This window comes from Eumetopias jubatus, unplaced genomic scaffold (genome assembly GCF_037043125.1).
Source record: "Eumetopias jubatus isolate StellerSeaLion01/CBP00866 unplaced genomic scaffold, mEumJub1_p1.0 scaffold_11, whole genome shotgun sequence".
NCBI classification, from domain to species: domain Eukaryota; kingdom Metazoa; phylum Chordata; class Mammalia; order Carnivora; family Otariidae; genus Eumetopias; species Eumetopias jubatus.
Window position 1 is genome coordinate 21,092,376 of NW_028274817.1, and position 144,179 is coordinate 21,236,554.

The window sequence follows — 144,179 nt, forward strand, 5'->3', positions numbered from 1 at the left end:
TTATGGGTCTGTTCATGTTTTCTATTTCTTGCTGGTTCAGTTTTGGTAGTTTATACATCTCTAGGAATGCATCCATTTCTTCCAGATTATCTAATTTGCTGCCATATATTGGCTCATAATATGTTCTAATAATTGTTTGTATTTCTTTGGTGTTGGTTGTGGTGTCCCCTCTTTCATTCATGATTTTATTTATTTGGGTCATTTCTCTTTTCTTTTTGATAAGTGTGGCCCGGTGTTTATCTATCTTATTCATTCTTTCAAAAAACCAGCTCCTAGTTTCATTGATCTGTTCTACTGTTCTTTTGGTTTCTATTTCATTGATTTCTGCTCTGATCTTTATTATTTCTCTTCTCCTGCTGGGTTTAGGCATTATTTGCTTTTCTTTCTCCAGCTCCTTTAGATGTAGGGTTAGGTTGTGTATTTGAGACCTTTCTTGTTTTTTGAGAAAGGCTTGTATTGCTATATACTTTCCTCTTAGGACTGCCGTTGCTGCATCCCAAATTTCTTGAACAGTTGTGTTTTAATTTTCATTGGTTTCCTGAATTTTTAAAATCCTTCTTTAGTTTCCTGGTTGACCCATTCATTCTTTAGTAGGATTCTCTTTAGCTTCCATGTATTTGAGTTCTTTCCGACTTTCCTCTTGTGATCGAGTTCTAATTTCAAAACATTGTGGTCCATAAATATGCATGGAATGTTCCAAATCTTTTGGTACTGGTTGAGACCTGATTTGCGACCTAGGATGTGATCTCTTCTGGAGAATGTTCCATGGGCACTAGAGAAGAATGTGTATTCTGCTGCTTTGGGAAGGAATGTTCTGAATATATCTGTGAAGTCCATTTAGTCCAGTGTGTCATTTAAAGTCTTTACTTCCTTGTTGATCTTTTGCTTAGATGATCTGTCCATTTCAGTGTGGGGGGTGTTAAAGTCCCCTACTCTTATCACATTGTCATCGATGTGTTTCTTTGATTTTGTTATTAATTGGCTGCTCCCATGTTAGGGGCATAGATATTTACAATTGTTAGATCTTCTTGTTGGATAACCCTTTAAGTATGATATAGTGTCCTTCCTCATCTCATATTATACTCTTTGGTTTAAAATCTAATTTGTCTGATATAAAGATTGCCACCTCAGCTTTCTTTTGGTGTCCATTACCATGTTAAATGGCTTTCCACCCCCTCACTTTCATTCTGGAGGTGTCCTTGGGTCTAAAATGAATCTCTTGCAGACAGCATTTTGATGGGTCTTGTGCTTTTATCCAACCTGAAACCCTGTGTCATTTGATTGGGGCATTTACGCATTTACATTCAGGGTAACTATTGAAACTTATGAATTTAGTGCCATTTTATTGCCCGTAAGGTGACTGCTCCTGAATATTGTCTGTATTCCTTTCTGGTCTATGTTACTTTTAGGCTCTCTCTTTGCTTAGAGGACCCCTTACAATATTTCTTGTAAGGCTGGTTTGGTGTTAGCAATTTCTTTTTAATTTTTTATTGTTATGTTAATCACCATACATTACATCATTAGTTTTTGATGTAGTGTTCCATGATTCATTGTTTGTGCATAACACCCAGTGCTCCACGCAAAACGTGCCCCCTTTAATACCCATCACCAGGTTAACCCATCCCCCCAACCACTCCCCTCTAGAACCCTCAGTTTGTTTTTCAGAGTCCATTGTCTCTCATGGTACGTCTCCCCCTTCGACTTACTCCACTTCATTCTTCCCATCCTGTTAAATTCTTCTTCTTTTTTTTTCTTAACATGTATTGCATTATTTGTTTCAGAAATCTAGATCTGTGATTCAACAGTCTTGCACAATTTACAGTGCTCGCCATAGCACATACCCTCCCCAATATCTGTCACCCAGCCACCCCATCCCTCCCACCCCCCACCACTACAGCAACCCTCAGGTTGTTTCCTGAGATTAAGAATTCCTCATATCAGTGAGGTCATATGATATATGTCTTTCTCTGATTGACTTATTACACTCAGTATAACACCCTCCAGTTCCATCCACGTCATTGCAAATGGCAAGATCTCATTTCTTTTGATGGCTGCATAATATTACTTTCTGTATATATACCACATCTTCTTTATCCATTCATCTGTCGATGGACATCTTGGCTCTTATCACAGTTTGGCTATTGTGGATATTGCTGCTATAAACATTGGGTGCACATACCCCTTCGGATTCCTACATTTGTATCTTTGTGGTAAATACCCAGTAGTGCAATTGCTGGATCATATGGTAGCTCTATTTTCAACTGTTTGAGGCACCTCCATACTGTTTTCCAGAGTGGCTGCACCAGCTTGCATTCCCACCAACAGTGTAGGAGGGTTCCCCTTTCTCCTCATTCCCGCCAAAATCTATCGTTTCCTGACTTGTTAATTTTAGCCATTCTGACTGGTGTGAGGTGGTATCTCATTGAGGTTTTGATTTGGATTTGCCTGATGCCTAGCGATGTGGAGCACTTTTTCATGTGTCTGTTGGCCATTTGGATGTCTTCTTTGGAAAAATGTCTGTTCATGTCTTCTGCCCATTTCTTCATTGGATTATTTGTTCTTTGAGTGTTGAGTTTGATAAGTTCTTTATAGATTTTGGATACTAGCCCTTTATCTGATAGGTCATTTGCAAATATTTTCTCCCATTCTGTCGGTTGTCTTTTGGTTTTGTGGACTGTTTCTTTTGCTGTGCAAAAGATTTTTATCTTGATGAAATCCCAATAGTTCATTTTTGCCCTTGCTTCCCTTGCCTTTGGCGATGTTTCTAGGAAAAAGTTGCTGCAGCTGAGGCCGAAGAGGTTGCTACCTGTGTTCTCCTTTAAGATTTTGATGGACTCCTGTCTCACGCTTAGGTCTTTCAACCATTTGGAGTCTATTTTTGTGTGTGGTGTAAGGAAATGCTCCAGTTTCATTCTTCTGCATGTGGCTGTCCAATTTTCCCAACACCATTTGTTGAAGAGACTGTCTTTTTTCCATTGGACATTCTTTCCTGCTTTGTCAAAGATGAGTTGACCATAGAGTTGAGGGTCCATTTCTGGGCTCTCTATTCTGTTCCATTGATCTGAGTGTCTGTTTTTGTGCCAGTACAATACTGTCTTGATGATGACAGCTTTGTAATAGAGCTAGAAGTCCGGAATTGTGATGCCGCCAGCTTTGCTTTTCTTTTTCAACATTCCTCTGGCTATTCGGGCTCTCTTCCGGTTCCATACAAATTTTAGGATTATTTGTTCCATTTCTTTAAAAAAGTGGACGGTATTTTGATGGGGATTGCATTGAATGTGTAGATTGCTCTAGGTAGTATTGACATCTTCACAATGTTTGTTCTTCCAATCCATGAGCATGGAACATTTTTCCATTTCTTTGTGTCTTCTTCAATTTCTTTCATGAGTATTTTATAGTTTTCTGAGTACAGATCCTTTGTCTCTTTAGTTAAATTTATTTCTAGGTATCCTATGCTTTTGGGTGCAATTGTAAATGGGATCAAATCCTTGATTTGTCTATCTTCTGCCTTGTTGTTGGTGTATAGGAATGCCACTGATTTCTGTGCATTGATTTTATATCCTGCTACTTTACTGAATTCCTGTATGAGTTCTAGCAGTTTTGGGGTGGAGTCTTTTGGGTTTTCCACATATAGTATCATATCATCTACAAAGAGTGAGAGTTTGACTTCCTCTTTGCCGATTTGGATGCCTTTGATTTCTTTTTGTTGTCTGATTGCTGTGGCTAGGACTTCTAATACTATGTTGAATAGCAGTGGTGATAGTGGACATCCCTGCCGTGTTCCTGACCTTAGGGGAAAAGCTCTTAGCTTTCCCCATTGAGAATGATATTCGCTATAGGTTTTTCATAGATAACTTTTATGATGTTGAAGTATGTACCTTCTATCCCTATACTCTGAAGAGTTTTGATCAAGAAAGGATGCTGTACTTTGTCAAATGCTTTTTCTGCATCTATTGAGAGGATCATATGATTTTTGTTCTTCCTTTTGTTAATGTATTGTATCACGTTGATTGATTTGGGGATGTTGAACCAGCCTTGCAGCCCAGGGATAAATCCCACTTGGTCGTGGTGAATAATCCTTTCAATGTACTGTTAGATCCTATTGGCTACTATTTTGATGAGAATTTTTGCATCCATGTTCATCAAGGATATTGGTCTGTAATTCTCCTTTTGGGTGGGGTCTTTGTCTGGTTTTGGGATCAAGGTAATGCTGGCCTCATAAAATGAGTTTGGAAGCTTTCCTTCCATTTCTATTTTTTGGAACAGTTTCAGGAGAATGGGTATTAATTCTTCTTTAAATGTTTGATAGAATTCCCCAGGGAAGCCATCTGGCCCTGGGCTTTTGTTTGTTGGGAGATTTTTGATGACTACTTCAATTTCCTTAGTGGTTATAGGTCTGTTCAGGTTTTCTATTTCTTCCTGGTTCAATTTTGGTAGTTGATACTTTTCTAGGAATGCACCCATTTCTTCCAGGTTATCTAATTTGCTGGCATAGAGTTGCTCATAATATGTTCTTATAATTGTTTGTATTTCTTTGGTGTTGGTTGTGATCTCTCCTCTTTCATTCATGATTTTGTTGATTTAGGTCATTTCTCTTTTCTCTTTGATAAGTCTCACCAGGGGTTTATCAATCTTGTTAATGCTTTCAAAGAACCAGCTCCTAGGTCCGGTGGTCTGTTCTACTGTTCTTTTGGTTTCTATTTCATTGATTTCTGCTCTGATCTTTATGATTTCTCTTCTCCTGCTGGGTTTAGGCTTTATTTGCCGTTTTTTTCTCTAGCTCCCTTAGGTGTAGGGTTAGGTTGTGTATTTGAGATCTTTCTTGTTTCCTGAGAAAGGCTTGTATTGCTATATACTTTCCTCTTAGGACTGACTTTGCTGTATCCCAAAGATTTGGAACAGTTGTGTTTTCATTTTCATTGGTTTCCATGAATTTTTTTTAATTCTTCTTTAATTTCCTGGTTGACCCATTCATTCTTTAGTAGGATGCTCTTTAGCCTCCACGTATTTGAGTTCTTTCCAACTTTCCTCTTGTGATTGAGTTCTAATTCAAAGCATTATGGTCTGAAAATATGCAGGGAATGATCCCAATCTTTTGGTACCGGTTGAGACATGATTTGTGACCTAGGATGTGATCAATTCTGGAGAATGTTCCATGGGCACTACAGAAGAATGTGTATTCCTTTGTCTTGGGAATGTTCTGAATATGTCTGTGAAGTCCATTTGGTCCAGTGTTTCATTTAAAGTCTTTATTTTCTTGTTGATCTTTTGCTTAGATGATCTTTCCATTTCAGTCAGGGGGGTGTTAAAGTCCCCCACTATTATTGTATTGTTGTCAATGTGTTTCCTTACTTTTGTTATTAATTGCCTTATATAATTGGCTGCTCCCATGTTAGGGGCATAGATATTTACAGTTGTTACATCTTCTTGTTGGATAAACCCTTTAAGTAGGATATAGTGTCCTTCTTCATCTCTTATTACAGTCTTTGTTTTAAAATCTAATTTGTCTGATAGAAGGATTGTCACCCCAGCTTTCTTTTGGTGTCCATTAGCATGATAAATGGTTTTCCACCCCCTCACTTTCAATCTGGGGGTGTCTTTGGATCTAAAATGTGTCTCTTGCAGACAGCATATAGATGAGTCTTGTTTTTTAATCCAATCTGATAGCCTGTGTCTTTTGATTGGGGCATTTAGCCCATTTACATTCAGGGTAACTGTTGAAAGGTATGAATTTAGTGCCATTGTATTGCCTGTAAGGTGACTGTTCCTGTATATTGTCTGTGTTCCTTTCTGATCTATGCTGCTTTTAGGTCTCTCTTTGCTTAGAGGACCCCTTTCAGTATTTCTTGGAGGGCTGGTTTCGTGTTTGCAAATTCCTTTAGATTTTGTTTGTCCTGGAAGCTTTTTAGCTCTCCTTCTGTTTTCAATGACAGCCTAGCTGGATATAGTATTCTTGGCTGCATATTTTTCTCGTTTAGTGCTCTGAAGATATCATGCCAGTCCTTGCTGGCCTGCCAGGTCTCTGTGGATAGGTCTGTTGTCAATCTAATGTTTCTACCATTGTAGGTTACATATCTCTTCTCCTGAGCTGCTTTCAGGATTTTCTTTTTGTCTCTGAGACTCGTAAGTTTTACTATTAGATGTTGGGGTGTTGACCTATTATTACTGATTTTGAGAGGGATTCTCTGTGCCTCCTGGATTTTGATGCCTGTTTTCTTCCTCACATTAGGGAAGTTCTCTGCTATTATTTGCTCCAATATACCTTTTGCCTCTCTCTCTCTTTCTTCTTCTTCTGGGATCCCAATTATTCTAATGTTTCTTCTTATCGTATCGCTTATCTCTCGAATTCTGCCCTCGTGATCCTGTAGTTGTTTCTCTCTCTTTCTCAGCCTCTTTATTTTCCATTTTTTGGTCCTCTATATCGCTGATTCTCTCTTCTGCCTCATTTATCCTAGCAGTTAGTGCCCCCATTTTTTATTGCACCTCATTAATAGCCTTTTTGATTTCGACTTGGTTAGATTTTAGTTCTTTTATTTCTCCAGAAAGGGTTTCTCTAATAACCTCCACGCTTTTTTCAAGCCCAGCTGATATCTTTAAAGTCATGATTCTGAACTCTAGGTCCGACATCGTACTAATGTCCGTATTGAGTACGTCACTGGCAGACGGTACTACCTGTTGTTCTTTTTGGTGAGGTGATTTTTTTCATCTTGTCATTTTGTCCAGAGGAAAATAGATGAATGAGAGAACAAAATGCTAACAGGTTAACAACGTCCCCAGCAAATATACTCTATACAAATCAGAAAAGACCTGAAACCAAGGGATAAGAAAGCGAAAGAAAGAAAAAAGAATGAGGAAAAAGAAAAAGAAAAAGAAAAAGATAAAAAGGAACAAAACAAAACAAAAAAAACCAGAATATGATCAAATATGATCAGGCTAGTGCATAGATCAGTGCCACACACTAGATTTGGGGCATATTTTGGTCTGTTAGAAGAAAGTGCCTCCTACAATTTTAAAGGAAAAAAGACTCGTATATGTACAAAATAAGGTTTGTACAATGAAGGGATGGAAAATGAAAAGTATAAAAGATTTTATAAAAGGAAATGATAAGATAAGAAGTTGTTTGAAAAAAGAAAGAAGTTTTTTTTAAAGAAAAAGAAAAAAAGGGAGAGAATGTGATCACGCAGGAGAGTAGAACAAAGCCATACACTAGTGATTTAGGGTATATTTTGATCTGTTAGAAGAAACTCTATCTCAAAATTTAAAGAGAGAACAACTTATATTTATATGCCAAAAATAAGGGTAACTAGTATGGAGGAATAAAGTATGACTCTAAAAATGAAAAGTAAAAAAATGTTTTTTTATAAAAGGGATTGATAAGATGTTGATTGAAAAAGGAAAAAGAAAAATTCAAAAAAAGAGTTAAAAAATTAACTTTGAAAAACTAATGAATCATGGTTAAAAAGCCATGAATTCTATGTGCAGTATTCCCCTAGCGCTGGAGTTCTCCCGTTCTCCTTGATCGGTAAACTTGGTCTTGGCTTGCTGGCTGTTTGTGCTGATCTTCTGGGGGAGGGGCCTGTTGCCGTGGTTCCCAAATGTCTTTGCCGGCGGCGGAATTGCCCCGCCCTTGTCGTCCGGGCTAAGCAAGCTGCTTGTGTTTGCTCTCAGGAGCTTTTGTTCCCTGCAATCTCTCGGTACAGCTTTGGAGGAGGAGAGTGAAAATGGTGGCCTCCCACTCTCTACCCGGAGGAGCTGAGAACTCGCGGCCCCACTCCTCAGTCGCCCCCAGAGAAAAGCAACCAATCATTCCCGTCTCCGCAGTCTCCGGCTGCACTCCATGCTCACCTGTCCTGTGACCGAGCGTTTCTATCTCTGGCACCCGACCCCGCGTGGAGTCTCCAAATCCAGCAGATCCCTGCAGTGCGCTCCCGCCCTGCTCCTCCTGGGTGAGGAAGGGGAGCCTCCTCAGTTCTGCTGCTTGTTGGGTCCCTGCTGGAGGAGCAGTGGCCCGACTGGGCCGCGGATCACAGTTTATGGCCACCCTGAGCTGAGAGGCTGTGCCTCGGCTCCGTCTCTGCAGCCGGCTTCCCCGATGCGATACCTGGGAGCTCTGCCACTCAGGACCTTTCTGTGACCCCGAGGGTCCTGAGACCACACTGTCCCGTGAGTTTTCCACCTCCCACTTAGCCACTGGAGCGACGTCCCTCAGCGGAGCCGACTTCTATAAGTTCTGATTTTGTGCTCCGGGGTTCTATCACTTGTCAGAAGCGGCCAACGGAGGCCCCCTCCCCCGCCATCTATCCTCCCGAATATCGCCTCGGATTCACTTTTCCACATGTCCTATGTTCCAGTAAGTGGTTGCTTATCTCTTCAGAGAGTTGTTGCTACTCTGTTCTTTGATCTCCTGTTGAGTTCGTAGGTGTTCAGAATGGTTTGATCCCTATTCAGCTGAATTCCTGAGACCAGACGAAATCCAGGTCTCCTACTCCTCTGCCATCTTGCTCCGCCCTCTGGTGTTAGCAAATTCTTTTAGTTTTTGTTTGTCCTGGAAGCTTTTTATCTCTCCTTCTATTTTTAATGACAGCCTAACTGGATAGAGTATTCTTGGCTCCATATTTTTCTCCTTTAGCGCTCTGAATATATCATACCAGTCCTTTCTGTCCTGCCAGGTCTCTGTGGATAGGTCTGTTGCCAATCTTATGTTTCTACCATTGTTGGTTACCGACCTCTTGTCCCAAACTGCTTTCCGTGTTTTCTCTTTGTTTCTGAGACATGTGAGTTTTACTATTAGATGTCAGGGTGTTGACCTATTTTTATTGATTTTGAGGGGGTTCTCTGTGTCTCCTGGATTTTGATGCCTGTTTCCTTCCCCAAATTAGGGAAGTTCTCTGCTATAATTTGCCCCAATATACCTTCTTCCTGCTCTCTTTCTTCTTCTTCTGGCATCCCAATTATTCTAATATTGTTTTCCTTTATGGTATCACTTATCTCTCGAATTCTCCCCTTATGATCCAGTAGTTGTTTATCTCTCTTTTTCTCAGCTTCTTTATTCTCCATCATTTGGTTTTCTATATCACTAATTCTCTCTTCTGCCTCATTTATCCTAGCAGTTAGAGCCTCCATTTTTGATTGCACCTCATTAATAGCCTTTTTGATTTCGACCTGGATAGATTTTAGTTCTCTTATTTCTTCAGAAAGAGATTCTCTAGTATCTTCCATGCTCTTTTCAAGCCTAGCTAGTATCTTTATAATCATCATTCTGAATTCTAGATCGAACATCTTACTAATGTCCATATTGATTAGGTCCCTGGCAGTTGGTACTGCCTCTTGTTCTTTTTTTTTTTTTTGAGGTGATTTTTTTCTGTCTTGTCATTTTGTCCAGAGGTGAATAGATTAATGAGAGAACAAAATGCTAACAGGGTAACAATGACCCCAGAAAAATATGCACTAAACAAATCAGAAGATACCCAAAACAGGGGGAAAAGAAAGAGAAAAAGAAAAAGAGGGGAAAAAAAGAGTATGTTCAAATAGGATCAGGCTGGTGCATAGATCAGTGCCACACACTAGATTTTGGGTGTATATGGTCTGTAAGAAGAAACTGCCTCCCAAAATCTTAAAGAAGGAAAAACTTATATATGTACAAAAATGTGGGTAAATACGATGAAGGGATGGAATATGAGCATAAAGATGAAAATTATAAAACATTTTATAAAAGGAATTGATAAGATAAAAAGTTGGTTGAAAAAAGAAAGAAGAGAAATTTAAAAGCAGAAAAAAAAGGAAAAAGAAAGGGGGAGAGAATGTGATCAGGCAGGAGACTAGAACAAAACCATACACTAGAGATTTAGGTTATATTTTGTTCTGTTAGAAGAAACCACATCCCAAAATTTTAAAGAGAGAACAACTTATATATATACACAAAAAATAAGGATAACTACAATGAAGGAATAGAATATGACTCTAAAATTGAAAAATAAAAAAGATTTTTAAAAAAGAGATTGATAAGATGTTGGTTGAAAAAGGGAAGAAGAAAAATTAAAAAAAATAGAAGAAGAAAAAAATAATGAATATTAAAAAAATTAACTTTCAAAGACTAGAGAATCATGGGGGAAAAAGCCATGAATTCTATGTGCTCTATTCCCCTATTGCTGGAGTTCTGCTGTTCTCATTGAGCGATAAACTTGTTCTTGGCTGGCTGTTCTTGTTGAGCTTCTGGGGGAGGGGCCTGTTGCAGTGATTCTCAAATGTCTTTGCTGCAGAATTGCCCCACCATTGCCAGGGGCGGGCTATGTAATCTGCTCAGGTTTTCTCTCTGTAGCTTTTGTTCCCTGAATGTTTTCCATACAGCTTTGGGGGATGAGAATGAAAATGGCAGCCTCCCAATCTCTGCCCTGGTGGAGCCCAGAACTCAGGGCCCCACTCCTCAGTGAGCCCCCAGATAAAAGCAGTCAATCATTCCTGTGCCTCAGGTCTCCAGCCGCACTCTGTCCTCATCTGGCCTGTGACCGAGTATTTCTATCTCTGGCACATGACCCCATTTGGAGTCTCCAAACCCAGCAGATTCCTGTGGTGCAATCCCGCGCCTCTCCTCCTGGGGTAGGAAGGGGAGTCTCCCCAGATCTGCCACCTGTTCGGTCCCTGCTTGAAGAGAAGTGGCCCGACTATACTGTGGAACACAGTTTATGGCAGCCTTGAGCTGCGAGCCCACTCCTTGGCTCTGTCTTTGCAGCTGGCTTCCCTGCTCTGATACCTGGGAGCTCTGCCACACTCAGGCACTCCCGGTCTTTCTGTGACCCCAGGGGTCCTGAGACCACACTCTCCCAGCAAATGTTCCACCCCCTGCTTAGCCACTGGAGAGATGTCCCTCAGTAGAGCAGACTTCCAAAAGTTCCAATTTTGTGCTTCACTGCTCTATCACTTGCCAGTAGCCAGCTCACAGAAGCTCCCTCCCCCCACAGTCTATCTTCCCATATATCACCTCAGATTCACTTCTCCGCCAGGTCCTACTTCCAGAAAGGGTTGCTTTTCCTTTCAGAGACTTGCTGCTATTTTTTTCTTCAATCTCCTGTTGAGTTTGTAGGTGTTCAACATGGTTTGATACCTATCTAGCTGAATTCCTGGGACCAGACAAAATTTAGTTCTCCTACTCCTCCACCATCTTGCTCCTCCCACCGGGCCTAATTAATTTGAACTGCTGAGACTTCCACCATTTGCCAATGATCTAATTGTAGCCTGAAAATGTTATCAAATTTCAGGCAGTTTAAAAGTTTACAAGTATGACTGAGTTTAATTTTCAGCATTCATAAGGCTTCAGTGTCAGCTAGGCTGAATAAGTTATTAGGGTCCTCTCCAGTTCCTCCTGTGAACAACCTTATGTATTTATGTATTTATGTACATGTAACCTTATGTATTTTCAGAACTTTCCAGAAAACTGTAAATATGTGGAAACTTAGTAAGAACTTAACTAGACCTTAACTATTGCTGTCTTATTTTCTAGATATCTTTTTTATTTATTTTTGGCTAATCTGGTATATTGCTTACTTCAACCAGCACTAAAATCCTAGGCAGACTGTTATATTTGGCCTTCCCCAGTTGTATGCTAACATGGTAACAAGTGTTTTCTACTATGCCCTTGCACATGGACATAAAGTGGTACACTCCAAACCAAATCACCCTCCTCTGGCAGAAAAGTTGCTCATTTTCATAGATTTTGCACCTTCATTGAATTGTTCCAGCAATCCATTTGGTATGGAGTGAAGTGATCAGAGTAACCCCAGGATGAAAATCCCTATAGGTTTGTACTAAAGTAATCTGATATTCAATATTTTTTCCTTGAATAAATGGTTTTTAATTTGTCGTATGCCTTGGGAGAATTTCCAGAGTCCTGGAAAAACTACCATTTTAGGTAGTTTTTGACAATTTTGTCCAATTTTATCATTGTTTGAGGGGAGATGATTGCTGAGCCCTTCATTCGGCTATTCTAGAAATCCTTCCTCTGTGAGACTGATTTTGTATTTTATTAATATTAGACATTGCCCTTGGTATTTTGTCATGTCATTTAGTTGGTGTCTTTTTATTATAAAGTAATGATTAGGGAGATTTGTAGGAACTCTTTGAAGCCTGGATTTAACTGCTTTCTTCTAAAAAATATTTGAATTTTCTTCAATCAGTTGCCTGGAAACAGTATGAACTCAGGAATATTTTAAACCAAACTTTCTGCCTTTAATTTCTTAAGGCCATAGTATTATTTTGGTGTTAGGGATTTGCAAAGAAAAGTATTTTTTCTCTTCTACCCAGGGACATATTTGAATCAGTTTTAATTCTTGTATGGCATGTTTTCCTCTTGTTCTCTGTTTCAATAAGCCTTTTATGGCTCTGATTTTTGCAAGAATCTCCTTTTAGTTTCCTACCTTTCAGGTTCTTTGGCCCTTATCCCTTTTTCCTAGCATGCCTTGATATTAAATTTGAAATCACCAGGATACCATAGACCTGCAAATACCATCAGGGAAGCAGTATGCTGAAGAGCTGGATTGTCCCTCTGTATTTACACTTTCTCATTATTTTGGTCTTATGGTAGGCAGAATAATAGCTCCCCCAAAATATCCATATCCCAATTTCTGGAAGCTGTGAATATGTTAGGTTGTATGGTAAAGACAAATTAAAGTTGCACATAAGAATAAAGGTTGGTAATCAGTTGACCTTGAGATGGGCAGATTATCCTAGATTACCCATGTGTTCCCAGTGTCATTAGAAGAATCTTTATAAGGGGAATAATAGCGCAGAATGCAAAGATCCAGAGAGATGGCAGTGTAAGAAAGACTCTGTCCAATGATGCTGGATTTGAAGATGCTGGCTTTAAAGATGGATCCAAGAACCAAGGAATGAAGGCAGCCACAGGAAGCCAGGAAAGTCAAAGAAATATTATTTAGAACCTCCAGAAAGAGACACAGTACCTTTGACACCTTGATTTTAGCCCAGTAAGACACATTTCAGACTTATCACCTTTATAAATGTAAAATGATACATTTGTGTTATGCAAAGGCAATAATTTTATGGTAATTTGTTATGGCAACTATGGGAAACTGATATTAGCTTAAAAAGATATTACTCTCTTGACAGCTCAGCTATGCATTTTAGTATATTTTAAACAATTTTTCCAGTGCTTTAAATTGTTCTATATCATGAGGCTTACTCGTTATATGTAGTCCTATATATTGTTAGAAATATTAATCCAGAAAATTTCCTCAGCAAAATAAAAATTGTTCACCTGTTGATGAATGCAGTTTCAGATTACTGGGGCCCAATTCAAGTGATTATGGAAAAAGAACAAGTTTTTTGTCCTAGGGAGGGCATGAAGTAGTGTACCCTTTACATATAAGATCATATGTCCCTATTGGCTTCAACAAATTACTCGCCACACTGTACTTATTATCTGGTCTCCATACTCACTTTCAGAGAGACTTTCTCTTACTTTTAGTCAACTGAACAATTTCAGAGTCATCTACTTGGTTTCTTTATTTTCCTTGGTTTTGTTTTATTTCAGTTATTCCTAAGAAGATCCAGAATTATCATAGAAACTGTTTAGCTCCCCTTCCCTACACAGTACCCTTCCTAAAAATATACCTCAGGGTCATATTTTATTTTATTTAGAAAATAGCTGTGGGTTTTTATCAGTGGAAAAGCCTCTACACTTTGTGGTATAATTTAGAAACAGAAAGTTACTTGACTGAATTCAGTCCCTTTAACTATGGATATGAGTACAACAATAACCCATCCTGTTCTATTCATTTGTTCGATCTAAGTTTTGTAGTCCTCAATAGTTTCATAGGAAATAATTCTTTTTAACCTTAGACATTTTCCTTTATAGGTGCATAAGGCCATTATGTTTCAATTATAACCCATTTGCTTTTTTTAAAAGTATTTATTTAAATTCCAGTTAGTTAACATAGTGTAATATTAGTTTCAGGTGTACAATATAGTGATTCAACACTTCCATACAACACCTGGTGCCCATCACAAGTGCACTCCTTAATCCCCGTCACCTGTTTAACCCATTCCCCCACTCCCCTCCCCTCCAATGACCATCAATTCATTTTCTATAGTTAAGAGTCTGTTTTGATTTTGTTTTTGTTTTTGTTTTCCACTTTTCTCCCCTATGAACATTTGTTCTGTTTCTTAAATTCCTCATGCATGAAAACATATCATATTTGTCTTTCTCTAACTGACTTATTTAGCTTAGTATAATACTCTCTAGCTCCATTCACATCATTGCAAATGGCAAGGCTTCATTCTTTTTTATGCTTAATATTCCATTATACACACACACACACACACACACACACACACACACACACACACCACATCTTCTTTCTCCATCATCAGCCAATGGACACTCGTGCTGTTTCCATATTTGGCAAATGTAGATAGTGCTACTATAAACATTGGGGTTCATGTATCCTTTGAATTAGTATTTTCATGTTCTTTGGGTAAATACCTAGGAGTACAATTGCTGGATCAAAAACAGTATGGTACTGGCACAAAAACAGACACATAGATCAACGGAACAGAATAGAAACTCCAGAAATTAACCCACAACTATATGGTCAGTTAATCTTCAACAAAGCAGGAAAGAATATCCAATGGGAAAGTCTCTTCAACAAATGATTTTGGGAATAGTGGACGACAAAAAGCAAGAGAATGAAACTGGACCACTTTCTTAGACCATACACAAAAATAAACTCAAAATGGATTAAAGACCTAAATGTGAGACCTGAAACCATAGAAATCCTAAAGGAGAACACAGGCAGTATCTTCTTTGACATAAACCAAAGAAACTTCTTTTAAGATATGTCTCCTGAGGCAAGTGAAACAAAAGCAAAAATAAACTATTGAGACATCATCAGAATAAAAATCTGTGCAGTGAAGGAAACAATTGGCAAAACTAAAAGGCTACCTATGGAATGGGATAAGATTTTTTTCAAGTGACATATCTGATAAAGGGTTAGTATCCAAAAAAAGGCACGTGTTGTGATCAGCACTGGGTGTTATATGCAACTAATGAATCGTTGAACATCACATCAAAACTAATGATGTACTATATGTTGGCTAATTGAAAATAATAATAATAACAATAATAATAAAAGAACTTATAAAACTCAACACCCAAAAATGAATAATCAAATTAAGAAATAGGCAGAAGACATGAATAGACATTTTTCCAAAAAAGACATACAGATGGTCAACAGACACATGAGAAGATGCTCAGTATCACTCATCATCAGGGAAATGCAAATCAAAACTACAATGAGCTATCACCTCACACCTGTCAGAATGGCTAAAATCAGCAACAAAAGAAACAACAGGTATTTGGGCAGATGTGGAGAAAGGGGAACCCTCTTGCACTGTTGCTGGGAATGCAAATTGATTTGCCACTCAGGAAAACAATATGGAGGTTCTCCATTTGCTTTTTATTTTCCATAAATTTTTGAAAATTTCTTGCCTGCTTCTGATATCATTTCTTTATGTTTTGAAACTTATGAAAATGCTTTAAATTCATGTATTTTCAATAATTTCAATAGCACTTTGAGTTAGAAAGTTATGTGTGAATGCTAACATAATAAAATATCAACTTCATTTGCATAGTAGTTTTAAATTTAAATGTTCCATATTCCTTTTTTTAGGTCACATTAACTGAATTATTTTATATACATGGAACTGAATACTTTACAGACATAAATATGTTATTTCACTATATATGGAAATAGATTTTTATCAACAACTGTTGAAAGAATAGAAGCTAAATACTGGGCATTCTATTTGGAATAATTCCATTTAGGTAAAATTAAATATACAAACACACCAAAGGCAAGTTTTATTCAAATAAAAGTATTAGTGAGCATTATTACATGTACAGTGTTAACATCAGGTGACTATTCCTCACTCTGAAAAAGTGAGAAATTTAAGGTTATATTATTATTATAAAAGGCTGTTCATTGGAACATGTTGGAATGCCAGCAACAATAGAAAAGCATAAAACACATTTTAGACAAAAGGTTGCATTTAAATCATTAAACATAAACTGTGATTATAGCAAAAATATTAATTTGCTATTTTGACTTTATCAAAAACCATAAAGATAAGCCAGTGAATATTCTAAATAGGATTCCAATTAGGGAAGAATTAATTTCACAAATATATATGCATATGTAAATATCATGTATCAGTTTTCCCATGTGTAAAATGAGGATCAAAATAATTCCTACCTCACAGGATTCTTGTAAGGAATAAATTGGTTAATACAAATTACATACTTAAAATATCACTCAGTTAATGTGTTCTGTGAAAGTGCTAGTATGATATTGATAATAATAATTATTACTGTCATTCACAAATGTTACATATGTAATGTGTATATAATAAAGAAATCATACATAATAATGAAAAAAGAAACCTCAAGAAAAATGTGAAGCAAAATGCTAAATGCTGAGGATAGTGGAGTGGTGAGTAAAGTTGTATGGTCCCATCCCTGAAACGACCTTCCAGTCAAGGTAAAGGAGATTTGGAACGCGGGGAGAGCAAACTAATCCAAATAATGAAACAAACAAAAACAAAAACAAAAACATAAGATGAAAGAAAGTGCTGGGGGGGAGTGAAAATTGAGTTTGGTATAATTTTGCTGAGTGCTATATTCAAATATTGGTCTTATACTGTGTTGTTAGTAGCCATTTCTTAATAGTATGTTTAGTATTAATTTTAACTATGTGTGCAGAGAAGAAAATGAGTCAGTAGGAAAAGTCTCTTATATCCTATAGGAGATTGATGAACTTTAGTGGCTCTAGGCAACTACTATGTAGTAGGTCAAATAAATGGGAACCACTCAAAGTATGACAATGCATTAAGCTGATTGGAAAACAACCTCCTAGCTCTTAGAATGGAAGAAGAGGGGATAGAGTTAACAACTTGGATATATAGTATGGATGAATTTGTTGTAGTTAGTTATTTTACAACAAGATTTATAGCATTATGCCTACATCATAGAATGACACAAGACTACCAGACTTTCTAAGACAGAGTGAGGGTTTCTGAATGAAATTTCTAAAGTATGTAACAGGCAACAAAAACCATGAGGATTTCAAGTTGTGATATACATATATTTTAAAAAGTATTTTTTAACTTCTAGGATTCTTGTGGTTAAAATGAGAAATGGGATTTTCTATTCTCAAATGTAAAGATAAAAGAAGTTTTATTCCAGCATTTTAATAGCAAATAATAAAGTAAACCACAGGATTTTTTTCTTGACTTACATTTTCTTCTTTCATTTTCAACAAAAATCTATAAATGATTACCTCAGTACTATTTATTATATAAATTGATAAATATGAAAAATGAGTATTTTTGTTACTAATTTGCATTTAAAACAAAACAACAAATAAACACCCACTGCTCCTATGATTTATGTAAGATGTTTAGAGGAAGTTTTTCCTTTAAGATCAACATAAGTCAAGGACAGTTTTCTCATTGGCAAAACTGTGTTGAAAAAGAAAATATATGTCTTTTCTTTTTCACATTTGAGTGTCTTTGCTCTGTTCTGACTATCTAATGACTGCAATGGCAGACAGAGACAATTTACAAGTACCTAGACAAGTAGTTGATATTCCTAGGATAAATGGTTCCTTCTCTGTCATCAATATAAATCTTTTCTTGATTGGATTATTTGGTTTTCGGGTGTTGAATTTGTTAAGTTCTTTATAGATCTTGGATACTAAGCTTTTATCTGTTATGTCATTTACAAATATCTTCTCCCATGGGCAGAAGACATGAACAGACACTTCTCCAAAGAAGACATACAAATGGCCAACACACACATGAAAAAATGCTCTGCATCACTTGCCATCAGAGAAATACAAATCAAAACCACAATGAGATATCACCTTACACCAGTTAGAATAGCTAAAATTAACAAGAGAGGGAACAACAAATATTGGCAAGGATGTGGAGAAAGGGAAACCTCTCACACCATTGGTGGGAATGCAAGGTGGTAGAGCCACTCCGGAAAACAGTATAGAGGTTCCTCAAGACATTAAAAATAGAGCTACCTTACGACCCAGCAATTGCACTACTGGATATTTACCCCAAAGGTACAGATGTAGTGAAAAGAAGGGGCACATGCACCCCAATGTTCATAGCAGCAATGTCCACAATAGCCAAACTGTGGAATGAGCTGAGATGCCCTTCAACAGATGAATGGATAAAGAAGATGTGGTCCATATAGACAATGGAATATTACTTAGCCACCAGAAATGATGAATACCCACCATTTGCATCAACATGGACAGAACTGGAGGGGATTATGCTAAGTGAAATAAGTCAAGCAGAGAAAGACAATTATCATATGGTTTCCCTCATATGTGGAATATAAGGACTAGTGCAGAGAACCATAGGGGAAGGGATGGAAAACTGAATGGGAAGAAATCAGAGAGGGAGACAAACCATAAGAGACTCTGGAATCTGGGAAACAAACTGAGGGTTACAGAAGGGAGGGAGTGGGGGTATGAGGTAACTGAGTGATCAATATTAAGGAGGGCACATGGTGTGATGAGCACTGCATGTTATACACAACTAATGAATCATTGAACACTACACCAAAAACTAAAGAGGTATTATATATTGGCTAATTGAATTTAAATAATAAGAAAGATACGAATCATTCATTGTCAGTATCAATCAATATTTGCAGCTACTATAATTCTTTCCAACAGTCACATGGGAAAGTTGGACTAAAATATTTTTATTAAATTAATTATCCTTCATGAACTTATAATGTGGGGCACCTGGGTGGCTCAGTTGTTTAAGCATCTGCCCTTGGCTCAGGTCATGATCCTGGAGTCTCGGGATTGAGGCTTGCATCAGGCTCCCTGCTCAGCAGGGAGTCTGGTTCTCCCTCTGCCTCTCACCCCACTCATGCTCTCTCTCTCTTGCTCTCTCAAATAAATAAATAAAATCTTTTAAAAAAGAAATTTATAATATAAACACAGGTAAAACAAGCTTTCCAAATGTGTGTCTGTCTATTCAAAAGTGTTGAATTAACTGGATTATAGAATACAGCATTTGGTTTGCATGGTCTTTTGACATTGTCTTTGAGCATTGAGACAGCACATTAGGGACTGTGCTTTCCTTTCCTCTGTAGTTTATGTTATAGGTGACTTCCTTGAAAGTTTAGAACATCCCCAGATACTGCTCACTATGGAGTGACAGGGAATACAGCTAACTTCAGAGAATGAGTTAATTAGTCATTTTGGCAATTAGCTTTGTTTCCTCATTTTGAGTATATTCAGTGATCATTTGAGGATTCACATTTTTGAAACAAGGGGCAGAAAGATCAAAATTAGTCAAGTAATCAAAATGAAAAAAAATTGGAAAGCTTAGAAAAATATTTCTCTTCTATATCGTATCTTATTTTTAAAAAAGCTCCATTAAATGGGTTCATTAATGAACTAAGTATGCTTCCTCCAGACTTGACTAAGAAAGTTTAAGTAGGCATGTTCAGACACTCAGATTTAGTGTTCAAAGATTCAAGACCCTGTTCATGCGTCGCAAACCTCCCTCGGCACCAGGACCATTTTCTTCTTCCTGGAAGAGTTCAACCTGAATAAAGTTAATCAGACTCTAAGAAATCTGTCAGAAAGGTTAAATGAACAATTCAGATTTATAGGAGTCAGACCACATAAAAGTTATGAAGTCAGAATTATTTGGCTTTGTTATTAGTGCTGAAACCTGGAGGTACCCAAGTGAGATCACAGTGCAGCTAGAAGAGGGTGTGAGATAAATTAAGGGAATTAGATCTATGTCTGGTCTTGAGCCTTGTCATGAATCCTGAAATATGCTGTGTTTAGCAAAGTATCATTGTCTTTATAGAAAAACCACTAGTAAAAGCATAGTTACTTTAAATTTTAGTGAGTTATTCATGCCATACAATAAAAGTTAAAGAGGAGAACAAAAACAACTTTTGATTTGAAGTAAATTAATGACATTTCATTAACAAACTGTACATAGTAACAGCATAAGCTGGATGGGAAGCTGCTTTCACAGGCCATAAATACTTAATGTTTATTACCAATAAAAGTCAAAGGAGCATTTAGTAAAGCAGTTTACCAAACAAACATTAAATACTTTAATGCATTAGCTTCAGCGGACAGAATCAGGCTATTTAATTAACAATGAGTAATCTGTTAAGCTTTGATTCACCACAAATGATCTGCAGCTTAATACAGGATGATAGCCTTTGAAAGGCAGTGATGAGGGTAAACATCAGTTGGGAGGTAAGAGGTTGGTGTTCTTGAAAGCAAGAGAAAATAAAGACCACTTTGGGTGTAGTTTAATCTCACACAAAACTAAAAGTAGAAAAATACTCACTTATCTTATGCTGCATGATATGGTGAAAGAAAATGACTCTCCACTTCTAAGCTGTATGATTTGAAGACAGTTTACTATGTAAGCTACAGTTTCTTCACCTACAAAATGAATCATATGTCACAGGGTGGCTTTGAAGATTAATGATAGGATATGCATTGTTCTGGGATATAATGAGTACTCATATATAATTTTACTTCACATTATTTTGATTCTTCTGTCTCCATTGTTTCTGCTATATACTTATACCTACTATTCTTACTGCTACTACTATTACTACTACTACTACTACTACTACATTTGTGCCATTTAATGAGAAAACATGGGTCAAGCTATAAAATTCTTTGAGTTTCAAGGAAAATAAAATCACAGATCACCTTTGCTGATAAACATTTATTACAAGGGCATAGAAGAAATAATCTCCTTTGCCACATTATCAATATAGATCTCAGAATTGTTTAATATAGTGATATGTACTGGTCATCAAAGAAAAGAGGAAACATTATTCATTATCATTTGAAATAGCAACCTAAGCTGAGTAATACACCTTTTTATTCATCTAACATTCGATTGGGTTTGTTTGTTACCTTTCATTGTGGGATAGTTAATGCCAAGCCATCTCAGAAATTATTAGCTATCTTGGTGCTCATTCAGGTTTGCAAATTTGGCTTTTCTTATACCATTTGTTACATGAAACAGCTTACACATAAAAGATCCTGTTGGGGCCTCTTTTCTTAAAATAGAGAGGTGTACAGTTAGAATGGCAAAAAATAACAAAACCGGAAACAACAAATGTTGGCAAGGATGTGGAGAAAGAGGAACCCTCTTACACTGTTGGTGGGAATGCAAGCTGGTACAGCCACTCTGGAAAACAGTATGGAGGTTCCTCAATGTTAAGAATAGAGTTACCCTACAATCCAGCAATTGCACTGCTAGGTATTTACCCCAAAGATACAGATGTAGTGAAAAGAAGGGGCATGTGCACCTCAATGTTCATAGCACCAATATCCACAATAGCCAGACTGTGGCAGGAGCTGAGATGCCCTTCAACAGATGAATGGATAAAGAAGATGTGGTCCATATACACAATTGAGTATTTGTGTATATATTGTGTATATATATTGTGAACAGTCTGGCTATTGTGGTCACTGCTGCTATGAACATTGGGATGCACATGCCCCTTCTTTTCACTATGTCTGTATCTTGGGGTAAATACCTAGCAGTGCAATTGCTGCGTTGTAGGGTAACTCTATTCTTAACATCTTGAGGAACCTCCATACTGTTTTCCAGAGTGGCTGCACCAGCTTGCATTCCCACCAACAGTGTAAGAGGGTTCCCCTTTCTTCACATCCTTGCCAACATTTGTTGTTTCTGGTTTTGTTAATTTTTGCCATTCCACCTGGTGTAAGGTGGTATCTCATTGTGGTTTTGATTTGTATTTCCCTGATGGATAGTGATGTTGAGTATTTTTTCATGTGTCTGTTGGCCATTTGTATGTCTTCTTTGGAGAAGTGTCTGTTCATATCTTATGTTCATTTTTTTGACTGGGTTATTATTTTTCTGAGTGTTGAGTTTGAGAAGCTCTTTATAGATCTTAGATATCAGCTCTTTATCTGCAATGACATTTGCAAATATCTTCTACCATTCCTTGGATTACCTCTTAGTTTTTTTTAAGATTTTATTTTATTATTTATTTGAGAGAGAGAGAATGAGAGATAGAGAGCACGAGAGGGAAGAGGGTCAGAGAGAGAAGCAGACTCCCCGCTGAGCAGGGAGCCTGATGCAGGACTTGATTCCAGGACTCCAGGATCATGACCTGAGCCAAAGGCAGTTGCTTAACCAACTGAGCCACCCAGGTGCCCTACCTCTTAGTTTTGTTGACTGTTTCCTTTGCTGTGCAGAAGCTTTTTATCTTGATGAAGTCCCAAAAGTTCATTTTTGCTTTTGTTCCACTTGTCTTTGGAGAAGTGTCTTGAAAGAAGTTACTGTGGCCAGTGTCGAAGAGGTAACTGCCTATGTTCTCCTCTAGGATCTTGATGGATTCCTGTCTCACACAGGTCTTTCATCCATTATGACTTTAACTTTGTGTATGGTGTAAGAGAATGGTTCAGTTTCATTCTTGTATATGAAGCTGTCCAATTTTCTCAGCACCATTTATTGAAGAGACTGTCTTTTTTCTATTGGATATTTTTTCCTGTTTTGACAAAGAGTAGTTGACCATAGAGCTGAGGGTCCATTTCTGGAGTCTCTCTTCTGTTCCATTGGTTTATGTTTTTGTTTTTGTGCCAATACCATGCTGTCTCAGTAATCACAGCTTTGAAATATTGCTTGAAGTCAGGCAACGCGATGTCCCAGCTTTGTTTTTCTTTTTCATCATTCCCTTGGCGATTCAGGGTCTTCTCTGGTTCCATAAAAATTTTACAATTTTTGTTCCAGCTCTTTGAAAAATGCCAATGGTATTTTAATAGGGATGGCAGTGAAAGTGTAAATAGTTCTGGGGAAGATTGATATTTTAACAGTGTTTCTTCTTCCAATCCATGAGCATGGAATATTTTTCCATCTTTTTGTGTCTTCCTCAATTTCTTTCATAAGTGTTCTGTAGTTTCAAGAGTATAGATCCTTTACCCCTTCAGTTAGGTTTATTCCTAGGTATCTTGTGATTTTTGGTGCTACTGTGAATGGAATTGATTCCTTAATTTCACTTTCTACAGTTACATTGTTAGCATATAGAAAAGCAACTGATTTCTGTGCATTGATTTTGTATCCTACCACATTGCTGAATTGCTGTATGAATTCTAGTAATTTGGGGATAGAGTCTTTTGGGTTTTCCACATAAAGTATCATGTCATCTGTGAAGAGGGAGAGTTTGACTTCTTCTTTAACAATTTGGATGGCTTTTATTTCTTTTTGTTGTCTGATTGCTGAGGCTATGACTTCCAATACTATGTTGAACAATAGTGATGAAAGTGGGCATCCCTGTCATGCTCCTGATCTTAAAAGAAAAGCTCTCAGCTTTTCCCCATTGATAATTATATTAGCTGTGGGCTTTTCATAGATGGTTTTTATGATATTGAGAAATGTTCCCTTTATCCCTACACTCTGAAGAGTTTTAATCAGGAATGGATGTTGTTTTCGTCAAATGCTTTTTCTGCATCAATTGAGAGGATCATATTGTTCTTATCTTTTCTTTTATTGATGTGCTCTACCACGTTGATTGATTTGTGAATGTTGAACCACACTTGCATCTCATGCATAAAACCCACTTAGTCGTGGTGAATAATCCTTTTAATGTACTGTTGTATCCTATTAGCTAGGATCTTGTTGAGTATTTTGGCATCCATCTTCATCAGGGATATTGGTCTGTAATTCTCCTTTTTGATGGGGCTTTGCCTAGTTCTGGGATCAGGGTAATCCTGGCCTCATAGAAGGAGTTTGGAGATTTTCCTTCTCTTTCTATTTTTTGGAACAACTTCAGTAGAATAGGTATTACTTCTTTAAATATTTGGTAGAATTCCTCTGGGAAGCCATCTGGCTCTGGACTTTTGTTTTGTGGGAGATTTTTGATTACTGCTTCAATTTTGTTACTGGTTATTGGTCTATTCAGATTGTCTATTTCTTCTTGTTTCAGTCTTGGTAGTGGATAAATTTCCAGGAATGCATCCATTTCTTCCAGGTTGATTAATTTGTTGGCACACAGTTGCTGGTAAAAATTTCTAATAATTGTTTCTATTTCCTTGGTGTTATTCATGATCTCTCCCCTTCCATTCATGATTTTATTAATTTGGGTCCTTTCTCTTTTCTTTTGGATAAGTTTGGCCAGTGGTTTATTGATCTTATTAATTTTTTCAAAGAACCAGCTTCTAGTTTTGGTGATCTGTTCTACTGGTTTTCTGGTTTCTATTTCATTGATAACTGCTTCAATCTTTATTATTTCTCTTCCCCTACTTGGTTTAGGTTTTATTTGCTGTTCTTTCTCCGTTCCTTTAGATATAAGGTTAGCTTGTACATTTGGGATTTTTCTAATTTTCTGAGAGAGGCTTGGATGGCTATGCTACGTATTTCCCCCTTAGGACTGCCTTTGCAGTATCCCATAGGTTTTGGACTGATGCGTTTTCATTCTCATTCATTTCCATGAGTTGTTTAAGTTATTCTTTAATTTCCTACTTGACCCATTCATTCTTTAGCAGGATGCTCTTTAACTTCCACACGTTTGAATTCTTTTCAAATTTTTTCTTGTGACTGAGTTCCAGTTTTAAGGCATTGTAGTCCAACATCATGCAGGGAATAATCTCAATCTTTTGGTATTGGTTGAGATCTGATTTGTAACCCAGTATGTGGTGTGTTTTGGAGAAAGTTCCATGTACATTCGAGAAGAATGAGTATTCTGTTGGTTTAGGGTGGGATGTTCTGATATAGCTATGATGTCCATCTGGTCCAATGTGTCATTCAAACCTCTTGTTTCTTTTTGATCTTCTGTTTAGATAATCTGTCTAGTGCTGAGAGTAGAGTGTTAAAATCTCCTACTATTAATGTATTATTGTCAATCTGATTCTTTATTTTGGTTAATAGCTGGCTTATGTAGTTTGCTGCTCCCTTGTTGGGAGCATAGATATTTACAGTTGTTAGATTTTCTTGTTGGATAAACCCTTTAAGAATGATATGGTGTTCCTCTGGATTTCTTATTACAGGCTTTGGTTTAAATTCTAGTTTGTCTGATATAAGAATTGTTACCCCAGCTTTCTTTTGAGGTCTTTTGGCATGATAAATGCTTATCCATCCTCTCACTTTCAGCCTGGAGGTGTTTTAGGCTCAAAATGAGTGTCTTGTAGATAGCCTATGGATGGGTCATGTCTTTCTATCCAATCTGCAACCCTGTGCCATTCCTTGAAAGCATTTAGGCCTTCCACATTGAGGGTTGCTCCTGAAAGATATGTGTTTATTGCCATCCTACTGTCTGTGCAGTCCCTGTTTCTATGGATTGTCTCTGTATATTTCTGGTCCATATTACCCTTGGGGTCTTTCTTCTTTTACAGAATCCCCCTTAGTATTTCTTGCAGGGCTGCCTTGGTGGTCACATATTCTTTCAGTTTCTGCCAGTCGTGGAAGCTCTTAATCTCTCCATCCATTCTGAATTACAGTCTTGTTGGATAAAGTATTCTTGGCTGCATGTTCTTCTCATTTAGTACACTGAATATGTCTTAGCAGCTCTTTCTGGCTTGCCAGGTCTCTGTGGACAGGTCTGACATTATTCTGATGATCCTCCCTCTGTGCATAAGGAATCTCTTCCCCCTAACTGCTCTCAGGATGGCTTCCTTGGTTCTATGATTTGCGAGTTTTACTATTACATGCCAGGGCATTGGTCTGTTCTCCTTCATCTTGGGAGGGGTCCTCTCGCTTCTAGGACAGGAATGCTTATTTCATTCCCCAGATTAGGGAAGTTCTCAGCTACAATTTGCTCAAATATATCTTCTAGTCCTCTCCCTCTTTCCACCCCCTCAGGGATCCCAATAATTCTGACACTGGAACGTTTCATGGTGTCATTGATTTCTCTAAGTCTGTTCTCATGGATTTTAAGCTCCCAGGCTGCCTCCTGTTCCTTCCTCTCTATCAGTTTATCTTCTATATCACTAATTTGTTCTTCTGCCTCATTTACCCTAGCTGTTAGAGTATTCAGTTTAGACTGCATCTCATTCATAGCATTTTGAAGTTTGGCCTGAATAGCTCTCATTTCTGCCCTTAGAGATTCTATGTTACTGCTAATGGTTTTCTCAAGCCTAGCTATTATCTTCATAATTGTTACCCTGAAGTCTATTTCTGACATCTTGCTTATTTCCATACCCATTAGGTCTGCAGGAGAGGCCATTGTCTCTTGTTCTTTTCTTTGTTGGGAATTCCTCCTCCTAGTCATTCTGTTGAGTGGTGGTTGAAGGGATGTACAGAGTCGAAAATATCAACCACAATCCAGGCAAGGTCCATCCTGGGAAAGTTCAGAGCAATTGGAAGCCACCACCAAATAAACCCAGCCAAAATGAAACCCAAGAATAAGTTTTATAAAGTTAATTAAAAAGGGGGTGAGGGAAAGGGGGCTACAATCCCCTAATGTGGGCAAGGTAGGGTGTTTCAGTTCTTTCTGGGTGTATTTTGTTTTCTTTGTTAGAGAACACTAGTTCCCAGTGATACAGGAAAATTAAAACTGGTAGGGGAAAAAGGACTACATTGAAGCTTATATCTATATTTATATATAAATAAAGAAAAAGAAAAAAGTATATGTGTGAAAAAGTTCAAGTTAAAAAGTTACTATGGGATATGTTGTGTTAAACATCTAGTTAAAATGATAAGTAGGTAAAAAGAAAAAACAGAGAAGAAACATGAGAAAGAATTAAAAAAAAAAGTTGTATCTAAGAAATACACAGGCCATGAGGCAACAAAACGAGCTTAATATGCTATTTTTCCCTGGTGTTGGGGTTTTACAGTTTTATGCGGACCCCTCAGGTTATTGTCCTCTTGGTCTTCCAGCTTGTCTTCTGGGGGAGAGGTCTGCCCTGCTGTTTTGCAGTCAATCCTGCTGGGGTAGGGTTGCCCTGCCCCCTATCAAGGGGCTGGGCTCTGTGGAAACTGTTTTTTTGGGCTTTTGTTCTCTGGCAGCTTTTCATGCCTTTTCAGAGGGTCAGAGCAAAGAAATATGTCTGCACCCAGACCTCTCTCCCAGAGGAGAGAAGCCACAGTCTGCTCTTCTCTGAATCCTCCAGAACACAGTCTCCCCCTCTGTAAGTGCCTCTGAAAACCGCAGCTTAGCACAGGCAGTGCACACCCCCAGCAATCCTCTCAGTGGTCCATCCTGGCCCCCCCTTGTCTCTGCCCCCTGTGCCTCCAAAACCAGGAGTGATCCCGGTCTGGGCGGGCACAGGTGGTGGTGGTTGTTGGCCCTGGATCCGCAGGCACAAGTCCTCGCCGGGTCCTCTTGGACATGGTTGCAGGTGGTGGCAGTCGCCTCCACCACCCCTGGATCCACAGGCTCAGGTCCGTGCCTGAGGCCACACCTTAAGTCCCTGGATTCTGTTTGAGTGCTGTTATCAGTCCCTCCCATCCTGCCACCACTGCTCTCCAAGCCATCGCTGGTGCCCAGGCACAGGATGCTTTCACACTGGGGTATTACTTTCCAGTGGCTAGCTTCTGGTGGTTCCCTCCCCCTTCTGTTTATCCCCCAATACCCGTCCACACAATCACAACTCTGTCCTTCTTACCTCTGGACTGATGATCCTCTGCCCCTGTAGAGATCCAGATGTATAATCATACATCTCAGGCTGATTTCATGGGTGTTCAGAGTGGCTTGGTAGATATCTTGTTAAATTCAGGGGACCAGTTGAAATGGAGTCCCCCACTCTTCTGCCATCTTGCTCCTCCTAATTATCAAAGGATTTTTGATGTTTACATGTCATCACTGGTGATGTTAACCTTGCTCAGTTGATTAAGCTGGGGTCTGTTCAGTTTCTCCAAAGTAAAGTGACTATCTTTTCCATTGTAGTTAAGTATTTGGGGGATGATATTTTAAGACTTCTTAAATTCTATTTCTCCACAAACTTGAGCCCACTAATTTGAGCATCCATTGGTGGATCATCTGCAGAGTTTATTGCTGTGGTGTTGCCTAATGGTAATTCTCTATCTCCCTCTTTTCTTTACATATATTAACTTGAAGTTTTTTATAAGGAAGAGCTCTCTTTTCTCAAACATACATTCATGTATTTATTTAATTATTTATTTCTATTAGTATGGACTTATGGATACTTAATTTATTCTCTAGGTTAAAATCCAATAGGATAATTATTTTGTTCCTCAGATTTTTCTAACTTTGGCTATTGGCTTTTTCTGGTTGATGCTTTTGGATTTTTTGGTTTGTGCTATTTTTCTTTTGTCTTTTTTAATTAAAATTTTATCTTTGGCAAATTACAAATTTACATGCAATCTAAAGAAGTAATACAATAGAATATTACTCAGCCATAAAAAGAATGAAATCTTGCCATTTGCAACAACATGGAAGGATATAGAGATTATAATTCTAAGTGAAATAATTAGGAGAAATACAAATACCATATGATTTTACTTGTATGTGGAATTTAAGAAACAAAGCAAATGAATAAAGAAAAAAAGACAAACCAAAAAACAGACTCTTAACTAGAAAGAACAAACGGATGGTTACTAGAGAGAAGGTGGGTTGGGGGATGGGTGAGGTAAGTGAAAGGAATTAAGAGTACACTTATCATGATGAACACTGAGTAATGTATAGAATTGTTGAATCACAATATTTTATATGTGAAACTAATATAGTTCTGTATGTTAATTATACTGGAATTAAAAATTAAAAATTTTTATTTATTTATTTTTTAAAGATTTTATTTATTTATTTGAGAGGGAGAGAATGAGAGATAGAGAGCACAAGAGGGAAGAGGGTCAGAGGGAGAAACAGACTCCCTGCTGAGCAGGGAGCCTGATGCGGGACTCGATCCTGGGACTCCAGGATCATGACCTGAGCTGAAGGCAGTCGCTTAACCAACTGAGCCACCCAGGCGCCCTGGAATTAAAAAATTTTTAAAGTAATACAGAGAAATTCCATATTTCCTTGATTCAATTAACTCCAATTGTAACATCTCACCAAAATATGTTACAATATTACAACTAGGATATTGACATTGATACATTTCCTTAATTTTATTCAGATGTCTGCATATTTACTTGTTCTCATTTCAGTGATTGTGTGTGTATATATCTTTTGTATTTAATTCCATGAAATTTTCTCACATGTGCAGGTTTTTGTGTTGAGAATCAGAATACAGAACAGTTATATCACAAGTATCTCCAGTACTGCCCTTTATGACCTCTGTCCCCTGCAAACATCCTCCCTCTGTAACCCCTGTCAATTACTACTCTGTTCTTTATTTCTATAATTTTATCATTTCAAGTATGTTAAATAAATGAGATCAAATAGTTTGTAACTTTTTCATATTGGCTTATTTCTCTCAGCCTAATTTCCTGGATATTCATCTAAGTTGTATGCATTAATAGTTCCTGCCATATTTTTTTCTGAGTAGTGTCCTGTGGTGTATTAGTCAGAGTTTTTAGTGAACTTCTATCAATAAATTTGGCCTGATCCAACTTTATGTTCCTTCCACCATTAACCAACCAACACTGTTAGTATTTATCCCTATACATGTTGCCCTGATTTCTGTGTATACAAATTAGAAAATTCAAGTAGTTCTTTTGGAGAGTTGTATACTTCTCCATGGCTCACACTTTGTATCACCTTTAGGGGGCTGCTGGACTATCAATACTCTCTTCACTACTGGAAATAGAGTCATTAACATCTTTAAATCTAATCAAATTTGAGTGCCAATTTCAGAAACCTCAGAACCAATTCTGAAAATTCATCCTTAAAATTCTATTCTTCTAGAATGACTCACTACCAAAATCTGTATTAAAGTTCTCCAGAGAAACAAAACCAATAGGATATACTTACTTACTTACTTACTTACTATTTATTTATTTATTCATTTATTACAAAGTTCCAAGATCTGCAGTAAACAAGCTGGGTTGTGTAGACCCAGTCCAAGTTTGGAAGCCCTGTAAATCAGGAGAGTCAGTGATATAGTTCTAGTCCAACGGCCGGTGGGTTGGAGAGCCAAGAGTAAATGTTTCTATTCAATTCCAAAGGTAGAAAAAATTCAACATGAGGCTTAAAGGCAATCAGGCAGGAAGAATTCCCTTTACTTGTGGAAGGTCAGCTTTTTGTTTTATTCTCATCTTTAAGTGATTGGATGGGGCCAACTCACATTAGAATGAGCAACCTGTTTTAATCAGTCTATCCCTTCAAATGTTAATCTCATTCAAAAATATCCTCACGGTCACACCCAGAATAATGTTGACCAAAAGTCTTGGCACCCTGTGGCCAATCAAGTTGGCACAAAAAGTTAACCATCAAACATGATAGGGACATAGGACAAGTTGTTTAACCATTCACTTATTAGAAGATATCTGAGCTGATTCTAGTTTTTTACTATGAGAAGTAAAACCCCTAAGAATATTTGTGTAGAAGTATTTTTTTCATGATTGTAAGTTTTTATTATTATGGGAAATGAAGTTCAATTGCTGGGTTGTATGACAATTACGTTTTTTTTAAACTATCTTCCAGAGTCATTGTACCATTTACATTACTAACAGCTACATGTGAGCAATCCACTTTCTCTGTATCCTCAGCAACATTTGGTTTTGTCACTATTTTTCATTTTAGCCATTCTTATCACTAGTGGGGTCTAATTGTGATTTTAGTCTTCATTTCCTGATAGCTAATGATGTTAAACATCTTTTCAAGTGCTTATATGCCGTCTGTAAATCCTCTTTGATGAAATGTGTGTTTGTATCTTTTGCCCGTTTTCTAATTAGATTGTTTGCTTACTGTTGAGATTAGAAAGTTCTTTATATATTCTGGTTATAATTCCATTATTGAATATGTAATTTGAAAATAATTTCTTCTAGTATCTGGCTTGTCTTTTTATCTTCCATATAGATTCTTTCACTGAGAAAAATTGTTTAATCTTGGTAAGTTTCAAATTATTATTTTTTCCCTTTTATAGATCATGCTTTTGGTGTCAAGTCTAAGAACTCTTCACCAAGCTTTATAGAATTTTTATTTTTAGATTTTATTTATTTATTTGACAGAGAGAGAGAGAGCACAAGCAGGCAGAGTAGCAGGCAGAGGGAGAAGGAGAAGCAGGCTCTCCGCTGAGCAGGGAGCCTGATGTGGGGCTCGATCCCAGGATCCTGGGTTCATGACCTGAGCCAAAGGCAGCTACTTAACCAACTGAGCCAACCAGGTGCCCCTCAAACTTTAGATTCTAAAGATTTTCTGTTATGTTTTTTCCTCAAAGTTTTATATTTATCATTAAATTTCATGAACTGTGTAAGTTTCCTTTTGTATGTAAAGTGTCTACATTTAGGTTGAAGTTTGTGTTTGTTTGTGTTATATTTGTGGTTTTGTTGTTCTTGTTGTTGCCTATGGATATCCAGAATCATTAGGTTAAAAGGTGATCCTTTATTCATTCAATGTATTTTTCATCGACATCAGTTGAGCATATTTTTTTGTGTTTCTGGGTTTTATTTATTCCATTTTATTTACCTATGTTTTATCCTTCCATAATATCACACAGTCTTGATTACTATAACTATATATAGTAAGTCTTAATGTTGGGCAGAGTGATTTTTCCCACTGTATTCCTCTTTGTCAAGATTATTTTAGCTATTCTAGGACCCAAACTTTTCTGTATAAATTTGGATTAACTTGTCTATATCTGCAAAAGCCTTGCTAGAATTTTTTTAGAAAGAATGCACAAGCAGGAGGGAGGGGCAGAGAAGGAGGGAGAGAGAGAATCCTAAGCAGTCTCCATGCTTAGCACAAAGCCCAAGGTGGGGCTCGATCTCATGACCTGAACCAAAATCAAGAGTTGGACACTTAACCAACTGATCCACCCAGGCACCCAAGCCTTGCTGGATTTTGATAGTTACCACATTAAACCTATAGATCAATTTGGGAAGAATTCACATTTTCCAATCCAGTAATGTGGTATTTTGGTCATGTTATTTTAGTGTCTTTTGGTTTCTTTATTATCATTTTGCAATTTTTGGATGCAGTTTCTGTACATGTTTTGTGATGTTCATATGTAAGTATTTAATCTTCAAGGGAGAAATTGTGAACGGTATTATGCTTTTAATTTGTTTCTACATGCTCATTCTGAGTATATAGAAATTCATTGATTTTTGCTAGCTGATCTTATTTCTAAGAACTTTGTTGAATTTATTTGAGATTTTCTACATAATTATGTATCATATATAAATAATAACAGTTTCATTTCTTCCTTGCCAATCTGTATGCCTTTTCTTTCTTTTCCCATTGCTGTGGCTAGAAGTTTTAATAATATGTTGAATAATAGTGGTGAAAAGGCATCATTGGGAGTGATGGCATAGCTGTTTCCTTCATATATAACTCAAGTCTTGAGAACAAAGAACATCAGGAGCTAAGTGTGCTATTTAAACCTGTAATTGCAGCTCAAAAAAATAAATAAAAATGCATGCTCAAAATCAGTGGTTTATATATTCTTCATGAAAGAGCAATGTACCAAAGGAGAGAAGCAAGTTGTATTGATCAGTGACTTTGGTAAAGACTGGGAAACTTGAAACAAATTTGCAGATGATACACAACTTCTAAGTTGAGACAACTTTATGGAAATATATCACTTATAGGTTATTAAACTCTGTAATTAATAATAAAAATATTGACTAATGTAAAGTCACCAAGATTGTGACATAGATCATTCCCAATGTTAGTTTTCCTTACAAGAAGATGAACTATCAGCTATCCATAAATAAGGCAACATTATCAAAATTCCAAGGCAACATTATCAAAGTTCCAGAACCAGAGGTTGAATCTGAAGCACCTCTTCTGGATTACAGAGGCCAAAAAAGACCACATTAGAAGGTAAGAGGAACAGTTTCACTTTTAACACATTGTCCCTCCCCTAGGCTGGCACAGTGCCACAATAGGGGGGACCCTCTAAACCTATCCTATATCCAGTGGGAAAAGACACCTAAGGTGGACATAGAATTTCCTCAACATTGTGGGATACATCCAAGGAAGCCCAATCAGGTCTTCCTTTATGGGGATCATTGGGCAAATCCATAGAGCTTGAAAACTGGGTATCAGAGAGAAACAGAGAGAAGGCAGAAATTACAACAACCAGGACTTGGATATTACCACATGGCATTCCTGCCTATAACAGTACCCAATTAAAGAGCCTTGCTAGTGGCTCTGACCATCTGTAGAGCTGAGCCAGTGGCCCCATCTGGCTAAGAAGCATAGTTGGCAATTGTACCTGGTTTGGTTCCCTAGTTAATAGACTGTACCAAGAGTGGAGCCTAGTCTATGATCCTGCCCAAGCAGAGAACCAAGTTTGAAGCCTTTCACAACTGGTAAGCATAGCCTCCCATCTGGCCCATCCAGAAAGCTTAGCCAGAGAAATTGGGCAGCTGTGGAGTCCATCCTGTAGCCTCACTTGGGCAGGGAAGCAAGACAGCATCCCTATCCAATCATTGACCATAGTCTCATCCTACATAACCAGTGAGCCTGAATAGTGACCCTGGCAGACTTGGAGCCCAGCCTAACGTACTTCCCAGCCATAGATCCTAGCCTACATCCTCCCTGAGCAACAAAACCTAACCTATGGCCCCATCTGATTACTAAAGATAGCTTAGACAGTAATGATGTCTGACCACTGCATTCAATCTCAAGCCTTATCCAATGCCAGGATATGCTGGAGGCAGAGGCCCCACCTGACCAGAAATTTTGGCCAGTGACCTTGCTCTACAGTGAAGCACAGCTAATTGCCTTGCTGATCCCAAAGCACAGCCTCTTATCCTGACCAAATTCATGGCACACCCTGTAGCCCTGCCTAGTCACAAAGTACAGCCTGAGGGCCCATCTTGACCATGAAGCCCTGTTCATGACCACTGCCTGAATGTGAAGTCCAGTCAGTGGCACCATCCTGTTGGGGAGAATAGCTTGAGGCCTCACCCGGGAAAAATTGAGGAGCCAAGCACACAGTCCTGCCCAATCACAGAATCCACCTGGTGGCACCGTTTTACCAGGAAATACAGAGATCAACCCCACCTGACCAAAGGTGATGGCAGAGACAAGTTAGTGGCCCTACATGATTGTGGAGCACAGCCAACAGCTCTGCTCAAAGCCAACATGTAAATCTGGAAGAAGAGAATGCTTACTTAAATGTGTATAAACAAATGCAAGGATACAAAGATCATGAAGAATCATGTGATACCTACAGAGGAAACTAGTAAAGCTCCAATAACAGACTCTAAGGTAATGGAGATGTGTGAACTGTATGGAAAATAATTCATAATCTTCTTAAAGAAGTTCAGTAATCTGAACTTCTTAAGTGAACACACAGACAACTAAATGAAATTAGGAAAACAATGCATGAACAAAATGAGAAGTTCAACAAAGAAACAGAAACCATTAAGAACTAATCCCCCTAAAATCCTACAGTTTAATATTCTTATTGCTTAACACTGAACTAAGGAATTCAATAAAGAGCTTCAACAGTAGATATACAAAGCAGAAGAATAAATGACCTTGAACAAGATCATTATCTTGTTAGAAATTATCTAGTTAGAGGAGGAAAAAGAGAAAAAAGAATGGTAAGTGGTAAGGAATGAAGAAAGCCTATGGGACTTATGGTACTTATGGTATATCATCTAAATAATATACATATTATGAAAATTCCAGAAGAAGAAGAGAAAGGGAAAAGGACAAAAAGTATACTTAAGTGAATAATTGCTGAAAACCTACCAAAATTGGGGAGAGAAATGGACATCCATATTCATGAAATCCAAATATCCAGAATAAGTTTAACCTGAAAAGGGCTACACTAAGGCACATTATAATTAAATTGTCAAAATACAAGAAAAAGAGAATTTTGAAAACAGCAAAAAGCAATTTACCACATACAAGGGAGCCACCACGAGACTTGCAAGAACATTTCTCAGTGGAAACCTTGTAGGTCTGGAGAGAGTGTGAAGATATATTCAAAATATTGAAAGAAAAACTTGTCAGCTAAGAATACTACACCCAGCAAAACTTTCCTTCAGAAATGAAGGAGAAATACTTTCCCAAACAAACAAAAATTTAGGGATTTCACTATCACTAGACCAGCCTCATAAGAAATATTAAAGGGAGTTCTTTGAGCTTAATAAAAGGATGATAATTAACATCATAAAGACATGAATGTGTAAATCATATTGGAAATTGTAAATATATAATCAAAGTGAGATTCTATAATATTGTAATAGGGGTGCATAAACCACTTACAATGATAGTATAAAAGTTATAAACTAAGGCACTAACAATAGCTGTAACTACAATAATTTGCTATTGGCCACACGATATAAAAATATATAAATTGTAACATCAATAATAAAATGTGAAAAGGTAGAAGTAAAACTATAAAGTTTTTGTTTGCTTATCCTCTGAAAGTAGGATGTTATAAGTTATTTTATGTAAGCCTCATGGTAACCACAAAGGTAAACCTGTAGTAAATGCACAAAAGATTATGATGATGAAGTTAAAACATTCTGCCAAAAAAAGTCATGATATGAAAAAGGAATACAGAAGGAAATGAAGCAAGGAACATAGGATGTACAAAACAGTCAGAAAACAACAAAGTGTCAATAGTAGTTTTTACCTATCACTAATTACTTTAAATGTAAATGGAGTAAATTTTCCAATCAAAAACATAGAATGGCTGAATGGATACAAAAACAAGATCCAGTGATATGGTGCCCACAGGAGACTCACTTTAGCTTTAAGCACACTCATAGGCTAAGAGTGAAGGGATGGAAAAAGATATTCCAAGCACATGATAACCAAAAGAAAGCAGAGATAGCTATACTTATCAGACAAAATAGACTTTTAGCTAAAAATGGTCACAACAGACAAAGGAGGTCACTATATAGTAATAAAGGGGTTGGTTTTTCAATAAGATATGACAATTGCAAATATTTATGCATCCAACAATGGTGTACCTAACTATATAAAGCAAATATTAACATAACAAAAAGTAAAAATAAACAATGATATAATAATAGTTGGGGACTTTAATACCCAACTCTCAACAATGTATAGATAATCCAGACAGAGAATCAGTAAGGAAATAAGAGGTCTGAACAACACTATAGACCAAATGGACCTACTAGATATATACAGAACATTATATCCAATAACAACAAAATACACATTCTTCACAAGCACACACAGAAAATTTCCTAGAATAGATCATATGTGGAGCTACAAAAAAAGTCTCAACAAATTCAAAAGATAGAATTTATATCAAATATCATTTCTGACCACAAGGTCTGAAACTAGAAATCAGTAACAGGAGGAAATCTGGAAAATAAACAAATATGTGGAAATTAAACAACACATTGCTGAACAACCAATGTATCAAAGAAGAAATTAAAAGGGAAGTAAAAAAAAATCTTGGGACAAATGGAAATAGAAATACAACATTTCCAAACTTATGATATGCATCAAAAGCAATTTTAAGAAGAAAGTTTATACTTCTAAATGCATATATCAAGAAAAAAAGATCTCAAACAATCTAACATTACACCTCAAGGAACTTGAAAGAGAAGAAAAAATTAGCCCAATGTTAGCAGAATGAAGAAAATAATAAAAATTAGAGCAGGAATAAATGAAATATAGAATAGCAAAATAATAGAAAAGATTGACAGAATGAGAAGTTGCTTCTTTGAAAAAAATAAATCTTTAACAAGCCTAACCAGGAAAAAGAGACAAATCAATATAATTGTAAATGAAAGAGGCGACATTGCAACATACACCACATAAATATGAAGGATCATAAGACTGCTATGAATAACTATACCCAAACTGGACAAAATAAAACAATGTATAAATTACTAAAAATATTACTTACCAATACTGAACCATGAAGAAATAAAAAATGTGAACAAATCAATAATGAATAAATAGATTGAATCAATAATAAAGTGGTCTTTTAACATTGAAGCCCATGACTAGATAGTTTTACTTGTGACTTCCATCATTTAAAGAATGAACACCAATACTTCTAAAACTCTTCCAAAAAAAAATGAAGAGGAGGCAACACCTGGAACTCATTTTATGAGGCCAGCATCACCCTGTTATTAAAGTCAGATAAGGACAGTATAAAAAATTATAGGCCAATATCCATGTTGAATATACCTGCCAAATTCTCAACAAAATTCTTTCAAAATGAATTCAACAATACATTAAAATGATCATATGCTATGATCAACTGGGATTCTTCCATGGATGCATGGTTTAACACATGCAAATCAAAGGTGTTATATATAAGATTAATAGAATAAAAGATAAAAATTATGTGATCATTGCAATAGGTGCAAAAGAACCCCATTTCACAAAGTTAAATACCCTTTCATGATAAAATCTCTCAAAAAATGAGTGTAGAATGAAATACTTCAACATAATAAAGGCCATATGTGACAAGCCCAAAGCTAACATAGTCAACAGTGAAAGGTTAAAAACTTTTTCTTCAAGATCAGGAATAAGACAAGGGTGCCCACTCACCCTATTCAACATAGTACTGCAGGTCCAGCCAGAGCAATCAGACAAGAAAAAGAAATTTAAGTCATCTTAATACAAAAGGAAAAAGTGAATTTGTCTTTATTTGCAGATGGCATGACCTTATGCATAGAAAGTTCTAAAGATGCCACCAAAAAAATAAAAAATTAGAACTAATCAACAAATTCAATAACACTGCAGGATACAAAGTGAACACGCAAAAATCAGTTTATTTTTTATAAGGTAACAGTGAACTATCTGAAAAATAAAAAAGACATTTTTTATTTTATCCCATTCACAATAACATCAAAAACAAAGAAATACTTTGGAGTAAAATTAACCATGTAGGTGGAAGATTTGTACACTGAGAACTACAAGAATTTAATGAAAGAAATCGAAGAAGATACAAATAAATGGAAAGAAATTACATGATCATAGATCATAAGAATTCATTTTGTTAAAATGTCCATATGGCCCAAACCATGTATAGATTGAATGCAATCACTATTAAAATTCCTATCACATTTTTTCACAGAATAGAAACAACAATAGTAAAATTCACATGGAACCATATAAGACACCAAATATCCAAGGTGATATTGGAAAAAGTAACAAACCTGGAGCCATCACATTTTCTGATTTCAAAATACACCACAGAGCTATAGTGATCAAAACAATATTACACTGATATAAAGACACAAAGACTAGTGAAATAGAATTGAGAGCCCAGTAATAAACCCATACATATATGGTCAATTAATATTTGGCAAGGGAGCCAAGAATACAGAATGGGGGAAAAGATAGTCTCTTTTATTTTTTCAAGGGAAAAATCTTGATATTGGTCTTGGCAGTAATGTTTCTGATATAACTTCAAAAGCACAATGAACAAAAACAACAATAAACAGGTGGAACTACATCAAACTAAAAAGCTTTGGCACAGAAAAAAATCAAAATGGAAATGCAACCTATGGAATACAAGAAAATACTTACAAATCATATATCGCATGAGGGATTAATATCCAAAATATATAAGGAATTCATGCAACTCGACAGTATAAAAACAATCTAACTTAAACTTGGGCAAAAGACCTAAGTAGATAATTTTCAAAAAAAAATAAAACCTACAAATGGAAAAGAGGTACATTAAAAGGTTCTCAACATCAATAATCATCAGGGATATGCAAATCAAAAACAACAATGGTATATCACCACACACTTATTGGAATGGCTGTTATAAAAAAAAAACACAAGAGATAACAAATGCTGGTGAAGATATAGAGAAAAGGGAGGCCTTGTGCACTGTTAGTAGGAATGTAAACTGGTACAGACACTATGGAAAACCATATAGATATTCCTCAAAAAAATTAAAAATAGAACTACCATATGATCCAGCAGTCCCACATCTGGGTATATATCTGAAGAAAATGAAATTACTATCTTGAAGAGATATTTGCTCTCCCATGTTCATTTTGTCAATGTTTACAATACCAAAATATGGAAACAACCTAAGTATCTATAGATTGATGAGTGGATAAAGAAAATGTGGTATATGTATACAATAGAATGTTATTCAGCTATAACAGTAAAGAAATTCTGCCATACACAATAACATGGATGAAACTTGAGGACATAATATTAAGTGAAATAAGTCAGAGAAAGAAAAATTATGGTATAATCTCACTGATACATGTAATCTTAAAAGGCTGAAATCATAGAAACAGAAAGTAGATAGAGGGTATCCAGGGAAGGAGGTGTGGGGGAAGTGGGAATGAGAGTCAAAGGGTACAAATTTTCAGTCTTAAGATGAATAAGTTATGGGGATCGAATATATAGTACAGTGACTATAGTTAATAATACTGTTTTGTATACTTAAAAGTTGCTAAAATATACCATCTTGAAAGTTCCACCAAAAAAAAAATGAGATGATGGATGTGTTAACTAATATTTTCGTGGTAATCATTTTATAATATATATGGATATCAAACCATCTGCTTGTGCACCTTAAACTTACAAAATGTTATATGTCAATTAAACCTTAGTTAAGCTAGAAAAAAAAAACAGCAAAAAAAATAAACTTTAAAAATTTTTTAAAAAGGAAAGCTGGTGAGGGCAGAGCAAGATGGCAGAGGAGTAGGAGACGTGGATTTTGTCTGGTCTCAGGAATTCAGCTGAATAGGGATCAAACCATTCTGAACACCTACGAACTCAAAAGGAGATTGAAGAAGAGAGTAGTAACAACTCTCTGAATAGAGAAGGAACAACTTACTGGAAGGATGCACTTTCTTCTAACAGACCAAAATACGCCCAAAATCTAGCGTGTGGAACTGATCTATGCACTAGCCTGATCATATTTGATCATATTCTGTTTATTTTTGTTTTGTTCTGTTTTGGTTTGTTTTTATCTTTTTGTTTTTCTTTTTTTTTTTTTTCTCTTTCTTTTTTCTTTCTTTCCCTTTCTTTTCCCCTGGTTTCAGGTCTTTTCTGATTTGTATAGAGTATATTTGCTGGGGACGTTGTTTACCTGTTAGCATTTTGTTCTCTCATTTCTCCTCTGGACAAAGTGACAAGATGAAAAAAATCACCTCACCAAAAAGAACAAGAGGTAGTACCGCCTGCCAGGGACTTACGCAATACGGACATTAGTACGATGTCGGACTTAGAGTTCAGAATCACGACTTTAAAGATACTAGCTGGGCTTGAAAAAAGTGTGGAAGTTATTAGAGAAACCCTTTCTGGAGAAATAAAAGAACTAAAATCTAACCAAGTCGAAATCAAAAAGGCTATTAATGAGGTGCAATAAAAAATGGGGGCACTAACTGCTAGGATAAATGAGGCAGAAGAGAGAATCAGCGATATAGAAGACCAAATGATGGAAAATAAAGAGGCTGAGAAAAAGAGACAGAAACAACTACAGGATCACGAGGGCAGAATTTGAGAGATAAACGATACGATAAGACGAAACAACATTAGAATAATTGGGATCCAAGAAGAAGAAGAAAGAGAGAGAGGCAGAAGGTATATTGGAGCAAATAATAGCAGAGAACTTCCCTAATATGAGGAAGGAAACAGGCATCAAAATCCAGGAGGCACAGAGAACCCCTCTCAAAATCAATAAAAATAGGTCAACACCCCAACATCTAATAGTAAAACTTACGAGTCTTAGAGACAAAAAGAAAATCCTGAAAGCAGCTCGGGAGAAGAGATATGTAACCTACAATGGGAGAAACATTAAATTGGCAACAGACCTATCCACAGAGACCTGGCACGCCAGCAAGGACTGGCATGATATCTTCAGAGCACTAAACGAGAAAAATATGCAGCCAAGAATACTATATCCAGCAAGGCTGTCATTGAAAATAGAAGGAGAGATAAAAAGCTTAGGGACAAACAAAAAATAAAGGAATTTGCAAACACGAAAGCAGCCCTCCAAGAAATATTGAAAGGGGTCCTCTAAGCAAAGAGAGACCTAAAAGCAGCATAGATCAGAAAGGAACACAGACAATATACAGGAACAGTCACCTTACAGGTAATACAATGGCACTAAATTCATACCTTTCAATAGTTACCCTGAATGTAAATGGGCTAAATGCCCCAATCAAAAGACACAGGCTATCAGATTGGATTAAAAAACAAGACCCATCAATATGCTGTCTGCAAGAGACACATTTTAGATCCAAAGACGCCCCCAGATTGAAAGTGAGGGGGTGGAAAACAATTTACCATGCTAATGGACACCAAAAGAAAGCTGGGGTGGCAATCCTTCTATCAGACAAATTAGATTTTAAAACAAAGACTGTAATAAGAGATGAAGAAGGACACTATATCCTACTTAAAGGGCTTATCGAACAAGAAGATCTAAGAACTGTAAATATCTATGCCCCTAACATGGGAGCAGCCAATTATATAAGGCAATTAATAACAAAAGTAAAGAAACACATTGACAACAATACAATAATAGTGGGGGACTTTAACACCCCCCTGACTGAAATGGACAGATAATCTAAGCAAAAGATCAACAAGGAAATAAAGACTTTAAATGAAACACTGGACCAAATGGACTTCACAGACATATTCAGAACATTCCATCCCAAGGCAACAGAATACACATTCTTCTCTAGTGCCCATGGAACATTTTCCAGAATTGATCACATCCTAGGTCACAAATCAGGTCTCAACCAGTACCAAAAGATTGGGATTATTCCCTGCATATTTTCGGACCACAATGCTTTGAAATTAGAACAATCGCAAAAGGAAAGTCGGAAAGAACTCAAATACGTGGAGGCTAAAGAGCATCCTACTAAAGAATGAAGGGGTCAACCAGGAAATTAGAGAAGAATTAAAAAAATTCTTGGAAACCAATGAAAATGAAAACACAACTGTTCCAAATCTTTGGGATACAGCAAAGTCAGTCCTAAGAGGAAAGTATATAGCAATACAAGCCTTTCTCAGGAAACAAGAAAGATCTCAAATACACAACCTAACCCTACACCTAAGGGAGCTAGAGAAAAAAACGGCAAATAAAGCCTAAACCCAGCTGCAGAAGAGAAATAATAAAGATCAGAGCAGAAATCAATGAAATAGAAACCAAAAGAACAGTAGAACAGACCAACGGACCTAGGAGCTGGTTCTTTGAAAGCATTAACAAGATTGATAAACCCCTGGTGAGACTTATCAAAGAGAAAAGAGAAATGACCAAAATCAACAAAATCATGAATGAAAGAGGAGAGATCACAACCAACACCAAAGAAATACAAACAATTATAAGAACATATTATGAGCAACTCTATGCCAGCAAATTAGATAACCTGGAAGAAATGGGTGCATTCCTAGAAAAGTATCAACTACCAAAATTGAACCAGGAAGAAATAGAAAACCTGAACAGACCTATAACCACTAAGGAAATTGAAGTAGTCATCAAAAATCTCCCAACAAACAAAAGCCCAGGGCCAGATGGCTTCCCTGGGGAATTCTATCAAACATTTAAAGAAGAATTAATACCCATTCTCCTGAAACTGTTCCAAAAAATAGAAATGGAAGGAGAGCTTCCAAACTCATTTTATGAACCCACCATTACCTTGATCCCAAAACCAAAGACCCCACCCAAAAGGAGAATTACAGACCAATATCCTTGATGAACATGGATGCAAAAATTCTCATCAAAATAGTAGCCAATAGGATCTAACAGTACATTGAAAGGATTATTCACCACGACCAAGTGGGATTTATCCCTGGGCTGCAAGGTTGGTTCAACATCCGCAAATCAATCAACGTGATACAATACATTAACAAACGAAAGAACAAGAATCATATGATCCTCTCAATAGATGCAGAAAAAGCATTTGACAAAGTACAGCATCCTTTCTTGATCAAAACTCTTCAGAGTATAGGGATAGAGGGTACATACCTCAACATCATAAAAGCCATCTATGAAAAACCTACAGTGAATATCATTCTCAATGGGGGAAAGCTGAGAGCTTTTCCCCTAAGGTCAGGAACGCGGCAGGGATGTCCACTATCACCACTGCTATTCAACATAATATTAGAAGTCCTAGCCACAGCAATCAGACAACAAAAAGAAATCAAAGGCATCCAAATCGGCAAAGAGGAAGTCAAACTCTCATTCTTTGTAGATGATATGATACTATATGTGGAAAACCCAAAAGACTCCACCCCAAAACTGCTAGAACTCATACAGGAATTCAGTAAAGTAGCAGGATATAAAATCAATGCACAGAAATCAGTGGCATTCCTATACACCAACAACAAGACAGAAGAAAGACAAATCAAGGAGTCGATCCCATTTACAATTGCACCCAAAAGCATAAGATACCTAGGAATAAATTGAACCAAAGAGGCAAAGGATCTGTACTCAGAAAACTATAAAATACTCATGAAAGAAATTGAAGACGACACAAAGAAATGGAAAAATGTTCCATGCTCATGGATTGGAAGAACAAACATTGTGAAGATGACAATGCTACCTAGAGCAATCTACACATTCAGTGCAATCCCCATCAAAATACCATCTATTTTTTTTCAAAGAAATGGAACAAATAATCCTAAAATTTGTATGGAACCAGAAGAGAGCCCGAATAGCCAGAGGAATGTTGAAAAAGAAAAGCAAAGCTGGCGGCATCACAATTCCGGACTTCCAGCTCTATTACAAAGCTGTCATCATCAAGACAGTATGGTACTGGCACAAAAACAGACACACAGATCAATGGAACAAAATAGTGAGCCCGGAAATGGACCCTCAACTCTATTGTCAACTCATCTTTGACAAAGCAGGAAAGAATGTCCAATGGAAAAAAGACAGTCTCTTCAACAATTGGTGTTGGAAAAATTGACAGCCACGTGCAGAAGAATGAAACTGGACCATTTCCTTACACCACACACAAAAATAAACTCCAAATGGTTGAAAGACCTAAATGTGAGACAGGAGTCCATCAAAATCCTAAAGGAGAACACAGGTAGCAACCTCTTCAACCTCAGTCACAGCAACTTCTTCCTAGAAACATCGCCAAAGGCAAGGGAAGCAAGGGCAAAAATGAACTATTGGGATTTCATCAAGATAAAAAGCTTTTGCACAGCAAAAGAAACAGTCCACAAAACCAAAAGACAACCGACAGAATGGGAGAAAATATTTGCAAATGACATCACATAAAGGGCTAGTATCCAAAATCTATAAAGAACTTATCAAACTCAACACCCAAAAAACAAATAATCCAATGAAGAAATGGGCAGAAGACATGAACAGACATTTTTCCAAAGAAGACATCCAAATGGCCAACAGACACATGAAAAAGTGCTCCACATCGCTTGGCATCAGGCAATTCCAAATCAAAACCTCGATGAGATACCACCTCATACCAGTCAGAATGGCTAAAATTAACAAGTCAGGTAACGACAGATGTTGGCGCGGATGCAGACAAAGGGGAAACCTCCTACACTGTTGGTGGGAATGGGAAGCTTGTGCAACCACTCTGGAAAACAGTATGGAGGTTCTTCAAACAGTTGAAAATAGAGCTTCCATACGATCCAACAATTGCACTACTGGGTATTTACCCCAAGGATACTAATGTAGGGATCCGAAGGGGTACGTGCACCCCAATGTTTATAGCAGCAATGTCCACAATAGCTAAACTTTAGAAAGAGTCAAGATGTCCATCGACAAATGAATGGATAAAGAAGAAGTGGTATATATACACAATGGAATATTATGCAGCCATCAAAAGAATGAGATCCTGCCATTTGCAATGGCGTGGATGGACCTGGAGGGTGTTATGCTGAGTGAAATAAGTCAATCAGGGAAAGACATGTATCATATGACCTCACTGATACGAGGAATTCTTAATCTCAGGAAACAATCTGAGGGTTGCTGGAGTGGTGGGGGGGATGGGGTGGCTGGGTGATAGACATTGGGTAGGGTATGTGCTATGGTGAGCACTGTGAATTGTGCAAGACTGTTGAATGACAGATCTGTACTTCTGGAACAAATAATGCAATATATGTTAAGAAAAAAAAGAAGAAGAAGAAGATAGCAGGAGGGGAAGAATGAACGGGAGTAAGTCGGAGGGGGAGACGAACCATGAGAGACGATGGACTCTGGGAAACAAACTGAGGGTTCTAGAGGGGAGGTGGGTGGGGGGATGGGTTAGCCTGGTGATGGGTATTAAGGAGGGCACATTCTGCGTGGAGCACTGGGTGTTATGGACAAACAATGAATCATGGAACACTACATCAAAAACTAATGATGTAATGTATGGTGATTAACATAATAATAAATAAAAGAAAAAAAAAGAAAAGTCGGCATCCTTGCATTTCTTTCTGACCTTAGGGTGAAAGCAGTCAGTCCTTCACCATTAAGTATGAGTTTACTCTAGGTATTTTTGTAGATATCATTTTTAAGTTGAGATAATTCTCTTTATTCTTAAATTGCCAAGAAATTATTATAAGTTCTTATGGATTTTGTGAAATATTTTTCCTGTCTTTTGAGGTGATCATCATATTTTCAAATATTTAGCCTAATTGGTATATTGGATTGTACTGATTGATTTTCAATGTTGAAGAATACTTAGAATCTAACACCACTTGATCACAGTATATAATTCTTTTTATTCATGTGGGATTCAATATGCTAATGTTTCGTTGAAGCTTTTTCGAATCAAGTTTATGGAAACATATTTGTCTGTAGTTTTCTTTTTTTATTGTTTTTGTCTCATTTTGCTATTGGAGTAGTTCTGGTTTCATAAAATGAGTTGGGAAATGTCCATTGTATGGAAGAGATTATATAAAAATGGTGCTAACTTTTCTATTTTTTGGTTTTATTTAAATTCAAGTTAGTTAACATATAGTGTATTATTAATTTTGGAGTAGAATTCAATGATTCATCAGTTGCATATAAAATGCAGTGCTCATTACACCAAGTGCCCTCCTTAATGCCCATCACCCAATTACCCCATCCCCCACCCACCTCCCCTCCAGCACTCCTCAGTTTGTTCTCTATAGTTAAGAGTCTCTCATGGTTTGTCTCACTCTGTTTTTATCCCATTTTACTTTTCCTTCACTTCTCCTATGTTCACCAGTTTTATTTCTTAAATTCCACATATGAGTAAAATCATAGGGCATTTGTCTTTCTCTGACTTACTTATCCAACCTAGAATAACACACTCTAGTTCCATCCACGTCATTGCATATGGCAAGATTTCATTCTTTTTGATGGCTGTGTAATATTCCATCACACACACACACACACACACACACACACACACACACACACACACACACACACACACCCCACATCTTCTTTTTCCATTCATCTATTGATGGACAAAGAGTCCCCTTAAATATTTCTTGCAGGGGTGGTCTGGTATTCACAAACTCCTTCAGTTTTTATCTTTCTTTCTCTCCTTCTATCCTGGATGACAGCCTTGCTAAAGTATTCTTGGCTGCATATTTTTCCCATTTAGCACATTGAATATATCATGCCAGTCTTTTCTGACCTGCTAGGTCTCTGTGGACAGGTCTGCTGCCAGCCTTATGTGTCTACCCTTGTAGATTAAGGACTTTTTCTCCTGAGCTACTTTCAGGATTCTCTCTATTTTTGTAATTTGCAACTTTCACTATAGTATTTCATGGTGTTGACCTGTTTTTGTTGATCTTGAGGTGAGTTCTCTGTGACTCTTAGACTCGAATGCCTGTTTCCTTCCCCAGATTAAGGAAGTTCTCAGGTATAATTTGCTCAAATAAACCTTCTGCCTCTCTTTTCCACTCTTCCTCTTCTGGGACTCCTACAATATGGTATTATTTTTCTTTATGGAATCGCTGAGTTACCTCAAGTCTACCTTCATGATCTAGTAGTTTTCTTTCCCTCTTCTTTTTAGATTTATTATTTTCCATAATTTTATCTTCTATGTCACCTATCCTCTTCTCTGCTTCTTCAATCCTCATATTGATTATATCTGGTCTGTTTTGCATCTCAGTTATAACATTTTTTTTTATTTTAGCCTGACTAGTTTTTAGGTCTTTGATCCCTGCAGCAAGGGTTTCTCTGCTGCCTTCTATGCTTTTTTCAAGTCCATCTAGTAGTCTTATAGCTGTTGATTTAAATTCTTGTTCACATATATTGCTTATATCTGCTTTGAGCAAGTCCCTGGCTGTGATCTTTCTGACCTTTCTTTTGGGGAAAATTCCTCTGTCTTGTCGTTTTGGCTAAGTTTCTATCTTTTGCATGCTATTGAGGCCTGTTATGTTTCCTGCACCTCATAGTAATGCTATCCAGAGTGTGGCACTTCAGGAAGTGTTTCTGGTGTATGCTGCATGCACTCTGCTATTGTGTTTTTGTTGGTCTTTCCCACTGGTCCATCCTTTACAGAGTTCCTCCTCGCTTATAGTGGGGGGTATTTGGACCTTTAACTAGTTGTACTTTGATTTGTTTGTTAAGATAAGCCTGGAAAAAAGCCTGATCCAAGACAAGAGAAAAGGATAAAGAACAAAAAAGCAAACAGACAAACAAAAAACTATAAGCCTGACTCCAAAGAATAAGAAAGAAGGAAGGAAAAAAAAAGTAAGGAAAGAAGAAAAAAATAAGAAGCCTGATCTAAAAAAATAAGAGAAGGAAACAAATGAACAAATGAAAAATAAGTTATAAGCCTGATACAAAAGAAGGTAAAGAAAAAAAGAAGTAAAAATATGTAAAATAAAAGATTTAAAAAGATTTAAAAAATAAAAAATAGGAAATAGAAAATAAAAATTTTAAAAATTTAAAAAAATTTAAGAAAAGTAAGCCTGGCACTATTTCCACCAGAACTGAAGCTGATGCTTTGGAGCACTCTTTTTTTTTTTTTTTTAAGAGGAGCACTCTTTTATTAGTAGACATGGTACATGCAGGGAGCCTGTGTTGTCTTCTGAGGTGGGCCTCTGGGGCTGGCTCAAACAGACCTGTCCTTGCAAAGATGCACCTGCCAAGTGCAGGGGGTCAGGGGTTACTGTAAGGGACTCCAGCCTCCATGGGAGGTGCTGTGTTTCACTATGAAGTCCAACTATGCTGGTGGAGGGGAGGAAGATGTGGAGGAAGAAAATGGCATCATCCTGCCCTCTCATCCCCAGGGAGAACTCCTGGCCACTGTTCTTCAGGAAGAACTCATAGAAAAGTGAACAATCTCCTGTGTCCTGGGCTTCTGTCAGATCCCTGCCATTAACCTGTCTGTTCCCACACCATCAGCACACCTGACACCACAGATTTCTTGTGATTTGTCTCTGGCCAGTGGCTGGGATTCAAGACTCCAAGTTTTAAAAGGCCTGGCAAGGTGTGAACCCACTTCCCTCTGCTGGAGGAAAGACTTATGGCATGCCCAGCACTGTTCTATCCCAAAAATGCAGTTGCACAGTGTGTGCACAGTGGCTAGAATCTATTGTGATTTACAGCAAATAGGTGTGACTAGTTATCTGCCATCTTGGGGCACCTCAGTCCCCTACTCTGTTCTGTTCCAGAAAAGCAGTTGCACAGCAGTTTGAATCTATTGTGGCAGACAGTGAAAAGCAGGAACCAGGTTATCTGCAGTAAGCATTGTCTCTGCTCTCTGCTCAGTTCTGTCCCAGAAAAGTAGCCGTTCAGTGCGTGCATGGTGTCTTAAAGTCTATTGTGCCTCACAGTGAAAAGCTACTATCAGTTTATGTGCCCTCTGCATGCACCTCTGTCCTTGCTGTTGAGTGTTGCTCAATGGCTCCCAGCCAGCGTTTTGTCCTTGGAGTGGCAAAATATGCTCTTCCAAATGTATTCCAAGAAGGAGAGCGATCTCTCCCAGTGAGACCCAGGGAATCCCCTCACCCTGTGTGAATATATATATATACCACCTCATTTTTATTCATTCATCTCTCTGTGGACAGTTGGGCTGTGTCCATAACTTGGCTATTGTAAATAATGGTGCTATAAACATAGGGGTGCATGTATCCCTTTGACTTAGTGTTTTTGTATTTTTGGGGTAAATAACCAATAATGAGATTCCTAGATCATAGTGTAGTTCTATTTTTAACTTTTTTTTAAAGATTGTTTATTTATTTATTTATTTGACAGAGAGAGACACAGAGAGAAAAGGAACACAAGCAGGGGGAGTGGGAGAGGGAGAAGCAGACTCCCCGCTGAGCAGGGAGCCCGATGCGGGACTTGATCCCAGGACCCTGGGATCATGACCTGAGCCGAAGGCAGACACTTAATGACTGAGCCACCCAGGCGCCCCTATTTTTAACTTTTTAAGGAACCTCCGTACTGTCTTCCACAGTGGCTGCTTCAGTTTGCTTTCCCAACAGTGCACAGGGTTCCTTTTTCTCCACATCCCAACCAAAACTTGTTTCTTGTGTTTTTGGCTTTAGTCATTCTGACAGGTGTGAGATGATATCCCACTGTAGTTTTGGCTTGTATTTCCCTAATAATGAGTGATGTTGAGCATCCTTTCATGTGTCTGTTGGCCATCTGGTTGTCTTCTATGGAAACATATCTATCATGTCTTCTGTCCATTGTTTAATTAAATTATTTGTTTTTTTTGGTGTTGAGTTTATATATTTTGGATACTAACACTTTATCAGATATGTCGTTTGCAAATATCTTCTCTAAATCAGTAGATTGTTTTTTCATTTTGTTGATTTTTTCTTTTGCTATGCAGATGCTTTTTATTTTGATGTAGTCCCAATAGTTTATTTTTGCTTTTGTTTTTCTTCCCTCAAGAGACCTGTCTAGAAAGATGTTGCTATGGCCAGTGTTAAAGAAATTACTGCATATGCTCTATTCTAGGATTTTTATGGTTTCAACTCTCACATTTAGGTCCTTAATCCATTTTAAATTTATTTTTGTGTATGGTATAAGAAAGCAGTCCAGTTTCATTCTTTTGCATGTTGCTGTCCAGTTTTCCAACACCATTTGTTGAAGAGACTCTCCTTTTGCCATTGAATATTGTTTCCTGCTTTGTCAAAGATTAATTGGCCATATAATTGTGGGGTTATTTCTATGTTTTCTATTCTATTCCAATTCCATTGTTCTTTTTTAATTTTTATTTCATTATGTTATGTTAGTCACCATAGAATACATCATTAGTTTTTGATGTAGTGATCCACGATTCATTGTTTTCATATAACACCCAGGGTTCCATGCAGTATGTGCCCATTGTTCTATATGTCTAATATAACGTTAAGTCTGGAATTGTGATACCCTCAGTTCTGTTTTTCTTTTTCAAGATTGTTTTGTCAATTTGAGGTATTTTGTTGTCCACACAAATATGAGGATTGTTTGTTCTATATTTGTAAAAAGTGCTGTTGAAATTTTGATAGGGATTGCATCATATTTGTAGATTGCTTTAGGTAGTAAAATGTGGACATTTTAACAATATTTGTTCTTCCAATCCATGAGCATGGAATCTCTTTCAAATCTTTTGTGCTGTCTTCAGTTTCTTTCGTTGATTTATAGTTTTCAGAGTACAGTTCTTTCACCCCTTTGGTTAGGTTTATTCCTAGGTATTTTATTGTTTTGAGTAAAATTGTAAATGGTATTGTTTTCTTAATTTCTCTTTCTGCTGTTTCATTATTAGCTTATGAAAATGCACCAGATTTCTGTACATTCATTTCCTTCCTTCATTTTTCTTTCTTTCTTTCTTTCTTTCTTTCTTTCTTTCTTTCTTTCTTTCTTTCTTTCTTTCTTTCTTTCTTTCTTTCTTTCTTTCTGTTTCTCTCTCTCTCTTTCTTTCTTTCTTTTTCTTTCTTTCTTTCTTTCTTTCTTTCTTTCTTTCTTTCTTTCTTTCTTTCTTTCTTTCTTTCCTTCTTTCTTTCCTTCTTTCTTTTTCTTCTTTCTTTCTTTCTTTCTTCTCTCTCTCTCTCTGTGCTTCTGTCTCTCTTCTCTCTCTTTCTTGACTCATTGCTGTGGCTAGGACTTCCCATAGTATGTTGAATAAAAGTGGTGAGTGGACAACCTTGTCTTGTTCCTGACCTTAGGAAAAAGCTCTCAGTTTTTCCTCATCGAGTATGATGTTTGCTGTGTTTTTCATATAAGGCCATTATTATGTTGGGGTGTATTCCCTCTAAAGCTATTTTGTTGAGGATTTTTATCATGAATGGATGTTGTACTTCATCAAATGCTTTTTTTTTTTGCATCTATTGAAATGATCATATGGATTTTATCTTTTCTCTTATTGATGTGATGTATCACATTGATTGATCTGCAAATAGTGAACCATACTTGCATCCTGGAAAATAAAATCCCACTCGAATATGGTGAATGATTTTTAAAATGTATTGTTGGATTTGGTTTGCTCATATATTTTTTTAAAGATCTACTCATTTTAGAGAGAGAGCATGAGCAAGCAGGGGGAGGGGCAGCAGAAGGGGGAGAATCCCAAAGCAGACTCCACGCTGAGCATGGAGCCGGATATGGGGCTCAATCCCAGAACCTTGAGATCATGACCTGAGCTGAAAAGAGTTGTCCCCTTAATTGACTGTGCCACCCATGTGTCCCACACTAGTAATTTTTTGAGGATTTTTGCATCTATGTTCACCAGAAATATTGGCCTATAGTTCTCTTTTTTAGTGGTGTCTTTATCTGGTTTTGGTATTAGGGTAATGCTGGCTTCTTAGAATGAATTTGGAAGTTTTCCTTCCTCTTCTATTTTTTGGAATAGTTTGAAGAGGATAGTATTAACTCTTATTTATATATTTGGTAGAATTCACTTGTGAATCTAGCTGGTCATGGACTTTTAATTTTTGGTAGTTTTTTTGGTTACTCATTCAGTTTCATTACTTGTAATTGATCTGTTCAGATTTCTATTTCTTCCTGATTCAGTTTTGGTAGATTATGTGTTTCTAGGAATTTATTGATTTCTTCTACAATGTCTGGATTATTGGTATGTAATGTTTCATAATAGTCTCTTACAGTTGTTTTTATTTCTATGGTGTCAGTTGTTATTTCTTCTCTTTCATTTGTGGTTTTATTTTTGGAGTACTCTCTCTCTCTCATTTTTATGAATCTGGCTAGAGGTTTATCAATTTTGTTGACCTTTTCAAAGAATAAGCTCCTAGTTTCATTGAGCTATTCTGTTGGGTTTTTTTAGTTTCTATATCATTTATTTCTCCTCTAATCTTTATTATTTCATTCCTTCTTCTGGCTTTGGGTTATATTTGTTCTTCTAGCTTCTTTAGGTTAAGGTCACATTATTTATTTGAACTTTTTCTTGCTTACTGAGGTGAGAGCCTGTATTGCTATAAAATTCCCACTTAGTACCACTTTTGCTGCATCCTAAAGATTTTGGACCTTTGTGTTTTCATTTGTCTCCATGTAATTTTTTATTTCTTATTTGATTTCTAGGTTGACCCATTCATTGTTTGGTAGCATGTAATTTAACCTCCTTGTATTTGTGGTCTTCCCAGATCTTTTCTTGTGGTTGACTTCTAGTTTCATAATATTGTGGTCAGAAAAGATGCATGGTATGTCTTCAGTCTTTTTGAATTTAGGGGCCTTGTTTTGTGGCCTAATATGTGATCTACTCTGGAAAATGTTCCATGTGCACTTGAAGAAAATGTGTATTCTGCTGTTTCAGGATGGAATGTTCTGAATATATCTGTGAAATCCATTTGGTCCAATGTATCATTCAAAGCAACTCTTTCCTTGTTGATTTTCTGTTTGAATTATCTGTCTGTCAATGTAAGTAGGGTGTTAAAATCCCATAGTCTTATTGTATTGGTATCAATTATTTCCTTTATGTTTGTTACTTACTGTTTTATGTATTTGGGTGCTCCTATGTTGGGTGCATAATATTTATAATTGTTATGTCTTCTTGTTGGATTGTCCCTTTTATTGTTATATAGTGCCCTTCTTTTCCTCTTATTACAATCTTTGTTTTAAAGTCTATTTTGGGGTGCCTGGGTGGCTCAGTTGGTTAAGCGACTGCCTTCAGGTCAGGTCATGATTTTGGAGTCCTGGGATCGAGTCCCGCATTGGGGTCCCTGCTCAGCAGGGAGTCTGCTTCTCCCTCTGACCCTCTTCCCTCTCGTGCTCTCTCTCATTCTCTCTCTCTCAAATAAATAAATAAAATCTTTTAAAAAAATAAAGTCTATTTTGTCTGATGTAAGTATCACTACACCAGCTTTGTTTTGACATCCATTTGCATGATAAATATTTTTCCATCTCCTCACTTCCATTCTGCAGGTGTCTTTAGGTCTAAAATGAGTCTCTTGAAGGGAGCATATAGATGGTTCCTGTTTTTCTATCCACTCTTTCACCCTATATCTTTTTATTGGAGCAATTTTTAATTAACCTTCAAATTAATTATGGATAGATATGTATTTATTGCCATTTTGTTACTTGTTTTGTGGTTGTTTTTATAGTTTATCTCCAACCCCTTTTCTCTTGCTCTCTTTCATGGCTTGCTGGCTTTCCTTAGTGATATACTTGGATTTCTTTCTCTTTATTCTTTGCATATATATTACTGGTTTTTGATTTGTGGTTACCATTTAGTTTATGTATAACATTTTGTGTATATAGCAGTCTATGTTAAATTGATTGTCACTTAATCTTGAACCCATTCTTTCCTCCTTCCCCTCCATGTTTTAGGTATATGGTTTCACATTTTACATCCTTTTATTTTGTGCATCCTTTGACTGATTTTTACAGATATACATATTTTTACTACTTTTGTGTTCCTATTTTTCATACTCTTATTTATGTTCTCTCCTTTCCACTCAGAGTCTCCTTTAACATTTCTTCTAGGGCTGGTTTAGTGGTCATGAATTCCTTTAGTTTTCATCTGTTTGAGAAGCTCTTTATCTCTCCTACTATTCTGAATGATAGCCTTGTTGGACAGAATATTCTTGGCTGCAGATTTGTCCCTTTCAGCATTTTGAATATATAATGCCACTGCTTTCTGGCCACATAGTTTCTGCTGAAAAGTCTGCTCAAAGTCTTATGGGGTTTCCCTTTTATATAACTGTCTTCTTTTCTCTTTTTGCTTTTGAATTTTTTTCTTTATCAGTATTTTTTCCATTTTAATTATTATGTGTCTTGGTGTTATCCTCCTTTTTGTTGAATTTTGGGGGGTGGGTGTTTCAATGTGCCTCCTGGATCTGTGTGTCTGTTTCCTTCCCCAGATTAGGGATGTTTTCAGCTATTATTTCTTCAAATAAATTTTCTGACCCCTTTTCTTTCTCTTCTTCTTCTATGATCCCTATAATGCAAAGTTACTATGCATGATGGAGTCACTGAGTTTATTTAGTCTATTTTCATTTTGTATAGTTTTTTTTTTCTCTCACTTGCTCAGCTTGATTACTTTCCATTCTTCTGTCTTCCAGGCTGTTAATTCATTCCTCTACTTCCCCTAGCCTGTTATTTATTCCATCTAGTGTGTTTTTAATTTTATTTATTGTGTTCTTTATTTCTGATTGTTTCTTTTTTATCTCTTGGTTAAGGGTCTCACTGATACTCTCCACTCTTTTCTCAAGTCCAGTGAGTATCTTTATGATCATTACTTTAAATTCTCTGTCAGGCATATTACTCACATCCATTTTGGTTTGGTCTCTTGCTGTGATTTTGTCCTGTTCTTTCATTTGAGACATATTCCTGTCTCTTCATTTTGTCTAACTCTCTGTGTGTGTTTCTGTATGTTAGGAAAGTCAGTTACATTTCCTGTTTTTGAAAGTCATGGGCAGGAACACACACATTTAACAAGGTGACATTAGTCCTCTTCTATAGGAATCATGCAGCTGCTCCAGTGACCAGGAGGCCCCTCCTCTTTTAAATATAAGCTTTAAGTGATAAAAAATCCTTCTTACCAGTGCTTTAGCTGTATCCACATATTTTGATATATTGTATTTTCATATACATTTAGTTCTCTATATTTTTATTTCCTTTGATATCTTCTCTTTGTCCCATAGATTATTTAAAAACATGTTCATTTCCAAGTGTTAATAATTTTCAAATGTCTTTCTGCTATTGATTTCCTATTGTATTTCATTATATCAGAGAATGCATTTTGTATGATTTTAATTCTTATACATATATATGTGTATTTATATATTATATATATAATGTTGTGTTTTTTATGGATAGTCTATCTTTGTGAATATTTCATGGGCACTTGAAAAATTATGTATTCTGTTTTTGTTGGATAGAACATTTTTTACATGCCAGTTAGATCCTGTTGGTGCATGGCATTGCTCATATCTTCTATAACCTTGTGTAGTAAGTTATATTATTTCAGGCTAGATCAAGAAGGACACAAAACCACAAGCAGAAGATACACATAACAAAATTTATTGGGCAGTACTTGTACAAGGTTAAGTAAGAGATCCTCCAGAGACAGTAGTGCATGAACACCAAACAGAAGGGGAATAGTACAAGGGATTTCCCAGGAGAGAGCAGAAGTTTTGAGATGGGGCTTATGTTAGGAATGTCACTCAGTAGCAAGATGAAGAGTTTCTGGGCCAGAACACTCCAAAGGGCAGCAATAGTTTGGAGTCTTTTATAGCTACAGTGTTTGTCTTATCAATGGTAAACAGATGTGGGTGTAATTCTCAGGGTGTATAAAGTGTTCTTTCCAGAAATATAGTGTTTCTCAGTTGACAGTTCTTTACTTCCAATACTTGAAAAATGTGCCATTTTCTTCTTGCCCCCAGGGTTTCAGATGAGAAATATTTTGTCTTTTGAATTGGTGTTCCCCTATATGTAATATGTAAGTTCTCTTTGGCTGCTTTCAAGATTCTTTTTGGTCTTTATTATCAGAAGTTCAATTACAATGTGCCTTGACATAGTTATTTGGGATTACTCATCTGGGTTTCATTCAGGTTCTTGAATCTATAGATTTATGTATTTCACAAAATTTGGGAAGTTTTCTTTCATTATTCCTTCAAATACTCTTTAAAATTATTTTTGTCTTTCTCATATCTATCTGAGACTGATGATATGAATGTTGGATCTTTTGTTATTATCTCTGAAGCCCCCGAGGCTCTGTTCATTTATTTTTTTCTATCTAGTTTCTCTCTCTTGTTCAAATTAAGTAGGTGAAACCTATTGTTCTATTCTTAAGTTCACTAATTCTATCATCTGTTACTTCCACTCTACTATTGAGGGCAACCATTGTATTATTTCAGTTATTGCATTTTTCAGTTCCAGCATCTTCTTTTTTTGTAATTCTTTCATGAAATTTCTGACTTTTTCATTTACTTTAAGAGAAATTGTAATTGCTTTTAGAAAGTTTTAATGATGATTACTTTTAAATATTTGTCAGATGATTCCAACTTCCATGTCTTCTTATTGTTGGTGTCTGTTGTCTTTTCTCATTAATATTGTGATTTTTCTGGGTTTTGGTATGACTGATGATTTTAATAATTGTATTCTGGACCTTTCAATATTATAGTAGAAGGCTCTGAGTCTTATTAAATATTTTAACAGGCAGTTTAGGTTTAGCACATAGGTTATGGCCTATTTTTTTTTAATGTTGACCTACCTGTCTGGTTTTATTTATTTATTTATGTTTAATATTTTATTTATTTGAGAGAGAGAGAATGAGAGAGAGCACGAGAGGGAAGAGGGTCAGAGGGAGAAGCAGACTCCCCGCTGAGCAGGAGCCCGATGTGGGACTCGATCCCGGGACTCCAGGATCATGACCTGAGCCGAAGGCAGTCGCTTAACCAACTGAGCCACCCAGGCGCCCAGGTTATGGCCTATTTTTGTGAGCGACGGTTTAAATGACAATTGAATTTTCAGAGTCCTTATAGTTCTGTTTTGTTCTGATTTGTTTATCTGGTTCTTCAAAATCTCCCACTGGTTCCTGCTGGTTAGCCTGAGTGTGTAGAAGGAATTTCTCCAGGTCTTGCCACCTGGTGCCTCTGGGTGAGGGAAGGGATTCTCCAGCCCATGGGTATAAAACTTATTTCCAAGACTAGATGTTGTGGCAAATTCCCTCTTTTAGTGCTGTTTTGCTGCTAAGTATCTGTAGGGATTGTCTGTCCCATGGATACAAATAGTGCTTCCCAGGACAGGAACTGGTTTGGGCTGGATCTTTTCTCCAGTGACACCAAGCCACCTGTCTATGTGGTGTTTCTAGGTTGAATAGGATTCCCCAGCCTGCAGAAATGGAGAGTCATTCTTGGCCTAGATAGTTGTTTTGTTAGGAAACCCTAGCTGAGTGTCTCTAGTTGAGGAAAGGGCTTCTCAGACACATGGGGATTGAGTGTGTCTAGGTCTGGGGACTATAATGGTTGGATCTCCCTTGCCTGAACTACCTGGACTCCTGTTTCTAGATGAGGAAATCAAGTCTCAGGACTGGTGGGGATGATGGGAATTCTAGGGTTGGGTACTTGTGACAGGACGCCCCTTGACAGTGCTGTTACTGCTACCTGCCTGGTCAGTATCTCTGGGTATGGAAAAGTGGAATCTCATATCTTCCAGAGAAGAACAGTGGTTCTCCTGGACACTTATTTTCAGTTGATTAGTGATTAATCTTTGCCAGTGCTCCTGAGTTTGCCTGGTATTGGTGAAATCCCCATTACATCCTGTTTAAGAATGAGCATACCTGAGTTCATTGCTATGTTTTGTTGTTATGTTGGCTACAGGAGTCTCTGGGCCCAGACTACCTTGTGCTTTTAGGTCAGGCATCATAAGACACATTGCTGCTCTGTCCTTTCTCTAGTCCTTGTGTCCTTAAGCATTATAGCTTCCACTTTTTACTTTCCCAGGTTATCCTTTGGTTGGCTCTTGTGATTTTTACAAGATTTATAGTTGTACTTAGTGGAAGAAGCAGAGAGAAATAAATCTATTCCATGTAATGAGGCCAGAAGTCTTTCTTGTATTCTTTCTGGAAGCCCCATCTTTTTTTTTAAAGCATTTTATTACTTTATTTGAAGCACAAATTACTTCAGTCTCCTCTTGCATATTCCTTGTCCCATACCTGGATTCATCACCACTTTTCCTGGGGCCTCTCATTCCTTTTATTGAAGAATGGTGTTTAGAGACCAAGATCTTGGTGCTAGGTATACTCATTATTACTGGGTTTCATTATCTATAATCTATTTGCATATTATAGTTACATCGGTAATTGTCTACCCTGGTTCCTTCAGTGCAGTTGTGTTATTTATTTATAAAATGACTCATTTGTTAGTTTTTGAATTTCATTTGAGTCCCTCCTCTTAATCTTGGTTAGTTTTAATTATTTGTTTATATGTTTAGTGTATGAAGTGTATTTGAGACATTAATATGGTTCTAAGATTCAGACTTTTGGCTCATTTTGAAGAGCTGATAACTTGTGACTTGAAAACAAATAAAGTATATCATGGCAAAATAATGCAGAGCACACACAGAGTAAACTAAGCCACTGCAGGAGAGATTAGGAAGGCAGAGTTATCTCAGGAATTATGGTGTAATTAAGTCTAAAAGTTGGAGTTTAGGAGATTGATATGAGAGGATTTGGTTTGAGGAGGTCACATAGGCAAGAGTAAGGGGGAAATGGATCAGTCACTGATTTTATTTACAGTAAAATTTTAAAGCCTCCATGAAATAAAAATAATAGTTTCACTGAACATTTTTTTTTGTCATGCAATGTGGACATCACTGTTGTAGGCTTTTTGAGGTAGAAGACAGAGAAGAGAGCAAAAGATATGGTAGGATTTTGCTTTACAAACTGCATTTGGGATTTTATTTCATGGACTTCCATTTTATGGCAGTTTATGATTATAATAATCATGTAGCTAATGTTCTGTAATTAAATTACTGCACTGTTGTGAACATTAACAATCATGTAGCAGATCTGAAGAGCAGTGGGACAATTGGGTAATATTCATATTTCAGTTAGTTACAGCCTATTGCATAATTACTTAAGATAAGTTGCCGTTTGTACAAAAAGTGATGTTGGCATTGAATTGCAGCAATTAATTTTGTGACTAATGCATCCTTTTGAAGATGGTAGGAGGCACTAAAGGGAATTTATGGAACAAATGAAGATCCATATCTTGTTAGAAATCATCATGATACAGGGGCGCCTGGGTGGCTCAGTTGTTGTGTCTGCCTTCGGCTCAGGTTGTGATCCCAGGGTCCTGGAATTGAGCCCCGCATCGGGCTCCCTGCTCAGTGGGAAGCCAGCTTCTCCGTCTCCCAATCCCTCTGCTTGTGTTCCCTCTCTCAATGTGTCTCTCTCTGTCAAATAAATAAAATCTTAAAAAAAAAAAGAAATCATCATGATACAAAAAAATATTAGTATTTGCAAATTTTTAGGATAAAATTGTACTTTTTCTTGCCTATAGTTACAATTATGTTGCAATGTGCATATTAACTGTATTCCATGGATGGTTTTTTGTAACCTACAATAAAATATCCTCAACTTTGATATGTGTTTTTTATGATAGACTTGGAGGAGACTCTTACTTCTTTATTTAACCTTTAACTGGGGAAACCTATACTCATTTTTTTTTAAGTGGGATGGGAAGAGCTTTATTAGGCTCGGCTTCCAGATTTGGCCACGCAGGTCCTGCCTGCCCAGAGCCAAACCTATACTCTTTTTAAATGAGACTGTGGAGGGCAGATGCTGTGATGAGCATGGGGTGTTATACTTAACTAATGAATTGTTGAATGCTGCATCAAGGACTAATTATGTACTATACAGTGGCTAACTGAACATAATAAAAAATGAGATTGTGAAGGAAACATTTTATGTTTAAGGCATCTGTGTTTTCCACTGAGATTAAAAATAATTAAAACATTTGAAACTATTTTAGAAATCATTAGATTTTAATGGCATTGTTTTGAAAAAGGATATATAGTAAATTGCTAAAATATTGAAACTTGAATATATTAATTATAGAATCTGTAAAATTTGTATTTTAATTATGTACCTTTTACCATACTCTTAGGTAAACATGTTTAATTTCAGGAAGAAAAAAGATTTTTTTTCTTTTTGCTAGATATTTTTTAGGAAAATATAATAAGTTTCATTGAACCATCATAGTCTCTTATTTTGTGTATGTTATTTTTCCTAATACTAAGTGTATGTGTGTGTGTGTGTGTGTGTGTGTGTGTGTGTGTGTAGAAATATGTTGAATTACTCTAAAAGTGTACTTATAACTTTATCTTGAAAAGTGCACAGATATTAAACTCCCATGAAAGATGGTTTGCTCTTGTTAGTCTAGAAGCAAAAGTGGTCCCAACTGAATCATAGTTAAGCCAAGGTGTAATAGAAAATGGGATACTCATTACAAAACAACACTTAAATGACCATCTCCTATTATTATGGATTTTAGTATTATATTTATACTTCCTTATAGTACCCTGAATACCTAGCACAATGCTGGGTACACAGCAGATACTCGTTAAGTTCTTACTGATTGAATATAGGATTTATCTGCGTTAGATTGCTTAAGAAGTTGCTATAAGGAAGCTGGGAATAGATAAAAGCACTTTGTAAAAGATGTGAATACAACTCAATAAAAGGTATCATCACAGAAATAATAGTCCTCATAGAATGTTACAGAAAAAGGTCATTCTTCATCTTTTCTCTTTATGTAATTTGATGCCTTAATTTTTTTTAATATTGGGCCAGTGATAATTGAGAAAAGGACCAGTATCTCACATGACAGAATTTTAAGCCACCATCATAATGGCTATGTTAGTGATCTCATCTGACCTTTTTGCTTGTTTGAGTTAACTACAAATTATTCTAAACAGTGCCTACATTGTGTTTGGAATCACATAATGCTTCAGTGATTTTTCTGAAGATTTATTTATTTATTTTGGAAAGAGAGAGCAAGAGCACAGGGGGGAAGGGCAAAGGGAGAGGGAGAATCTCAAGCAGACTCCCCACTGAGCATGGAACCTGAGGTGGGGCTCAATCTTATGACCCTGAGATCATGACCTGAACCAAAAGCTTAACCAACTGAGCTATCCAGGTGCACCTGTTTTAGTGATGTTTTAATGGAATCTAATGACACCACTTCAGGGAAAGTTACTTAACTTCATACGTAACCATGGTTTATTACTCACTGGGACATGTACTTTCTCAGCCATTCTGGAATCCATACTCCTCTAAAAACCAGGGTAATTGAAGGATTGATGTACCAGGCTGTTTATAAATATATGTGTATGCTGATAATTTTAAATCAGTATTCAGATTTATAAATAAACCAGGGAAATGTGTAGGGGTTTAGGAAGAAACTACTGAGGTAATAAAATTAAAGTTAGGCTTATTAGGCTAAAATTTAAAAATAGATGCTGCATTATATTAAAATCTTAACTGAGCTATGTAAAAAAACTAACAATTGTTTAAGTACTTGCTCTGTGTTGCTTATCTTTGTAGGATGAAAAACATGTTAAAAATACTTTACTTTGGGGATGACTGGGTGGTTCAGGCAGTTAGGTGTCTGCCTTCAGCTCAGATCATGATCCCAGGGTCCTGGGATCAAGTCCTGCATTAGACTCCTTGCTCAGCAGGGAGCCTGCTTCTTCCTTTGCCTGCCACTCCCCCTGCTTGTGCTCTCTCGTTCTCTCTGACAAATAAATAAATAAATAATCCTTAAAAAGTACTTTGCTTTTGGGGCATCTCGGTAGCTCAGTTGTGTAAGTGTCTGTCTCCAGCTCAGGTCATGATTCCAGGACCCTGGGATCGAGCCCTGGATGGGTTCCCTGCTCAGCATGGAGTCTGCTTCTCCCTCTCCCTACCCCCTGCTTGTGCTCTCTCTCTCACACACACACTTTTGCTCTCTAAAAAATAAATATAATCATTAAAAAAAATACCTTTGCAACTAAAGTTGTTCAAATTTTGACTCACAAATTCTAATCTGAGAGTCCTGGAATCTCTGCTTAAGAGTTCTCACTACTTAATAATTATTTATATATCATTAAATTATGCTTTCCTTTTTAGGTGTAGAAATATTTTTTTACTTTATTTTTTATTTATTTTTTATTTTTTAAAGATTTTATTTATTTATTTGACAGAGAGAGAGACAGTGAGAGAGGGGACACAAGCAGGGGGAGTGGGAGAGGGAGAAGCAGGCTTCCCACTGAGCAGGGATTCTGATGCGGGGCTTGATCCCAGGACCCTGGGATCATGACCTGAGCCGAAGGCAGATGCTTAACGACTGAGCCACCCAGGCGCCCCACATTTTTTTACTTTAAATATCCCAACTCCTGGCATAAGAGTCAGTCACTGTGTGCATAAAAAAATCATGAATAAAGTGATAAAGAAATGACATAAAAGCTAACTCCTATTATTGAGACTTTGGTATGGGATCTAAAAATATTTATTCAGTAAATGTTTTATAAGAACCATATATGGTTTGATTCTGAGCTTGCACCTGAATCTACAGAAATAGAAGTCCCACTGTTTTCATTTAAGTAGTTCACAGTTTGCCAAAGGAAAAAGACAGCAAAACAGTAAGCAAGGTATACAATGAAGTGATTGAAGTCTCAGAGGATGCTGAAAACTTCACTCTTCTACATTTGTAAAATTAGGGAAACTTTCATGTTAGAGGATCTTTAAGACATCTTGAACACTAAAATGTTTAAAAAACACCTTTCCAAGAAAGGATTGTTACATTCTGTCAAATTTAGTAATATCTTTCTAAACACTTGAGGGTGTCTTCTTATATATGCTCCTGCCTTCTTTCTAGACCATATTTAACTGTTGGATTTGCTAAACTAAAGTTTAAAGTTATACAGAAATGTTTTGTTTGACTCTAACTTAGCCACCTGTTTCCCCCACCATGAGAATCCATAAAACAACACTTGTTGAGGCAAAAGAATGCATAGTAGCCAATAGGGGATCAGCCTTTATCTGTTTTTTTTTTTTTCTCCCAGAAGCCAAGGGGGAAAAAAATCATCTATGAAATACAGGTACTTTTAAGAACTGAATACCAACATTTAAATCCCTAGTTGAATGTGTCCACGGTTTTTAAGCTCGATGAACCATACTGTATTATCAGAAGTAGAAACAGTGTTAGAGATATGGCATGAGAAAGCAGTCATGTAAAAACATGAAAAGGGATACCACCCTGAAATTTCCCATTCCTGAAAAATATGGAGGAAGAAATTTAAATTCATTATTGTCCCTGTATTATGGATCACACAGGATAAGATGAGTTTGGAGACTATAAGCTTAGAGCAACTACTGCAGCATGGAGCAAAGACACATATATTAGAGAAACATAGCATGCTGCTGTGAGATGTAGCTAAATCTCAAGATTCAAAAGAACAGTTCTCAATGTCAGATGCCAATTCCTGCCCACATGAAACCTTAAAGTCTAGACAGCAAGCTAGAGTGGTATTTTGATTAAGTAAGGATATGACTGCAACAATGTCAGAGTAGGCACCTCAGGGGACTATATTTTTTTAATCCTCTCCATATTCTTCACTCCAATAACAGGAGTGCATTCTCAGGGAGAGGAGGGGGATTTGGAAGAGTTAAGACCTCCCGATTCCTTCTGGCATTATCAATTTCCTTGGAGAGAGGGGTGGGTGGCATTGGGCAAGAAGGAGAACTTGTAAATGAATAGGGGATTAAATTTTAATATGACTAGGATAAGACAATTGAAATAATCTAAAAATTATGGAAATTATGGAATTTAACTGAGATATTAAGGGACACTAATCACTAGGAAGAAAGCAAGACTTGAACTGAAAATAGTTGATAGTACTTCTTGGAACAAATAAAATTATGTCATATTTATAACCCAAGATGAGATCTTTCACTAATCTGATTACAGGTGTTAAGCAGACAACTTATTTTTTAATGAAAGACAGTGTAATTTTAGGTTAAAATACCTAATAACATATTTAAATACACTGTTTTACAATCCATATGATTTAAATATTTCTAACATCTAAATTATTCCTGTCAGCAAATACTTGGGATAAAAGTTCAACAGAGGCAGCTGTAATCATCCAAACACAAAGCATTTACTTATAATCAAATGTTTCATTCATATACTAATTTAACAAATAATTATTGAGCACATATAATTTTTCAGTAACTTTCTAGATGCCAGGGATATCACAGTGAAAGAACAAAGCTTTTCTCATGGAGTTTATATCCAAGTGGTATGGAGAGAAAGAAAAACAAAATAAAGACGTAAATAGAATGTCAGATGGTAATAAGTGCTAGGCAGAAAAATTAAGGAAGGAGGACAGAATGACATTTCAAGGCTGATTTTTGGGATATATTGGTCAGTAAAGCTTTCACTAATAATATGACATTTCAGCAGAGAGCTGAAGAAAGAAATACATTTCAAGTTTTAGGGTTTTCTCTTCTCCCAAAACACAACACAAGCCATCACTTCAAAACATTCCTTATAAATTTCAAGCTTACTTACTAATGGTCTCCAAAAACAGGTACCCAGAAAAGAATGTCATATTTTCTGTCATAATTATACTTACCCTCAAGGGGAATGTTTATATATTGCCTACAACTATCTTTCCTATATAAAGATACAATAACACTGTAGTGAGATTTTTCCGCAATGGTGAGTTGTTTTGTAATTTTGTAAATTCAAAAAACATAGTATAAATAGAATCATACAAGGTATAACATTTTGATATTGACTTCTTCACTCAGCATTATTTCCTGGAGATTCATCCAAGTTGTATGTCTAAATTTTTTTTTTATTACTGAGTAGTATTCCATGGTATGAATGTACCAGAGGTTATTTAACTATTCACTTGCTGAAGGACATTTGGATAGATTTCTCTTTTGGGATATTATGTATATAACTTTTATGAACATTAATGTACAGATATTTTTGTTAAAAAAAAGTTTTCATTCTTCTGGGACAAATTCCCAGGAGTTCAATTGCTGGGTTGGACAGCAATTACATGTTTCATTTCATAGTAACTGCAAAATTATTTTCCAAAGTATGCTGTACCATATTACATTGCCACCAGCAACATATGAGCAATCCTCTTTCTCTGAATTCTCACCAGCATTTACACTGTCATTATATATATAAATATGTGTATATTATATACATATATAATAATGTGTATATTATATATATAACAACTATAAATATATATATATTTAGGCATTACAAATATGTGTTGATATCTCATCATGGTTTTATTTTTTAATTCTCATGATGGTTAATAATGATGAACATATTATCATGTGTTCATTTGCCATTTATCCTGTTCAGCAAAATGTCTGTCCATGTCATTCACCTGTTTTCCAATTGGATTGTTAATTTTTATAACTGTTTTTTTGGTAAAATTTATTGAAGTAAAATTCAGTTAACATAAAATTAACCATTTTGAAGTGTACAATATTGTGGCATATAGTACATTTACCATGTTGCACAACCACTTCCTTTATCTACTTTCAAACATTTTCATGTCCCAAAAAGAAAATCCCATATTCGTTAAGCAGTCACTCTCAATTCCCCTCTCCCACCAACCCCTAGCTACTACGAATCAACTTTCTGTCTCTACATATTAGCATATTCTGAAAACTTTGTACAATGGAATAATACAATAGATGATCTTTTGTGTTTGGCATCTTTTACTTGTCATAATATTTTTGAGGTCCATCCATGTTATACATACTATATTCGTAGGGGTGGAATTATTGAATAATATATTCTGTTTAAATTTTTGAGGAACTACCAAACTGTTTTCTACAGCAGTTAAACCACTGTACATTCTCATCAACAAGGCACAAGGTTTCTAATTCTTGTACATCCTTACCAATAGTTGATATACTTTCTTTTTTAATTATAGCCAACTTAGAGGGTGTGAAGTGATATCTTTTTGTGATTTTGATTTGTATCTCCATAATGACTAATGCTGAGCATCTTCTCACATGTTCACCATTCATATATTTTCTTTGGAAAAAATGTGTATTCAAGAACTTTGCCCATTTTACTTGGGTTGCTTGTCTTTTTGTTGTTGAATTGTAAGAGTTTTTATGTATTATAAATTTTGAAAACTAGACCTTTATCAGATATATGATTTGCAAGTATTTTCTCCCGTTCTGTAGGGTATCTTCATTTTGTTGATAGTTTCCTTGATGCATAAAAGTTTTTAGTAATGATGAATCTAATTTATACATTTTTTTCCTTTTGCTTTTGGTGTCCTATCTAGGAATCCATGGCAAATTGGTAGTCATACAAGTTTACCCCTAAGTGTCTTTTAAAAGTTTTGAAGTTTTAGTTCTTACATTTAGGTCTTTGATCCATTTTGAATTAATTTTTAAATATGGTATGTGATAGCAGTCCAACTTCATTATTTAGCATGTGGATATCCAGGTATACCAAGAGAATATTCAATCAAAAATGAATTAATAAAAGAAATATGGGTTTATTTCTGTACTCTCAATTATTTTCATTGAATTATATATCTATTTTTTCCCAGTACCACACTGTTTTGATTCCTGTAGCTTTGTACTACATTTTAAAATCAGAAAGTATGAGTCCTACAACTTTGTTTTCTTATGCAAGATTGTTTTGGCTATTCTTTATGAAATTTAAAATCAACTTCTCTATTTTTGCAAAATATGCCACTGTCATTTTGACAGGGATTGCATTGAGTCTGCAGATTGCTTTGGATAACAATATTAAGTCATCTAGTTCACAAACATGGGATGACTTTTCATTTATTCAGATTTCATTCCTTGTGATGGCTGCATAATATTCCATTGTATATATGTACCACTTCTTCTTTATCCATTCTTCTGTCAATGGACATCTTGGCTCTTTCCATAGTTTGGCTATTGTGGACATTGCTGCTATAAACATTGGGGTGCAGGTACCCCAGCGGATCCCTACAGTTGTATCCTTGGGGTAAATACCCAGTAGTGAAATTGCTGGGTTGTATGGTAGCCCTACTTTCAACTTTTTAAGGAACCTCCATACTGTTTTCCTGAGTAGCTTCTCCAGCTTGCATTCCCACCAACAGTGTAGGAGGTTTCCCCTTTCTCCACATCCTCACCAACATCTGTCATTTCCTGACTTGTTAATTTTAGCCATTCTGACTGTTGTGAGGTGGTATCTCATTAAGGTTTGGATTTGGATTTCCCTGATGCCGAGCGATGTGGAGCAGTTTTTCTGTGTCTGTTGGCCGTTGGATGTCTTCTTTGGAAAAATGTCCTTTCATGTCTGCCTATTTCTTGATTGGATTATATGTTCTTTGGGTGTTGAGTTTGATAAGTTCTTTATAGATTTTGGATACTAGCCTTTTATCTGACATGTCATTTGCAAATATCTTCTCCCATTCTGTTGGTTGTCTTTTGGTTTTGTTGACTGTTTCCTTTGCTGTGCAAAAGCTTTTTATCTTGATGAAGTCCCAATAGTTCATTTTTGCCCTTGCTTCCCTTGCCTTTGGCAGTGTTTCTAGGAAGAAGTTGCTGTGGCTGAAGTCAAAGAGGTTGCTGCCTGTGTTCTCCTTTAGGATTTTGATGGACTCCTGTCTCACGTTTAGGTCTTTCAACCATTTTGAGTCTATTTTTATGTGGTGCAAAGAAATGATCCAGTTTCATTCTTCTGCATGTGGCTATCCAATTTTCCCAACACCATTTGTTGAAGAGACTGTCTTTTATTCCATTGGACATTCTTTCCTGCTTTGTCAAAGATGAGTTGACCATAGAGTTGAGGGTCCATTTCTGGGCTCTCTATTCTGTTCCATTGATCTATGTGTCTGTTTTTGTGCCTGTACCATACTGTCCTGATGATTACAGCTTTGTAATAGAGCTTGAAATCCGGAAGTGTAATGCCACCAGCTTTGCTTTTCTTTTTCAACATTCCTCTGGCTATTCAAGGTCTTTTCTGGTTCCATACAAATTTTAGGATAATTTGCTCCATTTCTTTGAAAAAAGTAGATGGTATTTTGATAGGGATTGTGTTAAATGTGAGGATTGCTCTAGGTAGCATTGACAGCTTCACAATATTTGTTCTTCCAATCCATGAGCATGAAACATTTTTCCATTTCTTTGTGTCTTCCTCAATTTCTGAGTACAGATTATTTGCCTCTTTGGTAAGATTTATTCCTAGGTATCTTATGGTTTTGGGTACACTTGTAAATGGGATCAACTCCTTAATTTCTCTTTCTTCTGTCTTGTTATTGGTGTATAGGAATGCCACTGATTTCTGTGCATTGATTTTATATCCTGTCACTTTACTGAATTCCTGTATGAGTTCTACCAGTTTTGGGGTGGAGTCTTTTGGGTTTTCTGCATAGGTATAATATCATCTGCAAAGAGTGTGAGTTTGACTTCTTCTTTGTCGATTTGGATGCCTTTGATTTCTTTTTGTTGTCTGATTGCTGTGGCTAGGACTTCTACTACTATGTTGAATAGCAGTGGTGATAGTGGACATCCCTGCCGGGTTCCTGATGTTAGGGGTAAAGCTCTCAGTTTTTCCCCATTGAGAATGATATTCGCTCTGGGTTTTTCATAGATGGCTTTTATGATATTGAGGTTATGTACCCTCTATCCCTATACTCTGAAGAGTTTTTATCAAGAAAGGATGCTGTATTTTGTCAAATGCTTTTTCTGCATCTTTTGAGAGGATCATATAGTTCTTGTTCTTTCTTCTATTAATGTATTATATCACATTGATTGACATGCAGATGTTGAACCAAACTTGCAGCCAAGGGATAAATCCCACTTGACTGTGGTGAGTAATGCTTTTAATGTACTCTTAGATCTTATTGGCTACTATTTTGGGGAGAATTTTTGCATCTGTGTTCATCAAGCATATTGGTCTGTCATTCTCCTTTTTGATGGGGTCTTTGTCTGGTTTCGGGATCAAGGTAATGGTGGCCTTATAAAACAAGTTTGGAAGTTTTCCTTCCATTTCTATTTTTTGGAGCAGTTTCAGAAGTATAGGTATTAATTCTTCTTGAAATGTTTGGTAGAATTCCCCTGGGAAGCTATCTGGCCCTGGGATTTGTTTGTTGGGAGATTTTTGATGACTGCTTCAATTTCCTTAGTGGTTATAGGTCTGTTCAGGTTTTCTATTTCTTCCTGGTTCAATTTTGGTAGTTGATACATCTCTAGGAATGCATCCATTTCTTCCAGAATATCTAATTTGCTGGCCTATGGTTGCTCATAATATGTTCTTATAATTGTTTATATTTCTTTGGTGTTGGTTGTAATCTCTCCTCCTTCATACATGATTTTATTTATTTGGGTCATTTTTCTTTTTGATAAATCTGGCCAGGTTTTTATCAATTTTGTGAATTCTTTCAAAGAACCAGATCATAGTTTAGTTGATCTCTTCTACTGTTCTTCTGGTTACTATTTCATTGATTTCTGCTCTGATCTTTATTATTTCTCTTCTCCTGCTGGCTTTAGGCATTATTTGCTGTTCTTTCTCCTGCTCCTTTTGGTGTAGGGTTAGGTTGTGTATTTGAGATCTTTCTTGTTTCTTGAGAAAGGCTTGTATTGCTATACACTTTCCTGTTAGGACCTCCTTTGCTGCATCCCAAAGATTTGGAACAGTTGTGTTTTCATTTTCATTTCTTTCCATGAATTTTTTAAATTCTTCTTTAATTTCCTAGTTGACCTATTCATTCTTTAGTAGGATGCTCTTTAGCCTCTATGTATTTGAGTTCTTTCCAACTTTCCTCTTGGGATTGAGTTCTAGTTTCAAAGCACTGTGGTCTGAAAATATGCAGGGAATAATCCCAATCTTTTTGTACTGGTTGAGACCTGATTTGTGACCTAGGATGTGATCTCTTCTGGAGAATGTTGCACGAGCACTAGAGAAGAATGTCTATTCTGTTGCTTTGAGATGGAATGTTCTGAATATATCTGTGAAGTCCATCTGGTCCAGTGTGTCATTTAAAGTCTTTATTTCCTTGTTGATCTTTTGCTTAGATAATCTGTCCATATCAGTGAGGGAGGTGTTAAAGTCCCCCACTATTATTGTATTGTTGTCCATGTTTTTCTTTGCTTTTGTTATTAATTGGCTTATATAATTGGCTGCTCCCATGTTAGGGGCATAGATATTTACAACTGTTAGATCTTCTTGTTGGATAGACCCTTTAAATAGGATATAGTGTCCTTCCTCATCTCTTACTGTACTCTTTTGTTTAAAATATAATTTATCAGATATAAGAATTGCCACCCCTCATTTCTTTTGGTGTCCATTGGCATGGTAAATTGTTTTTCACCCCCCCCACTTTCAGCCTGGGGGTGTCTTTGGGTCTAAAATGAGTCTCTTGCAGACAGCATATCATTGGGTCTTGTTTTATTATCCAACCTGGTGCCCTGTGTCTTTTCATGGGGGCATTTAGGCCATTTACATTCAGGGTAACTATTGAAAGATATGAATTTAGTGCCATTGTATTGTCTGTAAGGTGACTTTTACTGTATATTGTCTCTGTTCCTTTCTGGTCTATGTTAGTTTTAGGCTCTCTCTTTGCTTTCAGTCTTTCTTGGAGGGCTGGTTTCGTGTTTGCAAATTCCTTTAGTTTTTGTTTGTCCTGGAAGCTTTTTATCTCTCCTTCTATTTTCAGTGACAGCCTAGGTGGATGATATATTCTTGGCTGCATATTTTTCTCATTTACTGCTCTGAATATATCATGCCAGTCCTTTCCGGCCTGCCAGGTCTCTGTGGACAGTTCTGTTGCTAGTAATGTTTCTCCCATTGTAGGTTACATATCTCTTCTCCCGAGCTGCTTTCAGGATTTATTTTTGTCTCCAAGACTCGTAAGTTTTACTATTAAATATCAGGGTGTTGATCTATTTTTATTGATTTTGAGAGGGGTTCTCTGTGCCTCCTAGGTTTGATGCCTGTTTCCTTCCCCAAATTGGGGACGTTCTCTGCTATAATTTCCTCCAATATACCTTCTGCCCCTCTCTCTCTTTCTTCTTCTGGAATCCCAATTATTCTAATATTGTTTCATCTTATGGTATCGCTTATCTCTCGAACTCTGCCCTCGTGATCCAGTAGTTGTTTATCTCTCTTTTTCTCAGCTTCTTTATTCTCCATCATTTGGTCTTCAATATCACTAATTCTCTCTTCTGCCTCATTTATCCTAGCAGTTAGAGCCTCCATTTTTTATTGCACCTAATTAATAGCCTTTTATTATTTCGACTTGGTTACACTTTAGTTCTTTTATTTCTCCAGAAAGGTTTCTCTAATATCTTACATACTTTTTTCACGCCCAGCTAGTATCTTTAAAATCATCATTCTGAACTCTAGTTCTGACATCTTACTAATGTCTGTATTGATTAGGTCTCTAGCAGTCGGTACTGCCTCTTCTTTTTTTTCAGGTGATTTTTTTCCATCTTGTCATTTTGTCCAGAAGAGAATAGATGAATGAGAGAACAAAATGCTAACAGGGTAACAACAATTCCAGGAATATAAACACTAAACAAATCAGAAGGCACCTGAAACCAGGGGAAAAGAAGGAAAAGAAAGAAAAGGAAAACAAATAAAAAGATTAAAAAAAATAAAACCCAAATATGATCAGATATGATCAGGCTGGTGCATAGATCAGTGCCACACACTAGATTTTGGGCATATTTTGGTCTGTCAGAAGAAAGTGCCTCCCAAAATTTTAAAGGAAGAAAAACTTAATATATGTGCAAATATAAGGGTAATATGGTGAAGAGATGGAATATGATTGTAAAGATGAAAATTATAAAAGATTTTATGAAAGGAATTGATAAGAAGTTGGTTGAAAAAAGAAAGAAGAGTATTTTTTTAAAAAAGGGGAGAGAATGTGATCAGGCAGGAGACTAAAACAAAGCCATACACTAGAGATTTATTGTATATTTTGGTCTGTTAGAAGAAATTGTATCCCAAAATTTTAAAGAGAGAACAAGTTATATATATGTACCAAAAATAAGCTTAACTACTATGAAAGGATAGAATATGACTCTAAAAAGGAAGAATAAAAAAGATTTTTAAAAAGGGATTGATAAGATGTTGGCTGAAAAAGGGAAAAAGAAAAATTAAAAAAAAAAAGGAAAAGAAAAAGGAAAAAAAATTTAAAAATTAACTTTGAAAGACTAAGGAATCATGGGGAAAAAAGCCATGAATTCTATGTGCAGTGTTCTCCTAGTGCTGGAGTTCTGCCGTTCTCAATGACCGGTAAACTTGGTCTTGGCTGGCTGTTCTTGCTGATCTTCTGGGGGAGGGGCCTGTTGCCATGGTTCTCAAATGCCTTTGTAGGAGATGGTTTTGCCCTGCCCTTGCCGGGTCCTGCCTAAGGAATCTGCTTTGGGTTTGCTCTCCATAGATTTTGTTCCCTGCAAGCTTTCTGTACAGCTTTGGAGGATGAGAGTGAAAATGGTGGCCTCCCAATCTCTGCCTGGAGGAGCCGAGAACTCAGAGCCCCAATCCTCAGTGCACCCCCAGAGAAAAGCATTCAATCACCCCCCGTGTCCGGCTGCACTCCATGCTCACCTGGATAGAACAGCTTTTCTATCTCTGGCACACAATCCTGTTTGGAGTCTCCAAACCCAGCAGATCCCTGTGGTGTGCTCCCACGCCGCTCCCCCCGGGGGAGGAAGGGGAGTCTCCCCGAACCTGCCGCCTGCTGGGTCCCCGCTGGAAGAGAAGCAGCCTGACCATGCTGTGGATCACAGTTTATGGCAACCCTGAGCTGAGAGCCCACTCCTCAGCTCCATCATTGCAGCCGGCTTCCCTGCTCTGACACCTGGGAGCTCTGCCGCACTCATGCACCCCCAGTCTTTCTGTGACCCTGAGGGTCTTGAGACCACACTGTCCAGCGAGTTTTCCACTCCCCACTTAGCCACTGGAGTGACATCCTTCAGCAGAGCCTACTTCTAAAAGTTCTGATTTTGTGCTCTGCTGCTCTCTCACTTGCCAGTAGCAGTTGACGGAGGCCCCCTCCCTCACAGTCTATCTTCTTGAATATCACCTCGGATTCACTTCTCCGTGCGTCTTACCTTCCAGAAAGTGGTCGCTTTTCTGTTCAGAGAGTTGCTGCTATTCTTTTCTTTGATCTCCTGTTGAGTTCGTAGGTGTTCAGAATGGTTTGATCCCTATCTAGCTGAATTCCTGGGACCAGATGAAATTTAGGTCTCCTACTCCTCTGCCATCTTGCTCCTCCCCTATTCTGTTGTTTTTGATGGAATGTTCTGTATATATCTGTTATGTCTATCTGGTCCCATGTGTCAGACACACCATTTCCTTATTTATTTTCTGTCTGGTTAATCTATCCATTCATATAACTGGAGTGTTAAGTCCTCTACTATTATTTATTACCAACAGTTTCTCTCTTTATGTTCATTAGTGGGTAAATAAAGCAATCAAAGAAGAAATAAAATTATATGGAGACAAGTGAAAATGAAAATATAATGAGCCAATGTGTCTCACTTTCACTGGGACACAGTGAAAGCAGTTCTAAGAGGGAAATATATAGCAATACAGGCCTACCTGAAGAAGCAAGAAGAAACTTGAACAATGTAACCCAATACCTAAAGGAACTAGAAAAAGAACAACGAAGCTGAAGGTGAGTAGAAGAAAAGAAATAATATCAGAGCAGAAATAAATGACATACACACTTAAAAAATAGAAAAATTAATGAAACCAAGAGCTGGTTCTTTGAAAAGAGAAGTAAATTTGACAAAGCCTTAACCAGACTAATCGAGAAAAAAAAAGAGACAGAATGCAAGTAAATAAAATTAGAAATGAGAGAGAAGTAATAGCTGATACCACAGAAATACAAAGGCTTATAAGAGAATACTATGAAAAATTATATGTCAACAAACTGGACAAATTCTAAGAAATGGATAAATCCCTAGAAATATACAATCTTCCAAAACTGAAGCAAGATAAAATAGGAAATCTGAATAGACCAACTACAACTAATGAAAGTCAATGAGTAATAACAAGAATACCAAAAATTAAAAGTCAATGACCAGATGGGTTCACAAGTGAATTCTACCAGAAATTTAAGGAAGAGTTAATACCTATTTTCCTCAAACTGTTCCAAAAAAATAGAAGAGGAAGGAAAGCTTCAAAATCTATTCTATGAGGCCAGCATTACCCTAATACCAAAATCAGACAAAGACACAAAAAATATAAAACTACAGACCAATATCTCTGATGAACATAGACGTAAAAATCAGCAACAAAATTATAGCAAACAGCAAACAACAATGCATTAAAAAGATTTTTCAACACATTTGGGTGTGATTTATTCCTGCAATGCAAGATGGTTCAATATTCATAAATCAATCAGTGTTATACACCACATAAACAAAACAAGGGACAAAAATAATATGATCATCTCTGTAGGTGCAGAAAAAGCATTTGACAAGATTCAACATCCATTCATAATAAAACCTTTCAACAAAATTGGTTTAGGGGGAACATATATTAACACAATACTGTATATGAAAAACATACAGTTAACATCATCCTCAATGAGGAAAAACTGAGAGCATTCCCTCTAAGTTTAGAAACAAGATAAGGATGTTGACTCTCACCACTTTTATTCAACATAATACTAGAAGTCCTAGCCACAGCTATCAGACGAGAAAAAAAATTAGGTATCTGTATTGGTAAAGAAGTAGTTAAACTGTCACTATTCACAGATGACCTGATACTATACATAGAAAAATCCTAAAGATTCCATCAAAAACTATTAGAAGTAATAAACAAATTCAATTAAGTGACAGGATGCAAAATTAATATTGAAAAATTTGCAGCATTTCTATAAACTAACAACAAAGTCATAGAAAAATAAATAAAAAAAATGATTTACAATTACACCAAAAAAAAAACACCTAGAAATAAACTTAACCATAGTGGTGAAAGACCTATACACTGAAAACTATAAAGCACTGATGAAAGAAATTGAAGATGACACAAACAAATGGAAAAATATTCCATGCTCATGAATTAGAAGAATTAATATTGTCAAAATGTCCATATTACCCAAAGCAATCTATGCATTTAATGTAATCCTTATCAAAATGCCAACAGCGTTTTTCACGGAACTAGAACAATATAATATTAAAATTTATATGGAATCAGTGAAGAGCCTGAATAGCCAAAGCAATCCTGAGAAGGAAGAACAAAGCTGGAAGTATCACAATACCAGATTTCGAGATATATTACAAAGCTGTAGTAATAAAAACAGTATGACACTGGCACAAAAATTGACACATAGATCAATGGAACAGAATAGGGAACCCAGAAGTAAACCCACATTTATATGTTCAATTAATTTATGACAAAGGAGGCAATAATATGCACTAGGGAAAAGACAGTCTCTTCAATAAATGGTGCTAGGAAAACTGGACAACTACATATAAAAAAATGAAAAGTGCATTAAAGACCTAAACATGAAACCTGAAATCCTAGAAGAGAACATAGGGCAGTAATTTCTCTGACATCAACCATAGCAACATTTTTTTCTAGATATGTCTTCTAAGGCAAGGGAAACAAAAGCAAGAATAAGCTATTGGGACCATGTCAAAATAAAAAGCTTTACAGAGCAAAACAAACCATCAACAAAGCAAAAAGACACCCTACTGAATGGGAGAAGGTATTTGCAAATGATATATCTAATAAGGGGTTAATATCTAAAATGTATAAAGAACACATACAACTCTACACCAGAACAACAAACATTCCAATTAAAAAACGGGCAAAGGACCTGCATATACATTTTTCCAAAGAAGACATAGATTGCCAAAAAATGAATGAAAAGATGTTCAACATCACTAATCATCAGGGAAATGCAAATCAAAACCACAATGAAATACCACCTCACACCTATTAGAATGGCTAAAATCAAGAACACAAGAAACCACTAGTGTTGGCTGGGATGTGGAGAAAACTGAACACTTGTGCACTATTGAAATGTAAATTGATATAGCACTGTAGAAAACAATATCGATGTTCCTCAGAAATTAAAAATAGAAATACCATATGATCCAGTAATCCCACTAATGGGTATTTGCCCAGGGAAAATAAAAACACTAAGTTGAAAAGATATTTGCACCCCTATGTTTATTGCAGCATTGTTTACAATAGCCAAGAAATGGAAGTCACCTAAGTGTCCATCAATAGACAAATGGATAAGGAAAATATGGTATATATACACAATGGAATATTACAGAGCCATTAAAAAAACATGGTATCATGCCATTGGAGACAACATGAATGGGCCTAGTATTATGCTAAGTGAAATAAGTCAGACTGAGAAATACAAATACCATTTGATTCCACTCATAAATGAAATTTAAAAAAAATGAATGAACGAACAATAAGCAGAATCAGACCTATAAATACAGAGAACAAACTGATGGCAGAGGGAAGAGAGGTGGGGGATTGGGCAAAATGGGTGAAGGGAAGAAGGAAATACAGGTCTCCAGTTATGGAATGAGTAAGTCATGGGAATAAAAATTAAAGCACAGGAAATACAGTTAATGATATTATAATAGCAATATAAAGGGACATATGATAGCTACACTATTAGGGAACATAGTATAATGTAGAAACTTGTCAAATCACTAAGTTGTACACCTGACACTAATGTAACATTGTGTGTCAACTATACTCCTGCCCCCCCCAAAAAAGGTTCTTTGTCTTTACCTTTCAGTGATTTGACTATAATGTATATGGTGTGGATCTCTTTTAATTTTTCTTTCTATAGTTTATTGGTCTTCTTGGCTATGTAGATATTCATACCTTTCATCAAATTTGGGAAGTTTTTCACCATTATTTCTTCAAACATTCTTTTCCTTTTTCTCTCTTCCCTCTCTCTCAGTGACTTCCATTATGCATATGTTGGTTCCTTTGATCTCTTACACTGTATTTACTTTTCTTTATTCTTTTCTTTTTCTACTCCTCATTCTGGATAATCTCAATTGACCAATCTTCAAGTTCACTGATTCTTTTTTCTATGTGCTTACATTTCCTGTTGAACTTTGTGAGTGAATATTTCATTGCAGTTATGGCACTTTTCAGCTCCAAAATTTGCATTTGGTTTCTTTTTATTATTTTTATCTTTTTGATATTCTGTATTTGGCAAGACATTATTCTCCTGGTTACTTTTATTCCATTGTTTATGTTTTCCTTACCTTTGTGACAATATTCAAGACAATTTTAACAAAAATTCTATTAATACCTTAATTTTCTATTATGGGTCATCCACACTTTTTACTTCTTTACATGCCTTGTAATTTTTGTTGAAATCTGGGAGTTTTGAATATTATAATATGGAAACTGGAAATTAGATTCTCTCTCTTCCTCAGGGTTGGTTTTTGCTGCTTGCAAACTATTGATTATTTTGTTGTTTGTTTAATGTCTTTCTACTTTTGTAAACTCTGTACTCTTTGATGTGCTTTGCCACTGGAATCTGTTTTACTACCTAGTTGATCAAGTAGTATTTTAACATAATTTCTTTAAAGTCTAGAGCAAGGCAAATAAAAGAAAAAGAAAAAAATCTTCTCCTAATATTTACAGAAGAGCTTCTTCAATGCTTAGCCACTCTCTTTACAATTCTGCCTTGCCCTTCACTTCCTGCTTTCACAGAACCTGAAGGCTAGCCAGAACTTAAAGGATAGGGACTTCTCTGACATTTTTTTTTTCAGTATTTGTCCAGGTGAGCATGTTCATGGTCCTCTAAATTCTCCTGTACATGTGGAGATTTTAAAAGCCCATTCACCACAATGAAGTACCACTTCACATCCCCTAAGTTGGCTATAATAAAAAAGATGGAAAATAACAAATGTTAGTGAGGGCGTGGAGATATTGGGCTTATCATTCATTGATAATGAGAATGTAAAATTGTGCATCATTGTGGAAAACAATTTGGCAGGAACTAATAGTTCCACTCGTAGATGTATACTTAAAAGGACAGAAAACATGTATTCTAATAAATACATGTACACACCTGTTCATAGCAGTATTATTTACAATTGCCAAAAGATGGAAACAGTGTCAAATGCCCATCAACAGATGAATAGATAAGTTATTGTATACATGTAAAATGGAATGTTTTTCAGTCATTAACTGGATGAAGTACTAATAAATGCTACTACTTTGATAAACCTTGAAAACATTAAGCTAAGCAAAAGAAACCAGACACAAAAGTTCACATTGTATGATTCTATTCATAGTTAATACTCAGAATAGATAAACTCACAGAAATAAAACATGAGATTTATAAAATTGTTTTGGAACTAGATCAAAGTGGTTGTTGCATGAAAATGTGTTTATACTAAGCACCACTGAATTGTTCACTTTAAAATACTAATTTTATATCATGCATATTCCACCTCAATAAATATATGCTTTATTTTTCCATGTATCTTCTTTTCCAACCTCTTCCTTCTTAGGCTTTTTATTTTGTCTAGGCTAAACCATAATGTTGTCCCATGGTCTAAGATTGTAGCAGCTGTACCTATTGAAATAGTCATATAATTTTTATTCTCTATAATGTTGATATGATGTATTACAATGTTTAACTTTGAAGTAGACTTGTATAACTGCATTAAATCTCTGTGGATATGGTATATACTTTTCAAAAATAAAATGTTGACTACAGTGATTTAATATTTTGTGGGGAATTTTTCCATATAAGTACATGGGAGATATTGGTCTTTAGTTTTCATTTTTTGTATTTGTCTAGTGTCAGTATTCAGGTAATACTGGCTTCATAAAATGCGTTTGGAAGTGTTTACTCTTGTATTTGCTGGAAAAGCTGTGTAAATTTGATGTGAAGTGCTTGAAATTCTGCAGTCAAATCATCTTGCTCTTGGGGTTTCTTGTTCAAGAGATTCTAAATTAAGAAATTACCTTCTTTATTGGTATAGTGCTATTAAAATGATCTATTGTATCTTGGTTGAGTCTGGTAGTTTGTGGTTAAGGAATTGGTCCATTTCCTCTAAGTTATTTAAAATGTGAACATAAATTTGTAATATCACTGTTGTATTTTAATAGCTGTAGCTTTTGTAGTCATATTCTCTTTTTCAGTCTTGATATTAGTCCTTCTTTTCTTTTCTTTTTCCTATTTTGTCATATATATTTAGCTCTCTAAATTTTTCACTCAGCACTATTTTATCTGTCTCCTACATATTTAGAAATTAAATTGTTTTTCTTTTATATTCAGTGGTATGTATTTAAATTTTTTTTGAAATTTTCTCTTAGACTCATAGAATATTTAGAAGTGTATTGTTTCATTTCCAAGTCCTTCAATATTTCCTTGGTATTTTTTCTGTTATTGATTTCTAGTTTAATTATATGATCAGCTAACACACTGTATGGTTTTAATATTTTAAAATTTGTTGAGACCGGTTTCATTGACCAGAATATGGTCTATCTTTGTGGATGTTCCTCAGGTACTTAGAAAAAAAAAAAATGCATTCTATTGCTGTTGTTTGGTGTGCTCTAGATATGTCAATTAGATCCTGTTGGTTGATGATTTAGTTTAGATTTTCTATAACATTGCAGATTTTCTGTTCAATATTTCCATCAGTTGTCTAGAGGGTTTTTTTTTTTTTAATCCTCAACTACAAACTGTGGATTTGTCTATTTCTTCTTTCAGCTCCATCTGGGTCTCTATCATATATTTTTAAGACTCTATTGTTTGGTGTGCACACATTTAGGATTATTATATCTTCCTGGTGCACTGATTTTTTTAATCATTATGTAATGTCCTCCTTTGTCTCTACTAATATTCTTTGTTCTGATACTTACTTTAATATTAATATGGCTACCCATGCTTGTTTGATTAACTTCTACATGATATATATTTTTCTAACCTGCCTACAGGTTACTTTTAACCTGTTTTATGTTTGACCTGGTATGTTTTACTTTTAACCTTCCTACAGATTTTTTTTTTAAGATTTTATTTATTTATTTGAAAACAAGAGACAGAGCAAGAGAGGGAACACAAGCAGGGGAGGTGGGGGAGGGAGAAGCAGGCCCCCCGCTGAACAGGGAGCCCAATGCAGGGCTAGATCCCAGGACCCCGGACCCCAGCCAAAGGCAGATGCTTAATGACTGAGCCACCCAGGTGCCCCCACCTACAATTTTTAATTTGAAGTCATTTTCTTATTTTATTTGTTCTTTGTTTCTTTAGGTTCCCTCTTCTCTTTCCTCATTCTTATCTTCCTGAGGATTATTTTAATTTATAATTTTAAGACTTCTATTAGGATTTATTTCTGGATGTGACTGTGTAGTTTTCTTAGTGGTTGCTGCAGATATTATAATATATTTACATTATCCATCGAAGTTTATTTATAATAATGTTATACCACCTAGAGTCAAATTTGGAAACCTTACTTCCATTTAGGTCTCTTTACCTTTCTCACTTTTAAATATCATTGCCATGAGAATTGGTTAGTATATAATTTGTGTTTCAATCGTTAAATAATTTCTTTCACGAGTGCTCTGTAGTTCCTAGAGTATAGAAAATATTTAATATAATTTAGGAGGAAATTGAAAGTCCATGTTATGTATACATATTTATCTTCTTCCATTGTTTCTTCCTTTCTGATGCTCCAAGACTTTTTTTTTTATCATTTCTTTCAGTTTTGAAGAACTTCCTTTACCCAATATTTATGGGTATAGCTGCTAAACACATTTTTTTTTTTAGTTTGAGAATGTTTTTATTTTATTTCATTTCTAAAAGATAAGTTTGCCAGATGTCAAACTTACAGTTGACAGTTCTTTCCTTTTAGCAGTTAGTAATCATTGTGTCTCTTCCTCTGGCCTCCATGGTTACAGAGGAGAAATATACTGTCATTCCAATTGGTCCCCATATTGGTAGTGCCTCATTTTCTCTGGTTGCTTTCAAGACTGTCTTTACATTTCAAAAGTTTAATTATGTTGTTTTATTTGGTGTAGATTTGTTTGGGATTAATCTATGATTTGCTATTCTTTTGGATTAATAGGTCACTGTGATTTTCACATTTGGGAAGTTTTCATTTATTATTTCTTCAAATAGTGTTTAAGCTTCAGTCTCTTTCCTTTTCATCTGGGATTCTGATGGTATGAATATTGACTCTATTGTTATTGTCCCACAAGTCTAAGGCTTTGTTTATTTTTTCCATTCAATATTCTGATTTTCAGAAAAGGTTAATTTTATTTTTCTGTCTTCAAATTCAATGATTCTGTCCTATTTCGTTTCCATTCTTTTATTGACCCCATTTAGCACATTTTTTTATTTCAGTTATAGCATTTTTAGTTCTATAATTTCCTTTTGTGTTTTGTTATAAATTCTGTTTGCTTAGATTTTCTACTTTTTCATTTGTTGCAAGATAATTTATAATTGTTGAAGAATTTTATGATGGCCTTTAAAATACTCATCAGAAAATTGTAACATCTGTTTCCTTTTGGTATTAGAATCAGTTGATTGTCCTCATTAAGTTGTGGTTTTCTTCGTTCTTAGTTGTTGAGAGATTTTCAATTATATCATAGACTTATGCCTATCATATTTGGAGACTGTAGGTCCTATTTAAATATTTTATGTTAGCATATAGTTACCCTGTTTGGGTTCAGCATGTAGGTTTTTTTCTACTTTTATGGGCTCCAATAGAGTTCAATTTTTAGAGCCTTTGTGGTGTTATTTTGGCCTATTTGGTTTGTCTGGTTCTCCTAGACCTCCTACTGGTCCTGTTTGATGTGCCTAAGATGGGTGGAGGAGCTTTCCACAGACTATGTTGTTTGGTGTTTCTAATCGGGGATGGGATGTGGTGAGATACACTTACCAATGCCCTTCTGGTGCCCTAGTAATTCTTGGTCATCTTTGGGACAAACAGGCATCCTGGACTGGAGTACTTGCTGTGGCTGGGTGTCATTTTTATGTTTTGACTGCCACCCAAGTGTATCTAGGGAGGAAGAGGAGAGTCTTATGCCTGTGGAGACAAAGAGACTTCCAGGACCTGGTACGTTTCTGTGGCTGCATTTTTTTTGTTCCGTTTTTACCACTACTGTGGTTTGAAGGGTCTGGGAGAAGAGTATTGATTTCCTTCAGAAAAAGAGGATTTTCATACTTGGAAAATTGCTGTTGTGGGGGTCCCTTTCTCTGATTCTTCCTACTAGTGGCAATGTTTCTGGAGGAAGGGGAGAGTTTCAGGCCATCATGACAAAGAGATCTCCCAGACTGGGCTATCTTCTGTAGCTCAGGCTCCCCTGCTGGCTCCACCTGCCTCAGATTCTCTTGGATGGAAAACAAAGTCTTTGGCCCAAAGTAAAAGAGTGTTTCTTTTATCTGTTTGTTTCTTTTTTTAAAGATTTTTATTTATTTATATGAGAGAGAGAGAATGAGAGATAGAGAGCACAAGAGGGAAGAGGGTCAGAGGGAGAAGCAGACTCCCTACTAAGCAGGGAGCCTAATGTGGGACTCGATCCCAGGACTCCAGGATCATGACCTGAGCCGAAGGCAGTCGCTTAACCAACTGAGCCACCCAGGCGCCCCATATCTGTTTGTTTCTATTAGAGCTCCCAGTAGATAACATGTGCTGGTGGCGGCTGGTGTCTGATGCTGTCAGAGGCACCCCCATTAGATCAAGTAGATAAATGAGCCTACCTCAACTGCTTTCTGTTTCTAGGTCATGGGGAGAGAAACACTATGTATAAGTTGCCTTCCTCTGCTGAGTGGATGGATGCAGTACATCCTGCTGCTGTGCTGATTCTCAGTCATAGGATTCTAAATAATCTTACCTTTTAATTGGCATTTGCAGAGTTTTATTTTGTTTGTGTCTTGCACTATTTCTAGGGGTTATAGTTGTTCTCCACAGGGAAGAACAGATAAAAGTGTACCTATAACCATCTTGTCCAAAATGGAAGCACCCATTTTTTTTCCTTTTTAAAAATTGGTTTCAAAGGTAGAATTTAGTAATTCATCAGTTGTATATAACACTCAGTACTCATTAGATCAAGCACCTTCCTTAATGCCAATCACCCTGTAATCCCACCCCCCCACCCTCTGCCCCTCCAGCAACCCTCAGTTTGTATCCTATACTTAAGAGTCTCTTATGGTTTGTCTCCCTCTGATTTCATCTTATTTTTTCTTCCCTTCCCCTATGTTCATCTGTTTTGCTTCTTAAATTCCACACATGAGTGAAATCATCTGATATTTGTCTTTCTCTGACTTATTTCACTTAGCAAAATACTCTCTAGTTCCATCCATGTCATTGCAAATGACAAGGTTTCATTTTTTGATGGCTGAGTAATATTCCTCCTACTGGTCCTGTTTGATGTGCCTAAGATGTGTGGAGGAGCTTTCCACAGACTATGTGGTTTGGTGTTTCTAATCAGGGATGGGATGTGATGAGATACACTTACCAATGCCATATACATATGGGGATGGGTGAGATACACTTACCAATGCCATATATATATATATATACCAAAGCTATATATATATATATATACACACACACACATATACATATATATATATATATATATATATACACACATAATACCATATATATATACCACTTCTTCACTACTTCTTTATCCATTCATCTGTTGATGGATATCTGGGCTCTTTCCATATTTTGGCTATTGTGGACTTTGCTGCTATAAACTTTGTGGTGCATGTGTCACTTTGAATTACTATGTTTTATCTTTTGGATAAATACCTAGAAGTACAATTGCTGGGTCATAGCATAGCTCTATTTTTAACTTTTTGGGGAACCTCCATACTGTTTCCCAGAGTGGCTGCACCAGTTTGCATTCCCACCAACAGTGTAAGAGGGTTACTATCCTTTCTCAACATCTTCACCAACATCTGTTGTGTCCCGAGTTGTTAATTTTAGCCATTCTGACTGGTGTGAGGTGGTATCTCATTGTGGCTCTGATCTGTATTTCCCTGATGCTGAATGATGTTGAATAATTTTTCATGTGTCTGTTGGCCATTTCTACATCTTCTTTGGAGAAATATCTGATGAAGTCCCTAGAGTACGTTTTTGCTTTTGTTTCCCTTGCCTTTGAAGACATGTCTAGCAAGAAGTTGCTGCAGCCTAGGTCAAAGAGGTTCCTGCCCATGTTCTCCTCTAGGATTTTGATGGATTCCTGTCTCATATTTAGGTCTTTCATACATTTTGAGTTTGTTTTGTGTATGATGTAAGAAAGTGGTCCAGTTTCACTCTTCTGCATGTGGATGTCCAATTTTCCCAACACCATTTGTTGAAGAGAGTGTCTTTTTCTTTCATTGGATATTCTTTCCTGCTTTGTCAAAGATTAGTTGACCATAGAATCGAGGGTCCATTTCTGGATTCTTGATTCTGTTCCACTGATCTATGTGTCTGTTTTTGTGCCAGTACCATCCTGTCTTGATGAATACTGCTTTGTAATACAGCTTGAAGTCCAGAATTGTGATGACTCCAGCTTTGGCTTTCTGTTTCAGCAATCCTTTGGCTATTCAGTCTTTTCTGATTCCATACGAACTTTAGGATTGTTTGTTCCAGCTCTGTGAGAAATACTGATGTATTTTGATAGGGACTGCATTGAATGTGTAAATTGCTTTGGGTAGCATAGACATTTTAAGAATATCTCTTCTTCTAGTCCATGAGCATGGAATGTTCTTCCATTTCTTTGTGTCTTCCTTAATTTCTTTCATAAGTGTTCTATAGTTTTCAGAGTACAGATCCTTTATCTCTTTGGTTGGGTTTATTCCTAAGAATCTCATGGTTTTGAAGCAATTACAAATGGGATCGATTCTTTGATTTCTCTTTCTTCTGCCTTATTATTAGCATATAGAAATGCAATTGACTTTTGTGCATTGATTTTATATTGTGCCAATTTGCTGAATGTCTGTATCAGTTCTAGCAATTTTTGGGTGGAGTCTTTTGGGCTTTCTATATAGAGTATCATGTCGTCTGCAAAGAGTGAAAGTTTGATTTCTTCTTTGTCAATTAGGATGGCTTTTATTTTTGTTGTCTGATTGCTGAGGCTAGGACTTCCAGTACTATGCTGAACAACAGTGGTGAGAGTGGACATCCCTGCCATGTTCCTGACCTTAGGGGAAAAGCTTTCAGTCTTTCCCCATTGAGGATGATATATGCTGTGGGTTTTCATATATGGATTTTATGATATTGAGGTATGTTCCCTCCATCCCTACACTGCAGAGAGTTTTTATCAAGAAAGAATGCTTTATTTTGCCAAAAGCTTTTTCTGCATTATTGAGAGGATCATGTAGTTTCTGTCCTTTTATTAATGTAGTTTATGACACTGATTGATTTGTAGATATTGAACCACCTTGCAGCCCAGGAATAAACTCCACTTGGTTGTGGTGGGTAATCCTTTTAATGTACTGTTGGATCCTATTAACTAGTATCTTGGTGAGAAATTTTGCATCCATGTTCATTAGGGATATTGCCTTTAATTCTCCTTTATGGTGAGATCTTTGGTTTGGGGATCAAGGTAATTCTGGCCTCTTAGAATGAGTTTAGAAGTTTTCCTTACATTTCTATTATTTGAAACACTTTCTGAAGAATAGGTATTAATTATTCTTTAAATGTTTGATAGAATTCTCCTGGGAAGCCATCTGGCCCTGAACTCTTGTTTTATGGGAGATTTTTGATTACTGATTCAATTTCTTTGCTGGTTATGGGTCTGTTCAGGATTCCTAATTCTTCTTGTTTCAGTTTTGGTAGCTTGTACGTCTCTAGGAATGCATCCATTTCTTCCAGATTGTCTAATTTGCTGACATATAGTTGCTCATAATATGTTCTTATAATTGTTTGTATTTCTTTGGTATTGTTTGTGATCTCTCCTCTCTCATTTGTGATTTTATTTGGGTCCTTTCTCTTTTCTTTCTGATAAGTCTGGCTAGGCTTTATCAATCTTATTAATTCTTTCAAAGAACCAGCTCCTATTTTTGTTGATCTGCTCTACTTTTTTTTCTATATCATTGATTTCTGCTTTAGTCTTTATTATTTCTTCCTCCTGCTGGATTTAGCCTTTATTTGTTGTTCTTTTTCCAACTCCTTTATGTATAAGGTTAGGTTGTATGTTTGAGACTTTTCTTGCTTCTTGACATAGGCCTGTATTGCTATATGCTTCCCTCTTAGGACTGCCTTTGTTGCATCCCAAAGGTTCTGAACTATTGAGTTTTCATTTTAATTTCCTTCCATGTATTTTTTTTTAATTCTTCTTAAATTCCTGGTTGACCCATTCATTCTTTAGTAGGATGCTCTTAACCTCCATGTATTTCTGTTCTTTCCAAATTTTTTCTTGTGGTTGACTTCAAGTTTTAAAGCACTGTGGTCTGGAAATATGCATTGTATAATCTCAGTCTTTTTGTACCAGCTGAGACCTGATTTGTGACCCAGTATGTGATCTATTATGGAGAATGTTCAAGTGGACTTGAGAAGAATGCATATTCTGATGCTTTAGGATAGAACACTTTGAATTTATCTGTGAAGTCCCACTGGTCCAGTGTATCATTCAAAGCCCTTGTTTCCTTGTTGATCTTCTGCTTAGATGATCTGTCCATTGCTGTGAGTGGGTTATTAAAATCCCCTACTATTATTGTATTATTATCAATAAGTTTCTTTATTTTGTTATTAATTGGTTTATATATTTGGCTGCTCTCAAGTTAGGGGTATAAATATTTACAACTTAGATCTTCTTGTTGGATAGACCATTTTATTATGATATAATGTCATTCTTCAACTCTTATTACAGTTTTGGTTTTAAAATCTAGTTTGTCTAATAATTGTTACTCCAGCTTTCTTTTGATGTCCATTAGCATGATAAATTGTTCTCCACCCCCCTCACTTTCAATCTGGAGGTGTCTTTGACTCTAAAATGAGTCTCTTGTAAACAACATAATGATGGGTCTTGTTTTTTGATACAATCTGATATCCTGCATCTTTTGATTGGAGCAAAAACCACGTACATTCAGATTAACTATTGAAAGTTATTAATTTAGTGCCATTGTATTTCCTGTAAATTTGCTGTTTCTGTAGATTGTCTCTGTTCCTTTCTAGTTTTCAGCCCTCTCTTCACTCAAAGGATCCCCTTTAATATTTCGTGGAGGGGAGGTTTAGTGTTCACAAATGCCTTTAGTTTTTGTTTGTCCTGGAAATTCTTTATCTCTCCTTCTATTCTGAATGACAGCCTTGATGGATAAAGTATTCTTGGCTGCATATTTTCCCCATTTAGCACACTGAATATATCATGCCAGTCCTCTCTGACCTGTAAGGTCTCTGTGGACAAGTTTGCTGCCAGGTTTATGGTTTATGTTTCTACCCTTGTAGGTTAAGGACCTCTTGTTCCAAGCTCTTTTCAGGATTTTCTCTTCATCTCTGAAATTTGCAAGCTTCACTATTATATGTTGATGTGTTTACCTATTTTTATTGATTTTAAAAGGGGTTCTCTGTGTCTCCTGGACTTGAATGCCTGGTGCCTTCCCCAAATAAGGGAAGTCTTCAGGTATAATTTGTTCAAATAAATTTTCTGCCTCTCTCTCTTCATCTTTTGGGACCCCTATTATTTGAATATTATTTTGCTTTATGGTATTGCTGATTTCTCAAGGTCTCCCTTTATGATCCAATAGTTGTTTCTCTCTTTTTCTCAGCTTCCTTATTTTCCATCATTTTGTCTTCATTGTCACTGACACTTCTGCTTTGTTTATCTTAGCTGTTAGAGCCTCCATTTTTGACAGCATCTCAGTAATAGCATTTTTAATTTTGGCCTGATTAGATTTTAGTTCTTTTACTTCTACAGTAAGGGATTCTCTATTGTCCTCTATGATTTTTTTCAAGTCCAGCTAGTATCTTTATAGCCACTGTTTTGAATTCTCATTCCAACATCTTACTTATATCCATATTGATTAAATCCATGGCAGTGAGTACTCCCTACTGTTCTTTCTTTTGGGGTGAGTTTCTCCATCTCATCATTATGTCCAAAAAGTAATAGAAGGAAGTGAGAGAAATGACAAAAATAACAATAAGATCACCAGAAAAATACAAACAAAACAAACCAGAAGAAAACAAAATGAAAACAAAATAAGAAAAAATCAAACAAGAAGTAAAACAGAACAAAACAATCAGCTTGATCCTGAGTGTAATTTGGTCTGTTTGTTAAAAGAAATTAGATCCCAAAATAGGAAAGACAAAAGTGTATCTATATATATTTTATTATATATATATTTATTTATTTATATGTATATAATAAAATAAAATCAAAGGAAACCAAAACCAAAATATATATATTATATATGCATAAATAAAAATTATAAGAGAATAAACAAATAATTAAAAAATAAGAAAATAGCTAAAAATAAAACAGAAAGACTAAATAATAGTAGTAATTATAAACGTGAATGCTATATACAGTTTTCCCCAAGAACTGAATTTTGCAGTCTCTGTGATCAGTAAACTTGGTGCTAGCTGTTTTTTCTTGCTGGTCTTCTGGAGGAGGTGCCTGTTGAGTTGATTCTCAGGTGTCCCCGTGCTGGTGGAGATGCAACCCTCTTTCCAGGGGGCCAGACTCAGTGTAAGCAGCTCTGGATTGCTCTATGTGGTTCTGTTTTGTCCCCTGAAGGCAGGATGAAAATGGCGGTGACCTGATCTCTAATACTGGAGCTGAAAGTTCATGTCTCCCACTCTTCAGTGAGCCCTCACAGAATAGCAGTCAATTGCTCTTGTCTCCCTGGTTTCCATCCTAAATGAGCATTCACACAGCTTGGGATTGAGCATTTTTATCTCAGGCACATGACCCAGTTTCGAGTCTCCAAACTTTATGGACTCCTGTGGTGCAGACCTGTGCCATTCCTCCCGGGGGAGGGAAGGGGTCTCACTGCACTTTTGCTTTTTGTTGGGCCCCTGCCCAGAGAGCAGTGGCATAACCATGCAGCGGTTTACAGTTTATGGCAACACGGAGCAGATAGCCAGTGTCTAGACTCACTGTTTTCAGCCAGGTTTCTCCTCTGATACATGGGGACTCTGCCACACTCAGCCACCCTATTCTGCACCATGGTATTTTTTGATGGACAGAAAGCTTAAAGTTTAATATATTATTTTCCTTTACAATCTGTGCTTTAAATGTCTTCTTGAAAAAAACACATTATTTTCTTTTTCCCATAGGGTTTTTTTCTTATATTTATTCTAAATATTTATATTTTTACTATTTGCATTTATTTCTTTAGTCCATCTGGAATTAAATTTTGTGAGTGATATTAGGTATGGGTCTGCTTATATTTTTACACAAAATTGCTTTAATAAACAAACCAAAAATTATCACTTTGTACAATGAAATGTATTTTTCATATAACTGTCCAACATTGGCGTTCTTAATCAAGTTAGTTTTATTTTGCATCAGTATTATTTTTAATATATGTCTTCCAATTTGCTCTTTTCTTTGCATACAAGTGTTTGATGGAAAAAAAAACATTGAGGCAAGAAAAGTTTTGTGGACAAGGCTTAGAAGTAGCACAACTGACTTATATTTATTTTTTATTGGCTACAACTCAGTCACATCACTACCTATAATTTCAGGTTATTCTCAGAAATATAGTCTACTGTGTGGCAATTGAAAAGGTTAAATGACTTTCTTGATAAGCTAAATGTGTCTGCCACTGATATAATCAGTTTGGAAACAAATCATCTGCAATGTTGGCATTATCCCACATTTTCTATATATGTGTAGGTCTGTTTTTTGCTCTCTATTATGTTTTAATAGTGAATTTGTGTATTGCTTAAACAATATCAGTGTCTCAATTGTTATAATGTTATAAAAAGTATTGAAAACAATTCTATTTGTGTTCTTTTTCTTATTGTGCCTTTTGACTATTATTGGACTCTTACTCTTCAACATAGATATTACAATTGACTTTTTAACTTTTCTATTAAAAATTGAATGGGAACTCATATTGGGAGATCAGGTAAAATTCATTGTATCTGCAGACCAATTTTTGGAAAATCAATATCTTTATGAGACTTACTCTTTCACAAACATAATACATTTCTCCACTTTATTTATTTTTTAAAGATTTTATTTATTTGACAGAGAGAGACACAGCGAGAGAGGGAACACAAGCAGGGGGAGTGGGAGAGGCAGAAGCAGGCTTCCCGTGGAGCAGGGAGCCCAATACAGGGCTCGATCCCAGGACCCTGAAATCATGACCTGAGCCAAAGGCAGACGCTTGATGACTGAGACACCCAGGCACCCCTCTCCACTTATTTAGATTATCTCAAGTGTCTTTTAAAATTTATAATTTTAGTGTAGCTTTTGTATTAGTATGTTTGGGCTGCTATAAAAATATACCATATATACTGGGTAGCTTAAACAGAAATTTATTCTCTCACAGTTCTGGAAGCTGAAAGTCTGTGGTCCAGAATGCCAACATGGTTGGGTTCTGGTGAGAACTGTCTTCCTGACTTGAATATGGCTGCCTTCTTGTGTCCTCACATGACACACAGAGAGAAAGACCTTAAAAAGCCACTAATTCCCATGATGAGGGCCACACTGTCATTACTTAATTTAATTCTTATTACCTTCTAAATGTTCCATTTCAAAAAAAAATCATATTGGGAGTTAGGACATCAACATATGAATTTGGGTGTATACAAATATTCAGTCTGTAATAGTATTTAATATTTTAATGCTATTATAACATGACCATGCAAAATTACATTTATAACTCTTTGTTGATATAGAAATGACAACTGCTTTTTTCCAATTATTTTGCTTTTATTTTCCTAGATTTTTTTTTTGCTATTGGCTATGCTTTCTGATACAATGTTGAAGAGAAGTTATAATAATTGGAGATCTTTAATCTTTTCTGATGAAGATGAAATATTTTGAAGTCCTATCAATAAGTAGATGTTTTTGGAAATCTTTTTGAACATGTTCATTATCAGGTTAAAAACATTCTCTTGTTTTCTTTTAAATTATTTAGGAATTATTTTCTGTTTTCTTATACATGGGGATATTTGTGTAAGATAATTATTCCTGGGGCGCCTGGGTGGCTCAGGTGGTTGGGTGTCTGCCTTCGGCTCAGGTCATGATCCCAGGGTCCTGGGATTGAGCCCCACATTGGGGTCCCTGCTCAGCTGGGGGTGCCTGATTCTCCTCCTCCCTCTACCTCTCCCCCTGCTCGTGCTCTCTCTCTCTCTGTCTCTGTCTCAAATGAATGAATAAAATCTTAAAAAAGGATAAGAATTATTCCTTAAATGATTGCTTAACAAATTGTTCTTTAAATATTTTCTAGATATTTATTTATTTATTTTTATTATTATTATTATTTTGTTTGAGAGAGGTAGAGAGAGGGAACAAGCTGGGGGAAAGGCAGAGGGAGAGGGAGAAGCAGACTCCCCCTGAACAGGGAATCTGATGCAGGGCTCCATCCCAGGACTCTGAGATCATGACCTGAGCCAAAGGCAGCCACTTAACCGACTGAGCCACCCAGGCACCCTGAATGTTTACTAGATTTACTACCATTTTTTTTCTGCAAGTGGTTCCTGCTTTCTGAAAGATTTTAAACTAGTAATTCAAAAGCTTTTAAAAAGTTTTTGAATTATGGGATATATTTTATATGAAACAGAATACACAAAATATACATGTACATCTCAAGAATGATTAGAAAAAAACATGCATATATTCCCCTCCCAGCTTAACAAGTAGAACCTTGGTAACACTACAAAAGTATATACACTTTTTGAAATTTAGCAGACAATGATAAACAGTTTTCTAAATGATTATACCAGTATACATTTGCATGGCAATATATGGATTTTTTATTGCTCTACATTTTTATCAATTACTGTCATACTTTTAAATTTAGTTGTAGTTTGTCTTTCACATTTATATCTTTTTAAAAAGTTTTTATTTAAATTCCAGTTATTTAACATACAGTGTAATATTAGTTTCAGGTGTACATTTTAGTACTGTGTTTCTGGTTTCTAATTCATTGATCTCTGCTCTAATTTTAATTATTTCTCTTCTAATGCATGGATTAGCTATCGTTTGTTGCTTTTTCTCTAGTTCTTTAAGGTGTAGAGTTAGTTGGTGAATTCGGGATTTTTCTATTTTTTTTAGTGAGGCTTGGATGGCTATGTATTTCCCCCTTAGGACCGCCTTTGCAGTATCCCATAGGTTTTGGACCAATGTGTTTTTGTTCTCATTGATTTCCATGAATTGCTGAAGTTCTTTGATTTCCTGGTTGACCCAAACATTCTTGAGCAGAGTGGTATTTAGCTCCCAAGCGTTTGAATTTCTGCCAAATTTTTTCTTGTGATTGAGTTCCAGTTTTAAAGCATTGTGGTCTGAGAATATGCAAGGAATAATCTCAATCTTTTGGTATCGGTTGAGACCTGATTTGTGACACAGTTTGTGGTCTATTCTGGAGAAAGTTCCATGGCCCTCGAGAAGAATGGGAATTCTGTTGTTTTAGGGTGGAATGTTCTGTATATATCTATGAGGTCCATCTGGTCCAGTGTGTCATTCAAAGCTCTTGTTTCCTTGTTGATTTTCTGCTTAGATGATCTGTCCATTGCTGAGAGTAGAGTATTGAGGTCTCCTACAATTAACATATCATTATCAATATGACTCTTTATTTTGGGTTAACAGTTGCCTTATGTAGATGGCTGCTCCCATGTTGGGGGCATATTTACAATTGTTAGATCTTCTTGTTGGATAGACCCTTTAAGAATGATAGAGTGTCCTTCTCTGTCTCTAATTACAGACTTTAATTTAAAATCTAATTTGTCGGATATAAGAATTGCTACCCCAGCTTTCCTTTGAGGTCCGCTGGCTTGGAAGTTGGATCTCCATCCCTTCACTTTCAGTCTGGATGTATCTTTAGGTTCAGAATGAGTCTCTTGTAGGCAGCATATGGATGGGTCCTGTCTTTTTATCCAATCTGCAACCCTGTGCCATTTTATGGGTGCATTTAGGCCATTCACGTTGAGAGTGATTATTGAAAGATATGAATTAATTGTCATCATGTTGCCTGTGAAGATGTTGTTTTTATAGACTGTCCCTGTAAATTTCTGTTGCATATGACTCTTGGGTCTTTCTCTTTTTATAGAAGCCCCCCTAATATTTCTTGCAGGGCCGGCTTAGTGGTCATATATTCTTTCAGTTTCTGCCAGTTGTGGAAGCTCTGCATCTCTCCATCTGTTCTCAATGACAGCCTTGCTGGATAAAGTATTCTTGGCTGCATGTTCTTCTCATTTAGTACCCTGAATATGTCTTGCCAGGCCTTTCTGGCTTGCCAGGTTTCTGTGGATAGGTCTGACGTTATTCTGATGTTCCTCCGTCTTAACGTAAGGAATCTCTTCCCCCTAACTGCCCTTAAGATGGTTTCCTTGGTTCTAAGATTTGCAAGTTTTACTATTACATGCTGGGGTGTTGGCCTGTTTTCCTTGATCTTGGGAGGGGTCCTCTCTGCCTCTAGGACGCGAATGTTTGTTTCATTTCCCAGATTAAGGAAGTTCTCAGCTACGATTTGCTCAAATACGTCTTCTAGTCCTCTCTCTCTCTCCACTCCCTCCGGGATTCCAATTATTCTGACATTGGAATGATTCATGGTGTCATTTATTTCTCTGATTCTATTTTCATGGATTCTGAGTTGTTTTTCCCTGGCCTCCTCTTTTCCCTTTTTATCTATTATATTGTCTTCCAGGTCGCTTATTTGTTCTTCTGCCTTTCTTACCCTAGCTGTTAGATTATCTAGATTGGATTGCATCTCATTGATAAAATTTTTAAGTTCTGCCAATTCAGCTTTCATTTCTGCCCTTAGAGACTCTATGTTGCCATTAATTGATTTCTCCATTCTAACCATTGTCTTCACAATTGCTAGCCTGGATTCCATCTCCGACATACTGGTTATATCTGTATCCATTTGTAAATCTGCGGCATAAGTCATAATCTCTGAGTCTTTTCTATTTTGTGGGTTCCTCCTAGTCATTCTGTTTATGGGTGGTTGAGGGAATGTATAGAGTCCAAATTATTGACCACAACCCTAGCAAGATGCACCTGTTTTCTAGGGACCTTAGGGTTGCTGGCCTCTTGTTTTCCCAGGCCGTCTTCTGGGGGAGGGACCTGCCTCGCTGTTACTCAGGCAACCTTGTTTGGACAGAGTTGCCCTGCCCCCCTGTGGCTGGGGATGGGCTCAGTGAGAATCAGTTTTGGCGGCTTTTGTTCTCTGGCAGCTCTCCCTGGCGGCTTTCCATGTCTTTTCCGCAAGTCAGAGCAGAAGAGACCGTTTCCAACCCTCTGCCTCAGAGCAGAGAGATTGCAGTCTGTTCTTCAGTGAGCTCTCCAGGCCACACTGTCTCCGTTTCTGTCCGTGCTTCTATAAACTGCAGCATCCTGAGTTGTGCACCCCTCTGCAGCACTCCCAGTCCTGCCTCCAGGTCGGGGCACCTCTCTGCCCTTTGTGCTTCTAAAACCGCCAGCCACTCCCAGTTCACATGAGCGACCCCACTGCTCCAGGTTTCTGTCCCGGGCGCTGCCCTAAAGTCCTTTCCCCACTGCTACTGGTCTGCGAGTCTGTGCCCCGTCCCCAGCAAGCAAGGCTGTCACTCACCGGCAGTGTAGGATCCCCATGACCAGGCACCCTCCCGAAGCCGTTTATCCTCTGATATCTGCCCGCAGAATCACGGCTCCCCACTTCATACCTTGAAACCACTGCCTGCAATATTCTGTTTGTAGAGATCCAGATCTTCTTACATCTCAGGCTGATTTCGTGGGTGCTCAGTTGATATTCTTTTTTTAAAGATTTATTTATTTATTTTAGAAAGATAGAGAGTATACACCTGAGTGGGGGGATGGGCAGAGGGAGAGACTCTTCAAGCAGACTCCCCACTGAGTGTGGAGCCTGACTGATGGGCTCAATCTCAAGACCTATGAGATCATGACCTGAGCTGAAACCAAGATTGGATGCTTAAGTGACTGAGCCACCCAGATACCCCTATTGATTGATTTTCTAATATTAAACCAAAATTACGTTTATGATCAAAACCTAACTTTGGTCTCTTTTATGCATTCCTCAATTTATTTTGCTTATATTTTGGCTTAAGGTAGTTTATCTACTGGTATGTCATGATGTGAGATTGGCTTTAATTTTTTCCTATCTTGTAATGTCTTTGATAAGTTTTAGTATTTATATTATATTAGCTTATAAATAAGTTAGCAATTAGTCCCTATGTCTCTATTCTCTAGGAAAATTTCTCTAGGACTATAATTAGGTCTTTCCTAAATATTTTGTGGAACTTATTGTTGAAGACAATTCAGTCTGAAGTTTTGACTACTGCTCTATCCTTCAATTATTAAGGGATTATTCATTTTTCATATTTCTTCATTAGTCTGTTTTGATTATTTTTCTAAACATTATTCTATGAAAATTTCAAATATATTATCATGAAGCTATTTATAATGCCTTCATATCATGTTTTAGAAAAATAATTATAAAGCATTTCAAACCTACACAAATGTGTAGAACAGTATGATGAACTCCATACTGCTGCTACTCAGTCTAAGATTATCAATATTTTGCGAACTCATTGACCTTATCTTTCTTTTATTTTCTTGCTTTTCTTCTTTTTTTGTTTGCTTTCATGAAGAATTTCATGAAAAATTTCTGACATCATTTCATTCCTCTATATTTTATTAAAGATCTCTAAAAATGTAAAATTTTATTTATATAGCCTTTGTTTCTTTCATGACACCTAACAATTTAACAATTGTTTTTTGGTTTTATATAACACCCAGGTCATAATCTAATTTACACAATATTCTCAAAATAGTACTTTTAAATTTGACTGTTTTAAATAAGATTCAAATTAGCTATAAAATGTACTCACTGGTGTCTTTTGTGTCTTATTTAATCAAAAGCAGCTTCTACTTTATATCATTGGCTAGTTTAAGAAAGAAAAGTGGTTCTATAGAATAATTCTGGATATATTTGGTTACTTCTTTATCATGTTGTTTAACTTGTATCTCTATCCCTTCTATTTTCTATAAATTGTATGTAAGTGCTAAGGCTTGATTAGATTCAAATAGTGTTTGGTATTATCCTATTTGGTGTGAGATCTTCCAGGCTTATATTGAATATTTGCTCTAAAACTGGAATAGTTCTAAGAGTCCTTGGTCTTTGTTTCCTTTACTGGGAAATTGTATTTAAAGATAATAATTTGTGAGCCAGGGATGCTTATTGTGAGTGTGTATGTATAAAGTAAATATTATGTATGCACTATGATTATTATATATATGTATAAGTCATGTAATAGAGTAATATTTATAATTAAGTTATAATTATAGAGCTATAGTTATGGTGTTATGGTTATAGTTACATAGTTATAATTACTGTTACATTATTACAAATATAGTTGGAATTACAGTTACATTTAAAGTACTATAGTAATACTGCTATATAGAGTTAGACTAATATACTGCTGTAGTTATAGTGTTATGTTTTAGTTACAGTTTTGCAATTTAATTTAATGTTATAATTGTAGAGTTACTATTATTAATTTGTAATGAAAGCCGTTTAATTATATTGATAATCATAAATTTAGTTTTATAGTTATAAAATTATAACACTATTATAGCACTAAGATTACAGTACAGTGCTGTGATTATGTTTACAGTGATAAAGTTATGGTTACAGTATTACTTTTATAGTTTCAGTGATAAGTGATAGTGTTATAGAGTTATAATTATGGTGGCAATGATATAGATAGAGTGTTAGCAGTGTAGTTATAGTGTTAGTAATTATAATCATTCTGGGCCTGTTATAGTGGTAGTATTACAGTTATAATTATAGTTTTATAATGCTGTAGTTACAGTATTATGGTCAGAATTAAATTGTTATATTGTTATAACTATTGTGATATAGTTGTAGAATTTAGTTACAGCTGGATAATAAAAGTTATAGAATCATAGTTACTGTTAAAAGTTTAGAGTTTTAGGAGCGCCTGGATGGCTCAGTTGTTAAGCGTCTGCCTTCGGCTCAGGTCATGATCTGGGGGTCCTTGGATGAAGCCCTGTATCGGGCTCCTTGCTCAGTGGGAGGCCTGCTTCTCCCTCTCCCACTCCCCCTGATTGTGTTCCCACTCTCGCTATCTCTCTCTGTCAAATAAATAAATAAAATCTTAAAAAAGAACTTTAGAGTTTTAGTTCTATAATCATAGTTATTAATAATTTAAGATTTGTTGTTACCATTACAGAGTTATAATGTTATGTTAGGGAGATGTTTATAGTAATAGTTATCATCCTATAGTTATAAGTGCAGTGGTAGTGTTATAGATATAATGCTATAGATATAGTTATAGTGTTATTAATATAGTTATAATGTTAGTGTTATAGTGATAGTACTATAGTGTTATAGTTGAGACTATAGTGGTATAGTTGTACTGCTGTAGTTATAGTTACAGTTTTATGATTATAGTGATTGATGGTTTTAAAGATGGTAATTTGATTAGAGTTACAATGTTATGGTTATAGTTATATTGTTACAGTCATTGTTAGTGTTATATAATTTAATATTATAGTTATGGGGCTATGGTTATAATGTAATAGTTATAAAGTTTAATTATAGAGTTATGTTTTTATTTATAATTTTTAGTTATCATAATTATAATTATATAGTTATACTGTTATAATACTGTTATATTTATACTGTTATAATTATATAGTTATACTGTTATTGTTTCAGTCTTATTATTGTAGTGATTGTAATTTTGTTATTGCTCTAATGTTATGGTTATAGTTATATTGCTATACTATTGGTGTTATGTTTTAATATTATAGTGCTATAGTGAGAGTGTTATAAAATTGTAGTTATAAAATTATGCTGTTAGTTATAATGTTATGAAGTTATAGTTATAGGGCTATAGTTATATTAGGGTACTAAATCAGAGCTATATTGCTGTCATATATTTACCATGCTATAGTTTTAGATATAGTACTGTTGTACTTATAATGCTACAATTTGATAATGCTATCCTTATTATAGCAGTAATATTATTATAATTACAGTGCTATAATTACTTTTACAATGTTAGAAGTATAATGGTTACTGTTATAGTTATAGGGCTAATATAATAGTTATAGAGCTATTGTTATAATTATCATGCTGTGGTTATAGTGATAGTATTATAGTTGTAGTTATAATGTGAACTTTAATTATAGCACTATTATGTAACTTTAGCATTGTAAGTAAAGAACTGTATTATAACTCTATAACACTAAAACTATGTGCCAATGTTATATATGTACTATGTTACAGATTATTGAAAAAATGGTAGTGTTATACTGATGTTATTTTTTTTGGTCCACGTTCTATTTATAGAGTTATAGATATATTTTATAATAGCAATGATAATTCTATAATAATAGTTATAGTGATAAGGTAATAGTCATACAGATATAATTATGGATATGGTGCTATTGATATATATTGTTAATGTAATAAAGGTTGGGGTTACAGCTAAATTATGGTATTTAAATAATGTGACTTTTAAACCCCATGACTTGAGTGGTGGTGGGGAGACCAAGAAAAGAGCTTGGATGAGATCCAGAAACAGTATTGGATAAGGCCCCCCTTCTTGGGGGAGACGGATTAGGGTGGGCTTCTTTAGTCCCCTCCGAGCCTTCCCCCAACACACAGAGTTAACATTATTTTTAAACCCAAGATCAGGAGAGATAAGACCAAAAAGCAGTATTTTTCATCACATGTCAAAAATGAGATAGAGAGGAGTGTCAGGACAAGATCCCTCCAATTATCCCTTGGGGGTTAACCCTCAGCCCACCTCAGTACAGGGCTTCATAGTGGAGTTCCTGGGTTCTAACCTCTAAATAAGGGAGACCCCAGCCTCTAGACAGAGGCCATTTTTATTTTTTATTCTGATTAGCCATCTTATTTTAATTTTTTAAGATTTTATTTATTTATTTGAGAGACAGAATAAGAGAGAGAGAGCATGAGGGGGGGAGGGTCAGAGGGAGAAGCAGACTCCCTGCTGAGCATGGAGCCCAATGTGGGACTCGATCCCAGGACTCCAGGATCATGACCTGAGCCGAAGGCAGTCGCTTAACCAACTGAGCCACCCAGGCATCCCTAATTAGCCATTTTAAACCAAAAAGGAATAAAAAGAAATCCTGATCTGACTAATGAACTAAATACATAAATACAAAAAATGTGACTTTTATTGCAGTATATTTCTCTCTTATCCCATACTGTGAATCCAGATCATCAAATATCATGTTATGCCATGTTATGGACTCATGGATTCAGGGGGTAATCAAAAGTATACAATGGATAATTATTCATGTTTGTGCAACATTATATACACAGCAGTCTTAGAAAAAGTTATGCTATTATCAATACAATTAAGAATAATTTTTTAAATTAAGTTTTTATTTAAATTCCAGTTAGTTAACATACAGTGTAATATTAGTTTCAGGCATACAATTTAGTGATTCAACATATACAATACCTAGTGCTCATTATAAGTACATTTCTTAATCCCCATCAACTATTTAACATCCCCCCACCAAACTCCCCGCTGGTAACCATCAATTTGTTCTCTACGGTTAAGAGCCAGTTTCTTGGTTTGCCTTTCTTTCCCCCATGATCATTTGTTTCGTTTCTTAAATTCCACATATAAATGAAATCACATGGTATTTGTCTTTCTCTGATTGACTTATTTCACTTAGCATAACACTCTCTAGCTCCATCCACATTGTTGCAAATGGCTAGATTTCATTCATTTTTATGGCTGAGTAATATTCCATTGTATATATATATGTACCACACCTTCTTTATCTATTCATTAGTTGATGGCCACTTGTGCTGTTTCCATAATTTGGCTATTGTAGTAATGCTACTATAAACATTGGTGTGCATGTGTCCCATTGAATTAGTATTTTTGTATTCTTTGGGTAAATACCTAGTAGTGCAATTACTAGATTGTAGGGTAGTTCTATTTTTAACTTTTTGAGGAACCTCTGTACTGTTTTCCAGAGTGGCTTCACCAATTTCATTCCCACCAACAGTGTAAGAGGGTTGTTCTTTCTCCACATGCTTGCTAACACCTGTTGTTTTTTGTTGTTGTTGTTGATTTTAGCCTATTCTGACTGGTGTGAAGTGCTATCTCATCATAGTTTTGATCTGTATTTCCCTGATGATGAGGGATGAGCATCTTTTCATGTGTCTCTTGGCCATGTTGATGTACTCTTTGGAAAAATTTCTATTCATGTCTTCTGCCCATTGTTTAATTGGATTATTTGTTTTTTGGGTGTTGAGTTTTAAAAGTTCTTTATATCTTTTGGATACTAACCCTTTATCAGATATGTCATTTGCAAATATCTTCTCCCATTTTGAAGGTTGCCCTTTAGTTTTGTTGATTGTTTCCTTCACTGAGCAGAAGACTTTTATTTTGATGAAGCCCTAAGATTTTATTTTTGCTTTTGCTTCCCTTGCCTCAGGAGACGTATTTAATAAGAAGTTTCTATGGCTGATGTCAAAGAAGTCACTGCCTGTTTTCTCCTCTAGGATTTTAATGGTTTATCCTGTCTCACATTTAGGTCTTTAATCCATTTTGAATTTATTTTCATTTATGGTATAAGAGTGTTGACCAGTTTCATTTTTTGCATGCTGCTGTTCAGGTTTCCCATCACCATTTGTTGAAGAGACTGTCTTTTGTCCATTGAATATCCTTTCCTCTTTGTCAAAAATCAGTTGACCATATAGTTGTGGGTTCATTTATGTTTTAGTGCCAGTACCATACTGTCTTGATCACTTGTAATATAACTTGAAGTCTAGAATTGTTATGCTTCCAGCTTTGCTTTTCTTTTTGAAGATTGCTTTGGCTATTTGGGGTCTTTTGTGGTTCTATACAAATTTGAGGATTTTTGTTCTAGCTCTGTGAAAAATGCTGTTGGTATTTTGATAAGGATTGCATTAAATGTGTAGATTGCTTTGGATAGTATAGACATTTTAACAATATTTCTTCTTCCAATCCATAAGCATGGAATGTTTTTCCATTTCTTTTTGTCATATTTAATTTCTTTAGTAAGTTTGTATTTATAGTTTTTGGAGTAGAAATATTTTACCTGTTTGGTTAGGTTCATGCCTATGTATCTTATGGTATTTGGTGCAAATGTAAATGGGATTGATTCCTTGATTTCTCTTTCTCCTGATTCATTATTGGTGTATAGATATGCAAAAGATTTTTGTGCATTCATATTTGTATCCTGTGACTTTACTGATTTTGTCTATCAGTTCTAGCAATTTTTTGGTGGAGTCTTTCGGATTTTCTACATTGAGTATCATGTCATCTTCGAATAGTGAATGTTTGACTTCTTCCTTGCCAATTTCCATGCATTTTATTTCTTTGTGTTGTTTGATCTCTGAGGCTAAGACTTCCAGTACTAGGTTAAATAACAGTGGTGATGGGGCGCCTGGGTGGCTCAGTCAGTTAAGCATCTGACTCTTGGTTTTGGGTCAGGTGTGATCTCAGGGTCATGAGATTGGGCCCCACGTTGGGCTTCATGCTCAATGCAGAGTGTTCTTGGATTCTCTCTCCCTTGGCTCCCCTCTGCACAGGCTCACTTTCTCCCTCCCTCTCCCTCTCTCTCTAAATTAAATAAATAAATCTTAAAAAAATAACATTGGTGAGAGTGAACATCCCTGTCGTTCCTGACCATACAGGAAAAGCTCTCAGGTTTTCCCCATTGAGGATGATATTAGTGGTGTGTATTTGTACATGGCCTTTATTATGTTCAGGTATGTTCCCTCTATCCCTACTTTGTTGAGGGTTTTTGTTATGTTTGGAAGTTGTATTTTGTCAAATTCCTTTTCTGCATCTATTGAGAGGATTACATGGTTATTATCCTTTTTTTTATTAAAGTGGTATATCATCTTGATTGATTTATAATATTGAACCAACCTTGCATCCCAGGAATGAATCCTACTTGATCATGGTGATTGATTCTTTTAATATACAGTTGTATTCAATTTGCTGGCATTTTGTTGAAAATTTTGACATCCATGTTCATCAGGGATATTGGCCTGTAGTTCTTGTTTTTAGTGGAGTCTTCGGTTTTGGAAACAAAGTAATGCTGGCCTCGTAGATTGAATTTCAAAGTTTTCCTTCCACTTCTATTTTTTGGGATAGTTTGAGAAAAATAGGTACTAACACTTCTTTACATGTTTGGTAGAATTCTCCTTGGAATCTGGACCTGGAATTTTGTGGGAGATTTTTGATATCTGATTCAATTTCTTTGTTGGTTATGGATCTGTTCAAATTTTCTATTTCTTCCTGTTTCAGTTTTGGTAGTTTATATATTTCTAGGAAGTTATCCATTTCTTCCAGAGTGACCAATGAGTTAGCATATAATTTTTCATAGTATTATCTTATAATGTTTTGTATTTCTGTGGTGTTGTTTGATATTTCTCTTCTCTCATTTATGATTTTATTTATTTTATAAATTTATTTTATTTTTATTTTTATTTTATTATGTTAGTCACCATACAATACATCATTAGTTTTTGATGTGGTGATCCACAATCCATTGTTTTCGTATAACACCCAGTGCTCCATGCAATACATGACCTCTTTAATACCCATCACCAGGCTAAACAGTCCCCCCTCCCCCTTCCCCTCTAAAACCCTGCTTGTTTCTCAGAGTCCATAGTCTCTCATGGTTCATCTCTCCCTTTGATTCCCCCCCTTCATTTTTCCCTTCCTTCTCCTAATGTCCTCCATGCTATTCCTTATGTTCCACAAATAAGTGAAACCATATGATAATTGACTTTCTCTGCTTGACTTATTTCACTTAGCATAATCTCCTCCAGTCCCATCCATGTTGATGTAAAAGTTGGGTATTCACCCTTTCTGATGGCTGAGTAATATTCCACTATATATATGGACCACATCGTCTTTATCCATTCATCTGTTGAAGGGCATCTCAGATCTTTCCACAGTTTGGCTATTGCGGACATTGCTGCTATGAACATTGAGGTGCATATAGCCTTTCTTTTCACTACATCTGTGTCTTTGGGGTCAATACCCAGGAGTGCAATTGCTGGGTCATAGGGTAGCTCTATTTTTAATTTTTTGAGGCACCTCCACACTGTTTTCCAAAGTGGCTGTACCAACTTGCATTCCCACCAACAGTGGAAGAGGGTTCCGTTTTCTCCACTACCTCTCCAACATTTGTTGTTTCTTTCCCTGTCCATTTTTGCCATTCTAACTGGTGTAAGGTGGTATCTCAGGGTGGTTTTGATTTGAATTTCCCTGATGGCTAATGATGATGAACATTTTTTCATGTGTCTGTTAGCCATTTGTATGTCTTCTTCAGAGAAGTGTCTGTTCATATCTTCTGCCCATTTTTGGACTTGATTACTTGTTTTTTTGGGTGTTAAGTTTGAGAAGTTCTTGATAGATTTGGATACCAGCCCTTTATCTGTAGTGTCATTTGCAAATATCTTCTCCCATTCTGTGGGTTGCCTCTTTGTTTTGTTGACTGTTTCCTTTGCTGTGCAGAAGCTTTTTATCTTGATGAAGTCCCAAAAGTTCATTTTTGCTTTTTTTTTTCACTAGCTTTTGGAGATGTATCTTGAAAGAAGTTGCTGTGGTCGATGTCAAAGAGGTTACTGCCTAGGTTCTCCTCTAGGATTCTGATAGATTCCTGTCTCACATTGAGGTCTTTCATCCATTTTGAGTTTATCTTTGTGTATGGTGTTAGAGAATGGTCGGGTTTCATTCTTCTGCATGTGGCTGTCCAATTTTCCCAGCTCCATTTATGGAAGAGACTGTCTTTTTTCCATTGCATGTTTTTTCCTGCTTTGTCATAGATGAGGGTCCATATCTGGGTTCTCTATTCTGTTCCATTGGTCTATATGTCTGTTTTTGTGCCAGTACCATGCTGTCTTGGTGATCACACCTTTGTAATATATCTTCAAATCAGGCAACGTGATGCCCCCAGCTTTTTCTTTTTCAACATTTCCCTGGTGATTCGGGGTCTTTTCTGATTCCATACAAATTTTAGGATTGTTTGTTCCAGCACTTTGAAAAATGTCATTGGAATTTTGATTGGGATGGCATTGAAGGTATAGATTGCTCTGGGTAGCAAAGACATTTTCACAATGTTTATTATTCCAATCCATGAGCATAGAATGTTTTTCCATCTTTTTGTATCTTCTTCAAATTCTTTCATGAGTGTTCTGTAGTTCCTAGAGTATAGATCCTTTACCTCTTTGGTTAGGTTTATTCGGAGATATCTTATGGTTTTTGGAGTCATTGTAAATGGAATCATTTCTCTAATTTCTCTTTCTACAATTGCGTTGTTAGTGTATAAGAATGCAACTGATTTCTGTGCACTGATTTTGTATCCTGCCACATTAGTCAATGGCTGTATGAGTTCTAGGAATTTGGGGGTGGAGTCTTTTGGGTTTTCCACATAAAGTATCATGTCAATGCAGAAAGAGAGAGTTTGACTTCTTCTTTGCCAATTTGAATACGTTTTACTTCTTTTTGTTGTCTGATTGCTGTTGCTAGGACTTCTAGTACTATGTTGAACAATAGTGGCAAGAGTGGGCATCCTTGAAGTGTTCCTGATCTTAAGGGAAAGGCTCTCAGCTTTTGCTCATTGAGGACGATATTCGCTGTGGGTTTTTCATAGATGGATTTTATGAACTTGAGGAACGTTCCCTCTATCCCTATACTCTGAAGAGTTTTAATCAGGAAAGGATGTTGTATTTTGTCAAATGCTTTTTCTGCATTAATTGAGAGGACCATATGGTTCTTCTCCCTCCTCTTATTAATGTGATCTATCACACTGATTGATTTTCAAATGTTGAACCAACCTTGCATCCCGGGGATAAATCCCACTTGGTCGTGGTGGATGATCCTTTTAATGTATTGTTGGATCCTATTAGCTAGGATTTTGTTGAGGATTTGGAATCCATATTCATCAGGGATATCAGTCTGAAATTCTTCTTTGATGGGGTCTTTGCCTGGTTTGGGGATTAAGGTAGTGCTGGCCTCATAGAATGAGTTTGGAAGTTTTCCTTTTGTTTCTATTTTTTGAAACAGCTTCAGGAGAATACTTATTATTTCTTCTTTGAATGTTTGGTAGAATTCCCCAGGGAATCCATCGGGCCCTGGACTCTTGTTTTTTGGGAGGTTTTGGATCACTGCTTCAACCTCGTTCCCGGTTATTGGCCTATTGAGGTTGTCAATTTCTTCCTGTTTCAGTCTTGGCAGCTTATAGTTTTCCAGGAAGGCCTCCATTTCATCCAGATTGCTCAGTTTATTGGCATATAGTTGTTGATAATCATTTCTAGTAATTGTTTCTATTTCCTTGGTGTCAATCGTGATCTCTCCCCTTACATTCATAATCTTATTAATTTGGGTCCTTTCTCTTTTTTTTTGGGTGAGTCTGGCCAGTGGTTTATTGATCTTATTAGTTCTTTCAAAGAACCACCTTCTAGTTTTGTTGATCTGATCTACTGTGTTTCTGGTTTCTAATTCATTGATCTCTGCTCTAATTTTAATTATTTCTCTTCTAATGCATGGATTAGCTATCGTTTGTTGCTTTTTCTCTAGTTCTTTAAGGTGTAGAGTTAGTTGGTAAATTCAGGGTTTTTCTATTTTTTTGAGTGAGCCTTGGATGGCTATGTATTTCCCACTTAGGACCGCCTTTGCAGTATCCCATAGGTTTTGGACCAACGTGTTTTTGTTCTCATTGGTTTCCATGAATTGTTTAAGTTCTTCTTTGATTTCCTGGTTGAACCAAACATTCTTGAGCAGAGTGATCTTTAGCTTCCAAGTGTTTGAATTTCTGCCAAATTTCTTCTTGTCATTGAGTTCCAGTTTTAAAGCATTGTGGTCTGAGAATATGAAGGGGATAATCTCAATCTTTTGGTATCAGTTGAGACCTGATTTGTGACACAGTATGTGGTCTATTCTGGACAAGGTTTCATGTGCACTTGAGAAGAAAGCGTATTCAGTTGTTTTAGGGTGGAATGTTCTGTATATATATCTATGAGATCCATCTGGTCCAGTGTGTCATTCAGAGCTCTTGTTTCCTTGTTGATTTTCTGCTTAGATGATCTGTCCATTGCTGAGAGTTGAGTATTGAGGTCTCCTACAATTAACGTATTGTTCTCAATATGACTCTTTATTTTGGTTAAGAGTCGGCTTATGTAGATCGCTCCTCCCATGTTGGGGGCATAGATATTTTCGCTTGTTAGATCTTGTTGGATAGACCCTTTAAGAATGATATAGTGTCCTTCTGTGTCTCTAACTACAGACTTTAGTTTAAAATCTAATTTGTTGTGGTGCCTGGGTGGCTCAGTCATTAAGTGTCTGCCTTTGGCTCAGGTCATGATCCCATGGTCCTGGGATCGAGCCCCACATCTGGCTCCCTGCTCACTCAGGAGCCTGCTTCTCCCTCTCCCACTCCCCCTGCTTGTGTTCCTGCTCTAGCTGCCTCTCTCTGTAAAATAAATAAATAAATCTTTAAAAACAAAAAGAACAAAAAAGATAAGTAAAATCAAATTTGTCTGATATAAGAATTGCTACCCCAGCTTTCTTTTGAGGTCCGCTGGCATGGAATATGGATCTCCATCCCTTCACTTTCAGTCTGGATGTATATTTAGGTTCAAAATGAGTCTCTTGTAGACAACCTATGGATGGATCCTGTCGTTCTTCCAATCTACAACCCTGTGCCATTTTATGGGAGCATTTAGGCCATTCACGTTGAGAGTGATTATTGAAAGATATGAATTAATTGTTATCATGTTGCCTGGGAAGACATTGTTTTTATAGATTGTCCCTGTAAATTTCTGTTGTATATGACTCTTGGGGTCTTTCTCTTTTTATAAAAGCCCCTTAATATTTCTTGCAGGGCCGGCTTAGTGGTCACATGTTCTTTCAGTTTCTGCCAGTTGTGGAAGCTCTGCATCTCTCCATCCGTTCTCAATGACAGCCTTGCTGGATAAAGTATTCTTGGCTGCATGTTCTTCTCATTTAATACCCTGAATATGTCTTGCCAGGCCTTTCTGGCTTGCCAGGTTTCTGTGGATAGGTCTGACGTTATTCTGATGTTCCTCCGTCTTTACGTAAGGAATCTCTTCCCCCTAACTGCCCTTAAGATGGTTTCCTTGGTTCTAAGATTTGCAAGTTTTACTATTACATGCTGGGGTGTTGGCCTGTTTTCCTTGATCTTGGGAGGGGTCCTCTCTGCCTCTAGGACGCGAATGTTTGTTTCATTTCCCAGATTAAGGAAGTTCTCAGCTACGATTTGCTCAAATACGTCTTCTAGTCCTCTCTCTCTCTCCACTCCCTCCGGGATTCCAATTATTCTGACATTGGAATGATTCATGGTGTCATTTATTTCTCTGATTCTATTTTCATGGATTCTGAGTTGTTTTTCCCTGGCCTCCTCTTTTCCCTTTTTATCTATTATATTGTCTTCCAGGTCGCTTATTTGTTCTTCTGCCTTTCTTACCCTAGCTGTTAGATTATCTAGATTGGATTGCATCTCATTGATAAAATTTTTAAGTTCTGCCAATTCAGCTTTCATTTCTGCCCTTAGAGACTCTATGTTGCCATTAATTGATTTCTCCATTCTAACCATTGTCTTCACAATTGCTAGCCTGGATTCCATCTCCGACATACTGGTTATATCTGTATCCATTTGTAAATCTGCGGCATAAGTCATAATCTCTGAGTCTTTTCTATTTTGTGGGTTCCTCCTAGTCATTCTGTTTATGGGTGGTTGAGGGAATGTATAGAGTCCAAATTATTGACCACAACCCTAGCAAGATGCACCTGTTTTCTAGGGACCTTAGGGTTGCTGGCCTCTTGTTTTCCCAGGCCGTCTTCTGGGGGAGGGACCTGCCTCGCTGTTACTCAGGCAACCTTGTTTGGACAGAGTTGCCCTGCCCCCCTGTGGCTGGGGATGGGCTCAGTGAGAATCAGTTTTGGCGGCTTTTGTTCTCTGGTGGCTTTCACTGGCGGCTTGCTTGCTGCGTCTCTTCCGAGAGTCCGAGCAGACAAGACTGTTTCCAACACTCTGCCTCAGAGCAGAGAGATCACAGTCTCTTCTTCAGTGAGCTCTCCAGGCCGCACTGTCTCCGTTTCTGTCCATGTTGTTATAAACTGTAGCATCCTGGGTTGTGCGCCCCTCCGCAGCACTCCCGGTCCTGCCTCCAGGTCATGGCATGTCTCTACCCTTTGTGCTTCTAAAGCCACCATCCACTCCCAGTTCCCACGCGTGACCCCGCCGCTCCGGGTTTCCATCCTGTGGGCTGTTCTAAATTCCTTTCCCCGCCGCTACTGGTCTGCAAGTGTGTGCCCCGTCCCCAGTGCACAAGGCTATCACTCACCAGTGGTGCAGGATCCCCATGGCCAGGCTCCCTCCTGCTGCTCTCTATCTTCCGATATCTGCCTGCGGAATCACAGCTCCCCGTTTCATACCTGAAAACCAATCGCCTGTGATCTTCTATTTTTAGAGATCCAGATCTATTTTCTTACATTTCAGGCTGCTTTCATGGGTGCTCAGTGTGTTCAGGTAGGTATCCAGCTCAATTCCGGGGACCAGCTGAAATAGGGTCCCCTACTCCTCTGCCATCTTTTCTTCCCGACTGATTTTATTTATTTGGGTCCTTTCTCTTTTCTTTTCAATAAGTCTTGCTAAGGGTTTATCAATTTTATTATTTTTTTTTCAAGGAACCATTTCCTGGTTTCATTGATATATTCTTGTGTTTTTGTTTCTATATCATTTATTTCTGCTCTAATCTTTATTATTTCACTTCTGCTGCTGCCTTTAGGTTTCATTTGTTATTCTTTTGTAGGTCCTTTAGGTATAAGGTTAGGTTGCATTGCTGAGATTTTTCTTGCTTCTTTTGATAGGACTGTATTGCCATATATTTCCCTTTTAGGGCTGCTTTTGCTGTATTGCAAAGGTTTTGGACCTTTGTGTTTTAATTTTCATTTGTTTCCATGTGTTTCTTTTTTCTTTAATTTCCTGTTTGATGCATTCATTCTTTAGTAAGATGTTCTTAAGCCTCCATGTTTTTGTGGTCTTTCCAAATTTTTTCTTGTGGTTGACTTCAAGTTTCATAGTCTTGTGGTCTGAAAATATGCATGATTTGATCTCAGTCTTTTTGTACGTGTTGAGGCCTACTTTGTGATCTATTCTGGATAATGTCCTATGTGTGCTTGAGAAGAATGAATACTCTTCTGCTTTAGAATGAAAGATTTGAATATATCTGTTAAATCCCTCTGGTCCAGTGTATCATTCAAAGCCATTGTTCCTTGTTGATTTGCTGCTTAGATGATCTGTCCATTGATGTATGTGGGTATTAAAGTTCCTTACTATTCTATTATTATTAATGAGTTACTTTATGTTGGTTACTGTTTTCTACATTTCTATATTTATAATTGTTAGATCTTTTTGTTGGATAGACACATTTATTATGGTATTTATTGTTACAGACTTTGGTTTAAAGTGCTGTTTTTTTTAATGTAAAAATTGCTACTCCAGCTTTCTTTTGTCCTCCATTTGCATGGTAAATATTTCTTCATTCCCTCACTTTCAATCTGAAGGTGTCATTTGGTCTAAAATGAGTCTCTTGTAGGCAGCATATAGACAGGTCTTGTTTTGTTTGTTTGTTTGTTTTTGTTTTTTATCCATTCTGATGCTCTATGTCTTTTGATTAGAGCATTTAGTCCATTTACATTCACAGTAATTATTGATAACTACGAATTTTGTGCCATTTTATTGCTTGTTTTGTTGTTGTTTCTGGAGATTTTCTCTTTTCCTTTCCAGTCTTTGTTGTGTTTGGTCTTTCTTTCCTATTCAGAGTCCCCTTTAGTATTTCTTGCAGGGGTGGTTTAGTGGTCACAAACTCCTTTAGTTTTTGTTTGTCTCAGAAACTCTTTAACTCTCCTTGTATTCTGAATGACAGCCTTGGTGGATAGAGTATTCCTGGCTGCAGATCTTTCCCATTCAGCACATTGAATGTATCATGCCACTCTCTTCTGGCCTGTGGATAGGCCTGTTGCTAACCTTATTATCTTCCCTTGTAAGATAGGGACTTCTTTTGTCTTACTACCTTTAGGACTTTTTTCTCTATTGCTATATTTTTCAAATTTAAATATAATATGTTTTAGTGTTGGCCTGATTTCATTGATTTTGATGGGAATTCTCTGTGCCTCCTGGATTTGGAAGTCTATTTCCTTCCCTAGATTAGGGAAATTTTGAATTTCCTCAAATAATCCTTCTGCCCCCCTTGCCCTCTCTTCTTCTTGGACACTCCTATGATACAAATGTTATTATGTTTCCTGGAGTCACTGAATTCCCTAATCTACTTTCATGATCTAAGATTTTTCTTTCCCTGTTTTGTTCAGCTTCGTTATTTTTCATAATTCTATATTTTATATCACTTATTCATTCCTTTGCTTCTTCTATCATTGTGATCATTACATGCAGTTCATTTTGAATCTGTTACTGCACTTTTCATTTCAGCCTGATTGGTTTTAAGCTCTTTTATCTATGAAGTAAGGGTATCCCTAAAGTCATCCATTCTTTTCTCAACCCCCAGCTATTATCCTTAGCTATTGTTACTTTAAATTCTGGATCAGCCACATTATCTATATGTTTCGATTAGGTTCCTGGTTGTGATCTTTGACTGTTCTTTCTTTTGGGGTGAATTCCTCTGTCTTGGCATTTTGTCTAGGTCCTTGTCTTCTTCTCTGCATTAGGAAAGCCATTATGTTTCTTGCTCCTGAGAGTAATGGCTTTATGAAGAAGAAGTCATATAATGTCCAGGGCCTGTCACTTCAGGAAGTGTCTCTGGTGTATGCTGCGTGTACTCTGCTGCTGTGTTATGGCTGTTCTATACTTTAGGCAAGTCATCTGAAAAGTTTCTCCTTGCCTGCAGTGAGGAATGTTTGGACCTTGGCCAGAGTGTGCCAAGTTTTAACTAGGTATGCTCTGGTCTGCTTGTTAAAAGAAAGCTGGTGCTATTTCCCCTAGAGCTAAAGATTTTGCAGAACTCTATGGTCCATAGATGTGCTGTGTGTAACGGTTTGTGCTCGTCTTCTGGAGGATGGGCCTACTGCACTGGTTTTCAGGCACACTTACCCAAGAAAAGCAGTACCATCAAAGCACAGGGGGAAGGAGCTTGGTGTAAGCAGATTAGGCAGCCAGTCTTGGTGCTGTGCTATTACTGAAGTTAGTTTAGGCTGAGAGGCAGGGGAGGGAAATGGCACCAGGCAGCTCTATTGTTCCCAAAGAGGGGAGTTTTTGTTTGCTGCTATCAGGGAAGCCCTCCCAGGGGAGCAAATAATTTCCCCTCATGAGTCCTAGGTGTTTTTCAGATCACTGCTTTCACACTGTCTGTGTCCATAGTTGTTTGCCTGCCTGGGGCAGTGCACTTTTGGCTCTATACCATCCAGGCGAGCTGAGTTTTAAAATTCCAAATATTAGGGAACTTTTGTAGCTGGGACTTGCAGTGGAATTCTGGGGGAGGATCTTGTCATGCTGTGATTAATTGAGGTTTGACCCAGATTGGCAGTTGCACCAGAGCACAGGAGCATGGGGTTTGGAGGAAACAATGCCACTTCTCTCAGATATGCCTTAAAAAGAGGGAACCATCTTTCCCAGTATGTCTTAGGTTATCCTCAGATTGCACCATATGCCCTTTGTTACCTGCCCTCCTCTACTGGAGCAATACAGAGCTCTCAGAGCTCTTTACCAGCACACTGTGGACCTCTAAAACTCCAGTCTTTGAGCCCCGCTAGTTGAAAAAACTCACAAAAATCAGCCCCTCTCTTTTTTCTAGTCACTGGCTTTAGGGAAGTTTTTTCCTTGTGCAATCCCCCATGAGCTCCTCTCTCTCTCTTACCTTTTTCTGCAACCAGGGCTCCCTTCCTTCCATAGTACTCACAGTCTGTTTCTCCTCCAAACCACATCTCTTTACCCCCTACCTTCCACGATGTGGCCCCTTCTCTCCCCCTACTTGTACAGTTTGTTCTGTTAGTCCTCAGAACGCTTTCTTGATTATTCAGGATGATTTGATATTTATCTAGCTGTGTTTGAGGGAGGAGGCAAGCCTTGGGTTTTCCTCCTACTCTGTCATTTATCTCCTCCTCCCAATACACACATTAATTCTATTAATTTCCCTTTACCATTGGTTTTAGTTGCATCCCGCAGTTTTACATTATTCCATTCACACCAAATTTTAATTTCCATTCTGAATTTTTCTTTTTACCTATAGGTTATTTAGAATTGTTTTTGCTTACTTTACAAACTTATGGACACTTTCAGTGTTTTTTAAATTAACTTTTTGCTTAATTCATCTCTGTTCAGATTATACTCTGTGCGATTTGGGGGTGCCTGCATGGCTCAGTTGGTTGAGCATCCAACTCTTGGTTTTGGCTCAGGTCATGATCTCAAGTTTGTGGGATCAAGCCCCACAACAGCCTCCATGTTCAGTGAAGAGTCTGCTTGTCCCTGATCCTTCCCCTCTGCCCCTTCCCCCAATCTCATGTGCACATACCCCCCTCTCTATATATCTAAAATAAATAAATAAATAAAATCTTTTTAAAAAAGAATATACTCTGTATGATTTTAAAATGTTGATTATTCAGAGGAGAAAAACCATAGAGACTCTTAACTATAGGAAGCAAACAGGGTTGCTGGAGGGCAGGTGGGTGGGTAAATGGGTAACTGGTTGATGGGCATTAAGGAAGGCATGTGATATAATGAGCACTAGGTGTTATATGCAACTGATGAATCATTGAACTCTCTACCTCTGAAACTAATAACACACTATATGTTAATTAATTGGATTTAAACAAAATAAATAAAATGTTGACTATTATTTCAAATTTTGTAGATTTATTATTTGTGCTTTCTACATTTATGACATGCTGTAAGATATCATTTTCCTTCTATATGGAAATGTAATTTAATATTATTGAAGTCTTATAATTACCAATATGTGTAGGTTTTGCTTATGTGAATTTTTTATTTCACCTTCATTTATGGAGGATAATTTGTTTAGCACAGTATACTAAATTAAAGTTTATTTTGTTTCAGCATCCTGAAATTATCATTCCATTGTCTTCCAGCTCCCTTTTTACATTTAAAGAAATGAAAGTGCAACTATTTCTCCTTCAAAATTAATTTTTCTTTGGATTTATTTATTTCCCATTTTGTCTTTAGTTTGACTCTGAAATTACTGTGTATGATTTAATTTTAATATATCCTGTGTGGGGTACACAGGTTCTCTTGAATTTCAATCTTGTCAGTGTTCTATTTTTTGGACAAATCTCAGTTGTTGTCTATTTACATTTTTGGTTTTGTCCCATTCTATCTATTCTTTTGTCTAAAATTCTAGTTACACATATAGTAAATCTTAATGCTTTATCCACTCTGTCTTTGAACTTTTGTTTTTGTATGTTTTGTTCTGTATAGTTTTATCTTTCATTTCACTAAATTTCCTATTGTGTTCAATCTATAGTTAAAATATCCAATGAATTCTTAATTTCCATTATTGTATTTTCAGTTCTAGAATTTCCATTTAACTATTTTTCATACTTTCTCATTCTCAATTCAGTTTTTTATCTCATCCTCTATCTATTTGAAAAATTAGATGTAGTAAATTTCAAGTCTGTGTCTATTATTACCATGATTTCTATTCCCATTGGTCTTTTATAAATGTCTGCTCTTTTACTTGATTTTTAGCTTGTGTTTTGTTTTCTTGTTTCATTTGTGTCTGATTTTTATTTAGTTTCAGATATTGCATATGAAAAACTATTATAACACTAATTTCACGCCAAAGATGAGTTTTTTTCTTGTGAAAAAATTTACATTTGATCTAGGGCCACTGGTAATCCCCAGTCACCTTATTTAGTCCTTAATCACCTTTTATTTAGTTTCGGATATTGCATATGAAAAATTGTGAAAAAATTTACATTTGATCTAGGGCCACTGGTAATCCCTAATCATCTTAATCCAATTATAGGGATTGAAATGACTTGACACTGTGTTCCCATCACTGAGAGTGCAGAATCATCCTTTTCCTAGGTTGGAAATCTTTAAGGTGCCATTCCAAAGGATGGAAATTTTATTAGGGTGGTCCCTTGTTGACAGAATTTAATAAGAATTTTTGTTCTCTTTAGCCATGAAAAGTTCTTAAATTCTTTCTCAGTCTCCTTGTCAATCAGTGCTTCTTATGGAATTAGCAGGTGACTCTAAAGGAAAAGCTACCATAAATACTGGGTTCACATCTCTGGGTTCCCATATTCTCCACATCTTAAGGCCATAGATATTTACCACAGTTTTAGCTCTTCATTGCTTTTAAGCATGTTTTTGTAATATTGTGCCCAGGTTTTTTAGTTTTACTCAATAGGAACATTGTTTTATATTATTTAGACTGAAATTAGGGTAGATATATATTCCTGTCTTATTTAGGTGACTCTAACTTTTAGAAAGTTCTTGCTATTAGTCAAATATGTTTCTTTATAGCTTTCACTAATTGATACAAATTCTACCTTCATAGATTCATAGCAAATATCCAATCCAACTTCTACATAATTACCTATAAAATACTTGAAGAGAACTGCATTAGCATAAGGCTTAGCTGCTAGTAACAGAAAACTCAAACTAATATTATTTCAAATAAGATAAAATAACTTTCTTATCATATAAACAAAATCCAGAGATATGCATTCCAGGTTTGTATAAACATTCTATGATTTCAGGACGCCTGGGTGGCTCAGTCAGTTAAGTGTCTGCCTTCAGCTCAGGTCATGATCCCAGGGTCCTGAGATCAAGTCCCACATCAGGCTCCTTGCTCAGTGGGGAGCCTGCTTCTCCCTCTGACTGCTGCTCCTCCTACTTATGCTCTCTCTCTGACAAACAAATAAATAAAATCTTTAAAAAAATCTATGATTTCTAGTGTATGGGTTCCTTCTAAGTTGTTTTAGTACAATTCTCAGATATGGCTTCCACTTTAGGTAAAAAAATGGCTGCTCCAGATTTATTTACCAGGTCTGCATTCCAGTCATATGTTCAAAGGAAAAGAAAATAGGTCACACCTCTAACTTTGTAGACAATTTCCAGAAGATATACTTATGACTTCTGATGATTTACATTTTAAGGAAACTAGTCATATCATTTAGCTTCTGTATAAGTGAAGCTCCGAAATACCATCTTTAATTTTGGAAGGCATTGCACAGATTAAATTGATGTTTGTATTCCTCAGAAAATAAGAATGTATATTACAATACAATTTTGTTTGCCACAATGATAGATCTATTTCTCTGCCCTCCCAAATAAAATTGTCTCCATATTTTTTTTTTATCTTTCCTCATATGACATAATGTTTTTTCTCTCCATCTAATTGTTACTGGGTATCTCTTATGTACTAAATATTATTATGGGGTGCCTGGGTGGCTCAGTTGGTTAAGCGACTGCCTTCGGCTCAGGTCATGATCCTGGAGTCCCGGGATCGAGTCCCACATTGGGCTCCCTGCTCAGCAGGGAGTCTGCTTCTCCCTCTGACCCTCTTCCCTCTCGTGCTCTCTATCTCTCATTCTCTCTCTCTCAAATAAATAAATAAATAAATCTTTTAAAAAAATAAATAAATATTATTATGTTCATGGAATAAAATGTCTAATGAGACTTGGTCCCTGCCCTAATATATAAGTATGACTTGTACAAAGTAAAATGCGTAATTTTATCGCCTCCCTAGCTTTATCAATCAAGGATAATAGTACATTAGCTTTTTGGCAACCATCTTATTCTACTGATTCCAGGTCTGTTAAAGGACAGTTTTAAAATGTTCTATTAAGTCACATTTCTTCAAATATGTTTTTATGTACTTCTTTTTTTTCTAGCTCTATTAAATTTTGTCATGTTGCATATATTCTCAATGTTTAGTACATTTATATCCAATAGTGTGTTATCCAATAATGTTGCCCCTTACAGTATTGGGTCATCTGCAAATTGTGTTATCACAGTCTTAATGTGCTTTTCCAAATCATTCAATAATGATAAGAAGAAAAACATTTATATAAATATTTCAAAGGAACGCCAACATATCTTGATAAAAATCCTTTCCTTTAGTGTTAATGTTCCTATTTAATAATTATGGATGGTTCATTTTGAATAATATTTTAATAACTACCATTTGTTATTAAAAACATTTCAAATGAGTTTCTTAATATTTGTAGATAAAAATGCATTCCCAATAGATATCCTTAGTAACAACAATTGTGACTTTTTCTTTTTCTATTTGCCTCTTCAACTATCAGCTTTAATAGATACTTATATTATCTCACACACACACACACACACACACACACACACACACACACACACACACACAAACCAGCTTTCCCACTTAGAAATTTTAGTCATAGATGCCTTAGTATGATTCTATTCACATGAAAAAAAAAATAACAAAAAATAAAGCAATTCAGAGCTGGAAACATTAAAATTGCCAATTGTTGCTGGAAGGAACACCCAGAGTTCTTTCACTTTGGAAATGATTGTCTGTTCTCAATACCCACTTTAGTTTTTGACCTGTGGTCTGCAGGGCTAATTTATGTGAGTTCTTTAAAAATCACTTATTCATTGGTTTTGCACTAAAAATAAACGATACATCAGCATTTTTTTTTTATTCTCATATACTATGTGGCCTACTAAGTGGTGAAACTATGGAGCAGGCTTTGGCTAATTGTAATCCCATAAACAATAAATAAAAGTATATGTAGCTGATTGTATATATACTTTCTGTATGCCATTAATTTCCCACAAAACTATTCCAAGTGACTTCTAAATTGCTTTTAATTTCAAGCAAACTGCTTCCTATCTAGCTGCATTTTTTTCTCAAATACCATGTCTAACTAAGTCTAGAAACATAAATACACACTTTAGCTGGATGAATTAATTTGTAAGTTCATGGTAGGAGAAAAGACAAATTTTAGAAGAGAATGAGAAGATCTTGTGTATATATTTATGATTTTCTGATTATAAATCATATAGCTAAAAGGGTTTATGAAAAATAAACTTAAAAAAAAGAAAAATAAACTTTACACAGTACATCATCTTGATCCACTTTTAACCACAGTTTTTCTCTCTTTTTTTTCAAAATAACATCATTTCCACCTTTTTTTTTTAAAATAATGTCTTTTCCACCCTTCTTTCCATACTTGAGTTAATCACCCACTATTTGATTTATTGGGTAATGCATCAGTCTGTGTCTTGCTATTTGTTAGTGAGAGACAATCTGATAACTAATTTTCAGAGTTATTAAACAGTCCATCACAGGTACCTGTGTGCATTAACAGGTGCTTTCTGGAGACATTAGCCAAATCTAAAGATATAATTCTAATGCTGACAATTTCAGATAGCAAAATAAACCTGAAAGCATAATTTATGGTTTTTCATATAGGTAGCTACCTTCTGTATTTGGGCAGAGCAGAGGCCAATCTTGTTTCCAAGGCCTTTTAAAGACACTTGTCATCTTCAGTTATCCATTTAGAACCCAAACAATGTGATTGGCATAAAACTCCCTTTTTCTACAATAAGGTGGTTATCCTATTTATCCTATTTATCTAATAAATAGATAAATTGTAAGAACTTTTGTTTAAAAAACATATTAGCAGAAATTAAGTAATAACATGGTTTCCCTTTTTATGGCAGTAGTCTTCAGATTTATAAAGATATATAAAGATATTTTCAGTTTAGAAAGCCAGTTAAGTAATATTCTTACTTTATAGGTAATATTTCTGGCTAGATTTCAAAATATTCAATTTTAGGAAAAATCAATAACTTAATTGTATTAATATGCATCAAGATCATTAATTTTTGGAGAAAATTTTTATTTATCTATACTACTAAAAACGTTTGTTTATCAGTTATGTATGTTTGGAGTGTGTTCAGGAGAAGATGGGATAAATGGATAGTGATTGCAAACATAACTTTTGAGAGTTTTGCTAGAAAAAGGAATAGAGAAATAGAGGGATTTCCAGAGTCATATAAAAAGTAAGTTTGTTCTTTTTTTTTATTCCAAAATAGCAGATATTATAAGATGCATTAACTTTTAACACACCTTGGTACATATAACATCTTGGCATATTTGGTAAGAATGCTTTTATCATTTACCTAATCTATCATTTCTAGGATTTTAAATAACATACTTTGATAAACTGATTATATTACTGAATAGATATCTAGGTCAAGGGAACCCAGAGAGTTTCAAATAAGATGAACCCAAAGAGAGCCACACTGAAACACATTATAAGTAAAATGTCAAAAGTTAAAGACAAAGAATCTTAAAAAGTATCAAGAAAAGCAACTTGTTGTTTACAAGGGAACTTCCATAAGGCTATCAGTGGATTTCTCAGGGAAAAAAATGCAGGCTTTAAAGGAGTGACATGACATATCCAAAATGCTGAAAAGAAAACCTTCCAACAAAGAATATTCTACCCATTAAGGTTATCATTCAGAATTGAAAGACTGATAAAGAGTTTTCTAGATAAGCAAAAGCTAATGGAGTTTATCACTACTAGATCAGCCTTCTAAGAAATATTAAAGGGACTCCTTAAAGCTGAAAAAAATGGCACAAATTAATAATTAGAAAATACACAAAAGTACAAATCACACTAGAAAAAGTAAATATATAATAAATATAGAGAATAAATCACTTATAAAGCTAGTATGAAGGTGAAAAGACAGAAGTAGTAAAATTAACTAAAACTATAATAATTAATTAAAGGATACATAAAATAAAAAGAGGTAAAATATGACATTAAAAACATTAAATGTGTGGAGGGAAGCAAAAGTGTGGAATTTTGGAATGTGTACAAATTTAATTTTCTATCAACTCAAAAAAGACTGTTGTACATAGGATGTTACATTTGAATGTCATGGTAACCACAAAGCAAAATCTTATAGTAAATACACAAAAGAAAATGAGAAAAGAATCTAAACCTAACACTAAAGAAAGACATCATACCACAAGGGAAAAAAGAAAGGAAAAGGAACAGAGAGAAACTACAAAAACAGGCAGAAAGCAATCAACAAAATTGCAATAAATATGTACCTGTCAATAGTTATTTTGAGTGTAAATTGACTAAATTCTCCAATAAAAATACATAGAGTGGCTGAATATATTAAAAAGAAAAAAGATCTAGACACTGCCTACAAGATACTTATTTCAAAAATAAGGACACACACAGACTGAAATTGAAGGGATGAAAAAGATATTCCATGCAAATTGAAATAAAAAGAAAGCTGGTATAGCTATACTCATATCAGATTAAATACACTTTAAAACATAAAAAAGTAGAGCATTATATAATGATAAAGGGGTCAATCCAGCAAAAAGATATAACATACATAAATATATATGCACCAACATAAGAACAGAAAAATATATAAAGTAAATATTAACAAAACTAAAGGGGGAAATTGACAGCAATTCAATAATAATAAGGAACTTCAACACACCACTTACATCAATGGAAAGATCATTCAGACAGAAAGTCAATAAGGAAACATTGACACTAATGACATATTAGGCTGATATATTTAATTAATAGGTATATACAAAACAGTCCCTCCAAAAACTTCAGGATAAACATTTTTCTCAAGTACACATGGAACATTGTCCAGCATATATCAAATGTTAGGGCAAAAAATAGTCTTAATAAATTCAAGGAAATTGAAATAATATCAATTTTTACCATAATGATATGAAACTCGAAATCAATTACAAAAAGAAACTGGAAAAAACATAAATACATGGAAATTAATCACATGCGGCTGATCAACTACTGGGTCCTCAAAGAACTCAAAGGGGAAATGAAAGAATACCTAGAGGCAAATGAAAACAGAAAATTGACATACCAAAATCTATGGTACACAGGAAAAATGGTTCTAAGAAGGAAATTCAGAGCAATAAAGGCATACCTCAAGAAACAAAAACATGAAATAGACAATATAAATTTAAATCTAAATGAACTATAAAAACGAAGAACAAATGAAGCTCAAAATTACTAGAAGGAAGGGAAGCAGATCAGAGTGGAAGTAAATGAAATAGACATTAAAATACAATAGAAAAGATCAATGAAAGTGAGTTGGTTCTTTGTAGATTAACAAAAATGACAAATAGCTCAACTTACCAAGAAAAAAGAGGGCTCAAATAAATATGAAATGAAAGAGAAGTTACAATCAATACCACAGAAATACACAGGATTATAAGAGACTATTATAAAGCATACACCAACAAATAGGACAACATAGAAGAAAAAAAAAGATAAATTCCTAGAAACATACAATCTTCCAAGACAGAATAAAAAAGAAAGGGAAATCTGAATAGACTGATTACTATTAAGGAGGTTAACTCAATAATCTAAAACCCCACACAAACAAGACTCCATGACAAGATGGCTTCACTGGTGAATTCTACCAAACATCCAAAGAGGATTTAATGCTCATTTTTCTTAAATTCTTCCAAAAAATTGAAGAAGAGGAAATGCTCCCAAACTCATTTATGAAGCAAGCATTACCCGGATACATCCAGAAAAGGATACCATAAAAAAGAAAATTACAGGCCAATATCCCTGATAAACATAGATGTAAAAATTCTCAGCAAAATAGTATAAAACTGAATTCAACAATACATTAAAGGATCATAAGCAATGACCAAATGGAATTTATTCTAGGAATATAAGGATGGTTCAACATCTGCAAATCAATCAATGCGATACACTACATTAACAAAAAGAAGGATAAAAATCATGATTATATCAATAGATGCAGGAAAATCATTTGACAAAATTTAACATTTTTTAATCATAAAAACTCTTGACAAAGTGGGTATAGAGGAACATAGCTTAACATAACAAAAGCCATATATAACGAACCCTCAGCTAATATTATTATAGCTATAAATTAGTTCAGTAAATTTACAGGGTACAAATTTAATATACAAACATCTGTTGTGTTTCTATACATTAATAACAAAATAACAGAAACGGAACTCAAGGGGAAAAAATCCGATCTGCAGTTGCATCAAAAAAGAATAAAATACCTAGGAATGAATTTAACCAATGTGTTAGAAGAATTGCACAATGAAAAGTATAAGACATTGATAAAAGAAATTGATGAATACACAAACACAAAAATATTCCATGCTCATGGATTAGAAATTTGATATGGTAAAATGTCCATACTACTCAACCAAATATACATACATAATGCAATTCCTATAAAAATACTAATGGTACTTTCCACAGAACTAGAAAAAATAACTCTAAAATTTTTATGGAACCAAAAAGAGATCCTGAAAGCCAAAGCAACCACTATGAAGAACATAGTTGGAGGTATCACACTAATAGATTTCAAATTATACTACAAAGTTATAGTAATCAAAACAATATATTATTGGCATGAAAACAGACATATACATCAGTGGAACAAAACAGAGATCCCAGGAATAAATCCACACTTATATGGTCAATCAATTTATGACAAAGGAGGCAAAATATACAAAGGGGAAACGATCTTCTCTTCAAGGGTATTGGGGAAATTGGACCACTACCTTACATCATATACAAAAATTAACTCAAAATGAAATAAAGGTTTAAATGTAGGACCAGAAACCATAAAACTGCTAGAAGAAAACATAGGCAATAAGCTCCTTGAAATCTGTCTTAGCAATGTTCTTTTGGATCTGACTCCAAAGACAAGTTTAACAAAAACAAAAATAAAATATTGGGACTACATCAAACTAAAAAGCTTCTGCATAGTGAGGGAAATGATCAACAAAATGAACATGCATGAGAGAAGATATTTGAGAGAAGATATTTGCAAATCATATATTCAAGAAGGAATTAATCTCCAAAGTGTATATAGAAACTTACAATTCAATATTAAAAAAAAAAATTTATTGTTATGTTAATCACCATAAAATACATCATTAGTTCTTGATGTAGTGTTCCATGATTCATTGTTTGTGCATAACACCCAGTGCTCCACGCAGAATGTGCCCTCTTTAATACCCATCACCAGGCTAACCCATCCCCCCACCCTCCTCCCCTCTAGAACCCTCAGTTTGTTTTTCAGAGTCCATCGTCTCTCATGGTTCGTCTCCCCCTCCAACTTACTCCCCTTCATTCTTCCCCTCCTGCTATCTTCTTTATCTTTTTTCTTAACATATGTTGCATTATTTGTTTCATAAGTACAGATCTGTAATTCAACAGTCTTGCACAATTCACAGCGCGCACCATAGCACATACCCTACCCAATGTCTATCACCCAGCCACCCCATCCCTCCCACCCCCCACCACTCCGGCAACACTCAGTTTGTTTCCTGAGATTAAGAATTCCTCATATCAGTGAGGTCATATGATACATGTCTTTCTCTGATTGACTTATTTCACTCAGCATAACACCCTCCACTTCCATCCATGTCATTGCAAATGGCAAGATCTCATTCCCTTTGATGGCTGCATAATATTCCATTGTGTATATATACCACTTCTTCTGTACCCATTCATCTGTTGATGGACATCTTGGCTCTTTCCACAGTTTGGCTATTGTGGACATTGCTGCTATAAACATTGGGGTGCACATACCCCTTAGGATCCCTACATTTGAATCTTTGTGGTAAATAGCCACTAGTGCAATTGCTGGATCGTACGGTAGCTCTATTTTCAACTGTGTGAGGAACCTCCATACTGTTTTCCAGAGTGGTTGCACCAGCTTGCATTCCCACCAACAGTGTAGGAGGGCTCCCCTTTCTCCGCATCCCCGCCAACATCTGTCGTTTCCTGACTTCTTAATTTTAGCCATTCTGACTGGTGTGACGTGGTATCTCATTGAGGTTTGGATTTGGATTTCCCTGACGCCGAGCGATGTTGAGCACTTTTTCATGTGTCTGTTGGCCATTTGGATGTCTTCTTTGGAAAAATGTCTGTTCATGTCTTCTGCCCATTTCTTGATTGGATTATTTGTTCTTTGGGTGTTGAGTTTGATGAGTTCTTTATACATTTTGGATACTAGCCCTTTATCTGATATGTCATTTGCAGATATTTTCTCCCATTCTGTCGGTTGTCTTTTGGTTTTGTGGACTGTTTCTTTTGCTGTGCAAAAGCTTTTATCTTGATGAAATCCCAATAGTTCATTTTTGCCCTGGCTTCCCTTGCCTTTGGCGATGTTTCTAGGAAGAAGTTGCTGCGGCTGAGGGCGAAGAGGGTGCTACCTGTGATCTCCTTTAGGATTTTGATGGACTCCTGTCTCACGTTTAGGTCTTTCAACCATTTGGAGTCTATTTTTGTGTGTGGTGTAAGGAAATGCTCCAGTTTCATTCTTCTGCATGTGGCTGTCCAATTTTCCCAACACCATTTGTTGAAGAGACTGTCTTTTTTCCATTGGACATTCTTTCCTGCTTTGTCAAAGATGAGTTGACCATAGAGTTGAGGGTCCATTTCTGGGCTCTCTATTCTGTTCCATTGATCTGTGTGTCTGTTTTTGTGCCAGTACCATACTGTCTTGATGATGACAGCTTTGTAATAGAGCTGGAAGTCCAGAATTGTGATGCCGCCAGCTTTGCTTTTCTTTTTGAATATTCCTCTGGATATTCGGGATCTCTCCTGGTTCCATACAAATTTTAGGGTTATTCCCTCCATTTCTTTGAAAAAAGTGGATGGTATTTTGATGGGGATTGCATTGAATGTGTAGATTGCTCTAGGTAGCATTGACATCTTCACAATGTTTGTTCTTCCAATCCATGAGCATGGAACGTTTTTCCATTTCTTTCTGTCTTCTTCAATTCCTTTCATGAGTATTTTATAGTTTTCTGAGTACAGATCCTTTGCCTCTTTGGTTAAATTTATTCCTAGGAATCTTATGCTTTTGGGTGCAATTGTAAATGGGATCGACTCCTTGATTTGTCTCTCTTCTGTCTTGTTGTTGCTGTATAGGAATGCCACTGATTTCTGTGCATTGATTTTATATCCTGCTACTTTACTGAATTCCTGTACGAGTTCTAGCAGTTTGGGGGTGGAGTCTTTTGGGTTTTCCACATATAGTATCATATCATCTACAAAGAGTGAAAGTTTGACTTCCTCTTTGCCGATTTGGATGCCTTTGATTTCTTTTTGTTGTCTGATTGCTGTGGCTAGGACTTCTAATACTATGTTGAATAGCAGTGGTGATAGTGGACATCCCTGCCGCGTTCCTGACCTTAGGGGAAAAGCTCTCAGCTTTTCTCCATTGAGAATGATATTCGCTATAGGTTTTTCATAGATGGCTTTTATGATGTTGAGGTATGTACCCTCTATCCCTATACTCTGAAGAGTTTTGATCAAGAAAGGAAGCTGTACTTTGTCAAATGCTTTTTCTGCATCTATTGAGAGGGTCATATGATTCTTGTTCTTTCTTTTGTTAATGTATTGTATCACGTTGATTGATTTGCGGATGTTGAACCAGCCTTGCAGCCCAGGGATAAATGCCACCTGGTCATGGTGAATAATCCTTTAATGTACTGTTGGATCCTATTGGCTAGTATTTTGGTGAGAATTTTTGCATCCATGTTCATCAAGGATATTGGTCTGTCATTCTCCTTTTTGATGGGGTCTTTGTCTGGTTTCGGGATCAAGGTAATGGTGGCCTCATAAAATGAGTTTGGGAGTTTTCCTTCCATTTCTATTTTTTGGAACAGTTTCAGGAAAATAGGTATTAATTCTTCTTTAAATGTCTGATAGAATTCCCCTGGGAAGCCATCTGGCCCTGGGTTTTGTTTGTTGGGAGATTTTTGACGACTGCTTCAATTTCCTTAGTGGTTATAGGTCTGTTCAGGTTTTCTATTTCTTCCTGGTTCAATTTTGGTAGTTGATACATCTCTAGGAATGCACCCACTTCTTCCAGGTTATCTAATTTGCTGGCATAAGAGTTGCTCAAAGTATGTTCTTATAATTGTTTGTATTTCTTTGGTGTTGGTTGTGATCTCTCCTCTTTCCTTCATGATTTTGTTGATTTGGGTCATTTCTCTTTTCTTTTTGATAAGTCTGGCCAGGGGTTTATCAATCTTGTTAATTCTTTCAAAGAACCAGTTCCTAGTTCCGTTGATCTGTTCTACTGTTCTTTTGGTTTCTATTTCATTGATTTCTGCTTTGATCTTTATTATTTCTCTTCTCCTGCTGGCTTTAGGCTTTATTTGCTGTTCTCTCTCCAGCTCCTTTAGGTGTAGGGTTAGGTTGTGTAATTGAGACCTTTCTTGTTTCTTGAGAAAGGCTTGTATTGCTCTATATTTTCCTCTCAGGACTGCCTTTGCTGTATCCCAAAGATTTTGAACAGTTGTGTTTTCATTTTCATTGGTTTCCATGAATTTTTTTTAATTCTTCTTTAATTTCCTGGTTGACCCCTTCATTCTTTAGTAGGATGCTCTTTAGCCTCCATGTGTTTGAGTTCTTTCCGACTTTCCTCTTGTGATTGAGTTCTAGTTTCAAAGCATTGTGGTCTGAAAATATGCAGGGAATAATCCCAAACTTTTGGTACCAGTTGAGACCTGATTTGTGACCTAGGATGTGATCAGTTCTGGAGAATGTTCCATGGACACTAGAGAAGAATGTGTATTCCGTTGCTTTGGGATGGGATGTTCTGAATATGTCTGTGAAGTCCATTTGGTCCAGTGTGTCATTTAAAGTCTTTATTTCCTTGTTGATCTTTTGCTTAGATGATCTGTCCATTTCAGTCAGGGGGGTGTTAAAGTCCCCCACTATTATTGTATTGTTGTCAATGTGTTTCTTCGCTTTTGTTATTAATTGCCTTATATAATTGGCTGCTCCCATGTTCGGGGCATCGATATTTACAATTGTTAGATCTTCTTGTTGGATAGACCCTTTAAGTAGGATATAGTGTCCTTCCTCATCTCTTATTACAGTCTTTGTTTTAAAATCTAATTTGTCTGATAGAAGGATTGCCACCCCAGCTTTCTTTTGGTGTCCATTAGCATGGTAAATGGTTTTCCACCCCCTCACTTTCAATCTGGGGATGTCTTTGGGTCTAAAATGAGTCTCTTGCAGACAGCATATTGATGGGTCTTGTTTTTTAATCCAATCTGATAGCCTGTGTCTTTTGATTGGGGCATTTAGCCCATTTCCATTCATGGTAACTATTGAAAGGTATGAATTTAGTGCCATTGTAGTGCCTGTAAGATGACTGTTACTGTACATTGTCTCTGTTCCTTTCTGGTCTATGCTGCTTTTAGGCTCTCTCTTTGCTTAGAGGACCCCTTTCAATATTTCTTGTAGGGCTGGTTTCGTGTTTGCAAATTCCTTTAGTTTTTGTTTGTCCTGGAAGCTTTTTATCTCTCCTTAAATTTTCAATGAGAGCCTAGCTGGATATAGTATTCTTGGCTGCATATTTTTCTCGTTTAGTGCTCTGAAGATATCATGCCAGTCCTTGCTGGCGTGCCAGGTCTCTGTGGATAGGTCTGTTGCCAATCTAACGTTTCTCCCATTTTAGGTTACATATCTCTTCTCCCGAGCTGCTCTCAGGATTTTCTCTTTGTCTCTGAGACTCGTAAGGTTTACTATTAGATGTCGGGGTGTTGACTATTTTTATTGATTTTGAGAGGGGTTCTCTGTGCCTCCTGGATTTTGATGCCTGTTTCCTTCCTCACATTAGGGAAGTTCTCTGCTATTATTTGCTCCAGTATACCTTCTGCCCCCCTCTCTCTTTCTTCTTCTTCTGGGATCCCAATTATTCTAATGTTGTTTCATCTTATCGTATCGCTTATCTCTCGAATTCTGCCCTCGTGATCCAGTAGTTGTTTATCTCTCTTTTTCTCAGCCTCTTTATTTTCCATCATTTGGTCTTCTATATCGCTGAATCTCTCTTCTGCCTCATTTATCCTAGCAGTTAGTGCCCCCATTTTTGATTGCACCTCATTAATCACCTTTTTGATTTCGACTTGGTTAGATTTTAGTTCTTTTATTTCTCCAAAAAGGGTTTCTCTAATAACTTCCATACTTTTTTCAAGCCCAGCTAGTACGTTTAAGATCATGATTCTGAACTCTAGGTCCAACATCATACTAATGTCCGTATTGAATAGGCCCCAGGCTGATGGTACTATCTCTTGTTCTTTTTGCTCAGGTGATATTTTTTGTCCTGTCAATTTGTCCAGAGGAGAATAGATGAATGAGAGAACAAAATGCTAACAGGTTAACAATGTCCCAGCAAATATACTCTATACAAATCAGTAAAGACCTGAAACCCGGAGAAAAGAAAGGGAAAGAAAGAAAAAAGAAAGAAAAAGAAAAAAACACAAAAAGAAAAAGATAAAAACAAAAACAGAACAATACAAAAAAAAAAAACAGAATATGATCAATATGATCAGGCTAGTGCATAGATCAGTGCCACACACTAGATTTTGGGTGTATTTTGGTCTGTTAGAGAAAAGTTCCTCCTAAAATTTTAAAGGAAGAAAAACTTATATATGTACAAAATAAGGGTTGATACAATGAACAGTTGGAAGAAGACTGTAAAGATGAAAATTATAAAAGATTTATAAAAGGAATTGATAAGAAGTTGTTTGAAAAAAGAAAGAAGATTTAAAAAAAAAGAAAAAAAAGGGAGAGAATGTGATCAGGCAGGAGACTAGAACAAAGCCATACACTAGTGATTTACGGTATATTTTGATCTGTAAGAAGTAACTGTATCTCAAAATTTTAAAGAGAGAACAACTTCTATATATATATATATATATATATATATATATATATATATGCCAAAAATAAGGGGAACTACTATGAAGGGATAAAATATGACTCTAAAAATGAAAAATAAAAAATGTTTTTTTTAAAAAAAGGATTGATAAAATGTTAGTTGAAAAAGGGAAAAAGAAAATTAAAAAAACAGTTAAAAAATTAACTTTGAAAAACTAATGAATCATGGTAAAAAAAAGCCATGAATTCTTTGTGCAGTATTCCCCTAGCGCTGGAGTTCTCCCGTTCTCCTTGATCGGTAAACTTGGTCTTGGCTTGCTGGGTGTTCCTGCTGATCTTCTGGGGGAGGGTCTTGTTACCGTGGTTCCCAAAGGTCTTTGAGGAGGCGGAATTGCCCCACCCTTGTCTGTCCGGGCTAAGCAAGCTGCTCCGGTGTGCTCTCAGGATGATTTGTTCCCTGCAAGCTCTGGAGGACCAGGGTGAAAATGGTGGCCTCCCAATCTCCACCCGGAGGAGCTGAGAACTTGGGGCTTGCTCCTCAGTGTGCCCCCAGAGAAAAGCAGTCACTCCCGTCTCCCCGGTCTCTGGCCACAATCCGTGCTCACCTGGCCTGTGACCAAGTATTTCTATCTCTGGCCCCCGACCCCGTGTGGAGTTTCCAAACCCATTAGATCCTTGTGGTGCGCTCCCGTGCCGCTCCTCCCCAGGGAGGAAGGGGAGTCTCCCCAGCTCTGCCACTTGTTAGGTCCCTGCTCGAGCAGCAGTGGCCCGACTGAGCCGCGGATCACAGTTTATGGCAACCCTGAGCTGAGAGCCCGCGCCTCAGCTCCGTCTCTGCAGTCGGCTTCCCCGCTCCAATTCCTGGGAGCTCTGCTGCACTCAGGCACCCCCGGTTTTTCTGTGACCCCGAGGGTTCTGAGACCACACTGTCCCATCAGGGTTTCACCCCCAACTTAGCCACTGGAGCGGCGGCCCTCAGCGGAGCCAACTTCTAAAAGTTCCGATTTTGTGCTCCCCGGCTCTATCACTTGCCAGAAGCGGCCGACGGAGACTCCCTCCCCTGCCCTCTATCCTCCCGAATATCGCCTTGGATTCATTTCTCCGCACATCCTACCTTCCAGTAAGTGGTCGCTTCTCTCTTCAGAGAGTTGTTGCTACTCTCTTCTTCGATCTCCTGTGAGTTCGTAGGTGTTCAGAATGGTTTGATCCCTATTCAGCTGAATTCCTGAGACCAGACAAAATCCAGGTCTCCTATTCCTCCGCCATCTTGCTCCACCCCCCACAACTCAATATTTTTAAAAATCCAATTTAAAAATGGGCAGAGGATCTGAATAGGTACTTTTTTCAAGAAAGACATACAGATGGCCAAAAGGCACTTGAAAATATTTCAATATCATTAATCATCAGGGAAATGCAAATTAAGACCACAATATCACCTTACACCTATCAGAATGGATCTTTTCAAAAAGATAGAAAGCAAGTATATGGTGGGGATGTAGAGAAAAGGCAACCTTTGTGCATTATTTGTGGTAATGTTGGTGCAGACAATGTGGAAAACAGTGTGGAGATTCCTCAAAAAATTATAAACAGAACTACCATATGATTCAGCAATTCTGCTTCTGGGTATCTACCTGTGAAGAATACAAAACAAGCGGGCGGAGCAAGGTGGCGGAGTAGGAGACCTGGATTTCCACTGGTCTCAGGAATTCAGCTGAATAGGGATCAAACCATTCTGAACACTTACGAAATCAACAGCAGATCGAAGAAGAGAGTAGCTACAACTCTCTGAAGAGAGAAGCGACCACTTACTGGAAGGTAGGACGTGTGGAGAAGTGAACCCGAGGCGATATTCGGGAGGATAGATGGCGGGTGAGGGGGCCTCCGTCGGCCACTTCTGGCAAGTGATATAGCCCTGGAGCACAAAATCGGAACTTTTAGAAGCCAGCTCCGCCTAGGGACGTTGCTCCAATGGCTAATCAGGGGGTGGAATCCTCGCGGGACAGTGTGGTCTCAGGACCTTCGGGGTCACGAGGGGACCGGGGGTGCCTGAGTGTGGTAGAGCTCCCAGGTATTGGAGCAGGGAAACCCGCTGCAGAGACGGAGCTGAGGCGCAGGCTCTCAGCTCAGGGTTGCCATAAACTGTGACCTGCGGCCCAGTCGGGCCACTGCTCCTCCAGCAGGGACCCAACAAGCAGCAGATCCAGGGAGACTCCCCTCCCTCCCCTGAGAGGAGCGGCATAGGAGCGCACCACAGGGATCTCCTGGGTTTGGAGACTCCACACAGGTTGAGTGCCAGAGATAGAAACGCTCGGTCACAGGCCGGGTGAGCACGCAGTGCAGCCGGAGACCAGGGAGGCAGGAGTGACAGCTTTTCTCTGGGGGCGCACTGAGGAGCGGGGTCCTGAGTTCTCAGCTCCTCCGAGTGGAGATTTGGAGGCCACCATTTTCACCCTGGTCCTCCAAAGCTGTACCAGAGCTTGCAGGGAACAAAAGCTCCTGAGAGCAAACCCGAGCAGCTTGCTTAGCCCGGACCGACAAGGGCGGGGCAATTCCGCCTCCGGCAAAGACCTTTGGGAACCACGGCAACAGGCCCCCCCCCCAGAAGATCAGCACAACAGCCACCAAGCCAAGACCATGTTGACCGATCAAGGAGAACGGGAGAACTCCAGCCCTAGGGGAATACTGCACATAGATTTCATGGCTTTTTTTTTTACCATGATTCATTAGTTTTTCAAAGTTAATTTTTTAACTGTTTTTTTAATTTTCTTTTTCCCTTTTTCAACTAACATTTTATCAATCCTTTTTTTAAAAAAAACATTTTTTATTTTTCATTTTTAGAGTCATATTTTATCCCTTCATAGTAGTTCCCCTTATTTTTGGCATATATATATATATAGAAGTTGTTCTCTCTTTAAAATTTTGAGATACAGTTACTTCTTACAGATCAAAATATACCGTAAATCACTAGTGTATGGCTTTGTTCTAGTCTCCTGCCTGATCACATTCTCTCCCTTTTTTTTCTTTTTTTTTAAATCTTCTTTCTTTTTTCAAACAACTTCTTATCAATTCCTTTTATAAATCTTTTATAATTTTCATCTTTACAGTCTTCTTCCAACTGTTCATTGTATCAACCCTTATTTTGTACATATATAAGTTTTTCTTCCTTTAAAATTTTAGGAGGAACTTTTCTCTAACAGACCAAAATACACCCAAAATCTAGTGTGTGGCACTGATCTATGCACTAGCCTGATCATATTGATCATATTCTGTTTTTTTTTTTGTATTGTTCTGTTTTTGTTTTTATCTTTTTCTTTTTGTGTTTTTTTCTTTTTCTTTCTTTCCCTTTCTTTTCTCCGGGTTTCAGGTCTTTACTGATTTGTATAGAGTATACTTGCTGGGACATTGTTAACCTGTTAGCATTTTGTTCTCTCATTCATCTATTCTCCTCTGGACAAATTGACAGGACAAAAAATATCACCTGAGCAAAAAGAACAAGAGATAGTACCATCAGCCTGGGGCCTATTCAATACGGACATTAGTATGATGTTGGACCTAGAGTTCAGAATCATGATCTTAAACGTACTAGCTGGGCTTGAAAAAAGTATGGAAGTTATTAGAGAAACCCTTTTTGGAGAAATAAAAGAACTAAAATCTAACCAAGTCGAAATCAAAAAGGTGATTAATGAGGTGCAATCAAAAATGGGGGCACTAACTGCTAGGATAAATGAGGCAGAAGAGAGATTCAGCGATATAGAAGACCAAATGATGGAAAATAAAGAGGCTGAGAAAAAGAGAGATAAACAACTACTGGATCACGAGGGCAGAATTCGAGAGATAAGCGATACGATAAGATGAAACAACATTAGAATAATTGGGATCCCAGAAGAAGAAGAAAGAGAGAGGGGGGCAGAAGGTATACTGGAGCAAATAATAGAGAGAACTTCCCTAATGTGAGGAAGGAAACAGGCATCAAAATCCAGGAGGCACAGAGAACCCCTCTCAAAATCAATAAAAATAGTCAACACCCCGACATCTAATAGTAAACCTTACGAGTCTCAGAGACAAAGAGAAAATCCTGAGAGCAGCTCGGGAGAAGAGATATGTAACCTAAAATGGGAGAAACGTTAGATTGGCAACAGACCTATCCACAGAGACCTGGCACGCCAGCAAGGACTGGCATGATATCTTCAGAGCACTAAACGAGAAAAATATGCAGCCAAGAATACTATATCCAGCTAGGCTCTCATTGAAAATTTAAGGAGAGATAAAAAGCTTCCAGGACAAACAAAAACTAAAGGAATTTGCAAACACGAAACCAGCCCTACAAGAAATATTGAAAGGGGTCCTCTAAGCAAAGAGAGAGCCTAAAAGCAGCATAGACCAGAAAGGAACAGAGACAATGTACAGTAACAGTCATCTTACAGGCACTACAATGGCACTAAATTCATACCTTTCAATAGTTACCATGAATGGAAATGGGCTAAATGCCCCAATCAAAAGACACAGGCTATCAGATTGGATTAAAAAACAAGACCCATCAATATGCTGTCTGCAAGAGACTCATTTTAGACCCAAAGACATCCCCAGATTGAAAGTGAGGGGGTGGAAAACCATTTACCATGCTAATGGACACCAAAAGAAAGCTGGGGTGGCAATCCTTCTATCAGACAAATTAGATTTTAAAACAAAGACTGTAATAAGAGATGAGGAAGGACACTATATCCTACTTAAAGGGTCTATCCAACAAGAAGATCTAACAATTGTAAATATCGATGCCCCGAACATGGGAGCAGCCAATTATATAAGGCAATTAATAACAAAAGCGAAGAAACACATTGACAACAATACAATAATAGTGGGGGACTTTAACACCCCCCTGACTGAAATGGACAGATCATCTAAGCAAAAGATCAACAAGGAAATAAAGACTTTAAATGACACACTGGACCAAATGGACTTCACAGACATATTCAGAACATCCCATCCCAAAGCAACGGAATACACATTCTTCTCTAGTGTCCATGGAACATTCTCCAGAACTGATCACATCCTAGGTCACAAATCAGGTCTCAACTGGTACCAAAAGTTTGGGATTATTCCCTGCATATTTTCAGACCACAATGCTTTGAAACTAGAACTCAATCACAAGAGGAAAGTCGGAAAGAACTCAAACACATGGAGGCTAAAGAGCATCCTACTAAAGAATGAAGGGGTCAACCAGGAAATTAAAGAAGAATTAAAAAAAATTCATGGAAACCAATGAAAATGAAAACACAACTGTTCAAAATCTTTGGGATACAGCAAAGGCAGTCCTGAGAGGAAAATATAGAGCAATACAAGCCTTTCTCAAGAAACAAGAAAGGTCTCAATTACACAACCTAACCCTACACCTAAAGGAGCTGGAGAGAGAACAGCAAATAAAGCCTAAAGCCAGCAGGAGAAGAGAAATAATAAAGATCAAAGCAGAAATCAATGAAATAGAAACCAAAAGAACAGTAGAACAGATCAACGGAACTAGGAACTGGTTCTTTGAAAGAATTAACAAGATTGATAAACCCCTGGCCAGACTTATCAAAAAGAAAAGAGAAATGACCCAAATCAACAAAATCATGAAGGAAAGAGGAGAGATCACAACCAACACCAAAGAAATACAAACAATTATAAGAACATACTTTGAGCAACTCTTATGCCAGCAAATTAGATAACCTGGAAGAAGTGGGTGCATTCCTAGAGATGTATCAACTACCAAAATTGAACCAGGAAGAAATAGAAAACCTGAACAGACCTATAACCACTAAGGAAATTGAAGCAGTCGTCAAAAATCTCCCAACAAACAAAACCCAGGGCCAGATGGCTTCCCAGGGGAATTCTATCAGACATTTAAAGAAGAATTAATACCTATTTTCCTGAAACTGTTCCAAAAAATAGAAATGGAAGGAAAACTCCCAAACTCATTTTATGAGGCCACCATTACCTTGATCCCGAAACCAGACAAAGACCCCATCAAAAAGGAGAATGACAGACCAATATCCTTGATGAACATGGATGCAAAAATTCTCACCAAAATACTAGCCAATAGGATCCAACAGTACATTAAAGGATTATTCACCATGACCAGGTGGCATTTATCCCTGGGCTGCAAGGCTGGTTCAACATCCGCAAATCAATCAACGTGATACAATACATTAACAAAAGAAAGAACAAGAATCATATGACCCTCTCAATAGATGCAGAAAAAGCATTTGACAAAGTACAGCTTCCTTTCTTGATCAAAACTCTTCAGAGTATAGGGATAGAGGGTACATACCTCAACATCATAAAAGCCATCTATGAAAAACCTATAGCGAATATCATTCTCAATGGAGAAAAGCTGAGAGCTTTTCCCCTAAGGTCAGGAACGCGGCAGGGATGTCCACTATCACCACTGCTATTCAACATAGTATTAGAAGTCCTAGCCACAGCAATCAGACAACAAAAAGAAATCAAAGGCATCCAAATCGGCAAAGAGGAAGTCAAACTTTCACTCTTTGTAGATGATATGATACTATATGTGGAAAACCCAAAAGACTCCACCCCCAAACTGCTAGAACTCGTACAGGAATTCAGTAAAGTAGCAGGATATAAAATCAATGCACAGAAATCAGTGGCATTCCTATACAGCAACAACAAGACAGAAGAGAGACAAATCAAGGAGTCGATCCCATTTACAATTGCACCCAAAAGCATAAGATTCCTAGGAATAAATTTAACCAAAGAGGCAAAGGATCTGTACTCAGAAAACTATAAAATACTCATGAAAGGAATTGAAGAAGACAGAAAGAAATGGAAAAACGTTCCATGCTCATGGATTGGAAGAACAAACATTGTGAAGATGTCAATGCTACCTAGAGCAATCTACACATTCAATGCAATCCCCATCAAAATACCATCCACTTTTTTCAAAGAAATGGAGGGAATAACCCTAAAATTTGTATGGAACCAGGAGAGATCCCGAATATCCAGAGGAATATTCAAAAAGAAAAGCAAAGCTGGCGGCATCACAATTCTGGACTTCCAGCTCTATTACAAAGCTGTCATCATCAAGACAGTATGGTACTGGCACAAAAACAGACACACAGATCAATGGAACAGAATAGAGAGCCCAGAAATGGACCCTCAACTCTATGGTCAACTCATCTTTGACAAAGCAGGAAAGAATGTCCAATGGAAAAAAGACAGTCTCTTCAACAAATGGTGTTGGGAAAATTGGACAGCCACATGCAGAAGAATGAAACTGGAGCATTTCCTTACACCACACACAAAAATAGACTCCAAATGGTTGAAAGACCTAAACGTGAGACAGGAGTCCATCAAAATCCTAAAGGAGATCACAGGTAGCACCCTCTTCGCCCTCAGCCGCAGCAACTTCTTCCTAGAAACATCGCCAAAGGCAAGGGAAGCCAGGGCAAAAATGAACTATTGGGATTTCATCAAGATAAAAGCTTTTGCACAGCAAAAGAAACAGTCCACAAAACCAAAAGACAACCGACAGAATGGGAGAAAATATCTGCAAATGACATATCAGATAAAGGGCTAGTATCCAAAATGTATAAAGAACTCATCAAACTCAACACCCAAAGAACAAATAATCCAATCAAGAAATGGGCAGAAGACATGAACAGACATTTTTCCAAAGAAGACATCCAAATGGCCAACAGACACATGAAAAAGTGCTCAACATCGCTCGGCGTCAGGGAAATCCAAATCCAAACCTCAATGAGATACCACGTCACACCAGTCAGAATGGCTAAAATTAAGAAGTCAGGAAACGACAGATGTTGGCGGGGATGCGGAGAAAGGGGAGCCCTCCTACACTGTTGGTGGGAATGCAAGCTGGTGCAACCACTCTGGAAAACAGTATGGAGGTTCCTCACACAGTTGAAAATAGAGCTACCGTACGATCCAGCAATTGCACTAGTGGCTATTTACCACAAAGATTCAAATGTAGGGATCCTAAGGGGTATGTGCACCCCAATGTTTATAGCAGCAATGTCCACAATAGCCAAACTGTGGAAAGAGCCAAGATGTCCATCAACAGATGAATGGGTACAGAAGAAGTGGTATATATACACAATGGAATATTATGCAGCCATCAAAGGGAATGAGATCTTGCCATTTGCAATGACATGGATGGAAGTGGAGGGTGTTATGCTGAGTGAAATAAGTCAATCAGAGAAAGACATGTATCATATGACCTCACTGATATGAGGAATTCTTAATCTCAGGAAACAAACTGAGTGTTGCCGGAGTGGTGGGGGGTGGGAGGGATGGGGTGGCTGGGTGATAGACATTGGGTAGGGTATGTGCTATGGTGCGCGCTGTGAATTGTGCAAGACTGTTGAATTACAGATCTGTACTTATGAAACAAATAATGCAACATATGTTAAGAAAAAAGATAAAGAAGATAGCAGGAGGGGAAGAATGAAGGGGAGTAAGTTGGAGGGGGAGACGAACCATGAGAGACGATGGACTCTGAAAAACAAACTGAGGGTTCTAGAGGGGAGGAGGGTGGGGGGATGGGTTAGCCTGGTGATGGGTATTAAAGAGGGCACATTCTGCGTGGAGCACTGGGTGTTATGCACAAACAATGAATCATGGAACACTACATCAAGAACTAATGATGTATTTTATGGTGATTAACATAACAATAAAAAAATTTAAAAAAGAACACAAATCAAAACAAAACAAATCAAAAATACAAAACACTAATTAAAAAAGGTTTGTTTGCCACTATGTTCCAAGAGATGAAAACATAGATGTCCATGAATAAGTGAACAGATGTGGTATGTGAGTGTGTGTGTGTGTGTGTGTGTGTGTGTGTGTGTGTGTTTGTTCAAAACCCAGATTCATACGCACAGAGAACAGATTAGTGGTTGCCAGAGGGGAGGATGGCAGGGGGGTTGAAATGTGAAGGGAATTTAAAAGGATACACTTCCAGGTATAAAATAAGTCATGAGAATATAATGTGTAGCACGGGGAATACAGTCAATAATATTATACTAATTTTATATAGTAGGGTATGGTAACTGTACTTATTGAGGTGGTCTCTTCCCAATATATACAAAAGTTGAATCACTATGTTGTACACCTGAAACTAATATAATATTGCATGACAATTATACTTCAATAAAAACTATTTTTAAAATATTCCCTAAAAAATTAGCCATGACCTGCAAATTTTGCCTTAAAATGGTAAAGTGTTCTGGGATCCTTTTGTAAGAATCTTGTCACTTCAGGATGAATTCTGACTGTAAAACTACTGAGGATATTTTTAATATGCAATAAAAATTATACTTTAAAGATAGTTAATTTTCGGGAAAGACAATATGCTGGTTAGATTTAGAAAGGGACACAGACACACAGTGAAAAATACATGATTAATATATGAAAATATGGAGATGTTTAATTATATTTAACAGACCAAAAAACTGAGGCCAGGAAACAGTAGGAGCTTGACTGGTAACAGAATGACCTGGCTGCAGACTTCACATAGTGCTGGTATCGTGTTCTCCATGGAAATCAATGTGAATATCCATTTTACTCAGAGTGCTGTCAAATCTTGATTTATTCTCTACTCATTCTCATTCACTATAATTAACTTGTCTTCTACTCAGTGATGTGTCGTAGAGAAGCACTCATAGTGGGGATAAGAAGTTGATGTCAAGAACCATAAGATGTTTTTATGTAGGACAGGTTAAAAAAAAAAACACAACAACCAATTATTGAGATGTAATTCATATACCATAAAATTCATCTACTTAAAGTGTATAATTCAATGGATTTTAGTATATTTGCAGAGTTGAGCAACCATCAACCATCACCACAATTGATTTTTGAACATTCTCATCACCTTGAAAAGAAACCCTAGAAACCTAAGCCTTCAGCCCCAGTCCCCCATTCTCCCAGGCACTATGAAAATATTTATTTTCTTTCTCTATAGAGTTGCCTGCTTTGGACATTTTATATAAATGGAATCATACAATATGTGATCCTTTGTGACTGAATTCTTTCACTTAGCATAATATTTTCAAGGTCATTCATGTTGTAACATGAATCAGTAGTTTATTCTTTTTAATGGCTACATAATACTTCATTGTGTGGATATACCCTGTTTTTAAAATCCATTCATCAGTTGATTGACATTTGAGTTGTTTCCATCTTTGGCTGTTATGAATAATGCTGCAATATACATTCATGTGTAAGTTTTTGTATGGCTTTATGTTTTCATTTCTTTGGGGTATATATCTAGGAGTGGAATTGCTGGGATATGTAGAATTTCTGTTTAATGTTTTAAGGAACTTCTAGATGTTTTTCCAAAGTGTCTGCATTAATTATATTCCTACCAGCAACTTCTCCACATCCAATATTTGTTATTATCTGTCTGTTTTTTAAAAGATTTTATTTATTTATTTATTTGACAGAGAGAGACGCAGCGAGAGAAGGAACACAAGCAGGGGGAGTGGGAGAGGGAGAAGCAGGCTCCCCGCTGAGCAGGGAGCCAGATGTGGGGCTCGATCCCAGGACCCTGGGATCATGACCTGAGCTGAAGGCAGACACTTAACGACTGAGCCACCCAGGCGCCCCTGTTATTTATCTGTCTTTTAATTATAGTCAACCTAACAGATATGAGGTGGTATTTCATTGTGATTTGACTTGCCTTTCCCTGATGGCTAATGATGAGCATATTTTGAGGTGCATATTGGCCATTTGTATATGATTTTTAGAGAAATATATATTCAGATTCTTTGTTCATTTTTCTTTAATATTGAGTTGTAAGAATTTTTTATATATTTTAGATGCAATTACCTTGCCAAATATATAATTTGAAAAATTTCATCCCATTTTTACGTCATCTTTTCCTTTTTTGATGGTACAAAAGATTTTAATTTTGGTAATATCCTATTTATTTTTTTGTTGCTTGTACTTTTGGTATCACACCTGAGAAAGTGTTGTATAGTCCAAAATCTGGAAGATCTATACCACATTTGCATATGTTTATTCTGTAAAATTTGTTGAAAAGATTATTCTTTCCCCACTGAGCTTTCTTGGCACTCAAGTTCAAAATAAATTGCTCATAAACATGAAGGTTCATTTCTGGACTTTCAATTTCATTCTGTTGATCTATTTGTCTATCCTCATGAAAGTACCTCCATTATCTTGATTAATGTAGCTTTTAGTAAGTTTTGAAATCAGGAAGTGTGAATCTTCAAAATTTGTTCTTTTTCTAATTTTTTCTTTTTTTGCTATTCTGTGTCCCTTGCATTTCCATATGAATTTTAAGACGAAATTGTTAATTCCTGAAAAGAATGCAGTGGGAATTTTAATAAAAAAATCATTAAATCTGAAGATAAATTTGTAAAGTATTACCATTTTAACAATATTAAGTTTTTAAACTAATCACACTAGATGTCTTGCCATTTATTTAGATTTTCATAAATTTCTTCCAACAGTGTTTTGTAGTTTTCCCAGTATAAATTTTATATTTATTTCTGTTAAATTTGTTCTTAAGTATTTTTTTCTAAGTAGAATTGATTTCTTAATATAATTTTTGGATCACTCATTGCTAGTAATTGTTTTTGCATATCAATCTTGTATCCTTCAACCTTGCTAAATTTATTTATTAGTTTTATTTTTTAATAGATTCCTTAGGACTTTCTTTATATAAGATCATGTCATCGGCAAATAGAGATAATTTTATTTTCTTCATTTCCAATCTGGATGCCTTTTTAAAAGATTTTATTTATTTATTTGAGAGAGAGAATGAGATAGAGAGAGAGCGCATGAGAGGGGGGAGGGCCAGAGTGAGAAGCAGACTCCCCGCTGAGCAGGGGCCCAATGCAGGACTCGATCCTGGGACTCCAGGATCATGACCTGAGCCGAAGGCAGTTGCTTAATCAACTGAGCCACCCAGGTGCCCCAATCTGGATGCCTTTAATTCCATTTGCTAATCTAACTGCCCTATCAGAACCTACAGTGACATGTTGACTAGAAGTAATGAGAGTGGATGTACTCGTCTCATTCTTGATTTTAAGAGAGTGGTATACAGTTTTACAACATTAAGTATTACTTTTGCTGTGACATTTTACTAATGAGCTTTATCAGACTAAGAAAATTCCCTTCCACTCCTAGTTAGTGTTTATCACAAAGGAATGTTGAAATTTGTCAAATGTGATATTCTTCATCAATTACAATGACATGTTGTTTTGGTCTTTTATTCTACTAAGAAAACATATTAGTAGGGTTTAGGAAAATCATTAATGATTTTGGAATATTAGACCAATCCTTGAATTTTTGAGTAAAGTCCATGGTTTTACTTGCTCCTGGTATATAATCCTTTCTATATATTTCTGGTTTCAGTAAACTAGCTTTGTGTTAATGATTTTTGTCTATTTATGAGATATTGATCTATGATTCTCTTTCCTTGTGATAGCTTGCCTGAGATTTTGCTATCAGGTTACTACTGGACTCATGAAATGAGTTGGGAAGTATTTCTTATTCTCCATTTATTTGAGAAAACTTTTGAAGAACTAGAATTAATTATCTTTAAATATGTGTTAAAAGTCACCAGTGAATCCATGAAGTCCTGCTCTTTTATTTTTAAGTAGTTTTAAAATTGCCAACTTAGTCTCTTTACTTGTTATAGGTCTTTTTAGGTTTTCTATGTCCTCTTGAGTCAGTATTTGTAGTTTGTGTATTTCTAGAAATTTGCCCATTTCAACTAAATTATCTAATTTGTTGGCATATGACTATTCACAGTATTCCTTTGTAATCTTTTTTTTTTCCCTCCAAGGTGATTAGTGATGTCCTTTTTTTCGGTCATAATTTTAGTAATTTGAGTCTTTTCTTTCTCTCTCATCAGTCTCTCATCAGCCTAACCAAAAGTTTGTCAATTCTGTCAATATTTCCAAAAAACAAATTTTAGTTGTGCTAATTTTCTTTATTGTTTTTCTTTTCTCTAATATAATAATTTCTGCTCTAATCTCTATTATTTTCTTTCTATTTTTTTAGGTTCAGTTTGCTTTCCTTTTTTCAAGTTTCATAAGATGGAACCTTAGATTGTTACTTTGAGATCTAACTTTTTATTTTATTTTTTAAAGATTTTATTTATTTATTTGGGAGAGAGAGCATGAGCAGAAGGAGGGGAAGAGAGACAGACTCCCTGATGACTGAGGAGCCTGACCTGGGGCTCGAGGTGAGGCTTGATTCAAGGACCCTGAGATCGTGAAATTAGCTGAAGTCAGAAGATTAACCAACTGAGCCACCCCAGTGCCCCTAACTTTTTTTTAAACCTAGGCAATTCTAACTTTAAATTTCCTTCTAATGACTGCTTTTGCTATATCCCTTTAGTTTTGGTATATCTTTATTCTCATTTATCTCAATATATTTTCTGATTACCCCTGCAATTTTTTTCTTTCATCTATTAGTTATATAGGAGTGTTGCCTTATTTCCACATAATTTTGAATTTTCCAAATTGTGTTGTTTGAATTTCCAATTTCATTCCATTTTCAATGGAGAACATACTTGTATGCTTTTAATATTTTTAACTATATTGTTTAAGATTATTTTATGACCTACCATATACTCAATCGTAGAGAGTGATTTAAGTGCACTTGAGAATTTGTGCTATGCTGCTGTTGAATTGAATGGCCTATAGATGCTTATTGGGTCTAGTTATTATAAAATGTTGCTGAAATCTTCTTTTCCTTGTTGATTGTTTGCCTATTTGCTCTGTCATTAAAAACATAATGTGTTCAAGTCTCTGTTATTGTTGAATTCTTTATTTCTCCCTTCAATTTCGTCAGTTTTTGCTTCATGTACTTTAGAGCTCTGTTGTTAGGTGTGTATCTGCTTATAATTTTTATATCTTTCTGATAGATTTACCATTGTATAATATCCATCTTTAACATATTTTCAAAAGGCTATTTTGTTTGATATTAGCATAGCCAATCCAATTACCTTATGGTGCTGTTTGTATAATGGCTTTTTCACCTTTCTATCCTCAAATTATTTGTGTCTTTGAGGGCATTCTGTGTGTCCTATAGATAGCATATAATTGGATCTCTTTTTTAATCCATGGAAAATCTCTGTCATTGAATGGAACTATTTAATACATTCTCATTTAATCTTATTGACATCGGATTTGTGTTTGTCATTTTAATGTTTGTTTTTTATGTCTCAATATTTTCTTAAAGATTTTATTTATGAGAGAGAAAGAAAGAGAGAGAGAGTATGAGCAGGGAGAGGGGCAGAAGCAAGTTCCCTGCTGAGCAGGGAGCCCAAAGGGGGGGCTTGATACCGGGACCCTGGGATCATGACCTGAGCCAAAGGCAGATGCTTAACCAACTGAGCCACCCAGACATCCCTGTCTCAATACATTTTTATTTTTCTGCTCTTCTTTTACTGCTTCTTTTTTCATCATGGCAGTTTTTTATTGTTTCATATTTCATTGCATCAGTGATTATGTTACTCTATTTTTTGGAGTTATTTTGCATTGTTTCCTCTAGGATTTACCACATATACATCTTAATGTAAGTGAATCTACATTAAGATTCACTTAATGTAGGTTATTATGAATATAACCTACATTATAACCTAATTTAAGTGACATTTAGGATTGTTATTCACATAATACTTTAACCCTCTATTTTGCTATTATTTTTATACATATTATGTCTATGCATTAAAATCCAACATTACATTGTTTTAATGGTTACTTTGTAAAACACCATGTGTATTAAAGAAGCTAAGAGAAGAAATAAAGACAAATTTGTATTTAGGGATTTTGTTATATTTACTTTTTATTTACCAATTCTAGTTCTCAATATAGGTTTTTATGGATTCAAATTACCATCTAGTGTCACTTGTTTATTTCACACAAATTTGCTCTCACTTACCTATTCATGTTGTTATTGTCAGATATATTACATTCCAATATGTTATACACACAGCGCTATATAGATAGATAGATATAGATATATAATTATATAATTACTTTGCTGGTGCTCTTTGTTTTATTATGTGGATTTGAATTATTGTCTGGGATCATTTGTTTCTAAGCTGAAGAACTTTCCTTAGTATTTGTTTTAAAGCATGTTCACTATGAAAGGATTCTGTTTTTGCTTATTTTAGAATGCCATATCTCATTTTGATTTTTGAAAGATGATTTTGCTGAATAAAAGTTTCTTGGTTGCCACTTTTCCCCCTTCTATTAGCTTTTTAAGTATGTCATCCCACTGTGTTCTGGCATCTGTTATTTTTTAAAGGTTTTATTTACTTATTTGACAGAGAGATAGTGAGTACAAGCAGGGGGAGCAGCAGGCAGAGGGAGAGGGAGAAGCAGGCTCCCAGCCAAGCAGGTAGCCCAATGTGGGGCTCAATCCCAAGACCCTGGGATCATGACCTGAGCTGAAAGCAGACACTTAACAACTGAGCCACCCAGGTGCCCTGGCATCTGTTATTTTTAAAAAGTCAGATGTTAATCTTACTGACATTCCTTTGTATGCAATGAGTTATTTTCTTTCCTGTTTTCAAGATTTCCTCTTCTCTTTGTGTTTATCCTTTGTGGATTTTCTTTATCGTTTTGGATGTATAGATAAATGCTTTCCAGAAAATTTTAAAAGTTTTTAACCATTATTTATTTGAATATTTTTTCTACTCCATTCTTCCTTTCCTCTCATTTTGTCTTTCCTAATATGTATAAATTGGTTCATTTGAAGATGTCCCATATTTCTCTGAGACTTTGTTAATTTTTCTTTTTTCTCTGTTCTTTATGTTGCATAATCTGTATTGATCTAACTGCATGTTTCCTGACTCTTCTGCTAGCTCAAATGAACTCTTGCACCCTTCCAGTAAATTTTTCAGTTTGGTTATTGTTCTTTTCACCTCCAGAATTTAAATTCAGTTCTTTGTTATAATTTCTCTTTATTGATATTATACATTTGATGAGATATTGATATTATAGCTACTTTTACTTTTTAACCTTTATTTTCTTTAGTTAATTTAACATATTTGATGTTGCTCTTCAGGGAGCTTAGCCTTGGGCATATACACAGTAACTGTGATTATAATGGTTGAGCAGGGCTCATTCTGACCATTTTTTCCCCTTGATTTTTCTGTTAACCTATGCCTCATTTGTTATCAGTTGCAGCTGTTAGGCTCCACTGATTTACCTATTTTTTTAGTAATTCCTTAGGGTATACATTGCTCCACAATTTAATCCAAACAACTTCAGGAATGAGCAGAATTTTAAGCCAGTCTTTGAGGTTTGTTCTAACTTCAGGAAGCCTCTTCTTCTCTGGCTCTTTACCAGTTTTCTCTCATGAACTACCTGGCCTATGGTCTAGCTTGTTGCTATTAATTAAGAAAAGGCATATTTGAGTGCCCTTAGACTTGACCTTCCTTGCATTCTGTTCACATGAAGTCA